This window comes from Crocodylus siamensis, chromosome 8, assembly GCF_052110815.1.
Source record: "Crocodylus siamensis isolate JL-2025a chromosome 8, ASM5211081v1, whole genome shotgun sequence".
Classification (NCBI taxonomy): Eukaryota; Metazoa; Chordata; order Crocodylia; family Crocodylidae; genus Crocodylus; species Crocodylus siamensis.
Window position 1 is genome coordinate 46,485,097 of NC_143402.1, and position 144,179 is coordinate 46,629,275.

The 144,179-nt window shown below is 46.7% G+C and overlaps 1 protein-coding gene across 2 annotated transcripts; it reads right to left on the reverse strand.

Annotated features, from left to right (window-relative positions):
• Positions 1-30,030: 30,030 nt before the first annotated feature.
• LOC149858413 (Krueppel-like factor 5) lies at positions 30,031-75,614 on the reverse strand. 2 transcript variants are annotated; one of them, XM_090058950.1, is made up of 6 exons: positions 75,509-75,614; positions 75,108-75,324; positions 47,436-47,480; positions 42,422-43,325; positions 38,981-39,040; positions 30,031-35,781 (listed from the first exon to the last, which is right to left on the reverse strand). In XM_090058950.1, the coding sequence occupies exons 2-6, from the start codon at positions 75,273-75,275 to the stop codon at positions 35,603-35,605; spliced, it is 1,356 nt and encodes a 451-aa protein (XP_089915076.1). In that variant the 5' UTR covers positions 75,276-75,324; positions 75,509-75,614; the 3' UTR covers positions 30,031-35,602. The 2 variants fall into 2 exon arrangements, with proteins under 2 accessions (XP_089915076.1, XP_089915077.1); XM_090058951.1 differs by lacking the exons at positions 47,436-47,480; positions 75,509-75,614 and having other exon boundaries at positions 75,108-75,439.
• Between the last annotated feature and the right edge of the window lie 68,565 nt (positions 75,615-144,179).

Sequence of the window (144,179 nt, forward strand, 5' to 3'; positions counted from 1 at the left end):
CCTTGACCATTCAAGACCTTGGCATTCCTGCAAGTTTAACAGCCTTATAACTACTTGGAACAGTTCATACTATTGAACTAGGGGTTTTACAGCCAGTGTTGCTTCATCACTGAGGCACAACAAGCTTGAGAGAGGACCTCAGATTGTGCCAAGGATTTGCTGCAGGTGGCAAAAGTCATTCTGAACACTTGGGAGTGGTGGAGACTCCAGAGAAACAAGGCTGCAGCCTGAAGGAGAGAGAGAGCAGCTTGTGGCAAATTTGCTATCATGCTATTTGCATTTGAGCTCGCAAGCCTCTATCGACCAGGACACAACTCTCACGCACTGAAGAAATACAGCTGAGAAATTTTTCAGTTCTTGGTGGGACTGAAAAAAAAAAAGTGAATCACTGTAAATAAATCAAAGCCTTGTGTAAAGAGGACGCCAGGCAGTGGCACCCACTATGGTTGTGTCCTCCTCTGTGGGCATATCTATACGTGATTTAGGTGGTTTTTAGACCGGTGTCTACATGTGTAGGCATTACAGTGCAGTAGCGCTGTGACTTACCTGACTTCCAAGTCAGTCCATACAAACAAGGTTACTGCGCAGTAAGGAGTTGTAACGGAACCCTAGCCCTGTTACTAGGAAGCAGAGTGGCCCCTTTAAGACTCAGGTCTTCAGAGCACAGCCTGCCAGCAGAGCAAGGGTTAAAGGCTAAGCCTTGCAGGCCAGTCAGCTGACTAGGGCTGTCCAGTGATGGTGATGGACCTAGCCCAGGTTAGGACTATATAAGTTCTGGTCTCAGCTAGCCAGAGGAGGCCAGGCTGAGACAGAGGGTGGACTCTGGAAGACTCCAAGCAAAGCTGCAGCAGCTCTACAAATGAGAGCAACTAGCACTGGGGACTCACACTTACCTGGCAGGGGAAACACCACATATCTGAGTCCATGAAGGCAGTTTTCCTTAAGCCCTCCTGGGGATAACTATTCTTCTGGCATGGATTAGTACCCGCCAAGGTGTTGGGGCTTAAAGCCCATTTTATAGAAATGGGAGGTTCCTCCCTAGCTTGCTCCTGCGGCCATACGACTGAGGGCAGGAGAAACTTGGGGGCATCTGAACCTCAAGCCTCTGGGCTTGGGTCTGCATGTAGGATGTCCATCAAAAGACTTTGGAAATATCTGAAGCCCCTGATGGGGGTGGAGGATTTTTGCCAGCTGTAAAGCCACTTATGGTTCTGGATTGATTCATGGACTTGGACTTGATTTGGCTAATTTGGCTTTGAACATGAAACATTTATTTTTTAAAAAAACAAAAAAAATGTGGAGCCCATGGGTAAGAAGGCTAACTGCCTCCATTAAGTTTTCTTTGTTATAGCCCAAAGCCTTACTATTTATGTAGTAGTTTAATCCAGTGGTTTGTGGATGAGGCTGTAGGGGAGGTGGAGACCTCATTAGTGCCCACAGTGGTACAGCTACAGGGGGCCAGAGGGCCTGGGCCACAAGGGGCACAGCTATACAGGGCCAGGGGCCCAGAATAGATTGATTGAAGCTAGTGCCTCAAAGCCAGGCCCAGCATAGTAGGTCTGAGCTAGAAAGCTTAGCTACATAAAAGGCACAGAAACTGCATTAGCTGAGACCCCAACAAAGTGAGCAGAAGATGCAGACAACACCTGTAAGGCATGGGGCATGATAAGGAAAGGTCAGGGTTATGCAAATAGCCTGGGGCAACCTCCCTTTTAAGAACGCAAAGTAACAACAAGTTGTGGCAGGTAAGTAATGGGGAATCTGTTCCCAGAAGCAAATTAAAATATTAAGAAGGGACTCCGGGGTGCCTCCGGGTATTTTTAAATGCCCCTGGGAATGTCACCTTATTACAGGCCTGTACACATGCCTTACTGTGCAGTAACTACTCATAAGTAAATTTGGTACCTGCATCTTGTAGGTAGCAACTTTCCTCCCAAGTTGGCGTAAGTTGCCATAGTTACTGTACAGTATGGGCAGGCATGTGTAGATGCACACCCATATTGCACAGTAATTTTCAATTACTAAAAGCAACTTAGGTTACTGTGTAGTAACGGTGCATGTGTAGATGTGCCCTTTGAAAACAAGGGGAAGCCACAATTAGGTGCTATTGGCACCCAGGGGAAATCACCCTTGCTGGAAACCAGAGCAGTGGCACCAGTGTAAATCATAGCTAACAAATTCTTTTGCTGGTCTATCCTAGAGTACTGGTATAGTTGCATTAAGGCTAGACCACAGAAGCCAAGACCTTTGAGCCAACCAGAGCATTTGCCCTGGATTGGAGCTAATCATGAAGGGCAAAGTTCGGATTTTTTTTTCATCCAATATTTCTCTTCAGTGAGACTGAACCACAGGTACTGGATTCAGCGTCTGAGCCAAACTGTTGTGCTGCCCATAGGTTTCACTTCCAGCTCATCTCCTGTTTCTCTCTTACACCATCTCCTCTTCCAAATACCAGGAAGGAACAGAAGCAGCTAAATATCCACCCTCTATGCAGATCTGATGTTTTGATCACAGAGATCTCACAAGGAAATCTGTCTGCATGAGATGTTCAGATCAGTTTTCAAGACAAACAGGCTGAGGTAAGCCTTGAGAAAGGGCCTGTCGGTGGCTAACCACTGGGTGCAGGTTTCACAAAACAGATTTATTCTCAGTTCTGCTATGAACTTGATGTGTGTCCTTGCTTTATGTCCATGCGCCTCTGCATCCTCACCTGCAAAATGGGGTGCTACTACTCTTTCTCTGGAAAGTGCTGAAAGATCTATGGAGAATGAATCTTGCATTTTCCAGAAGAATCCAAACTTCTGAAGTGTTTTAAATTCATCAGTTCCATATCTTGGGCTGGCACCCTGCTGAAATAAATAAAAGGGGAAGTGAGCAGCAAGGAGAGAGAGTTAGTTAGTCCTGTTGGTCTGAAATCAGGTAGAAGACAAGGTAGAGTTTTACCTTGTGGTACTCCTACAGGGTAAGAGGTTGGGAAATATAAGATCTCAAAAGGGATTGCGTTATTCAGTAATTCTTAACTGGGTCGTGTGTGTTGTCTCTGTGTTCTATGGGTTTTTTATGCATTAATTCCACCTAGTTTTTCTTTGACAGCACCAGATGCAGAAAATGTAGCCTAATGGGACTTGCAGTGCACATAGGCAGTGTTGCTGAGTGTACACAATAGGCTCATTATTATGTTTCCCATTCAATGACAGAAGAGCAGCAACCAATAGCCAACACCAAGATAGGCCCTCACAGTTGGACTTCCAGGGAGTTTCCAGCCCTGTGCAGGCTTTTCCATGCAACCAAAGTCCAACTTGATAAGCCCAACATGAATACATGAGAATGTGCAAACCAGGATGAATTGGGTCTGTCAGCAGCTAAGATGATTGAAAACACACCTACTTCTGGACACGGATTCATCAGAGGATCTGGGGAGAGAAGAGTGTCCTGCCTATCACCACTTCAAGTTCCCTAGCCCCTGCGCTGCCTCCACAGAAATAATGACTGTTGACAATGTCCTCAGAGGGAGCAGGCTTTGAGCCATCCCAGAGGGACCAGCCAAATGCATCACAAGGGTGACTGAGGCCCTCTGTGTACCTTGGCACCTTCCAGAGGTTATTTCAAGCCACACTGGAAGCTGCCCTGTACCAGACACATTGCTTCCTAGACTGGACAGATTGAGATTTTCTTACTATCATACCTACTACGGCTAAAGACTCAAGGTGGTGAATTTGTTCCTTGGCCCTTCATATGACAGGAAACTGAGGGTCTCAATAGGAGGACTCAGGTGCCTGTACACTAATGCCAGGAGCATGGACAACAAACAGGAGGAGCTGGCCCCCCTGCTCTCCAGTGAGAGTTATGATCTAGTAGGGATTACGGAGACCTGGTGGGACCCCTCATGTGATTGGAGTGTAGCCATAGAGAGCTATGCCCTGCATAGAAAGGAACACATAAGGAAGAAAGTAGTAGGTGTAGCTTTCTATGTGAAGCAGCTGTACACCTCCTTGGAGGCCGACATCGGCTCCAAGGAAGAATGGCTTGATACCCTCTGGGTAAAGCCATGGGTGGGGAGTGTGGCGAGAGAGACTAACTGTAGGTATATACTACAGACCACCAAACCAGGGGGAGGAACTCGTTCTAGAGTTTGCCCAAGAACTGACAGAGGTTACTCGCGCACGGGACGTGGTTGTCATGGACAACTTCGATTACCCAGACATTTCTAGGGAGGAACACTAGGCCAGATCAGATCAGCTGTGTTTTTGCCTGACCGGAGGATTGTGGGCTTAACTGCAAGACAGTCAGGTGGGTACGAAGCTGGCTGTGGGGCAGAACCCGGAGAGTCCTAATGAGGGGATCTGTGTTGGCCTGGTGAGAAGTGGGCAGTGGTGTCCCACAGGGGTCGGTGCTTGGTCCAGTACTTTTCAACATTTTTATCAACAACTTGCATGTGAGGGTGAAGAGCTCACTGGCCAAGTTCATGGATGATACCAAGTTATGAGGAAATGTGGTCACACCTGATTATAAGCTACAGATACAGGCAGACAGGCTAGCAAGGTGGGAGGATCAGAACCAGATGAAGTTCAAAACTGAGAAATATAAAGTGCTCCATTTGGGGACAAACAACCCCCTGCACACCTACAGGCTTGGTGGCACCAAACTGAATAGCACAACGAATTAAGGGACCTGGGGGTAATAATAGAACACAGTATGAATATGAGCTGACAGTGTGACAGGCAAATAATACTCTGGCATGCATCAATCAACGCACCTCCAGCAAAACACTCTAGTCAGCATTGTTGAGACCCCAGCTGGAGTACTGCGTCCAGTTCTGAGCACCGCACTTTAACAAGGATGTGGTAAAGCTTGAGAGAGTCCAGAGAAGGGACACCCATATGATCAAAGACTTGCACACCAAGCCATATGAGGAAAGGCTGAGGGACCTGGGACTCTTTAGCCTGGAAAAGAAAAGGCAGCAACTTACCACAACATCAGGGGAGTACATCAAGGGCTCAGTGAACAACTGTTCACCAGGACACCCTTGGGGAAAACCAGGAGTAATGGCTACAAACTCCTGGAAGACCGTTTCAGGCTCAACATTAGGAAAAACTTCTTCACAATTAGGGTGTCCAGACTGTGGAATAAGCTCCCTCCAGAGATGGTGCAATCACCTACCCTGGAAATCTTCAAGAGGAGACTGGACGGTCACCATGCTGGGGTCACCTGACCCCAATTCTCTTCCCTGCCTGGTGCAGGGTGCTGGACCCAATGATCTTCAGAAGTCCCTTCCAGCCCCTTACAATCTATGAATCTATGCTGCCAGAATACCTGGTCTGTCAGTATAGCCATGGGCCCTGAAGGACTCATAGCTGCAGGCACCAAAGGAACAGAGGTGACATTGAACAGATTCTGGTCTTTGACTATTATGTTTCTCATCCACTACCCTGTCTCCATGTCCCATCCACCACCACACTACTTCCTGACAGATAACAACTCCTGCCCCCATTCCCATTCCCATTTCTCTTATCCTCTCCTCTACACACATCCAGATTTGCCTGCATCTGGGATACAGGTGTATTCAGTTAATAAAGGATGAAGCTGAAACATTTGCAGCAAGGCATCATGACAGTACAAAGTATATGGGAAGGCTCCTTTACAGCAAAGAGACAGGCTTTACAGACTACTGAGTGCACTCATGGAGTCAAGAAAAATTTCCCACCAAGTGCGATGATGAGAAACAGGAGTGATTAGTGTCTTTGCATACTACATACAGCAATTGGCCATAAGGATAGCATATTTTCAAGGAATACATGGAAGAAGCTTCCATAGGAAGGTGGGTAATGGAGTAGTCAATATTTGAGCTGATTGAAAATGGGAATTTTCATGGGAATATTTGACATTTTGTGTTGGGATTTGGGAATTTTGTGTAGACTTTCACAATTTAGTAAGATTTTATCTTGTGAGGTGTAAGTTGGGATATTTTTCCCACTGCTTCAACTGACATATCGTGAAGGAGTTGACAAATAATGAAATAATATAAAATGTGAAAGCCCATACAATAAAATCACAAACTAAACATACTGAAAATTTATGAAACAAACATCTTCTGAGGTTTCTTTTGAAATATTCTTTCTGTGTGCATTTCCAGTGAAATCAATACAATTCCACCAAAGAAAAAATTCAGTTTCATCACATGATGCAAAACTGTTCTGATGGAAATTTTCCAACCAGTTCTTGTCAGTATATATCAGAGCTAGTTCCTGTAACTATAGCATTGTTAATCACACCATTAAGCTTTTTGATTGTCCTCTGGCACAGAAACAATGAATGAAGTGGATAACGCTGAGAGCAATGCCCTCAGAGCTTCTAACCGTCCAGTGTAGGCTAAACAAACAGCACTTTCCCTTAACACGCATGGCTAGGTCACAAACACCTGTTCTCAGCTTTCTCAGGCAGTTGCTGTTCATGTTGGCTGGGTCTTTCCTGTGCACTTGTCTGCCAAGTTCCCTTTCCTAATATAAACTCACGAAGTGCTGTGTGAGAGCTGGTGGCCCAGAATAGGAGTAACTCCTACAACTGCAGAGTCAGCAACAAGTTCAGCAAATGATTTTGTACTAGAGCTTACAGGTGTTTGGGTGTGGGTGTTTCCTTTAGTGATTGCTTCTGGGTGGTGGAAGGTGCTGGAGTGTCAGCCCTAGAGACTGAGGGCACATCTACACATTTAATTAATTTGCTGCAATAAACTCTGGTGCCATTTGCACCAGGGCAACTGCTCCTGGGCACAGTGTCTGCACATGCACCCGGGACTGCACTAGTTTGAGCTGAGGCAGAGCATCCCTGGGCTGGCAGCAAGCTTGGGGGGTCAGCTTCTTCTGGCTCCAGATGGTGGCATCAGACAGCAGAGGGCCTGGCTGGGGCATTAGAGTGCTAAAGAGCAGAGCCATGCAGCATGCAGCCCCTGCACTTTAGTGCCTTCATGCCCTAGCCAGCTTATACTGCTTACACATGCATTTCAACACATATAATTACTCTGCATTAAGATAGTACTATCCCCAACAGTGTATCTTAGATCAGAGTTAATATATTGCACCCTAACATAGTGATGCTTTACTATGGAGCTAATTAGTCAACTCCACAGTAAAGAGCATGTGTAGATGCACCCTCAAATTCCTATTTAATCCCAGAACTGAGACTGCAGAGACACAAGCCTCCCTCACACACACTGCCTTGCCAGTGGGCATTAAGGCAGTGTGAGGCTTCGGATTGCGCTTTGGATCCAGGGCCACTTTGGACGCTTCAGCATCCAAAGCAGCACACCCAGAGCGAAGCACGGGTTCATTTAAGCTGTCTGAAGTGGTTCAGAGCTTCCAAAGCACTTCAGAAATGCTGAAAGTGAAAGTTAGAAGAGGAAGGGGGAATGGGGGAGGGAGGACCGTGGGGGCAGAGGGGGAGTGGTGGCGGAGAAGACTGACGTGTAAGTGGCCAGTGAGAAGGATTTCTCTCTAGCTGCCTTTCCAATGACAGCGTCTGGGGGAAGGGACCTAGAAATAGCATAAAAGCCTCTGTTTGGAGACATGCTGTGCCTTTTGCTAGCTTGTTCCCTCTCAGGAATTGACTGAGAAAGGTATCCTAGCAGATTCAAGCATCTCAGCTTGGTTACTTTACTCAGTAGTTGAACTTGCCTGCTCCTTTTGTTGTTAGAAAGGATTGGGTAGGATTTAGCTTAGCTTAGCTTAGCTATTCAATTACTATTACTATTACTATTCAATTCATTTCTTTCCATTTATATTTGCTCTTTTTTTTTTTTTTTGCAAATTTTGAAACAAGAAAGCTGTGTTTTCCCTGACAGCATGATCCATCACTGTGCAAGGAGGCACACAGATTGCACACACACACACACACACACACACACACACACACACACACAATATAAATAAGAAAAATCAGATATTCAGAGGAGAAGAAGACAGCACACAATTTTTACATAACTCTTAACACTGAAGCAAACAATCAAAGAAAAGTCTAGTGCACACATGCAACAGAGGGAATAAAACACACAATACAAAAGGACTGACACACACACAGACCTTTTGCAGCACAGGAAAGATTAATATGAAGCTTGCTGGAAAGGCAAGTGCCAGGTCTTCTGGCAGGTGAGGGAGAGCGGGTTGGGGGAGAGCTAGAGCTAGAGCTAGAGTAGCCATGACATCAGTGCTGCCAGGGGAAGCAAGGAAGAGGGAGCAGTGTCTGCACCTGACGTCCCCGAACTTGCACCACCTCCGCTCAGTCCAGAAGTGGGCACCAGCAGTGGAATCACTGTCTCTTCCACAACAATTTCATGTTTCAGCGTGAGCCTCCCACTACCAGAGGAGGAGCTGGAGCTGGAACCAGGGATGCTGAGTGCGCTGGCTCAAACAATTCTGGGGACTGCAGGGGAATCAGAGTTTGTGCTCCACACCCCTCAAATTACCCCTAGACCCAGGTCTCTGGAAAGCAGCACCTCAGAGGAGGCTGAGGTTGTGGAGGCAAGTGGCTCAGCTGAGGCAGCTCCTCCTGCTGTTGAGCCTCAGTCTGCTGAGGAGTAGGAAAAGGCAGATCCTCACCCTCAACCCAGAAATGGGGAAGTAGTATAGTGTGGGAGCATTTTGAGCTGGCGGATGATCCCAGGTTTGCCATCTGCCAGCACTGCTGAAGGTACATGAGCCATAGCAAGGACGTGAGACACTTGTCCACCATGACAATGCTGCTGCGTCTGAGGAGGCTGCACCCCTTTGCCGTTCTTCGTGCTCAGCCTGGCACCAGTGCGAGTGTGCCGAAAGGGAAGTCCCTCACTTGCTCCAAAGCCCCCTTCCCCCCAAAGCAGAGGCAGGCCATCCTGGGTCAGTGGAGGAAAGGTGGACAGAAACGGAGGTGCATTGCCAAGGCGAGCGAGATCATCCAGAGCATTGGGGAGATGATTGCTCTGGATAGCCAGCCCTTCTCCCTAGTTGAGCGGCCAAGGTTCAGGCAGTTCATAGCACTTCTGGCCCCATTTCCCAAAGTGCCCGTATGTACCACCTTTAGCAGGGTGGTGGTGCCCTCCCTGTATGAGGCATGCAGGGAGTACTTGAACAGAGCTGAGTGGGGTACCATCTCCCAGATCTTGGTGGTCCTCAAGCCCTTCCTTGAGGCCACCGAGACCCTTAGCGCTGGCGATGCCCTCCTCAGCCAGGTGATCCCCCTAGTGAGGGAACTGGAGAACCAAATGGAGAAGTTCCAGGGGATCAATGTTCCTGGCTGGGGCAGGCCACTGTCACCAGTTGTTTGCATTGTAATTTGTTCCCTCTCAGGATCAGGCCTGAGAGACTGGAGGCAAGGTGGGTTTTTTTTGTGAGGAATGTGCCCCCACAGGTATTTGGGTTTTGTTGTCTTTGATAGGTTCTGGTGTGCAGTTTGTAGAGGTACTGGAGATAGTTGGCAGGTTTTGTGTTTTGAGCTGTAGGAAGTTGGCTTCAGTTCTGGTGATGAGGTTAGGTGCTTGTTTGAATGTACAAACCACTTTTCAGAGCTGGGCCTATGAACTGCACTTCATCAGCCTCCTAGGTAGTAGGTACAGAAACTCATGGGCTCAATATACACAGTGGACCTCTGGCACACTGCGACTGGCCGGACATCTGACACCCCAGGTACATCTGCACTTTTACCTGCGCTGCTACATTCCCCTTTCCCTGCTACCCACCACCCCAGCCTGTCCCTCACCCCCCGACGCCTCCATTTCCATTTTGACTGACTGGCTTTCTTGCCTGCATTGTGGGCCAGACCAGCCTCTGGCTTCTTTACTATTCCCTCCATCCAGGACCAACTGCAGGTACCTCCTCAGCCTGAAAAAGGGGTTTTCAACCCGAAAGCTTCCAAAGATACATTATTTTAAGTACTCCTTTTTTTTCCCCATAATACACATATAGACATAAAAACACAAGATAAGCCATCACACACCATGAATAACATCATACGTCCAACACAACACAGCATCTTTACTTCTTGCTGTCAATTCTTTTATAAAAAGAAAGGCTCTGTAATAGTTCTGTTTGGGTACCTTTGATCCTGGTGCTACCGGTGTTGAGCCAGCTAAGTTATTTTACCTGTTGTCACATAAAGTGGTGGACCTGGTGTGAGGCTGTAGGGGAGGAGGAGGCCTCACTGGGGCACACTGCCGTGTTGTGCAGAGGCCCAAGTCCCAAGAAGAGCACACCTTAACACACACACAGTGTCACTCCATAATCCAGGAATGTAGGGAGAGTGATCCAGAAAAATTGCAATGAAATGAGGAGAAATCTTTGGAGAAGAATTCTAAGGGAAAGGCTGAGGGAAGAGGAACCTGCCTATTCTAATGGTTACCTTGCTCTGTTAACGTCCTTGGTAGTTATAGGAACTTTTTTTTTGCCTGATTCTTTTTCCCACTAAAAAATGCAGCTTTAGGTTGACTGAAACCTGTCATGATCTCATGGTAATTTCACCTAATTATTCCAACCATAAAAACATTTTAAGCAAATTCTCAAAAAGGAACACCTCACTTTGACATGATCTAAGCAATGCATTTTGATTTTTCCATTTGAAACATTCAATTTTGAAACTGTATTTTAAAATCTCAAAAATGTCATTAAACCTGCTGTTTTGAGTCAAATAAAAGGTTTCATTTCACCCAAAATATTTGTAATTATTTTTCAGAACTGCTAGTGAACCAGAAAGAAAACAAAAAACCCAGCTGTTCCAACAACTCTTGTCCTGAGACCCTGGATTCAAAGGGACAGCAATCCTGTCTCTGAATTCATACATCAGATTCTACTAAGAGAGGAGCATAACTTCTCTGAGTCATGAAGATCCAGTTTTTGAACTAACTATATTCCTCTGTCTTCCCCTTCTGTAGGACTAAGCTGAAACTAACAGATTTACCAGTATCAGGAATTTAAAAAGGATTCACTCTCTTAGCCCAGCATGTGGTCAAGGTACAGAGGGAAGCAGGAGAACTACAAACACCACTGAAACTATGGACTAAACACTGTTGCAACACAACACAACAGACCTCAATAGCTTCCCATTGAACTCTGCAAGCCAGCATTTGTCTTCTTTTTAGCAAACACAGGTTGCACTGCCCTACAAAGATCTGCCAGGATAGCCAGATTTGGGGAATGAAAAGTCATACCTCTCAACTGACACAACCAAGCTGGCTATGCTCTCCCCCTCTTTACACCAAAAAAGGTTGTTTGGCTAGCAGAGCTTATGTTGCTCAGGGAGGTGGTTCAGATATGCCAGCAAAAGAACACACATGTACAGGCATAGCAGCAGACCCTGTGCAGTGCAGTCCTCAGCAGAGAGCTCTGAGAACCACTCAGGCTTGTCTCTCTTCTTATCTCTGGACCTGACCCAGTCAAATCAGGCTGGGAAACCAAAATTCCACGCTCTCATGTTAGAGTAATGCCACCAGAGTTGATGGAGGAGCTACACCGATGAAGTGACCAGCGCGCTAATATGGGAGTAGGGAGAGGATAGAACCACCACTGTCCACGTCCTGTGGTTTCATAGTTTCATAGTAGCTAGGGTCAGGAGGGACCTGAACAGATCATCTAGCCTGACCCCCACCACAGGCAGGAATGAATGCTGGGTTCACAAGACCCCAGACAGGTGATCATCCAACCCCCTCTTGAATTTGCCCAAGGTAGGGGCTATGACCACTTCCCTGGGAAGTTGCTTTCAGATTTTGGCCACCCTAACTGTACAATATTGCCTCCTGTTCTCTAACCTAAACCTGTTCTCCATCAGCTTATTACCATTGCTCCTCGTCATCCCAGGTGGTGCTGGGGAGACTAGGGCTCTTCCTATTTGCTGATGATCTCTCCTGATGAGTTTGTAGGCAGGCACCAGGTCCTCCCTCAGCCTCCTCTTGCTGAGGCTGAACAGATTCAGGTCCCTCAGTCTCTCCTTGTAGGGCCTGTCCTGCTGCCCTCTCACCAAGCAGGTGGCCCTCCTCTGACCATCTCCAGGCTGGCCACATCCCTTTTGAAGTGCGGCGCCCAGTACTGGATGCAGTACTCCAGCTGCGGCCTGACCAAAGTCACATAGTGGGGGAGTATTACCTCTCTGAACCGGCTTGAGATGCATTTTTGGATTAGCTAGAGAACACAAATCTCCAGAAATATCTGTCTGGCTGAGTTCCAGCCTGCAGGTTGCTGGGAGGAAGCAGACGGGAGGCAGCAAGACGGGGGTCACCACATGCATGTATAGCAAATTCTCATGGCCCCAGGCAGCCTCAGGGCAGCTCTGGCAGGTAAGTGGCGGGGAGAGGGGGGTTAAGGTCCCTGTAGGGAGGAAGCTGAGCAGGGTTGGGGCTGGGGCTGCTGCCCAGCCAGGGGGTGCTTGGGGCTCAGGGCCTCAGTGTACAGCTGCACGGCCCCAGTAGGGAGCAGGACAGAGCCTCGGGTGGCTCGTTGGGGGAGGGCCGGCTCCCTGATGCCACGTACACTTCCAAGGGGCAGCGGGGACCCATGTGGCCCAGACCTGTATGCAGGGCAGGGGCAGGCTGTGAGCTCTGGCACCACTGTCCTCACTGCAGCTCAGCATGACGGAGATGCAGGGGCACAGAGATCCCCATGCCGCCCTGCTGCACCAGGTCATGCCTGCTAGGCTGCAGAGGCTCGGGGACAGGGAAGCAGGGCAGTAGGGAACAGCGGGGCTGTGCAAAAAATCTACTCACCGCTGCACGCCCCACGCCACCCTGGTGAAGCCCTCTATGCACAGGGCTGCAGTGAGGGCAGCGGCGCGGGGCTGAGCCACTCAGAGCAGCAAGGCAAACAGCCACGGTTCCCTGCCACTTGGCACCAAGGAGGTTTTCCACACAGCTCCTCTGCTCCCTGCAGCGCCAGGTCACTGGGGAGGGAAGCTGGGTGGCAGCTGTTCCCTGCATGCTGTTCTCTGAGGCACTGCAGGGAGCAGAGGAGCAGCACAGGGATCTTCTCACTGCCGCTCTCCCTGCGCTGCCCTGGTGAAGCACCTCCTGCAGCAAGGGCAGCGGCATGGGGTTGAGCCCTTCAAAGCAGCGGCAGGCACAGGGGGCACATCACCAAGGCAGCAGTGGGGGAAGCTTGCAGCAGCAGGATCCCCATGCAGCCCCACTGTCCCCAGCCACTCCGGGTCATGCCCATCAGGTGATGCAGGCCCCAGGGGAGGGAAGCAGGGCAGGAGCCTGAGCCCACAACCTGCGCCTGCCCCCCATACAGATCTGGGGGTATGGGTTTACCCTGCCCCCAGGAGTGCGCACAGTGGGCAAGGAGCTGCCCTGCTCGAGCCCCCCAGCAGGGGGGAAGGGGGAAGGGGGCTGCAGACCCAGGTCTGTCGCCCCGGCAGCTGGGGGCCCCCTTTGGCAGGGCTGGAGGTTGAGGGACACCAGCAAGGATGTTGGGTGCTGGGGGGAATGAGAGGCACGACCAGGGCCAGGGGGCCTGTGGGAGGCCTTTAACTGAGTATTTAATTTTTGCTTACTGTAGCCCCCCTGCCCCACTTCCCCCCTTCCTCTGAAGTCCTGGAACACATCCCTATACTTCCTATGTTATTTCTACCTCTGATAACAACGTTTCTGATAACAAAGTGATGTCATAGAATGTATCTACTTTGTTAAGCGCAGTATTACTGTATTCTTGGGGCATAAAGCAATGTGTGTACTGGTAGTGCTGATATGGCAGGATTGGGATTTTCAAAGGGGCTTAAGAGTTTTAGACCCCCAAATCCTGCTGACTTTAAATAAGAACTGAGTGCCCAATTCCTCAAAGCTCCTTTGGAAATGTTAGTCTGAACGCTTTGTATTTGCTTTTACATGGGTGTAGGGATATGACAGTTGACATTTCCATATCACTTCTGGTCACCATGGTTCTGGTTTCTATGACTTCGTCACATCATGTGACAAGGGCCTGTGATGGTGACTGATATTGAAGCCTCAGACATTTCTGAACTGAGCAGGGGGAAGGGTCAATATCCCCATTTCAAGACTGAACAGGGAAATGCACTCACAGGAAGGGAAACCAAATCTCACAGCAGCTCTCTTATCAATAACTCTTTTGTATGGGTGGGAAGTGAAAGCTGGAGGAAAAGTGAGAGTTCTCCTGTTGCAGCTGCTGTCTCACAATGGGTGTGTGGTGATGGCCTCAGAACTGAGGCACACGAAAACCATTTCTCTGCACTGCTGAAGTGAATCTTTAACTTTATGGGCCAGATATGGACAATGCACCCTACAGAAGGGGTGTAGGAGAGGGCATGGGTGACTGGTGCCACCTGAGTCGGGGGGGCATGTGCCTCCCCAATGGCCACTCAGCGACTGGGGAGGTCCCTCACCATGGCCAATCTTGCTGACTAGGGGGGCTCCCTCTGCAGCCAGTCATGCTGACCAGGGGGGTCCCCCCATGCCTGGGAGTGCCAGCAGTGCTTCACCTAGCACTCCCCCTCCCCAGCCAGCACTCACAGGGCAGGCACCAGTGCTCCTGCCTGCCCCACCTGCCCGTCACCTAAGCAGGGAGTGCTGCCTGCCAGGGGATGCACCAGCAGTCTCAGGGGGTGGGAGAAAACTTCGAAAGGAGACAAAAAGAAAGGGGAGGGGTGGGAGCAAGGGGTGATATAATGGTATAACATACATAAATGGAGCCATCAAGGCATACCAGAATGACACCCTTGCATACCATCCACAGAACATTGGTTCATTGAGCTTTTTGTGGCTTGAAAACTGATTGTGTTTAATTTATTCCTGCTGGGAAAATAGTTACCCACCCTTTTCCAGCATTCCTCACTCACAAAAAAGAGTAGTGAGCAAAGAGAAGTCTGCCAGTAAATGTGACTCCAGTGAAGTCAAAGGTGTTACACCTGTTTGAACCAGCTCTGAGAGGATTGCATGTAGCCTATACAGTTGGTTAAGGAAAAAAACAGTGTGTGTCTACGTGTGCACTTAAGCATGAATAAATTTAATGTGCATTAAGCTAATGCACATTGAGCGATTTTTGGCAGGTATCTATCTACATGTGCAAGGTCTTGACGCTAAAGTTAGTGCACTTGGCGCTAAAGGGCAGGTGTAGAAGAAATGATATTTTCCATTTACACCAATGCAACTGCATTTGTGTTTGCATGACCCAAGATTTCCCGCCACTCTAAAAGTCCATTTAGCACCTTAACTAACACTACTCGGAAATGTGTTATTTTGCAGTGCTCCCCAGTTACGGAGCTCCAGCTATGGATTTGTTTCATCCAAACAGCTAGCGACTCCTAAGACTTCTAATTAATCCCCTTCACCATGAGGTGGCACTGTGTTCCGGCCTCTAGCCAGTCGGTACTGCTGTGTGGGGTTTTTTTACCCTCATTCACTCCTCATTCCTCACCCCTCCCTCTTTCTTCACAGCATGCAGTGGAGTCCCAAAGGCTCAGGTCAGGTCTGAAAATTATTATTTTAATTTTAATTTTAACAAAAAGAAATGGGGGAGGAAGCCAATATTCCCTTAATTTAGTATTGTCGGGGATAAGGCCACCACGGCCTCCCCGCGTCAGGGCCGCTTACCGGTTGCCAAGGATCGTCTCACCTGGGGTTGGGCATTTTACACGCACTTGCCTCGCCTGCCACGACTTTGATGGTAATACCAATTGGTTCAGATGGTCCGGCGCGTGTCATCCAAAAATGAGACTCCTCGGCGTCCCGCGGGTCCTGTGTCAATGAGGGCTCTGCCACCCCTACACCCTCGCCCATTCCACCAGGAGGTGTCCGCCTATCCGGTCCGGCCACATATACGTAGGTCACTCGGATTGTCCACAACGGAAATATAATCAACACAAAATATGATGGCCAAGGGGTTCCCTTGATCAGGGCGACTGCTTCAGTCCTCAGCCGCCGTCCTCCAATGCCCCTTGTACTATGTGGGGTTGAATCCCCTTCTCTGGCTCTCGCAGAGCCCCTCTTGGGTCCGGGGTACTGCCCCCTTTTTACAGTCAAAGCTCACTGTGACTGCTACGCCCCTATCACAGGAGCTACAGTGTCCACAGTCAATCAGGGCCCTTATATTAGGGCCTATATGGTACTCAGCTACAGCCAGGTTCTAGCCGCTCCTGACAGGGAAACACAGCTGTCCGATGCCCCTCAAGGGCTGGCCGACAGGGCTTGAAAGCCCCACTGGGGTTACCCCTCTTCCAAAGGCTCCTGCCGCGACTCAGAAGTGCTCGCATCCTCTGCAATGCCATCTCACCGGCTCCATCACCTCCGCAGCCTGCTTCCGGTTCTGCCTCCCTGCTGGCTGGCTCCGGTGTCTCTTTTATGCCAGCCATTGCCGCACTGGCGCCTCCCTTCTTCGTGCACCTGGAAAAGGTGAGATCCCGCCCAGCGTCTTGGGCCTGTGGGCATGCGCTAGGCGTGTTTGCACCTAGGCGTGGAGCCTCAGAGCCCGCTGGCTCCTTCTCTCCCTCACAGGTATCCCCTGTTAATTCTTCTGCCCCCCCACCACCTATAATGTATGTCCTCCTGCCCATGTACCCTTCTGTCCTTCCGCCCCCCCATACCCTCCACCCATACTCCCTGTGCCCCCTGCAATGTGCTGCCACTGCAGTGGCATAGCTCCCAATGACAGCTGCAGCAGCATCACCATAATGGTGCAAATACAGGCACCCACCATGTAACGCTATTTCCCTTAGCACTATTTCACTATAATGCTCATTTGAAATTGATACCTGTTTCATTTAGCGCTCAGCAAGTTTCATTATAATGCTCATGGTCACCCTCTTGGGTCATTAAAAACAATTGCAGTCACTATCTTGGGTCATCAATACTTTCAGTTTCCCTTAACGCTTGTTAAAACCGAGGGGGGGGGGGGCAAAAGTACTGTTTTTTACTGTGCTCCAAGTCCCTCTCCTCTTCCTCTTCTTCCTCTTTCCCCGCCCTGCAGAAAACTTTCACAGGTGAAACTTGTTGGGGGTGGCAACCAGTAAAAAGAAAAAGTGAAGAGAGTGAAAGACCTATATTGTGTAGATTTGCAGTTGTTATTTTTTATATACATACGCATTTTGTATATATTTTATAGGGATGTGCGAAGCGGGCCCTATTCAATTCAGATTCGGCCTGAATCAGGAACAGTGATTCAATTCGTTGATTCGGATCACTGTCCCTGATTTGAGTCAGCTGAATTTGAAGATTCGATGCTGATTCTGAGAATCAGAAATTCAGACGTAGACACAGCTTTAAAAGTTTTTTCTACATACCTCGAGCTAGCAGGCACATCTCGTGGTCTCTGTGATACTGGAGCATATGGAGCATCCGACAGAGCAGGGCAGCCCTCCACATGCTCAGCAGTGAACCCAGAAGTGGACCAGAAGTACTTCTGGTCCACTTCCAGGTCTGGTGGGAACCATGCGCCCCACCCCAGTGCCTCCCTGGCTCAGCGATTGGCTGCAGGGGGTCCCTGGGTGCCCCCTCTCCTGCAGACCCAGGAGGCACTAGTCACCAATGCCTCCTTCTGGTCCACTTCCAGGTCTTCTGCTGAGCGCACTGGGGAGCCCCCCGTGCTTCTGTGGTATGTAGAAAAAATATTTAAATCTATCTTTATGTCCAAATCTCCAAATCTCTCTGAATCCATTACAGGGTACTCTAATTTGATTCAGATTCGAAGATTTGGCCACCGAATCGGGCCAAATCTCTGCCAAATTGAGTCAGGGACTGAAGCTTCACACAGCTGTAATATTCTATATTGTAAAGGTCCTGGGGAGGAGAATCCCTCTTTTGGTATAATACTGTTATCCTTATTTATTTAAAACCTTCATTAATTTAATTATCATCTATCATGTATTACTTAATTTTTTTTTTAATTATCCCTTTTCTTTTACAAGAAGAAGAAGAAAATTCACTGCACCCCCCCCTTTTTAATGAAGTGTTTTATTTGTGCTGTATATATGTGTCATGTTTTCTTTGGGGTAGGTGTGTGTTGTGGTTCTTGGAGATCATGCCCGCCTCAGCATAGGGATGCTGTGCTTGTGGGTTTTCATAGAGTCATGGTATTAATGGAAAGAATTGTAGAGTTCCAGTGTGCACTGTTATTGGAGGGAGGTCAAATGCTTGTTAAGTGCTAGGGTGCAGCCAGCATTTCTTGTAAGAAAAAAGACTAAACAAACCCACCCACCCCCAGCGGCAAGCAGGCAATCTGCAAAACTTCTCCCTGCATGGACCTCCCAGGGCCTTTCACCTTTAGCAAGTCTTTAATGCATTATAATGCATTTCATATGCATGGTCACTGAGGAGGGGTCGGGGGTTGGGGTTAGCGCCTGCTGCTGCAGCTCCAAAACAGCTTCTTCTTTTTTCTGACCCCCTGGCAGTTTTTCTTTGCAGGCTGTACTGCTTTTGCGAGGTACAATGCAAAAATGATTTTTGTTCAATGCTTTCTTTGCAATACAATGTTTTCTTTACAAAATCCTGCATGCAGCACCTTTTGGGGTCAGGTTTGCAGACTGTCCTCACCTCCCCCACATCCCTGGCTGGCTGCAACCCACTACCCCCCTGGAGAGAGTTCATCAGATTTTGGTCAGGATTGCTTTGTCCTCCCTTTCCATATCTCTCCGTTCAGGCTTCTCAAAAGACAAGGAGAAAGTTAGAGGAAAACGAGAAGCAGCACTCCCAAGGCAGCTCCTGGGTAATCTGTTCAGCTACCTCTAGGCCTCTACAGAATCAAGTGTATTCAAAGAAAGCATCATGGCGGGAGAACTTCTTTTCATCCAAATTCAAGAAATGTCTCTGCATTTCAAGTCAGAGCACTGGATAATTCCTCCCAGGGGCTCTATACTAGGTATCAGCATGTCCTCATCAGATGGGTCTCAGCTACCTCAGGGAGTCATCCTAGCAGGGAGCTGCTAACCAGCCAAGGCCAGGGGTTCAAAAAGCACTCTGTTCCCTATAGAGAGGTCAGAAGTGTTATGCAACATATGGCTATCCCCAGACATATTATTGAGGTTCCTGGAGGGGAGGCCAACCAATCTGAAATACGGGCCCTGACCACCTTTGTGTCCAGCCTGGGAAGCTACTGCACTTCCACCCCTAGCTGGCTGTAAACTGCTCCCCCACTCCCAGGTCTGATGCTTAAAGCAGTTCGTTTCTCTGGAGGCCACCAAAATCACAGACACATACTCATTAGATGGCACAAAAGGTGTATTTGCAAATAGGGTCAGAGCAGAGTCAAAAACTCAGATTACTCTGAACCCACCAAGGAATTTTGCAGGCTGTATTTATCTTTTTCCTCCTGGGCACGTGTGCAGAAACAGGAACTCTTACAGCTCACTTCCGTTTCATACAAGCATACATGTGGTTACATCACTACATACATCGCATGTATAGTATAATTAACTACTTAAGTATGCAGGGCGGAGAGGTAAATATGCATCAGCTAATTAAGCATGCTCAGAGACTACTATAGGTCACCAAGAGTTCAAACCCCTCCCCTTTCAAGGACACAATCAGTTGAATTCCAGCTTCTGTAATCTGTATGAGAAAGGCTAGGGAGAAGCTGGGGGAGAGTCTGCAATTTAGTATAAGAAAAGCTGTGGCAAGGCTGGCCAAGGAAAAAAGTCCTTGGCAGTGTTTCTTTCTTATCAGGTGCAAGATGCAAGCTGTGCATTTCTAACAATACTCCATTTCTAACAATATTCCCCCCTCAACATGCTTTCTGCTCCCCATTTTCATTTAGGCAGATCAAGATAATTATGAGGAATTTTTCTGAGTATGATGACTTTTGCTACAGTCTGCGCTTTGAGGGGGACTGCTGCAACTTGCATCCCTTCAACTGTGGTGGTTATCAATCTAGTGACAGTACTCTCCTAATGCCAGTTGGGAAAGATCCCAGCTGCGGTTCTCATCCGATTCTTGACCAGTACTCTTAACATCCGCCTTATCACTTACCAACCATTTTGGGGCCAAAGGAAAAGCCCTCCAAGGCCACTGTTCTCTGGCCTCTCAGAGTCCCCCACAGGCCCAGCAGTTGGTGAGATTGAAGGTACCTGCAATTCTTTCCATCATGTCAACATACAAATTTGTCCCTGGGGGAGCAATTGGGGGAAGCGGGGATATAGGCTGGCGGCTAGGGCTGCTCAATCCTGCTTCTCTTACTACATTGATAACAACAAAGGGCCACTCCACCTCTCAGTCAAAGGTTCCTTTTTCCACCGCTGCACCAAGACCCAGTCTCCCGGGCAGAAGTCATGTACCGGTACATCTAAAGGCAGACGCTGAAAGGAGGCTGCATACCTGTGAAGAGAAGACAAGACAGACTGCAAAGCAATAATGTACATATGAAGCTCGCTATTACCTAATTCAAAAGTTACATTTTCTCACATCCCAGGGGGTAAGACTCGAGGGGGCTTGCCAAACATAATTTCATATGGGGTTAATTTAATGCCCCGTCGGGGAGTGTTTCGAATGCAAGTAAGAGCTAGCGGCAATGCTTGAGGCCACTTAAGGCGTGCTTCAGTACAGATTTTGGTGAGTAGAGTCTTTAAGGTCCTATTCATGCATTCCACTTGTCCTGAACTCTGTGGTCTCCATGGTGTGTGTAGTTTCCAAGTGATCTTGAGAGCTTGTGCGACTTCTTGAACTACCTTTCCCACAAAGTGTTGTCTTTGATCTGACTCGATGGATTCAGGCAGAGAATACCGGGGAATGATCTCCTGCAACAAATACTTCACTACTGTAGCCGCAGTGGCAGTCCTGGTGGGCCATGCCTCGACCCAACCAGAGAGCTGGTCTACCATGACAAGTAAAAACCCATGATGTCCGGACTGTGGGAGCTCGGCAAAATCAATCTGCCATGCTTGTCCAGGGTACGCTGCCCAGGGTCTACCTTCCATTGGCACAGGGGGTTTCCTTCGAAGGTTTACTTTCTGGCATGTGATGCACCTGGTAGCAATACGCTGAGATTCTACATATAGCCCTGGGGCTACTGCTTGGCAGATCACTAGATCACCCATAGCTAAGCCTCCCATATGGGTTCTTGCATGAAGCTGATGCAGCACTTCCCGAAGCAATGGCCTGGGTATCATGACCTTTCTTCCCGGTACTATCCACCACCCCGGGAGTTGTTTTTTGCACAAGCCTTCTGTGCAAATTTATCTTCTTCAGGGGAATACTGCGGGACTAAATCCTGGACGTATGGCCATATGGCATGGGACAAGGCCTGCCTGGATACTTCCTCTGCTTCTCCACCAATAAATGTGGCTTCCTTTGCTGCCGCATCAGCCTTTGCATTTCCAAGCTTATGCTTTTCCTCAGCAGCCTTCCCATGGGCCCGCACATGAATGACTGCTACCTCTTTAGGCTGGTGGAGTGCCTGTAGTAGCTTGATAATCTGAGGGCTGTTAGCAATTTTATTCCCAGAAGCCATAATGAAACCCCTTTCCTTCCACAATAGTCCGTGCGCATGGACCGTAGAAAAAGCATAGCGAGAATCAGTGTATACATTAACCCGCTGGCCTGTCCCCAGCTGTAATGCTCAGGTGAGCGCAGTGAGTTCCGCGGCCTGTGCTGACCATGAGCTCGGCAATGACTCCCTCCATACTACCTTATCCAAGGTTACCACTGCACATCCTGTTCGTCTTTTTCCATCGATGACAGAGCTGGAGCCGTCTACGAAGTATTCAGCATCTGGGTCTTCAATTGGGTCCTCAGCAAGATCAGGCCGCACCTGTGTGGTTTGATTCAGGACCTCAAGGCAGTCATGCATCGGTTTCCCTGGTTCCGGCAGCAAGGTTGCAGGGTTCAAGGCTGTAGTATGTTTGAAAGTAAGTCCTGGATTAGAGAGCAAAAATATCTCATACCGTGATTGTCTGGAGGGGTTGAGAAACTTTCCTCCCTCAGTTCCTAGAATCTGGGGAACTCCATGAGGGGTGTGTATTTCCATATCCGCACCCATGACTATCTTCTGGGCTTCTTCAACAACCACTGCTGTGGCTGCCACAGCCCAAAGACAGGCTGGCCACCCGAGTGCAACTGGATCTAGAACCTTTGAGTAATATCCCACAGGTCTCCAGGTTGGGCCTGATGGCTGTGTCAGCACCCCGATGCGACTTAAGTATGCAGGGCGGAGAGGTAAATATGCATCAGCTAATTAAGCATGCTCAGAGACTACTATAGGTCACCAAGAGTTTAAACCCGCCCCCCTTTCAAGGACACAGTCAGTTGAATTCCAGCTTCTGTAATGAGAAAGGCTAGGGAGAAGCTGGGGGAGAGTCTGCAATTTAGTATAAGAAAAGCTGTGGCAAGGCTCGGCAAGGAAAAAAGTCCTTGGCAGTGTTTCTTTCTTACCAGGTGCAAGATGCAAGCTGTGCATTTCTAACAATACTCCATTTCTAACAATATTCCATTTCTAACATTACTACTAATCAAGCAACTGTTGTTATATAAAAAGTGTGAGTGTTCCCTTTCTCCAATCACATGCAGTATGTCACTTGGTGAGGGATGGATGGAGGGCTGCATGGTTGGAAGGTGAGAGACAGGCAGGCAGGCAGCCTGGTTAGTGACCCTTCTTGGTTACTGGCCATGTCCCAGCAGTGTTTTATTTTTGGTCTACATGACATGCATGGCCAATGGGGGGGTGGATGATGTGGTTTTCAGAGAGCTGATGACTGCACAACTTTTATGGAGTCATGGCATTACTGGAAAGTTGCAGCATGGACTGTTATCCAGGAGGGATGGAGGAGAGGGAGAGGAAGAGGAAGGGAGGCAGGCAGGCAGGTGCCGTTTTATATTTTAAAGGTGCTAGGGAGGAAAATGCCCACTTCTGTTATACTACTTTCTGTTATCCTTAGTTATTTAAAATCCTCCTTCCTTCCACAAGTCAGAGAAGAAACTCAAGGAGATAGAGGGCTCAAGGAGACAGAGTGGTGGGTGGGTAGAAGTCAGAAGACATGTACCCCAGCACAGTAAAAGAAATGTACACCAGTCCAAATTTGCTGGGACATGGCCAGTAACCAGGAGGAGGACAAGAAGACTATAAAATGGGCCTGCGAACTTGTGCAACTCATGCTGATGCAGGAGGCAGGGAGGGTTTTCCCCAGCAAGAAGCTTTTCCCCAGTCAGAAGACATGTACCCCAGTCTGAATTTGCTGGGACATGGCCAGTAGTTAGAAGGGTGAGAATAATATGAAATGGGCCTGAAGGCATGTTTTCTGTATTTACCCCAGTCAGAAGACAACAACTCTTACCATACTCAAGCTTTGCTTGGGCCAAAGACAGTGAAGAAAGCAGGAGGGCTTGGCCAGCAACCAAGAAGAAAGCCCCTACAATTAAGAGAAGAAACTCAAGCCTCAGCTTCCTTCCGGGCCAGCAACAATTTGAAAGTTACAAGGGTGCAACGGAGAGGTGTAAGGCAGAGGTGGGTGAGTGGGGCAAAAAGGTCGCAGGCATGGGCCTACTACCCAAACCCCAGGAGGGAATTTGCCAGAGTGCTTGGTCCGCAACCGAGAAGAAAGCCTCTGCTTTGTGGCCAGCAACAATCCCCTAATTACAATTCCATAATACACTCATTAGCAAACATGGCCAGCAACCAGGAGGGCGAGAATAATATGAAATGGATCTGCAGAACTTGTGCAACTCTTACCATACTTGAGCCGATGCTCGGGCCAAAGCCTGTGAAGAAAGCCTCCACGATTCAAACAGTACACAGAAGAGAAAGCTCAGCAGTACTTGTGGCCAGCAACCAGGAGGAGGGCGAGAATAATATGAAATGGACCTGCAGAACTTGTGCAACAATTCAAGTAGACAGAAGAGAAGCCCTAACAGTACTAGTGGCCATAAAAAAAGGCAAAACAGGGGTTCAGTCTCGCGCCGGCCCCACACTGGCTACGCATGTGGCGGCGGGGGAGGGGTATAGCCCCGACTCCCAACGCCTTCTGCCTTTCGCCCGGTGCAGCCCCAGGCCCTGCCTGCCCCAGGCAGCTCCTGGGGCATATGGCCCCACCCCATGCCCTCCCAGACTGGCAGTGGGAGCAGCAGTGAGAGCCGCTGGACAAGCTGCCACACAAACAGCTCCCAGACAGCGCTCCCGGTGGCACAAGCTGCCCCACCCCCTCCCTGGGCAGCGCTTGCCCCAGCCTGGGCCCTGGCCACAGCCCCAATCCCTCCCTTGCTGTGGGGGTGTTGATCTGCCCCCCCATGCCCCTTGCCTCCCTGCACAACAGACTTACCCACCACAACAGACTTACCAGCTGGAGGCAGCTGTGTCCAGCATCGAGCACTGGTGCCTGTTTAGTCTATGGCTGAATCTCCGAAGCAGCACCGAATCCTCAAATCCAGTTCAGCCAAATTGAACTGGGACAGTGATTTGAATCACCAAATCAAATCACTGTCCCTCTGAATCGTTTGAATCCAATTCCAAAGCGAATACTTGCCGCTTCACAGGCCTAACAGTAAAGAGCACTGTTACTCTGGTACCTAAATGCAAGCTGAGCTCAACTGGAAATCTGTTCCTTGACCTTTCATTTATCCTCTGGTTTACCTTAGGCCCTCCATCCCCTGAGTCTCTTTTCCCATCCCTCTTTCCCCTCCTCCCCACCCCTTTCTCAGAGGCCAAACAATCTCATTTTTGAAGCCACCTGGTGAGACTTTAATGCTTTACTTTGTCAGTATTACTTTCCTCTTGGGCCATGAAACCTGGAGATTTGCCATCATTCTGTCACACAACTGCCTTCTTTTGATCCTTCCTACTGCAAAACACTCATATCTTCCTTTGTTGATGAAACACAAATCCAAATTATGTGGGAGAGAAAAAACACCTTCCTCCTCAGTTCTGTACAATGATAAAAGTGTCACAGCCAGGATCCTCTCCTGTTACCATTGCTGAGAAGTGACCTTTGTTGGTACATCCAGCATAGTTTGAGCTATGAGAACATTCATGTGTGTGACTTGAAGATTTCATCCCCTCTGTCCTGGGAGATTATAGCCCTGGAAGGAAGAACACTAGCAAAAATATTCACAACCCAAGTACTGATAAGTTGGTATTGTGGTGAGCATACTGCTCCCCCCTCCCCCCCAGCACCAACCAATGTGCTTCCAATATCCCCATTGACTCTCCAGAAGCTGGGTGCAACCCAGACTTCTAGAACTGAGTTTTCAGAAATGCTATGCACCTGGTACCACCCATTACCACACCAGTGGCTTCCTCAGCAATTAGTAGGGCTGTGCAAGGCTTCGGACCATGCTTCAGATCCAGAGAAGCTTCAGATGCTTTAGCAGCAGAAGCAGCATGTCCGGATCGAAGCGCTGGCTTCGTTAGGCTCTCTGAAGCACTTTGGAGCTTCCAAAACGCTTTGGAGCTGCCTTGGAGCCACCTCGGAGATCCGGCCATAGGGTATAATGGGGAAACAATAAAATATCTATAACTTCGTTGTTTTTTGTCCGATTTGGATGAAATTTGCAAATGAACTGCACCTCAAGCTGCGGACAAGCAAAACTCATGACATGGGTGACCCTGTGTGTGTTAAGGCGCACCAGGGTGAAAGCTGCAGGGATGGTAGCCCCTGCTGCAGCCACGAAGCCTGCCAGCTGTCAAGGAGATTGGTGCAGGGGGGTTCTATGGCCCTGCACCTCTGGCTGCTTGACAGGCAAAACTCCTGACATGGGTGCTTGTGGGATGGACTGTGTCTGTCTTGGGGCATGGGAGACACTACTGCAGGCCTGGCTGCTAAGCTACTGTGTTATCAGTTACCAATCAATCATGATTCACTCAGGGACCAGCTCAATACACAGTTGCTAGCTAATGTCCCCAGTTAATTATCATCAATTAACACCTACAAAACCAGACTAAGGAGAAGAAATAATACAATCAACTGCCCCAAGATAGAGAGAGTCAGTTGCACGAGCACCCATGTCACAAGTTTTGTCTGTCAGCAGCTAGGGCAGACAAATTGGGCAGTTTTGACTAATTTTTCCTTAAAATTTTGGCATCTACTCAAAGCCCAGAACTCTAAATTCCAGACAAACCTGGATTCTGGGGAAGATCAACTGTAGATTGTTACTTCTGCTCACTAGTGGCTTGACATGCAAAAGTCCTAGGAACTCAGCAGCTCCCATTATTCCCAGCCTAAGGTGATGCTAAGGATTCTCCAGTGTTGACAGTAGAAAATGCTGAGTGCAAAGCACTTCTGAAACTCTTGCTTGATACCAGCAAATTCATTGGAAATTTTAAGCTGATTTCAGTGGACCTGATTCTTCTCACTGTAGTTGCACTGATCACATCTACATAAGATGCTATGACGTAGCATAGGCGAACACTAACTGACACCACCACTACTGCACAGTAGCAATGAGCTACTAATTCAAGCTACTACTACTTGTTGCTACTGTGCAGTAGGGTTGAAAATGATCGTGCACCGCCAGGACTGTGTAGTACCAGTGGGTCTGTGCAGACAGGGGACACATAGGTGCGCTCACTGAAAAGTCCCTTATCCCTGAGAACCTCAACTGAAATTAATGGGGTTACATGATGAGTGAAGAGTAAGAGTAAGGAGTAAGAGTATCCAAATCTAGCCAGTGTTGATCTCCTAGACCTAACCCATCAACCAAACCCTGAAACAAAGTGCACACACAGTCGCTTTAGTTCCCATCCACATGATGCCAGTTAGAACTGTTCCAAGTATCTAGCATTACTGAACCAATCAAGATTCATAAAAATACAGAAGACATCAGAGAACTCTTCAGTGCCCTTATAAATGCATTTCCAGGTTTTCCATGACGCTCTCTAGACGAAAAAAACAAGTTGATTTCACATGTAATAAATTTCATTTGCTGGACTTTCATCTGGCCATGACAGATCATTCAGTTATAAACTGGGCCTTGTGATCCTGCCAGGAACATTCAGCTTTATAGCCAGAATAAAGACCATGGAATTGTTTATAGTCAAAGGACATTTGCAATAAACATTGGCATAAAGGGGAGACTTGATGAAATGCTCATGTGGAGGGGCATGCGATCATCTCTTGCCACAAGAACCAGACATGTATTTACCACAAATTAATGCAATCTATGCTCAGTTCATAACACTTGGAACTGGGAGATCGTATCATAACTGGCCTCTGGAACTGTCCATAGAGTGGGACACCACTGTGCAGACAGTATCTCCGGGTCTTCCCTGCAAGCTGGGATGCACTCCACATTGCCCTGCTCTCCCACATCCAGCTCTGTTCACATCCAGCCTTAGGCATTCCCTACCCCCGTCTGGCCCTGTAGACCCTTCCTCATTCCATATCTAGACCTCTGCCATCCTTCCTGAATGAAAGCCATTTCATGATAGCTGTATTCCCTACAGATACTTGCTTACATTCTGCTGTGTCCTGGCATGCAATGCAATTTAAGTGAGGCAAGGACAGGTGCTGCTCTGGCTACCAGCTACAAAGTGCATTCACACACATCACTTAAGAGAAGTGCCTCACTGTTGACCTCCAGCATCCACTGTAACCCCAGTCCTGGGGCTCTCGCACAGCTCTGTTCATTGACCTCTTTCCTGACAAACAGCTCCCCTCAGTTTCTCCTCCTGAAGCTATTGGAGTTGTAGGGTGCCCACAGTTCTTTTGATGTGCCTCAGTCCTGCCATCCACGACACAGTAGCCCAGGCTATTCCAGTCCTGAGGACCTGGCTTCAAATCTGCCAGCACATCTCAATACACCGTGTTATACCAGTCCAAGTCTTCCCTTGAACACAGCTTGTCAGGTGTGTAGATTGCTCAGGTACTGCATAAAATGTGTAAATAAGCAGGTCACACGCCCTGTTCCCACTTTACAGTCCAATTTCTAGAGGTCAGGACTTAGCCAAACCCTGTACTACCAGCCTGCCCACTGGAATGATCCCTCCTCTTTTGTCCTTTCTCCAGGAAATCCCAACTACAAGCAGAGACAGAAGCTCTTCCTCATCCACTTTTACAGGCTTTCTATTGAATCACCGGGGTTAGAAGTTCAAAACCTCAGCATGACCCGCCAGTGGAGACCTCTGCCCCAACAGCCGCCTCCTCACAGGCAGTCCCTGCAATTGCAGGACATTGCAGGCCAAAATTAACTCGGGACAGCCTTCAGCTGCATGCTGGTGGTGATTTGGCTGTGGCTTAAGGAAAGCAGGCCAGGAAACAGTTACAGGTAAGCACAACCTTTAGAAAAAGAACTTTGATCACAGAGGATTTTAATTACTCAGTTTCAGACAGTGATAACACAGTGGCAATGAGGGGACTTTTCCTTCAGAGTGGACTCTGGCATTTCTTTTTTTATATGCTTTGCGAAGCAGCCCCAGTCTTCCCCTACTAGGAAAATGTCTCAGTTCCGGTCTCTGCTTTCTACCAAAGCTTTCTACCAAGAATATCCACTTCCAGAAAAATGCCCTTGACACTTAGCAAGTGCAGAGCTCCTGATCTGAACAGAATCCTTCATAGAACAACAGCCTCCCTCTGCTCTCCAACGCAGCTTCTTTGTACATTGTTTGAGCAAATGTTGCACTACTGCGGAGTGAAGAGGCATTGCTTTTACCATTGTCTCATCTGAGCCAATATTTCCTGGTCATAGTACACTTTGAATATAATCAAATCTATCAGCAATCATCATAGAATAAAGGCACTGACATTCTCTTTAATTGTAGTCTTCAAAAATGTTATTTGGTATTGGTCTTCCTACAGATGCAGGCTGCTTATGGAAGACGAGTTAAGGGTCTCATGCCAAAGTGCCAAAGAGTAGCATTACAATTCCGTCCTACTTCTATGGCCGTTATGAACACAGTATGATAACAAGCCAGATCCCTTGATCCTGGGTTACTTTTCAAGTTACTTTTATGCCTGGAAATGAGAGAGGAAAACAAAACAAACAAACAAAAACCTAATTACACTATTTAAGACATTCAAGCACTATGGACAAGACTCTAAAACAATTCTAAGGTTACTTTTTTCAGCATCCTGGAAAGTATTCCTCTTAAAAGCAGACTAAAGAGTTAAACCAAAACATTTCTTACTGAAAAGTTTTCCCAGTGAAATCAAATTTTTTTTCTTTTTTTTGGTTAGAAATCAAATGGCTGGCAGGAAAATGTTGGTTTATAATAAACTGTCTCAATTTTTACTGGAAAATTCTAAATGAATCATTTTTTTTAAAGATATGTTGGTGTGTCTAAGTATGGAAAACAAAAAATACTGACATTTCAAAATGTTAAAAAATAGTTAAAATGTTGCCATTTCTAAATGAAATATTTGGCTTTGATCAAAACAACTTCTTTTTCACCTTGACATTTCCAAGCTGATTTTTTCTGAGCTATTCACTCCATGAACATTTATGATATTCCAGCTTTTTGGGGAATGTACCCAAATGTTGGCATACCTGAATGTCTTGGCAGGTGGAAATCTCATTTTCTGAGTATTTCTAGTAAATAGACCACGTTAGCATAGCTTCTTTGAAGTCAGTGGAATTAAGTGGAGTAATGTAACAAGTGGTGGGTCTTGGAGCACCAGCCCCAGGCTTTCACTTAGAGTGGAGTGCATGAAGTCCAGCGGCAGATGCCACAGGTGGGTCAGTCCCTGCCACCAGTGCCCCAAACACAGACCCTAGCTAATAAGCCTCTGATGTGCTGAATTACATTAGAGTGTCTGGGCCAAATGTTTGCATTTTGGTTTAAGTTTGGATTCATATTCACCTGGTCTGGCAAAGGTAAAATGCAAAGCAAAGTATATCAGTTAATTGCACATCGCTAAAGACAGCGTTAAAGTTTTCAAGAGGCCAGAGAAATTTGCCCGACCCAGAAGATTTACCTGGTGACCCATCTGTCACAGCAGTGCCTCTCCAGTGTTGCAAGTAGCACCGATAGCCACAACATCCACATTATCTGTACATTTACTCTTTTGTAGACCATCACTTCCAGAGGCTCAATGCAATGTTGCTGCACTCCACTAGGATACTGCCTAGGCACAGTTCAGAGATGGATGCCATCTCTGGTATCCAGGAAAGCACAGAAATCATAAAGAAGCAGTCAGAGAAAGAAGCTGGCATTCATCAGGGAGTGGTTTAAAAAGATCTGTTTATTTCATTCCTTTTTATAAAAAAAAAATATACAAGTTGAGTTTAACATCCAAGACACCCATCGCATTGTACACCTGCCAACTCACAATCACACTCTCTCTTTTTTCTTTTTTTCTTTTTTTTAATTTTTGCGCAAGGGATGGATTTTCATTTTCTCAACCTGCTCCTCCCCAGAATTCCCAATTACAGGAAGTAACTTGAAGGCTGCTCTTATGAATTCACAGAAGGGACTCTAGAAGCCAGGGAGAGGTGAGTACCTTGGAGACAGATGTTAGCTAAGAAGAGTGATAATCCATGACAAAGCATTGGCCTCACAGATGATAGTCTAATTTCAGGGCACAGAAGTGTACATTTGAGGCGGGCATAGTAAACTGCTGATTAACCTTTTAGCTGCCTTTCTGTGCTGCATGTTGTATTACAAAGTGTTCGCCCCAATTGATGCACAAGCTAAGCTAAGAATGATCAGATATCATGCTCCACAGATATTAAGGTGACCAATTAGCTGTGAAAGTTAGAAAAGGATTCCTTTTCCTTTTCCCTTCTTAACACTATAAATTTAGCCAAGTCTATTGGCAGGTGGATGACATTCAGCCTTCTCCTGAACCACTGAATACAAATGAGACTGTCTGTGATATCCTGTATTACAAATGGTGACTTTTTCATTGAATCTGGGCACCCTGATTTTCTAATCCATCCTAATGAAAATTATCTTTTGATTGCATTTTTTATGAAAGGTAAAGTCTAACATATCCTTTTGATCTCTCATTCTGCTCATAGCTGGGCAGAATTGGTTTGTGCTGAAGAAACAGCAGCAGTTAGGACCTCTGCTGGTTTCAATTGGGTTTGTATAGATGAGCAGAATTCTTAACCTTTCCCTTGTAGTCAGCAATGAAGTTACTTCCAGCAACTTAACTACTGTGTTTTGATATGATGAATACACCTCTTCACACAGAGTGAGAGACACTAGCAACTGGACTATGGCATTTCTGGCAATGTAGCAAGAAATCAGGCAATGACTGCTAAAATGGCATTTGGGGTGGAGGGGAGAAGAATGACTATCCTTCCCTGCAGTGAAATTTTATTACAAAATATTACATGAATTAATATCTGTAAAAGTGACAAAAAAAACCTATGCAGAAAATAAACCTTCCACCACAGTTTTCCAGGTCCCAATTGTGTGTGTGTTTGTTTTATACAGTAAACAATTGCTTTAACTCCACATACAAAATTCTGTACAAAATTCCCTATTATTTACAGAAATTCCTCCACTGTGTTACAAACTCAGAAGCACAAATGAAAGCCCAAAATAGGGATATCAATTCTCTAAATTTTATTCTGAAGGAAGCATAGAAAATCTAGCTCATGGGTCCTTATGCCTGTAGGACAGGGAAACAGAATCTTGTGCTTAAGATAGGGAAATAGCCTCCGACACTTTTTTCAAACTCTTCTCATGGTCCACTCTTCTTGAAGGCCCATGACACAGGACAGGCAGCTATATGTTGGTCTGGGCTTGTTATATTTCTAGACATGCTGTTTTACTGTAACAGCTAACATTTGCTGCACTGGTGCTCCCCCAATGAGGCACTATCCAAGATTTTTTTTGTAATATGCTAATTCCTCAAATACTTTCAAGTTCCACTTAAGGTTCCAGTGGGTCTCACTTATGGGTCACACAAAGGGGAACAGCAAAACATTATTTTAAAGAAAAAAATGACTCTGGCTACATGCTTTCAAAAACTGATAGAGAATTTTAGTTACTAGTCACAAAAAAGCCCCAAAGATTTTGGGGTACAATGTTTCCAATTTTGGTGAAAGCAGTAGGTTTTCCAGCCAAAATTACTCTGGTTTGACTTCAAGATTTAGAAAATGTTTTTCAAGTTTTGTGTTTTAATTTTGATTTCTTTTACCAAGCAAGCATGGTACTGAAAAAGATTTTTTTTTAAAACAAACCAAAACTGTAGTTACTTTTTCCCAAAAAGGGAGATTTGTCAAGTAAAGATATTATGTTTTGAGTCACTTTAATGACTAAATAGTTCCCATTAGTCACTTAGTATCAATACAACACTGAGCATGTGTATGTGAGTTTAATGTGTAAAAGAGGAGGAAATTGTTTCTTGTTCAAACTTGTTTTGCGTTTTAATTGGCGTCTCAACTGCTTTTGCGGGAAATTTTCTTTAGATTTTTTTTTAAAGACAACATTTTCCTAAGCTATAAAAAGTACACCAGAAAGAAGATATAAAACTGAAATGAAAAAATCCATGTAATGTCTAATATTAAGCCAACTAGAGCAAGATCTCCGGTAGACTTATTGCTGCCTCATTGTGCCAACACACTGTATCTGATGCAGTACCAAATAAAGTTTGAACAGTAACATCCTTAACTATTTGAAGCTATATGCTGCCAAGAATCCACAGACGGTATATGGAACTTCTCCCTGTTTCACTCAAGACTGCGCACACAGCTGGAGGGCTGGAGTGAGACCATACATGTGGGTTACTGCACTAGGCACACTGCTAAGATTTGTGCCTGATTACTTAATGTTGCATTTTTAAGCTGCTGTTTTCGGTGAGACTGCTGCAACCAAGCTGTTAATTACTAGGACCATGTATTATCTGGGGAGAATGTGGGTGGGTAGGGGAGTTTAATAAGAAGGAGGGATGGTGTGAAAAGACTTGCATTTGCACTATATTGCAATGTTGTCAGCTGAACCCAAGCCAACTATGTTTGGGTTGGGCACAACAGGTTTCAACATGGCTGGTTTGGGTTTCCACCTAAGCCACTGACCCAGCCCTAATTTCCAGGATACACCAGATGTAGTTGCCTAAGAATATATTGCCTTACAATGAAATGCCTTTGAGCTTAGATAACTGTAAAGACAGTGTATATGTGCGTGTGTGCAGTTCTGAAAGCCTGAAGAACTTCCCCACCCCACATCATACAGTCATTGGATCTTTCTATAAACAGATACATGCTGGTTACCTGGAAGAATTCATATTCAGTGTGGCACCTATCAGTGTTGGAGAAATGGCACACCACACCCATAAAATAACTCTGGTCACTGTGTCTGACAGAGGGGGAACGGTGTTTGCTGCCACACCTGGCTGCCAGAATTGGCCTGATGTCAGCACAGAGTTCTGAAGGATAGAATATTTTGTACAACGCTGAGCTTTAAAGCATGTTCTGAACTCAGACGGAACACCCCATCCTCAGGAATACCTCCGAACACTGGGTAATTAGGACTGTCATGTCTTTGGCATGTGCCTGTGCACACCAGAGTCTGTGCCAATGAAAGGATTCTGTTCTAACTACATCCACACACAAAACACACCCCTATTTGACAAGGTATATGATAAAAGAATACATATTTTACAGAAAAAGCATATGGCACATTGCAGTTCCCAAGGGTTCCTTGTGTTATAATACAGGCCTTTTAATAAAGAGATGCAACCTTAGTGGAGATGCACAGGGAAACTTCCCTAGCCACACTAGAAAGCAGTGTGTGAAATGTACACAGTCACACACTTGGGTTCCAGGCCTTGCTTGTTTTGGCTTCTATTATGTTTGTCATCTTTGATTGATTTACATGCCTGGCCCTGGCTATCGGGTAACTACCATTTGTCAGGGTCACAATAGAGGTGTGGGAGGGGTTGGTGTTGACTTGCTGGAGAACCCAAATCACCAGAGCTTCCCAGCCCACTCACGAAAGAACTTGGGCAAGCTGAAATGTCTGGAGAGTGGAGTCAAGCCAGACCTGGTAAGCCCAGGCAGTGCAGCTCAATAAACCAAGACAGAAACCTGATCCCTGTTCATAGACTTGGCGCCAAGCTCTGCAGTGACTTTTCCACCCCCGGCTCAGCCTGCACATCTGGAGGTCACCAAAGTTTAATTCCAGTGAGTCACTGCAGCTGGGTTATTTACATGGCCTAAACAGGGCTCTCTGAACTGGTTGGGCAAGCTGCTTAGAAAGTACTTAATCAGGGGCAGCCCAAATGTTGAGCTCACAGAGCCTTGCAGGTGGCTTGCCAGTGTCCCCAGTGCCACACCTACATTAATGGATATGTAACCCTAAACCAGTAATGACTGTGCATCACCCCTAACATCTGCCTTCACTTGCATCTTCATTGACACATGCAGAACTAAACTTGCTGGCTCTGTTCACCAGAAGTCTGACTGATTTTATTTACATGGAGACGGGCACTAGTGGCCACATTGGACTATTAGGCCACACTTGGGGTTAACATTTCCAGAGCCTCTAAAGCCCTAGATCCTGTTAGCAGATAATCTATCACACAGGTCACCATCTGTACATTGCTTACATTGCTTCATCAGGAAAATCAGTGTTCTGTTGAACATGCAAGGCTGATTGATTACTTGTTCTTGATTTATTCATTATCTACATTGCTGCTGTTTAAATTGGTATCACCTGTTCTTGTTCTGCCTATGTTTAATTTTGCATAGGCTTTAGCAGTTTCTGGTATACACTACACATCACAGCATGTTAAGGAAGACAATGAAGATTCCTTAAAGAGCCCAAGGTCATGAACCTGTGAGGTAGGTAACAAGATTACAATGTGGACAGCAAGATTTATTAGAATTTCTTGAAAGCGGCATTTCTGAAATTGGTAAAATGCATGAAAAGCAACAGCAAAAATATCTGATTTGTAATAATCAGTCTCTTGCGTTCAAGGCATGAAGAGACCTGCCCAGTGCATTCTGGGAAATCAGTGGTACAGTGCAAAGCTTTGTGTTTTCCTGGTGACTGCCCACTTCCTGCCTCTGAAAGCCATGCTGGTTCTCACAGCAACCACATAAACCAAAACCATCCTGGAACCAGAAGCAATAAGGGCACAGTGATGGAAATACTTGGTCAAAATGCATAGGAATTCATGCCCCAAAGCCACCTCACTGCAGGAAACAGCACGCGGGCTCTGGGGAGCATGAATAGCAGATCATCTGCATTTGATCTGCTCCAGTCATGGGGCACGTCAGATATGGGAATTTTTCTATCCTTGTTTCTTGCACTGACATATAGAACAAGGTAAAAGACTTGACTTTCCAAACAAGCAGTGAACATCTGCTGCTGTTGCTGCATTACGTGCGTATCCTTTGGTCATGAGATGGTCAGGTCCAAAGGGATTCCACCAAAAACTTAAATAAACCCTTTCATCTGCTGGCCAGCCCATCTTCCCAATACATTCCTGCTCATTTCCAACAAGACAGAGACCTGAAAGGGAAAGAAAAGTCCCAAAGTTTGACACAAAAGAGAAAATTGCTCCTGAGTGAAAAATAAATAGTGAATTTGCTGGATGAGAGAATTCTGAAGTCCAAAGAACATCTCCTCGTTGGTGAGTGGGATCTTTGCCAGTGTACAGGTCTATCTTTAATAATCTTTCAACAAGAGAACTTTTGTGACAGGGCACGGACACATCCAGACCCCATGCTGCCATTGAGTCACAGCCTGGTTTTTTTCCTATGTACAAGAAGAGTCCATCAGAGAGGGAAGGAGTCCCAGCTGCTCCAGGAGATGGAGGTTATGGTGGGGGGGTCCTGCCACTAGTTTTGGTGTCTCTTCATGTGGAGGGCCAGGTGGTCAGAGCGGGAGAAACAGCGCCCGCAAGCAATGCACTTGAAAGGCTTGGCACCTGTGTGCTTGCGATAGTGCCGGGTTAGCTCATCAGAGCGGGCAAAGCGCCAGTCGCAGCCTTCCCATGTACACTTGTACGGTTTCTCTCCTGCAGAGGAAAAACAGGCCACAGATTACAGTTTCTGCATCAATGGCAGTGGGCCAATATACAGCACTTGCTTATTTGTCTGTCCTTCCAACCTCTCTGAGGCACCATGATCTTTATCCATCTACCTATGTGATCCTTGCTGTATCTAGGCACAATCCCATGTGATGTGTACAGTCGTTCTGATGGTGATACCCAACTCTGCTTGCTCTGCCCTTTCTGAACTGATCATGAGCTGCCTTACAGGACTGGAGGTATCACATTCAGACCTATGACAAACTCAACCATTTCAATTCGTAAAGTTTCAAACAAGTTTCTTTTGGGTTCCCTGTAGGCTTTTACTTTGAGCTTAAGGATAGAAAAGCTTGGGGCTTTGTTTTTTCCAATGAAAAGTCAAAAATTTCCATGGAAAATTTCAGCTGTAACAATTTTGTTCATTTGCTGTTCACTCAATTTTCCACCCTTTTCCCCACTCTCATTTTCCAGCCAGGACCGTGGTGGACCTAAACAACATGACATTCTGACATGCACAAAAAGGATTGTTGGGTTATTTTTAGTGGGTTCTGTGACTCTTCATCTCCACCCTCTCTTTTAGCAGAAAAAGACTGGATTGTGAGACTTCTCAGACAGCTGAGAACTCATATGAAGAAGTCCCACAACTCCTTTCTAGATACCCATGAGCTGTCTGCACCCCACAGAGGCAGCCCAGCTTTCTGAGCTGAACTCTGGACTAAGAACTGCAGCCTTCTTTGCAGCTGGGTGTGTCTCCCTCAAATATTAGTCCTCACTCTTAACAGCCTGAACAAGCAGGCAGAGTTCATGGAATGTGCTGACTTTCCTGACCTCAAATATTTACCATTTCATCAGCCAATTAGTGAGCACTGCACAGCAGATCAAGTGCACGTACACACACAACATGTGTGAACGGCCTTGTGCAGGAGCCATCTGATATTCACACACACGCACACACACGCAATTCAGCATAAAACATAGATGCATGGACATGCATATACGAGTTCACAACCACACACAGGTATCCCATGATGCATGCACCCATGCATGCATGCCTCCAACCTTCCTGACATGTATCTGTGCATAGACACATGGGCACATAAGCCACCTGCCCATAAACCTGCCTCTAGACATGCATGCATCTAGACATGCACACAAACACATGTGTATTTGCATATACCACATGCACCCAAATAAGTGGTGTGCTCCCCTCCCCCAACACAGATTCAGATATATGTGTGAACTCAGAAGCAAACATGACACAGACAGCAGAAAAATGAACTTTAGCCTTGCAGTGGGTGTGAGAGAGCTTTTTATGTCTCTTGTAAATAGGAACTTAAGCTCAATTTACAAGAAGTATATTGGGAATTTTATGGCGTGCTCTAAATCGCACATGTTTGCAGGAGTCTTTGTTAGTCTTCTACACTGAAAGACAAAGACATGGTTTGCCTTGCTCAGCTACAGTCATTGTCCCAGCCAGGTCACCTGGCTGGGTCAGCCCCACCAAGGCCCTTTAATTTCAAACAATAACCGGTTGATCTCCAGAATGGAAACAAAACACTTTCCATTGTCCCGTGAGTTGGCTCCTTCTCCCAGGGCAGCACGGCAGGGCAGGCTCAAACAATGGCCCCAGCAGGCATTCCAATCCCCCGGGAGGTGGGGGGGCAGCCATGGGGTTAGATATTTAATCTCACAATGGCACCCAGTCAATGAATGGCTTCTCCCAGAGATTAATACAGGCAAGACCATAGAAACAGCAAACCCCAGGTAAAAGTCTTAAAGAGATACTTCTTAAGCTAGAACCCACTAGGAGAGTTATCCCAAATGATTTGATTAACTTTTCAAGTGAATGAGCCAAGTGACTTCCTTGAGGGATACTGGTGGGGAGGGGCAGGGAGTTACTACTCTGGCCTTTCCACTCTAGATACACAAGATTAATGTTGGAAGTGAAATGAATATGGTGGCTTTGAGCTTGCCCATGAGGAAGAGTGGTCCATGGTTCTCAGTATCAGCTCATCAGTGTCTTCCCTTCAGTCATTCTAGATTTTCCTACCAGCCCGCACCAGTACTCATACCAGCTCTAGAGACATCCTCCTTTCCTTCTCTGTTTCATGCCATAGGCATGTGAAGGAAGGAGGCCATACACAGACCTCAAACCTAGTCACCAGGAAGGAGAATAAAATGGCTCCAAAAGAAGGCATCAGGTTTGCTAGACTGGGTCTTTGCACAATGGCTTAAAAGGAGTTCGCATCTACAGAGACTTGTAGAAGTCAAATATCTGTACTAAAAAGTGCAAATACCAGTGTCCTGATAGGAATCAGGGAAAAAATTCTTCAGCTTTGAAGAAGGAGACCTCACGGTAGGTTGTTAGGATCTCCCATTCTGGCAATGCCCTGGGAAACCCCTCTGACAGAACCCCAACACTATCTGCCCAGGGCACGCTGGGCACTGTCCCTCCTTTTCTTTCCTTTTACCTCCTCCCAAGGAGTTCTACAGCATGCATACAGACAAGAAAATGCTGTGCTTTGTTCATAAGGAAAATGTCTTTGATGCCTTCTTCGTGGGACTGATAAGATGAAATAGGAGCAGAGCCAAGTATGAGAAATGATTCCCAGGCTCAGCACATGTTTTGTGTTTTGTTCGTTGTTAATAAAAAAGAAAAGTGAACCCAGGGACAGCTTAATTGCACCCAGTAAAGATCAACACTTCTATAAAAGAGATTTATGAGGGCAGCTCCAGTTCCAGGACTTGCCAAGAATCTGATAAAGTTTCAGATTGTAAAAATTGTCCTCGGAGAAGACCTAACCATAAGTACATGAGGTACACTTGGATGGCTTTGTGCAGGGGAAGCCGGGGTACCTTGGGGTGCATATTCATCTGAACCAAAGCCCCAGCCAAGTGCTAGAATGACAGGAAGTAACACCAAGTGAAGGTACCACAGCTAGAACCTGTGCAGTAATATGCACTAGAAGGTATAGCTGTTGATTTACTGAGGTGGGCGGGGCTGTTGTCCACAAACAATGATGCATTTCTTTATCTAATTGTATTCACTATGGTAGTGATCATGATCAGACTACACCAAAGCCCTCTCGTGAGCAATACTATTAAAAGCAACAATGCTACCACTACAATGAGGGGCATAGCATAAAATACTGCTAGTAGATAGACAGGTCATAAGTTGGACTCTTACCTGTGTGAGTTCTCTGATGTGCTTTCAGGTGGGAGCTCTTGGTGTAAACTTTTGTGCAGCCTGTAGAAAAGAAAACCCACAGTGTAAAACTAGTTTTGTTCTAAAAAAGACTTAAAATAGGTGTATCAAGTTTATGGTCTGCCATAGCACAATGGAGTGGCCAAAAGGAAATAGCGTGAAAAATTGGGGTTACTTGGATGCAAAGGCATGGGTAATGCTTGTTTCTGCAGAAGCAAATCAAAACAGGAACATTTATGATCAGAACTGAGCACAGTGGGTGTTAGCTAGGGAGGAGATGAAGATGGTTTTCTCTCCCCCAAATCCCAGAGGATTGGGAGCAAGGCTGTACTATTAGCAAGTAATGGGAAATTGAGTATATTAAGCACACCCAAGATATCTAAGAGGATTTCCTTCAAGACAGAAAATCTGCTTTACAGCTTTATTCAAGAAGGTATCATTGTTCTGCTAAACATCTTTTTCATCCATGAATTTTGTCTGAATTGACCCTAGACTCCAGACTTTATGAGGTTTCCCCAGCTCACTACTTTATTATCACACGCTATCTCTGGAGTGTGTACTCCTCTGAATTTTAATGGCTATTTTTGCCTAACTGAGAAGTCTTCTTTTCTATTTACAGGATCACACTGGTTTTTCTGTGTTTGAAGTTGGCTATATTTAAACCAATGTTGCCAAGAGACTGCTGTGTTATGTCTGTTAGAACAGTACTGGGATGCCTCTGGGAAATGCCCTGTAGTCAGTCAGCAGAGTCCCCAACCCTACTGCTGGAATTTGCAATGATGTCTAAGTGAGCCACCATCACAGCCAAGATTCAAGCCAGGATTCAGATGGTCTGTACCAGATAGAGATAGGGCTGGACATAACCACACCTGAACTTTGAGGGAAACTTGGCCCACAAGTGAATTTTACTAATGCCCCCTCAATTTACTAATTGAAATGTTAATGACAGGTTCAACCAAGACCCTGGATTTGAACACCCTCTATCTTCAAAGAGTCCTAAATCAGTAATAAGTCTGGAATTTTGTGATTAGGGTCCCTTTTTCCTCAAAGGGACTATCCTCTCCCTCCCCCAGTCACTGGCCAAGACACTAGGAGCCAAAAGGAGTTTGTCTCAGCTGGCAGCAGATCCTGAAGAAACCACACCACTGCTGGGAATGCTATGCCTCCAGTGCGGGTGGAGACTGGGATTGCAGCATGGTTAGATACTCCTGACCCTAACAACATCCCAATGGGATTGAGTGTCTGTCAAAGAGCCCCTATATCAGTATGGACCCCTTGGGGGCAACCACTGTATCTTCCTAGCCTCCTACCAACCAGGATATCCAAGTGACTGATCTATGCTGTTTGATTGTTGGAAAGGTTCTTTGCAGGCCTAAGGCATCCCAGGGTAGGATGTTGCTATGTCTCACAGCTTCACAGGGAACCAAGAAAGCAGAATATCCATGTCTCACAGATGGACTCTTTCTTGGAGATGAATCTGTTCTGCCTCTGTTTACAGGTCCTCTACAGCTTTAAAATGTCACCTATGATCTAGGGATTCTTATTAGAATTACTTTTATCGTCCTCATTGTGGTGATCTGTCCTTGGATGCCATATTCACATTTATATTTATTTATGCTTTCAAATCTCTCTGGATTTAGAGAAGGGGCTGACAAATTGCAGCATCAAGGAGGCCTGTGGGAGAGTTGATTCCAACACATGCAGTTCCTATGCACATGAAGGCTGCTCCGACCCACTGTAATTCCAGCACACTGAAGCAGACTTAATTAATCGAGTCTGCTGGAGTGTGGCAATTACCGTGCTCCAGCAGACTCCAGTGTCACGTGTATCCCTGTTCCCATAGTGAAAAATGGTGGTGGGGCACTTTAACTATAGCTCATTTGATGAGCTTTAGATAAAGTGCCCTTCAGCACCATTTGTCAGAAGGGGGCCGTTGATACACATGACACTTTGGGCATTTTAATTAGAGCGGCTCTTGGAGCTGCTCTAATTAAAGTGCCTCCCCCCCACAACCCACCTCCAGAAGCATGTGTACAAATGCTGCTAAAATAGGCAGGGCATCAATGGGCCTTTCAGAGCAGTTCTTCTGTTGCAAATGGCTCAGAAAGACCTCAACAGGGCAAGACATTTTTAATATGCTAGATTCCTATTTGAAATCTCTGGGCACATCCAGACAAGCATGGACATTTGTTTCCCCAGGCTATGTGCACAACTGTGCTGGCCCCAGCAGCCTCACCTGGGGTTCTGGGGCCTCCCAGGCCTGCAGCGGTAGCGGGAACCCTGGCCAACAGCCGGAGAGTGACTCCAGCGGGCTGGGCTCTGGTTTTGGGTGACACGCGTTGCCACATGTGCAGCCCCTTTCTTTCAGGATGAGCTTTTTTGATCCCAGGCTCTCCCAGGGTCAACCACCCTTCCCCCACAACGCTGCAAGGTAGAAGCACGGGGAATGCCTGCATGTGTGTTGTGTGGCACTGCAGATGGGCCTGTGGCACCACATACTGCATGTCTGTGCTCGTCTGGATATGGCCTCTGGGTTTATCTTGTGAATCATGCACACCTAACAGCACTAACCTTGTGTGGGACCCTGCGACACCCTTGAAAGGACCTCAAGTCACCCTCCTTGAGAATCACTCTTTTATAGAAAGCAACATGAGATTTCCCTAAGGATAAGGATTGTGTAAAGCAATCAAAGCCGTTTGCCAGTCCAATCAATCATGTCCAGGCTCATTCTGATCAGGAAGATTTAGGTCCCTTCCAAGACTCTTAGTCATTTTTGAACACTTGCTATTGTAAATCTGGATGCTTTTGGAACCTGCATTATTTTCTAATCTTGTTAGGCCCACAGCTTTCCTGGCTCAAGTAGTTTGTTTGTGGCAATGAGTTCCAGAGGCTATTTGTGTGTTGCAGTAACAAAAACATTTCTTTGTATCAGTCATCAAGGAAGACTGACTGTTTTCTTTGAATGCCCCCATGTTCTTGTAGCAAGTGACAGGATGAACCCAATATGGCTTCTGTGCTCCCTCTTATTCAACACACAGCCTGCTGCATGGCACGTAATTGCTCACATACAACCTTAATAGTTAGGTGTGTCAAAAGCAGAATTTTGGCTTTAAAGAATGTCTCAAGATCGCTGATATGTCAGGTGGATTGGAGCCAATATAATCTTACTGCTGTATGTGTATTATAGAGCAACTTCCACATTATGCACAGCACCTGACACATGTTGCCCATAGCTTGCATATATAAATTACTGCATGGCCTTTAGCTCAGGATGCCAAATGCCAAATGCCAAACAGATGCACAGCATAACATTAGCAGGTGGGGACATTTTGGACAAGGTCACAGTAATTTATAAACAAGGTAGATCTAAGTGAGACAAGAATGGATTTTAACACTAGAGCAGCATGACAGCTGTGGCCATACCTGGATAATCGCAATGATGGATCCTTCTTTTCTCCAGTTCAGGATTGTTGCGTCTGTTGTATTTGGGGGGTTGCATTATAATGTGCCCTTGGGAGAGTGCCCCAAGCCCATCTGGGAGTGTGGGCATCTGGGATGACTGCACCAGTTTCAGTCCAAAAGTGGCTTCATAGGATGGGGGAGGGGAAATGGTGTTGATGAGCTCAGGCTGATTCTCAGGGCTACCTGGCTGTGAATTTGGGGGTGAAGGGGGCAGGTTCACTCCTGGGACAGGATAGAATTGCCCTGTGATGTTGAAATTCCCCTGTCCTTGGGAGACATGGTGGAACTGTTTCACTTGTCCACTTGGCTGGACAGGTCTGTGGACTATGCTGGACATGGCATTGCCCGTGGACATGGTGACACCGCTGAGGGTGTTGATGGCTGTGGTGCTGCCAGTAGAGGGTGCCATTGTGGCAACATCTGCACCACCATTGCCAAGGGGCATCTGGTACAGCTGTGGCTGGTGTGGGCTGGTGGACAAAGGGATTTCTGTGGGCATCTCCTGCTTGATGAAAATATTGTTCACCGCCACTGACTGAGGCATGCTGAAGACACTGGTGAAATCTGGCAGGGTCTGTGTTGACCCAGATGTGGAGGAGCAGGGCTGGGCAAAGCTGGTGCCAGGTTCTGTTTTGATCTGTGGGAAGGGCATAAGAGGTTTGGATGGCCGGTAGAGCCCGGTCCGTAGGTGTGTGGTGTCAGGCAGTATCACGTTGATGTTCACACTATATGGTGCAGAGTTTGGCTTCTCTGTTGAGAAGAACTCATCGACCACTGAGGCACTCTCACGACGATACTTCTTGTCTGGCAGCATTGGTACTGGTGGTGCCTGACTTGAAAGATACTTGTCCATTTCAGAACGTGCCTGCAGGGAAGATTAAAAAAGAAACAGTTCTTGAGCCGACTGCCTAGACAAGATGGTGACGGGTGTTCTAAAATACTTGATAAAAGGGTGGACAGAGAGCAGGAAGGATGGTTTAGTGCAGAGGTTCCCAAACTTGTTTCTTCTTCCAGATTTACCAGTTGCCTATGTATTGCTACCAGCATAGATTTTATATTTTAACACCTTCGATGCCTATTATAATTAGAATGAAAATTAAATCCACCATTACAGAATTTCTCCTGTGTAACCCCCAGAGATTTTTTGTGTAGCCCAGGAGTACGTGTACCACAGTTAGGTAACCCCTGGTTTAGTGGATAGGGCAGTGGCAGGGGATAGCAAAGACTTGGATTTAGTCTTTGACTCAGCCTCAGACTTCCTGTGTAACATTGTTTAATGCACTGAATCCACTCTTTGCTTCAGTTGCTCCATCTGTAAAATGAGTACTAGTTCTCAATCTGCTGCAAAAATAAAATCCATTGAATATTGTGCAGTGCTCAGACACTGTGGTGATGAGGGACTTAAAACCAAAAAGAGAAATGACACAGTTATGAAAAGTACACAATGACATCAAGAAGGGCCAAGATTTAGATTCACTCCTTTACACATAAAAGAGCGAGAATTTAAAACTAGAGATGTGACTAGACCAGACCGCTCAGATGCCTATCCCATTCAGCTCTACGGCAGTTTGGATCTGGATCTGAATCTGAATGTGAGCTTAGTCAGTTTTGTGCTTATTCATGAGAATCTAAACATGAAACTTAATAGGAACAAAAAAACAGGTATGGCTAGTCTATTGTCACTGCCCCAGTGAAACATTCATATCTGTAATATGAAATATTCACAGCATGGTTTACATTTTAGTCCTACAACTTTCTGTGTATTTTTTCCAAATTCAAATATTCCAGAATAATGTGATCTCTGATTTAGGACATCACCCAGCTGCAGGTTCCCCTGGGGTTCATCTCTGACAGAGCTTCCTTTACCCATTCCTATTAACTCAACAGCCTAATGGCAGTAGTGCGCTAGGAAATTCAATCAGTGGCATCTAATGACTCTCTCAGTGGTTAATGATGCTACTACTAATACTCCTCAATGAAGCTACAGCCTTTAATTATGTAGTTAGCCATATGTCATTTTCCTTACATAGACCTCATATGCTCACTCGCGTGTAGTTAAGCTGGCAAAACAGTCAAATATCTTTGGCCCTGAAGACATGGGTTGCCAGCATGGGCTGTAGAATGCTGCAGTAAACCAATTCACCTCACCACCCAAGATAAAAACAGAGACTACATTTTTCCCTGGGAGAAAGCCTTTTGTTCTGGTGTACTACAGACCTTCAAACCAGTTGTTTCACTTTGAGCACCTGTGAAGTACGCAAGATAAATTGTGCTAACAGTTTTTCTTGGGCATAGTCATGGCTCATTCAAGTTTTTTGCCAGAGGGGAAATCTGTGTAAATTGCTGTTCCTCTTTGGTCCCAGGTTTTGATCAATCAGAACCACTTCAAATGAGATGTCTGTTTATATGTTTTGCCAAAAGATTTACAGCTCTGAACTAAGCTCTATGTAATGGGCCAAAGTCACCTCTGGTATAAAGTGACTGCCACCAATAGGAATGCATGCGGCCCCAAATGCTTTACCCTCCCTACCTTATGTTGCATGCCATGAAATAGAATATATTTGTGCCTCTTTCAAAGATTCACAACTTTGTCCAAATGAAAGCCATGCTGGCAACTGGCCAGAAACCTGGGACCACACTTGATTTCTATAAAATGGAACAATCACAGCTGCATCCTCTTGAAAACGGAGACAGTGAGTGAAATTGCAATGTTCCAGCTGGATTAGGACAGGTAAGAGGCCACCACAGCAGAGCTGCATGGGCTTTCTTTGGACCTGAAGCCCCTGTTGGCCCTGAGGCCTAGCAAGAAGTACCTGTGGAGTGCTATCATCCTTGTCAAGCTAGCTATGCTGCAAAGCTCCCAGCTGCCATTGAAGTCAGTGTTATTAAAAGAAAAGTACAAGGAGTAGCTTGTTATCACAAGTTCAACTCAAGATAAATGCCCAACCTACTGCCATAGGCCAGTGGTCACCAACCAATCAATCATGATCAACTGGTCAATCCCGGAGAGTCAGAAAGTCGATCTGAGGCTAGGAGGGCTGAGCCCTGCTCCACCCGCAGCCCAGCAGGTGGGGAGATCAAGGCCCCCTCAGTGAGGGATGGAGAGGGGCAGAGGCAGGAGCATGGGGTCAGGTAAGTGAGGCCCCAGAGGGTGGGAGGACCAGCCTGGGGTGTGCACCCTGGGAGGGCACAAAGGGCATGTGCCCCCACATCTGTACATGGGGCAGGGCAGGCTGCTGCTGTGGGCTGGGGCCAGGGCTGTACCAGGCTCTTCCTGGCAGGGGCTGGACCACACTGTGCTCAGGGCAGGTGGAGGTGCCATACGCACTATCTCTGAACCACTTGCCTTTGATCTAGGACCACCCTGTACAGTAGTAACAGAAGGTATGGATCTATGACATTAAACACAATATCTGGAATTAGACCAAAATCTGCACATTCCCCAAATGACAAGTGTGATATATTTTGGGACCCCTAAACATTGGCCATTATATTCTGGAATCATATCTGATCCTGAACTTTTCTGACATGTCAGGGGTTGGACTCCTTCTAAAGACAGACTTGAGCTTAAATACTTGGAGCTGAATCCTGATTTGTACAGAGGTTTGTACTACTGTCAGAGTGAGAATCATCACAGCTTGCTTACTCCTGATTTTACATGTACTCAGGCTACTCCAGCAGGTTATTTTTATCCTTGGCAGACAGATTACTGCTAGGCAGTACCAGGGGCTCTACCTCAGGCTCCAAATGCCACACATACCTGAGCAATGAAATGACCTGCTCCCCAGGGAGATGGAAGAGGGAGGTGAGAGAGTCAAAGTATTTTACTACTAAGCTTCCCTTATCTCTGGTACTTTGATTTCTCACCTTCAGTGTCAAGGAAAAGAGTTTTTCTAAGAGGGTTTCCAGGAGGCAGAGTAGCCCCAATCCCAAAAGATAAACAGATGCCAAACTTCTATGTGTACCTGGAATCACAGCTGTTGGGCTTCCTGCTCTGTCTTCTCAAAGAGAGACTCCCAAAACCTCTATTATCCTACCTGAAGCCTTCACTTAACCACAAATAATAACTAACTCCAATGTCTTGCCTCTTCTGTCTCCTAAGGCACCTAAAAACTGAGCCTAATGAAATTCTTGCAACAGAAATGCATCCCGCTCAGAGCTGGTTTGTGGCAGCTCTTCAGTGGTGAACAGCAAGCTCATTATGGACAGGCAATGGAGAACACCATATCTTACCTCAGCTACAGTGCATCACTGGACTGTGATGATCTGAGCTGGATTATGGCCAGGACACCTAAGCTAACAGTCTTTTGCCCTTGTGAAAAATGCAATGAAATGCAATGTCAAGATAGTGACATCTGAAAGGCAAGACTCCTGGTATGGAAGTGTTCTCCCAGCACCATGCTCGAATACTAGCCCTACACTTGCTTATTCCCTGTAGACCCTAGAGTCTTTAGTCAAATTTGGGGTACATTAGGTGAGGCACTGTATAAACACATAATAAAAAAGTCTTCTCCCCAGAGTTCTTGAAATCTAAACAGGCAACACAGAGGGCAGAACAGTATCTATGACTGCTGCTTGTTAAAGCTAGTCTAGAATGAATGCCCACAGGAATCAAGGGACATGGTAAAAATCATACAGGGAGCATTCAGTAGAGTCAAGAACTGAAACCAACACTCATATGGCCAACACAGAGCTTTATCAACAAAGCAGACCCTAACTCTCATAACAGCACCCACACTGGATCAGCAGCACAACTGCTAGGACAATGTAGTGCCTGCTTTCCTGAGCGAGTGAGTGTGCAGGGGAAAGCAAGTAGAGTTCATCAAGCCCTTTCTGTTGTGCCTTAGTCCTTAGTTTGAGGACACATCTGGTAAGGAGAAACCAGCTGAGTTGCATGAAGGCTCCTATGACCCTGAGTTAGTTTTCCAAGTGGCAAAAAACATGTGTATATAAAAATAATAATAAAAACCTTCACCTCTAGAGGGAGTGGCATTCGTGGCTCCATCTTCACAGGATAAAGCTGTGGAATAAACACAGCTCATTACTGGGCAGTCATGATATAGTCCATATTAAACTCAGGACTCAGCAGCCAACCACCCCTTTCCAGATCCTGGACATACATGGCAACATGCATCTCTCCACTAACATGGTCTTATACCTCAACATACCAAAGCCAGCACACCCGGTGCTTGGCAGTATTGGCCAAGTTGCCCTACTTCCATGTGAACTCCGGGACACATAACTCTGCAACCCCACCACCCCAGTTTCTACAGTCAAGTCCTCACCCAGCTGTTGATTTCAATTCCAGCCAGGGATGGTGGTCCACTGGCCACTGTTGCTTAGTGACAGTTGCTAGGCAACACAGGGCCAACAATTCTTACCTGAATCCTGAGAGTAAAGCAGTATCAAGAGCAGTCCTGGCAGAATGGGAGAAGCAACTTCCCAGGCATCAAGGCAAAGTCCCACATGGGTAGGGGAGGACAAACCAGCAGGAAATCATAACTCCTCTCAAACACGAGACCTCACAGGGGACACCTGTCTCATTGTGGCGTCTGTCCCCGTGTGTGGGCAGAGTTTAAGTGAATATCCCTATTTTTATATTCCCAATCTGAGCCCTTTGCAGAGGTGAGTCTTAGTATCTTTATTGTGCAGTAGGACAAATCAAGGCACAGGGAAGCTATGTAGTCTGCATAAGTGAAGCAGTGACAGAGCTGAGAGGGGAGCCCAATGCGTCCTATGTTGCTTCCCAGAAGACTGTTCACAGCATACAGGTCAGCATAGTTCCTTTATACAGCCCTGTGGACTAAACTGCCCTATGGTCAAACCAAGACAAACAGCCCTCAAATTCCTACAACCAACATCACAGCCTGTCTCTCGTCTAAAGACTTTCCACTTCTTCCAGAACAGGACCGATGCCTTCTGAGTATACTTGTAGGGGTAGCAAACTATTCAAGCTCCCTACACCAAAGGAAGGCTTAAAACTGCCTCTAAGCCAAGACTGGAAATGGAAGCACTTAGAATTAGTGTTTGTAAGGCACATGCAAACACACAGAAACACTTGACAAGATGCTGCTATATAATGAACAGTGTAAACGAGTGAGACATTATATTTACACACAGTTATTTCCCTACTCAGACTCACACTTGTTACTTCATTTTCCTCCTCTCTCATACACACATGCTTGCTTTCAGGGGCCTACAGTGAGACCATTTGTTCTGTTTAAAATCATCTGCACAACTATAAAACAAAAAAATCAAAATCAGGGATGTATCCTCTCTTTAACAGGGACTTGTTTTGTTCCTTCATTGTCAGCACTGCAATATCGCCTCAGGAAAACCTCATTTCAAGCACCAAAAAGCCCCTAAAAATAGCTTATCAAGGGGGAAAAGTCCCCTTTGTAATTGTTTGGTTTGTTTTTCAGTGCCTATTGCTCTGAAATATATTTGTAATCAACAACATTTGAATGCATTTGGAGTCAATTTACATTTGTTTTCCCTAATGGCAGGGGCAGAGTTGTGCAACCCTAACCTTGCAAATGCCTACATGTCAAAATGGGGAATATGTATTAGAGGGTTGTTACATTCTGGAAGAAACTGAATCTAGGAAGGGCAGCAGGAATTTCAATAGCAAGATCCTTGTGACAGAATCACAAATGCCCCTACGTTCATCTCTGTAGCCAAATTATCCAAGAAAAAACTTTTGCCTTTTGCAAGAAACAGGGGACAACTCAATACAACACTGTAACATTGTGGGGCTTCTTCTCTGATCAGAAATATTTGAAAATCTCCTAAATCGGTATTTCTTGATCTTTTCCGTACCATTATCCCTTGACCCCTTGGAAACACCCTGGATTCCCCTTTCTCATACAGTCAGGATCTAACAGGAACTCCCCACTCACCCACTGAGAGCATGATCCCTCAGCAAATGGTCCCTGCCCTAGAGATTTGGTGTTTTTTATTGTGATCTGTGCTCGGTGCTCTGAGCAGTGAAATTCTAAGCCCAGTTTAGGGCCAAGAATGGCTTGATATCAGATCACAGATGGAACAGAAGAGAATGGCAGCTCCTTTGAGCCAGACATTTATATGTCTATAGACAAGTCACTCAATAACTCTCCTACCACAATTTCTTCATCTGTTAAATGTGAGAAGATATTTACCAGGGATCAGCTGATATGTGGAAATTGCTGTTTATTATTGTTTTCTTCCCTTCTTTATAATCTGGGCTACTAACACCCCAAGCTTCTAAACTCAGCAGCTGATCCTATTGCTTCCCTACAGAAAGTAGGGAATCCATTCTCTAAGGGTTTAAAAACAGAGGGACAGGGTGTGGATTACATTGTCTTTCACTGATCTGCTGCCTTTGGTACTTTTTTCTTTCCTCTTTAACACTGCACGTCCAGGGGATAAAGTAACCGGTCAGACAAGTTGGAAGCTGGTTCCCGGTTTGCATAGCAAGCCTCTGCTTTCATTTCTCTTAAAAGACTGAAACTTCCCCAGAGGGGCAAAGACGGATGTCATAGGGTGGCGGGGGAGAACTTTCTCCAGGTTGATAGGGAAAGCTACTTTGCCAAACCAAATGAAGCTTGCTTGACCCCTGATATCACAGACAGATCCCTTTCTACTTGAGATGAAATGGTCTGAGAAAATATAAGGGTTATATTCTGGGGCTATACAGGGTGTAGGAAGCAAAGATACAAACAGGACTACTCCACCCCTCTGACCAATTACCTAGCCCTCATCATAGTCCTTCTGCAAGGTCAGTAAGTAACACTACTCCCATCCCACAGCCAGAGGTCACATGATTTGCCCAAGGCCCCCAACAAGAAAAATTATAAATTTATATCTGCTTGCCATCAGCCACACCTGGCAATCTGCCTGTGAAAAAACACAAGAGCCCATCACGCTTCTGTTCCAGTAAATCAACACTGTCCTTTCAAGGAAGCATGGCTGCAGCACATTCAAGCCCTCCTTGGAAGAAGCAAACTGTGGCTCAGTCACCTTGGCCATCTAGGTTCATGGAGGAAACGCTACTACTTGAATATAGTTTCAAGCTTCATGTCCTGTCCGTAAGATTCAGATCTGAGACCAATATAAAGGAATCGCATCCACATATCCAACCCCCACGTGTAAACACGTGTCTCAGCTTCCAAAGCTATCAGGAGGAAGAGTTGCCTTATGATGGTTTCTGGGGATGTAGATAGTTCTGTGGTCTCTTTGTGGCAAATGCATTACATTTCTGTGGCCCTGGTAACTATCCCTGGATAAGGATCAATGAGTCAGGTGAAACAGCTATATTGGCTAACCACCTGAAGCAACAAAGCATTGACTGCCAACATAGTAAAATAATCTAAAAACGTGGAACATGCCGATTGGGAAAAGGGAAAATGTGTACAACACACATTCAACTCCAGGTGTTCCTCATGGTTCCATGACACTGTGTTACTGCCCTGCCATGGCCATGCGACAAGGAACCAAGAATGAGCATAACACGCATGTGCAGCATGGAGTGCCTGCAGCACCAACCCTGCCATGGGCTTGCAAAATGAACCCAACCCACCACCCCACCACCAGCACGCAACCCAACTCCATCAATAAGCCTACATCACCAGCCCTGTGATGGGTGTGAAAGGCAAATCACTTAAAAAACATGCCTCACCAACCCCACACATACAGCTTAAATCCTATGATTCTGCACACCATGGGTTTGCCTCTGCTTCCTCCTCCTAAGTCTATTCAGCCAAGGGCTTTGAAGACAAACAAGAAACCCCCTCTTGTGCACAGAGAGTAACAGTGATGGTGTCTTTTATTAAAAAAGAAAGAAACTTCATGAACCTGTCATATTATTATGGCCAGTCCCATCCCACCACCCTCTAGCCCACAGGAATAGACCCTCTTCTGTTCATTGCTTGTTGTTGTGTACTCTGTTTCTCAGACATACATACATTTCAGTAGGTCACAGACAGAGCTAGACGGCCAGATCCTCTGTGATCTTGGCACCCCCTAGGATAAAACCTTCTTGACTACCTAGTAGTGGTGACCCACCAAAAATAGTTGCATGGGGTAGAAGGGACCTCAAGAGGTCCTCCAGTCCATCCCATCTTCTGAGGCAGGATCAGGTATACCCAGACCACCCTTTAACACCTATTCTTAAAAATGCTCAATGACAAAAATTCTACAACCTGCCCAGATTGCCTGGTCCAGTGCTTAACTTTCCTCCTAGTTAGCAAGTTTTTTTTTCTAGTATCTACCTTAAGCCTTTATTGCTGTGAAGTAAGCTGTTCACTTCCTGGCCTATTTTCAGGAGTTATGGAAAACAATTGAACACTGTGCTTTTAATAACAATCTTCTACATATTGAAAGGCTATTGTCATGTCACCCCTCAGTCTTCTCTTTTTAGACTAATTAAATTCATTCCTGTCAACCTTTCCCCATAGATCATGTTTTCTAAGTCTCTTGACTTTCTCCTCTGGACTCTCTCCAGCTTGTCTACATCTTAGACTGCAGTACCCAAACCTGGACGCTGCTCCAGTAGAGGTTTCACCAGTGCCAACTAGACCAGAATAACAATTTCTCATGTCTTTACATACAATAATATGTTCCAGAATGACATTTGCCTCTTTTTTGCACGTGTCATACTGATGATTCATATTCATCCCATTGTAATACCAAATATTTTTCTGCAATACCACAATTAGTTATTCACCATCCCCTGTTTGCACATTAGATTTCTCCTTCCTACATGCAGTGCTTCACACTTGTCTCTAATTAATTTTGTCTTACTGATTCCAGATAATTCTTCTCATTTACCAAGATGGTTTTGTATTCTGATCCTGTCTTCCAAAGTGCCTGAAACCTCCTATCTTGATGTCATTGAAAAGTTTATAAATTTGCTTTCTGTACTATCATGCAAGTCATTAACAAAAATATGGACTACAACCAGGCTGAAGGCAGACCTTTGTGGAAACCCACATGCTGCATCCTTCTATTCTGAGAGTAAGCTACTGATCATTACTCTGTGAATGTGGCTTGTCAATCATTCTACCTGGCTTGTGGTGATCTCATGCAGACTACATTTCCCTAGTTTGCTTATGAAATGATTTGCCTTGGACTTTTTTTGGTCAGAACTAGAAAATCTTTTAAATAACCCTCCACCGCTCCATCACCCAAATCAGAATGAGCAGGCTCAAAAAGCTGTATAAGCACCTGCTTACATCATCCCTGCACTTTCACAGACAACAAAACACTCTAAATCTGCTGCCTAATAAGGTCTGTACTGGTGAGATTGGCAAGGGGGATGGAAAGGCAGTGGAGAGTGTAAAAGAAAGTACCATCTCAAACTACTCCCTGGCTGTGTCTACACAAGACACTAACTGTGCAGCAGCCAAACAATACTGTGCAGTAGCGAGTTAAAGTACTGATAGTACTAATATGCTACTGTGCAGTATTATTAGGCTACTGCGCAGTATAGTCATTTAAAAGGTGTTCGCTGGCACAACTGCGCAGTGACTCTGGTTACTGCACATTTATTTAGTACTTGATTATACTAGTATTAAATAAGCACACATAAACCACTGCGCAGTAGCGTCTTGTGTAGACATGCCCCCTGTTTGTGTAATAATGAACAACGGATCCAAGTGAGATTTCTGATACCTTCTGGTAACAGCTCCCTTCTTCAATGCCTGCTCTGACTTCCACCAGCTGGCATCCTCTGTCACTGGCACTGGAGGAGAGACTTCTTGTTCTGAAACAGTCTCCAAGAAGGGGGCACTTCCTTCTTTCTTGTTTATACTCTTCTCAACAGGAATGCCAACCCCTTCCCCAAAATTCACAATCCAATTCCTGCCCCTCTCTACTCCAATCCACAAACCACATTTTACTTTCACTGGCTTATTTCTGGAGTGACAGTACTGAGGCGAGTACACTAAGCAAGAGGAAAATTAAATCTCTGTTCCCGTGGCACTGGGGTTATGATATCATAGTCCTGTCCACAGCAGCACACTGTGATGAATGGAATCTTTCTGCCCAAAATGTAAGGTCTCCTGCTGTCACGTAGACATTGTAAGGTAAGTGTAACAAAGACCACTTGGCAGCAGAAAACTTATAGAAGAGCACCATTATGGTCACTGGGGCTCAAAAAGTAGAGATCAGAAGCTGTCTTTTGGAAGTGAGCATGCCACAGCCTCCCATATCTCCTAAAACCTGCCAGCAGTGTGCAGTGTAAATCCTTTCCTCAGAGAAGAATGCAAACACGTGGGTACCAGGTTCACTGCTAACTGATATTCCAAGAACGCCACTGGAACAAGCCAGGCTTCCCAAGTGCTTTGTGTGCTTACCAGATGGGCTGTTATGTCCCTTGTTCGGTGAGTCTTGGCTGGCTGCGAAAGGATAGGTGAGGACTGGGTGATGAGCTGCTCCAGTCACCTATAATGTTCTGTTGCTGGACATGAAAAATAAATGATCTGGCAATTTAATGCCAGTCATTTCCTTTTCACAAAGAGGAATAGGATTTAAACCTTTCCCTGCCTCACTGGTAAGTGCTGAACATGTCAGTGGGATGACAGCAAGAATGCTTAACGGATCTAGATGCTGCAGGAGCAACCTTTCAGAAAGGCCTATGCCAGTCAAGCCCTGTGCCCCCAAGTGCCACTCCAATCCCTTTCCCCTGCTTAGTCTGCCTTTCTGCTCTCTGTTCCCTATCCTCCGCTTTCTGCCTGATCTGCTGCTCTGCTTTCTGCTCCCCTGACCTGTCTGCTGCTGTGCAGTCTGCTCCCCCCACCTCCACCTGGATGCCATGTGCCACACACAGAGGCTGCTCATGCCACAGGTTGGCCACTCCTGCCTTGTACAAAGAATGCCTTTTATACTTTCCATGAGAGGATAGCCAGTTCCCTATAAAACAGGTACGTGCCCCACTGTGCTTAGGGAACTCATTCAATGGAAGCTCTGTGCAGAAGTACACAGTGCGGACAAGTTGACAGTTCCAATAGCATTTAGCAGCTTGTTTGCAGTCAGGGATAAAATCCAGTGGTAGCCATAAGATCACAGCCTCCTCCCCTCTGGCTCTTTGACATTAAGAGGGCTCTTTAGCAGCAGAACAAACATAATCTGAAAGTCCTTCTGTCCTCCTCCCCTCTGGCTCTTTGACATTAAGACCCCACTTTTTTACATTAGTTGTGTGTTGTGTGATGCACACAAAGAGGCAGAAATGCTGTAGGGATCAGCAAAATAGATCCCCTAAGGAAGTTTCCGTTTTTTCTAGGAAGTGATTGTCGTGTTACCAATCTTGTAGTAGTAGTAGTAGTAGTAGTAGTAGTAGTAGTAGTAGTAGTATATTTTTCCTTCCACCCTCTGGGATCTTATGGGGTAGGAGGGAATGTATAATCATAAAGACAGGTCTAACTTGGACCAAGGCATCAAGGGTTTATAATGTTATCACCTTCCTCGGTATTTTAGAGCTGCCTAGCATTGCTGTATTTTAACTGACTTATGGTCTTACAATAGAACTGATCTCTAATGTACATCGTGTTGCAATAATACCTGTCTTGAGAGATCCCAGCTCACAGACGCATGACCTAAGGGTAGCATGTTTTGTAAACCTAAGACCAGTATCTTCCTGCACAGCCATCTAGGCTCCCTTCCATGGGCCTTTTCCAAAACAACATGTAAAGTACCCAATTATCACAAAATCATGAAAAAACAAATATGCCTACTGACTTGGAGGGACCTACAGAAATAACAGTTTGTGCTGCCCCTGCAGTTTCAGCAGCAGCAATTAACCAGGATTTTTCCTAGAACTCTGCTGGTCAGTTCAGTTTGGTGATGCAGTAGCAAAGATGCATTAGCCTGATTGCTATGTAGTTTATAAGCTGAACTAGATAAACAGCAAACAGCTAGAGCAACCTTGGATGCTTTCAACACATGGAATGCCGGGGGCAGTGTGGAACTAGCAGTGGAAAACAGCAGTATTTATTCAGTCCTTCTATTATCTGTTCTTGGCCACCCCAGTCCACCATAATGGATGAGAGATCTATTAATAGCTATTAAACAGAATAGTCAGCAATGTTTCCTCTGGCATCTCTAAACCAATGGTGATAGATTCCAGGGAGGGTAATGAACAGGAGATATATCACTCTAGCTATACTATGGTTAGTGCTCTCCCTCTAAAGCATCCCCTCCTGCCACTATTGGAGATGAGACACTAGTCTAGCTGGACCAATGGTCTGGCAAGTGTGGCAAGTCTTATGTCCTTATGTTCTTAAAGTAGCTCTCTTGTGCTCAGTTCTTCCCCCTGTGACACTGTTGTGAAGTGGGCTTTGAACCTGATCCTGAAGATCACTAGGATCTAAACAAATTCCCCTTGAATGGAAAGATCTCCTCTGACATCAGTGGTTTTTCATTTGGGCCCTTTCATGTGACAGTGATTGATTATGCCAGTGCCCAGGGGCTAACCAACAAGAGGACATTATTGTACTAGTCAGTATACAAACATAGTCATCCACCTTGCCTCACAGAGCTTTCAATTTGAACATACAAGCTCTACAAAAGGCATGGGAAAGGGATATAATGTGGAAGTACACAAAGCCTTTCAGTATGCATGTAACTATTGGGTGCATCTACACATGCAATTAATACAAACAAACTCCAGAGCAGTGTAAGCCAAAGTAAACTACTCCCAGGCACAGTGTCTATACTTGCGCCGGGGACAACAGAAATTTAAACTGAGGTGGGGCAGGCCCAGGCTGGCAGGGGGCCACAGGATGTCAGCCCCAAGCTCCAGGTGGTGGTGTTAGGCAGCGATGGGGCTGGCTGGGGCATGAGGGTGCTGAAGTGCAGAGCGCTATGGCTAGAAGGCAGGCAGGAGTCTTCCCCCTACTGCCTGAGTTGACTGAGTGCATTTTACACCTACAGTCAGTATCTACACATGCATTTAATCTCAGTTAATTACCCTGCCGTAAGATAGTATTATCCCTGATAGTACTGTTGGGGACAGTACTATCTTACTGCAGAATTAATTAGTTTACTGTGGCCTAATACCACTACACATGTAGTGATGCTTTACTGGGTGCATCTACATGAGACGCTACTGCCCAGTAGCCAGAGTTACTGCATGGTAGCACCAGAAAATGCCTTTTTAGTGATGCTACTGCACAGTAGCATATAAGCACTATTATTCTGTGATACACCACTGCACCATATTATTTGGCTACTCTGCAGTTAGTGTCCCATGTAGACATGCCCACAGTCTACTCTACAGTAAAGCACATGTGTAGATGCACCCACTGTAGTCTCTTGAGTAGTCCCATGGAAGCCAATGGGGTGATTTATATAAATAAATTTATGAATGCTCGAGGCTTTCATACAATAAGTGAGTATCTAGTGTTGCTCCCTAGTGGCTAGGCTGCAAAGAACATACAGGGCTTATCACTAGTGTTAAAAGGAGTCATTTAGTTCAAGGAAGAAAGACTAATCTCTTCAAAACTGAAGGTCATATATTCTAGTCCCAGCTGCCCAAGTGTGTGTCTGAGTCAGACAGTAACTGAGTCTGTTGTCAGATGACATAAATTTGGCTCAGTACAACTTCTTTTTCATGCACGCACCTGCTAGAAATACAATTTCTAAGCCCCTAAGGGGAAATTATAAACAATAAGAAGGAAAAACATAAATCAAATGCCATGGTGAGGACTTGGCAGTATCCCTTTAAAAATATACGTTATAAATAGAATTATTTATATACAGATTTGGTTCAATATCAGCATTTATTGTCCTTCTAGTTAAATATTGACCCAGGTAAATATTTGTCTCTCTGATCATTTAGTCTTGGTATTGACCTCAACTGAAGTCATTTCTGTTTGTTGCCTCATTTCTTCTGGAACTCTCTGAGGATAAGAATTAATGATAGTACTGGCAGCCCTACCTACAACGAGAACAACCTGAGATTTTTTTCCTTTTAAGCACCAGCACAGGCAGACACACATACAAGAGGCCAAGTTCTCAGCTAGGGTAAATCACTACTGCATTGTAGTCAACAGAGCCAACTCCCCAGCTGGTGCCCATTGGCAGTATCTCCACTGAAGTCAAGAGGTCAAATCCTCAACTGGTATAAATCATTGTCATTCTATTGTAGTCAAAGGTAAGTGCAAGGTCAGCCAGCTAGCACAGTTTTAAAGATGTTAAACTACATCCACATTATGACCTAAGGGATATTGCCATTGGGGTTAACTGGAAGTACCTAGTATATTTTAAAGCCTATGCTAGACACCTAAGAAAAGTTTGTTCCAGAACACTAAGAAACCACAAGGTCTACGCTTTTCATCAAACTTCGAGGGAATCTGAAATCAGGTTAGCTATCCTGATTAAAAGGGCAGTCAAACAAGGGTACCCAGATGGTCAGACATTTGGTTTGGAGAAGCACCCAGAATTTGGAAGTTTAGTTTCATAGATTTCACAGACATTAGGGCTGGAAGGGACCTTGGAAGATCGTCGAGTCCAGCCTCCCACCCAAAGGGCAAGAAGTCAGCTGGGGTCATAGGATCCCAGCAAGATAAGTATCCAATTTACTCTTGAAGGTGTTCAGTGTAGGTGCTTGAACCACCTCTGATGGCAGACTGTTCCAGACCTTGGGGGCTTGGACAGTGAAGAAATTCTTCCTCATGTCCAGCCTGAAATGGTCTCGCAGTAGTTTATGACTGTTCGACCTCATGATCCCTTGTGGCGCTTTGGTGAACAAACATTCCCCCAGATCCTGGTGGTCACCCCTGATAAACTTATAGGTGGCCATCAGATCAGCCCTGAGCCTGCGCTTTTCCAGGCTAAAGAGCCCCATGGCACTCAGCTTGTCATCATAAAGTCTGTTTTCCTGACCTCTGATCATGCACGTGGCTCTTCTCTGGACTCTCTCAAGCTTCTCCACATCCTTTTTGAATTGTGGAGCCCAAAAATGGATGCAGTACTCCAGCTGCAGCCTCACCAAGGCCAAGTACAAGGGAGTTGTCTCCCTTTAGCTGAGACAGCAGGCTACAAAATTGCCATCAGGCTTTATTGGTCCAGCCAAGTTCCTAAAGAGCCTTAGCAAGCGTTAGCCTTAGTACACTGTATGCCCTTGTACTGCTTTGCAGTTGGACAGGAAAAACTGCCCATCAGATGCTGTCTTTCAGAAATGTGCTGTGAACTTCAGGGATGCCAATACACAAAGAATGCAAAGAGAAGTCCCAATCCCAACCCAAGCACAAATGTGTGCCAAGTGAAAAGGCCGCAAGCATTTTCATGTGGGGTTGTGAGAAAGGGACAGAAATCATCAAAAATAAATCTATTAATTAACCTAAAAAAGCCTAACTCTTCATTGTAGGAGTTCCCTCAGCCGAATTCATCTCACCTTGGATCAAATACTAGCTAAGTCTTCTCATCACTTGTCCATCCAGAGTCTGGGCTCTTTCCCACAGCCTGGCCAAAAAATCTCAGGTACCCTGCCAGAGAGTGACCAGCTACTGTGATAGGGCAGGAAGTGTCACTGGATGAATTATTCCAGGAAAATAAGGGGCACTTCCTGCCTGTTGGACATGAGGGTAACTAGAGGCACTGCTACCCCAAAGCGGAAGTTGACTTCCTTCTTCTTACACAGTAGTGCAGACCTTAAGTAGCATTTTTCCATTGCATGATCCTTTGGAAGCTCCTGAGATGGCTACTTAGACCTTTTTTAACTACATGCCTCTGCCCTAGATCTGGTTTTTGCCTGCTTTAAGGCATCTAACCTAGCCCCACTGTTGAAGCAGTCACCCTAAAGAGCAAAGCAGCACTCAATATATCCCTGCATGGTTTTATCCCATATGCAGAGCACAATCTCTGCAAGAAAACAAGGAAACTTATCTGGCAGAGGAGATACCATGATCATTTTGGCACCGGTGGTTTTACTGACTTAACAGGGGAGATCCCCTTCTTCTCAGCCTTGAATGTCTTGGTGGAGACCTGCCCATTGCACTGCAGACAGTACCCCTAAGACAGTCTACTAAAGCCACCCAATGAGAGAAAATTGGCTACATAATTTACAGTGATGGGGGAATGCTGTTGGGCTCTCCCTCTAGCTTGCTCCTTTGGCCTTTTGGCTAGGGCCAAGCGAGATTAGGGGGCATATGAACTCCAAGACCTCTGGGCTTCAGGCTTGCATGCAGGATGCCTGCCATGGATCTGGGAGTATCTGACGCTCCAGGCTGAAGAGTCTGGGAGGTAGGATACTTGCTGGTGGCAGCACCACACAGACTAGAACAATTGTGCTCTACTCAGTTGATAGGATTCGGAACTGATTTAACTGATTTGACCCAAGACTTAAAATTTCAACAACAACAAAAAAAGGAGGAAAGAAAGCAAGGAAGGAGGCAGCGGAGCTATGAATGAGCCCTTCCAGAATTCATGGCACACCCTGATAAGTCCCAAACAAGGGACCAATGCTCACATGATCCCATTCTAGGATGCTTGCTAGTGATAAGAAATGAAGTCAACTCAGCACTGGGATTTCTAAAGGCTCTTTTCCAGTCTCTAGTCAGGCTCTTTCAATTTCTTACCTAGTTGACTATAGGCCTGACCCAAAGCCCATCAAAATCAATTAGAATCTGTTCATTGACTTTAATGGGCAGCAGGTCAGGCTCTACTGCACTAAACCGCAGCAGAGTGTAATAGCAGATTATCCGTACAGACACATGGCACTGCATGTGACCATTCAGAGGCCTTCCACAACACCCACAGAAAGCACTAGTAGTTGACTAAAGCATAGTGCCCAGAGCTGGCTTATCGGTATTCCATTATTATTGTTTCTATTGTAGGGGCTTTTAAAAGCCCCAACGTGCAGCTCTGGGTTAGGATAACCTGAGATAAGAGCACCAGTGTTATTTTAGCATCTGGGTGATGAAATCATAGGTCCTGCATGATTTCAATCCCAGCCAAGGCTCCATGAGGTGAAAAAAACTCATCACCCATCACCCATGTCCAAAGGCTAAGGTACAAGGTTCTCTTTAATGCAAAGACTGAATGCACAGCTTAGGTGAGGAATGAACTTGTCTCCTGCCTCTCCTGGGTCCCTTTGCTTCCACAGGGTCTGCTCCACTCACTCCCCATTGGAAGCTGAGTGCTCTCGAGCCACATGTCCATACTAGCTCTGTTTCCTTGCTCTTCCATGCTGGCAACATCCAGGCCTCTGTCACTTTGTCCCCAGCATCCTCATGCCTTCTACCTCCTGCCATAGATGGCTGGCTGAAGGGATATAAGAGAGGTCCTGGCAGGGGAAAGTGGGTTAAGTTGGAAATTGCTCTGCCTTGAGTCCTGCATAGTCCCTCCTCTGGCCACAATGCTTCCTCCAACAGCAGGACTGCACAAAGGGTGTCAGCAAAGGGTTAACTCATCATTTCATTTGCAGTGGATAGAATTCAAAGGAAGGGCTACATGCCCAGTGCTGGCAAAAACAAACAGAAGCAATGCATTTCCTGGTGCTGGCGCACACTAGAGCTCACACAGCACTAGGCTTTGCTTGCGCAGTACATTTGAAGCCATCCATCCACTGTTGTGCCTGGTTTTCAGCAGTGGCACTTGTTTTGGCTTGCAAAACTATTATGGCATGTTTAAAGGAATAAAAACGGACAATAAAACCTCTCCTTACACTGGGTAATGCAAATGTAAGCCCCTGCAAATACAGGCAATTCAACCATTCCCTCCCCTGGTCTTTCCAGAGCTGCCTGACCATTGCATCCTGTGTACAGAAACAGCACTGCCACATTTAGGGGTTAGGCCCCACTTCTCTGACTTAAATCAGATGTGGCTGTTCCTAGGAAGAGTAGTAAAAAGAGCTGCAAGTCTTATGCTCTTGGCTTAGAAAGCCAGAGTCTTCTTCAGATGCCACAGATGCATTTCATTTTTCCTTATGTTGAAATGATCAGTTTGAGTTTGCATTCCTAGCTTGCCCAGAATCTGTATTGGATCTTACTGGTGTTTGGGTTGCACTAGGAATTTCCATATATCAGATTTACCCAAAGAACCTTGTCTGGGTTGCACTAGGAATTTATCAAAACAGAAAGCAATTTCCACAAAGGGCAAAGCTACACCAACCACTCATGGGGTCAGTACCACTGCTGGGAACAGCAAGGAGCCAGGTGCTTTCCAGTGGCAAACAAGAAAAAGCACAAAAAGTGAAAAATGTCATACTTTGATTGTAAGCTCTTTAGAACAGGTACCCCCTCTTTGTTCTGTGTACAGAGCCTGGCAGTGTGGGGTCCTGGACAAAGACTAGGGCTGGTGGGTGTTACTACAAGCATCATTATCATGAATCAGAGTGAGTGAGAGTGTGTGTTCATGTGTGGACATATATCCACCACTGCCCTTTATTTAATAGAATCCAGAACTGTTCATCTGTGTTGCCTTGTCCCTGTATTGCTAACAGAGTTGCCCAGGTCTTTAACTCAAACCCTGTAGAATCTCAGTTCTTTTGCCATAAAAGCAGCCATGAAGTCTTAGGTACACCCATGAACTTGTTACAATAACTGTGAGAAAGAAACACCTCAATCCCTCCCTACTCTATACATGTAAAGACATGTGTATCTGGCTGAGTTCGCAGTAAGTGATTTGTTATTGTTAATTGTTAATTAAGGAGCAGGGGGGTGTATATGGGGCAATAAAGTTTTATGTGAGCAAAGCACCCAAACGAAGGAAATGTTCCGTCTGGGGGAAATGTGGATATTTCGCATCTATTTTTATCCTAAATTGTGCTGAAAAGTCAAAATCTTGTCATTAAAAAAAAAAAATCCAGAAAAATCTTGATCCAGAAATAGCAAAACAAAATTGTTCATAGTGTTGATCAAAAAGAAATACTTTGGTTTGAAATGACAATATTTTGGAATGTTGATTCAAAATATCCTATTGTGAATTTACCCTTGGGAAAAAATGGGAAATGTAGTCAGAATTGATGTTTATCCAATGAAAAGCCTCTAACATGGTAAACCCTCTATTTTGGCAGGAAGGTTTTTCATTTGAAAGCTTTCTACAAGTTCTAGGTCCAAATCTATAAAGGTCACTCTTGAAAAAAGAATGTGGCAAACACAATATTAAAAATACCCACAGGGCCAAAATAATATGCATAGGCATATGAGCACATATCACTGTCCTCTTTTGAACTGATTCAGAAGCCCCCAGTCACAGCGGCTGCAGAGTTTTTACATGACCTGATAAGCAAAAAAGATTCTCTGGCTTGAGTAGCAAATTCTATGCACTGAAGCAGGAGGATCTAAACAGATTTCATTGCCGTTGATTTTTCCGGGACCTCCTCTTCTGGTCAGACTGGAAATACCACAAAAACAGGCTTCCTGGAAATATTTTGGCCTTTGTGTTTTCTGTCCCACATAGAAGCAGGAAGGTCCAAATCCCATTGTAAAGAAAACATTTTTTAACTATTACCCAGCCATATCCGATCTCAGTGAACATTACTGAGTTTGTATAAGGTTCAGTTTAAATGTGGGGGGGCAGCTTGCAGTTTGAGGCTGTTGGTTTGAAGATCTCCTCACACTATTTTGAGAGCTTGCAAAACAAGCTCAGATTTTGAAAGAAAATGATATGTAACCACAAATCACAGAGCAGAAACAATGTCATGTAACTCCTGTTACTAGCCAATAGTTTGCTACTGGTAAATATTGTAATCAGATTAGTTTTGCACATAATACAGTAGTAGCTGTAATTACTTGCCGTTTGGAATATTTGATTTCTTGGTTAGATAAATAACTCATCTATTCAAGGCAGGAAACAAAAGGACATGGGATTTATATAACTAAGCAACATGGCATGAATTGCAAAAAAACTCACAGTAAGATGTTTGTGATGTGTTGGCCATGAATTATTTGCCATGAATTATTTGCCCAAGATATTCATGAATAATTTTGCACACTAAGTAAATCTTATAATCATATTATCTTCCCACAGACAATTTGTGAATGGAAATAAAGGGAAATTCATCAGGTAATTTACTCCATGGCAGTTAATCACTCAGCTCCTCATTTTAACTAAAATCTTTGTAAGGTTCAAAAATAAATTATGCTTTTATACCTAACCGGCTAAGAATGCTCCATGTCAGAGACAGAAAGCAGATTCCAGGGGGAGTGGTGGATGTGGAACACAGACTTCTTCTTCCGTGTCTGCCTCAGTCCCTTTCCCCCATTCCATTTTTTCTACATCAAAACTGCTCCAAAGCAGCACATTTCCCAGCAACTTTCATGCAAAATACATAAAGTCATCGAGCTTCAATGAGCTTAAAGTTAAGCCAAACTGTTTCACTTATCCCTTGCTCTTGTTTAACAGCAGTGGTTTATCTCTGCCTCACAGATGGGATTCAGAAGTTACAGAAATAAAAAAGGGAGATGACTGTGATTCTTCAAATCTTCCCGCTTTTAGCAGCTCCTGCTGTAGGTTCTGATCCAAAGTCAGCTGAAGGCAGGAGGAGACTTTCCACTGACCTCACAAGGACTTCAGACCGGGCTCTGAAGGCCAATGAAAACTATCAGGAAGTATATTGCCCAGGGTCCTACAGAAAGTCTGTAACTGAACAGGGACTTAACCCTGAGCCTTCCAAGTCCCAGACAGGCACTCGCATGCTTGGACCATCATCTTCCCTTAGCGGGAAGGAGCAAAAATTCCACCGAGCAACCACACAGCAGAAAACCAGAAGAATGTGTGGCACTTCCCAGAACAACAGGTGGGTACACCCATATCCCAGCTCCTGAAATGCTGGTAAACACCACCCAGCACCACCCACCCACCAGAAATTCAAGGCTCGGCTTGCCACACACTTGGACCCAAGTCCTCCATGAAGAGCTCCTCAGGGGCATTTTACTGTTACAACTGCGACCTAATAACCTGAGAAGGTTCCACCTCCTTAGCAACTTCCTCTGTCAGGCTGAAGGAAGGACCAGAGAGGATCATCTACCGGCCCCATCCGAGGAAATCCCTTCCTCTCCATTAATGCTCAGAAAGTCTCACACAGAGCAGAGCTCCATGTCTCACAGAGATCTGTACCCCTGTATGGCTTCTCTCTTCCCTACACTGAATATGACATCTATGCCAATCCTGTGTGCAAGGAACCAACTATGGAGACCAGGGAAGGATATACTTTCTAAGATGAAGACAGATGGATTTAGCCTCTGGTTTGGCTTGGTAACTTCTGACTATGGCTTTGTGCTCTATGAACACTCAACACTGCATTGGGCTGAATGGGCAGAAGCTTGATTCATTCTCTGGGGAAACAAATGGATCACTCTTCCAATAGTGACCTGGTTCAGAGCTAACCTCCTGGGTGTGATTCTCCTTCAGCATATCTCAGCTTTACAGCTCTGTTAACTCAGAGCTCCAAAGATTTCATCCTGACCCACGAGGTTGGAAAGTGAATCAGACTCACAAAAACTTGCCCAGTTTGAGACCAGTAAAAATATTGTATTTGCATAGACAGGCAAACGAGTGAGCTCATTCTGTCATGCCATCCCAGTTCCTTCCCCCATTGCTATGACTGGCTCTAGTAGGAGCTAACTGAAAGCCCTGGGGAGTACATGTTGAATGACCCTGACTGATGTGTGGCACCCCTAGGAACACAAAGCCTGTTTCAGATGCGTGCATGTGTCTTGACCACAACAGCAAGGATTGTGACATCTACATAACTTCACAAGAGCCTGTGATGTCAGCCAGTGAACATGTGTACACATGTTAGTCACACACATTTACACCGATAAGGATAAATGGATTGGCAGATTTAATAGCACCTACAAATAAATGGCTGAGTCATGGGTCCCAATGAAAATATTCCCATGTCACTAAAGTCTTTTCCGATTTACACCAGTGTAAATCTAAGATTCAGGCAGGAGTCCTGGCTCAAGCAATTGCTCCCCTCCCCCGCAAATAGAAAAAAACAATGGGCTGTGGTGCAACAAAGGGCAGGATTTAGCCCTTGCAAGTCATTCTGAATCACTAACGTGCCTATTCAATATAAGTAAATCTACAATTCTGTTGACCCAGCAAATGGCAAAATGCTGTCATGTTGTGGGAATGCAAGGGTCTGAGGAATGGCAACATTGCAAATTCAAGATACCTGAAATAAGCAAGGGACTGTTCAATCATCCTCCATGCCAAATAGAAACTCTGAACTGGGGACTTCCCCCTGAATTTCATGCATGTGGCCACCATAGGGCCCTGCACATAGTTTCTGACAGCACAGTAAATGACATGGACAGCATTCGGTAATTATTACGATTAACAATACTGTTGTGTGTACCATGTATCACTGAGGGGTCCATCCTGGCCCAGGATCTCATTATGCTAGGTACCATACAGACCTGAATAGTCTTAGGTGTTGTACAGACCTAAATAAAAAGGCCACCCATATCTGAAACCATCTGCAGTCTATTCCTTATTAAACTGTTGTCCAATAGCCTAGACACAGAGTTGAGATTGCTCTGAATCCCCTGAAAAGCAAACTATGTACATAATATAGCTGCCCAAAAAGAAATGCCTCTTAACATTTAGCAAAATGAAGGTGAGATCAAGTAAGTGATTCAGGCCAAGCTTCTCTCTCTATTGCAGCAGTCACAGACTTGCCAGCCCTCTCAGTGATGGAGCTATTGCCTGATCAGTGACACCTTGCAAGATACTGCTTTGAAAGACCCCGGAAAATCCTGCTATTGGGACCCTTGATCTGGAATGCCGTAACAGCTCCTCCCAGCCTCAGACTGGATCTGGGAACATCTAGTCCCGGTGTCATTTCATTTCCCTGAACTCCTTCCTGCTCCCTTCTGTCCCACATTTCACAACCACGCATTGGCAGGAGGGTGCCCTGGGCAGGGGAGAACCAAGACTAGCTCAGGGGATGTTTATGTGGCCCTAAGGCAGGATCAGGCAAGGGATGAAGCTCCCCATGGTGTCACTGCAGTGGAGGCCTCCTGCTTTCAGCCCCCAGGCTGCACATTGTTGTACCCTTCCCTCACACAGCCCTAGCCAGATGTTCAGAGCAATTCAGAGGGAAGAAGAACAAATATCCATGTTCCTGTGGAGTAGGTTTGGCAAGAGAGGGGTTAAACTCCACCCCACCTTTCATGACTACGTGTTCACTTCCTCGTGGAAGCCTTAGGATTGTGGAAACCTGAGCTCTTCTCACATTATCTCATTCCTGTTGGCTGCAGCCCAGACACAACTGATTCCTGCATCAGGATCCACCCCTGCAAAAAGCTGACACTGATGCCCGGGGTAAGGATTGACATCATACCCTCAGAAATCAAACAAAGGGGCCTTGAACAATATAGGCCCTGGGCTGCTCCCTAAATAAAAGAAGATTGAGCCCAACAGTCACATGCAAAGAAGAAGAGACAGGCAAGTGCACCCACATGCCTACTACCAGCTAATCAGAGCTGGCAAAACAGAGCTGCTCACCCACCCACAATGAATACAAATCCAGCTCTGGACATCTGCATCCACTGTTACCATCTAATGGTTTCAGTGACCTCTCTGGCTCCCTGTCTCAGGCGAGTTCCTGTGGGACTGCTTTCTCAAAGTAATCACACCACCCTTGCACTCTTGGTAGGGCACCCAAGGGCTGAATGGAGCATGGAGACTGACCTCCCCCCTTTCCCTTCACAATGGCTCTTCCAGGCGAGGCACTAAATTGTGAGGGCAGAAACCTGCCTTGTTGCTGGCTATTTTATCCCTGCCCTGGGTACAAGGACATGCCAGTCTCCAGAGTTATCAATCCAGTTTTGAATCTAAACTAGTAGATCACATATAATAAGATAAAGCCAATGAAGGAGGAAATGGAAGATCAGAAACAGCCAAAGCACATGGCTAGGCCAGGGTGAGGGGCCTGACCCCTCTCAAGTCATTGTGTGGGATAGGAAGAGATGCTGTTCTTAGAAGGCCCAAATCTTTTGGGGGAAGGTTGGATGATGGGAGAAATCAGGGGTGTTATTCTGAGTAATTCTGCCAGTGCAGGGATGAGTAGGGAGGAAATGTAGTGGAGTGTCCTTTGCTGATACTTTCCTTCCCAGATGGCATTGCCTAGACACCAAAGTGATTTCGGTCAGGCACAAGGAAGGTCACATTGTATGACAAAGGAGCTGGCTCGCCTCCCAAATTTGAAAACATTTTGTGCTGATGCCAAGATGCAGTGGGGGTAGAGGTGGAGGAAGACTCCTTGCTAGAAGTTCGACAAAAACCTGTAGCGACGAATTGGGGGGGGGGAGGGTGTTCCTTAGTTCAACCTCAAATTTCAACATATACTTAACATATACAAGATATTATGCTATATATTACTGTATATACAATATACATTTTTTCACAATGTTCAGCAAATCCAAAAACAGAACAACAATAAATCCAGTTTTGGTCAAGTGATGTGTTTGTCCTGTCCCTAAAGAAAGACTTATTTTCAGTGTTAGGAATTTTTCCAGTATTGGGTGGGGTTTTTAAAACATTTTTAAAGTGAAATAAAAATGAAATAGTGAAATAAAGTCATTACAAATTAAAAGATCAAGTAAAGTTTGAATTCTTTCAGGGAGTTTGCCTTCTCGCTGAAAGGAGTGATTTGACAAACATCATAATGAATTCAGAAAACAGTCTGATGTTGCTTAATCTGCATTTTGGGTTTTATCATTAAATATGTTTCAGTTAAAACATGTGCATGTGCAGAGGTGGCTTGAACACCCTCAGATCCAATCCTCAGTCAGAAACTGTTACTCATTGCCATCTTTGTGACAGCCAAAACTGGTCAGAAAATGGCAATAATCTTCCATGAGCAATTTCAAAGGCAAAAAAACCTCATTCTTCATTTTCTTCAAGTTTTTTCAGTGACATTTTGAATTTCTGGTCAAAATCAAATTGTGCAGTTTCTAAAGGAAAGGTTTTGTTTTGATTTCAGCTGGTTCAAACTGAAATGAAAAAAAAGATCTCCTTGCACCTGTCAGGCCCTTTTCTCTCCCATTTCTCTAATTGGAAAAGAGTGAAAATGGAAAAAAAAAAGGCAGGGACAACAATGCAGAAAGTAGAGTAGGGGGAAAAAACCCCTAATGTTTCATTTTGATTCAAATCATATTAAAATAAAATTGATGAAAATCAGAAAAATGAAGCCAATATTACATTTTCAGTGAAAATATTCATAGAGCTGAGAGAGGTGTGGAAACCTTTCCAGTAAAAACATTGATTGGCTGTAGTGAGATTATTACATGGGGAAATTATCTTCTGTACATAGTGTCAGTAGGACAGGAGTCACAGGGAAGCTTAGCTTTACATGCTCTGGGATGCACTATTATTTCTCTGGTGAATCATTTACTGAGAGCAGCCTTTATAATAAACTCCATGAAATAGAGAAAAACTCATTATCCTGAAGCAACATTCTCTTGCACTCACGTTTATTCAGCCCTTCAGCTACCAGGCTTTTAAGTTTCTGCCTAGCTTAATGAGCACAGCCTTTAGAACTAATCAAAATCCATGATTTTTAACACAGCTGGAACATCCTGCAGGAGACCACAGATAAAATCAAAAGGATTTTACCACCAGTAGCTATATACACTGTAAGAGCCATGGGCAGAGCGTTAAGGAGATAAAGCAGATAATTCACCAGCTTCTCAAATCATGTAAAGGGCAGGACAGGGTAGTACCTTAAAGACCGTTTCAGAGAGGCAAATGTAAAGTTATGTTTCTTCAAGACTCCTGTCCTACTGACACTGCAGGCGTGTAGGGGCCAGGAAGGAATGCTTGCCACAATGCACAATTGATAAGGAATTTCTAGATCTGGGCATTTATCTGGCACAAAAAGATTAAGGTCAAAAGTATTCACCACTAATTTTGAGTGCCCCGTCTGAAATGCCCAGGGCTTGATTTTTCCATTAGATTCAAACCAGAGCTCCTGTTGACTTCAATTTCAGCTTTGACTGCTCAGCACTGCTGTTCTAGAGGCTAGATTATGTGCTAGTCCAAAGTCAAACAGGAAATGAGTCCACTTCTACACACTAGCCTAGGAGTCCATGATAACTGGCTGCCCTAAAAAAAAATGTGTATCAGACTATACACAGACAGGAGACAATATTAGTTTAGACATAACCCACAGCAAGAGAAACAGCCGGGGACGGGGTATGCAGGGCATTGCAGCAGCCTGCTGCTCTGCTCAGTAATCCCCATACCCAGTGCTGCTGGTGAGAAAGGAAGAAGAGAGGCCAGGTAAAGCAAGACAGAGTCACTAGCTTTGTTTGCCTTGGTTTGTTGGTAGCTCACTGGATTCATTAGTAACCTTGAGCCCTGCTGGCTAATCATCCTAATGCTCGGCTAACGACCACTTAACAAGCAGCAGGAGGGGAAAGCAAACTTCTCTCTCTCAGATCAAAGACCAAGGTAATCAAGGGAGTGATGCCTTTGTTTTCCAGCCTTGCTCTAAAAGAAGCTCCAGGTCATACAATCCAGCAAAGACCTGGAATAATGGAACAAGCCAGTTTAGGAGCTGCAACCCCCATGGGAGGGAGCTGATTCTATCAGGTGCTAGCCACTTCCCCAGAGGACCTCACCCTTTCCCTGCAGAGCCCTATAACTGGCTCTGGAAAGCCCCAGGAGTCGTCCCTGGCCAGGGACCTTTAGATCAGGGATGATTTGTAGCTTCTCCTCACTACTAAGTGCAATGACTGTTCAGATCCAAGCTGCTTTCCTGTGAAAATACAAGGCCTCTAAGACTGAATCATTCAGCAGCTGCACTTAATAAGTCCTTTTCTGGCTTATGGCAGAAAGCAGCTCATGGCTGAATTTAGCCCTGGTTAGCTGGCTCTCCTTTGGTTTGCAGACTTCAAATAGCACCATCCCTTCCAATTAGAGAATTGAGGACATGGGGCAAGCACACAGAACCTAATATCCCCCGGTCTGTTCTCAATGACCCAAGTGCCTGATTCCCATAACGACAGCCACTTTTGGAAGTGGGCTTTTTTGAGCTCTCAGCCTTTGAAGAGCCCAACTATCCCGAGCTGTCTTCATTCTATGTGCTTGGGAGGAGTGTTTTTTTCAGGGGATTCCTAAAAACTAGGGAAGTATGCAGGAAGATATGCTATTCACAACCAAGTGAGAGCAATACAGCATTGTAATATAGGACCCAATTCAAAATCGTTTGAAATCAATGGAAGTCTTTTCATTTGCTACAATGGGTGGTGAATCAGACCCAAACTCAGAAGAACATAATGCAAACCACAGAGTCAATACTCTCTCAGTGCTTACTCAGTCTCAGCCCAAGGCATATTCCTGGTACAAAGATCCAGCTCACTAGAGCAAGACATTCTGTGGCTGGGCCAGGATTGAATGCTTAGTGCCAGCAAAAGATGAGAGAGAATTTGCTTGTTTAATTAATGAAATCCTTTGGGATGAGCTTGGATATACAAATTCCCCACGGGTGCCACCAAACCAAGAGGGGAAAGGCTGGTTCCCATTTTTTTGCTCCCATGCTTGGATGCCCTGAGCTTACAGATACCTTCCAATGAACCCCCACCTGGCAAACTAAATCAAGTCAGTGCAATCCACAGTCCCAATGTACATCAGTGCATTAGAATAAGCTGTCTACAAATGCAGGTAAAGTCAGTCCTCTCTGCTTATGAAGAAGCTGGTTTTCAGTCTAAGGATATCCCCCACCCCATACCTGTTGCTCTTGTATATTTGACGTTCTCTAGCTCACCACAGGCCACTGGGCTTAAAGCAAAAATCACTGAGTGAAATTCCCTGGCCTCTGTTATGCAAGTGCGATAGAATGAGTATAATGGCACCTGGCCTCAAGGAATCTGTTGATCCGCATTCACCTCTAGCTCAGAGAGCTAGCTGCAACCACACCTTAGCCAAACTTTTCATTGAATCATTTAAATATAATAACAAAGATCAGAGTGAAGCTTAAACCCGCACCTGTCCCCAGATATAAAGGAAACAAACAATATCATGCCCTAAGCTTCTTTGTTAGGACCCCTTGACATAAAGGGCCCCTAACTGGATCCATGAATCATGACCACCTTGAACTTTGTGTGCTTTTGGAAATTTTACTACTGATGATGATGGTGATGCCAGTAACAACAGCAATGATGAAGGCTTGGCCTGTCCCAGTAAGCATTCCAGAAATGGATTAGCTGAAGAAGAGATGAAGATGGTATCCACCCCCACTATTAGAGAGGAAGTCTGGGGCAACCTGGCCTCCCCCAGCAGTCGCAGGGCCAGAGGTTAAAAATGAGTCCATAGAATCATAAGAAAATAGGGCTGGAAGGGACCTCTGGCTGTCCCTCCTCAGGGCAGGATCATCCCTTTCTAAATCATCCCGGCCAGGTGTTCATTTAACTTACACTTAACTTCCCAGGATGGAGATTCCACAGCCCCTCTGGGTAATCTGCCCCAGTACTTAACCACTTCATAGTTAAAAAATGCTTCCTAATATCCAACTTAAATCTCCCTTCTTGCAATTCAAAATGATTATTTCTTGCCCTCTGCAACCATCCTCTTTATAAAAACCCTTTCTATATTTGAAAACTGTTATCAAATTGCCCCCTTCCCTGCTCAGTCCTCCCTTCTCCAAACTAACTCATCCCAGGTCCGGATCCTGACTGGGTCTCAGGTGCTGTGATTGCTACAATGAGAACAAAGGTTAGGCATGTCCAGAATAGTCCAGGCTGGTCCCAAGGCCAGACAGGAGACTGGGCTGCCCTGCATACCCGCTCTGGCCATGTTTCTGAAGGCTGGAACTGTTTCCCTCATGGTCCTATCGTGGGAATGGAAAACTTAATGAGCCCATGTTTTTTTCCACTGGTGGAAGAGAAGTCAGAGTAGCTAACAGCATCCCCTGCCCCAGTCCTGCTGCTGGAGAGCCAGCTTCCAGGGGGCCCAGATCGCTACCACACCCAGCCAACTAAGGGACTACCCTCAGAGTGGAAAGAACAAACCCCAGTGGCTGCCTGTGTCCCACCTGTACCGCAGGCTGTCAGACTCCAGCAGACACATGCTTTACTTTCTGGTGTCCAAGCCACCTTGCAGTACCCTGCCTCATGTTCTACTGTTGTCATATCCACCCCCGAGATTTCTTTTTGGCCTCACTGCATTGTCTCGGATTTCCCAGCCCCACCCTTCCCATGTAGTCTACTACAGGGCTCCTCCATCACACCACTCATGAACATCTGCATGATACTGCTGAAATCAAAAGAAGGCGGTGGAATAAGTTAGTGAGCCAAGATGGGACTCACTGGGTGGGCTGTATGCCACTCCCTCCCAGACAGCCCAGGAATCACAGGCACAAGGGAATGGCTGGCAGCAGAACACTAGGCTGCATGTGGGACATGCCAGCTGGAGAAACAGATGCAGAGAAGAGTCATCCCTGTACTTCAAAAATAAGCGTGGCTTGTGGTTACCTGAGCACCAGCTTGGGTGTTACGCAGTGACTACAAAATGGAGCTCAACACCAGCTAATTCACTCTGCTTTTTGGCTATCCTCAGAATCCTTGTTAACCCCGGTAGATCTGAGCTGCGGTGACCAGCCAGAATTCTGCAAAGGTCCCAAGATGTAAATCAGAATCGACTGAGTCTGTAAAGAGCCAGGGCTTTTTTATTTAGCTCTTCTCCCTTCTCTGCCTATATAAAGTCAATGGAAGATGACATGCTGCATCATGCCCAAGAACCACGGTTCATGGATATGCTCATGCCATTCACACACAGACGGCACAAGGAAGACTGGCACAATGGGAGATCCAGCAGCTGAATACCAAAGTGGGTTGTGGACAAAATATGCCGAGTAGGGTAAGGACAGTAACAAAAATGCATATCTACTTGAATTAGGAACTGATACCAGGCTCCTGTATCCCCCAACCACCCCCCTTTCCATGGCCTAACACATAGGCCTGTGGCATTTTCTGGTGCTTACCACAAAATGGCGTGTGATAAAGGTGCACTTGGGGTTAATCATTAGCCAATTTAGTGCAGCAACTTAGCAAGACAAATTAGAGCAATGCAACTACAGAATATGTGGGAACCTGGGAAAACCCATGCAGGCTTCTCTAGGGAATAAGAGCTGATAGCTCTATGAGGAAACAGCACTAAGAACAAGACCTTCCAAACTCCCAAGTCCTGAGCCAAAGTTGTTGACATTACAGATATCTCTTTGTGCTCCAAGAAGAGTAATTCTTTGAAGCTGACTTGGTCCTAGCTATAAATCCACTGAAATCAGCAGTGTTACACCAAGGCTGATTGGTCCCAGTGGATTTTACTTCTTTCCCAGAACTCCTTTGAAGGACTATTTCCAAAGCTCTTGTTCATTCCAACACGGGTGAACGGAAAAAAAGGGAAAGACCAAGACCACCTGTCTTTAAGACAGCAGAAGGAAACACTGGTGAGAAACAGCCCCTGTGAATCCTGCATTTTACCTTAAACAAGCAAGAAGGCCATAGTACTTCTTGAAAACATTACGGCACCTAACGTTTTAAAATGGTTCCCCCATAAGACACACCACCCAAGTTTCACAACCATCCCCACAATCAGTGCGAGTGGAGTCATTATGCTCGGAGCTTTCACCAGGCATGAGATGTTGCAATCTTCTCTGCATCTGGGATCTTTGCTGTAGAGAAAGGATCTGGAACATTTATTTCCCCCATCATGGTTTTTAATAGCTGAAATGCAACTGCAAACTGCCATTCTTCTCCCCGACAAAAGGGGTGTGTGTATGCGTGCGTGTGTGTGTTTTCAGCACCGTACTAGTCACTTTCTAGGCTGCTTATCCAGCTCTTTATCTCTGGCTTTGCTGTTCACAGAGGGAAGCAGCAGAGCTGGGGAATTTCAAGGAGAATTCCATTCTTGTTTCCATGAGTGTGATTTGAAAAATTAAAAAACTACCTCTGTAGGGCAATTATAAATTCCCTGAGCCTTTCCTAGAGAAGTTTTCAGCTTTATAAAACAAGTTCTTTTAACCACCCACTTGGACATCTTCACTATGAAAATCAGCCCTGTAACCAAAACCACTAAAACCAGAGTGCCCCTCCACCTTTTCATCCTACCACGAAACAAACAAATGACACAAACTAAATGGAACGTGGTTCCAGAGACAAATCAAAACCTATTTCTTTCGCACCTGGCAGAAAACACTTCCCCAAAGCACTTCTAATAATAATAGAATAATACTTTTTTTCTTCTATTTAAGTAAGAAACAACAAAAATTGGAACAACTCCCAGGCAAATGGTTTTTCTTCAGAAAATCAAATCTATGCTTTTGTCACTGGCTGACTGATTAACTTTTTGCTGAAGAGAGGGAATGCTCTGAAAAACTTTCCAGTCTGACAACCCAAGAGGTGCAGCTTTCATAACTAGATACAAATAGGCCAGGATCTCAGCTGACATCGATTTTAAGGGAACTATGCTCCTTTACACCATCTGAGAATCTGGCATTGTTTGCGCATTCATGTCTTCTCTTTAATTCTGGGAAAGAGGGCTCTAAGCTGAAATGTTTAGTTTAGCTCTCAAAAATTATAATAAAATATAAAGTTTTATTTTAAAACAATGTCACATCCTGAAAACAAAACTCCAGAATACACCAGCTGGCACATTATTTTTTTCTCGGACAATGAGGGTACTGACAAGCGCAAAAAGCTGTTGGGTTTTTGCTTACCTGTGCCAAGTCATGATGGTTTTCCAAGATCCTTATAGCAGGCTTGATGTCTTCGAAGACTGAGGTGTCTTCAGCAGAGTCCCCAGACATTGTGACTGGTTTTAATGGAGTAAATACTGAGTTTTCTTCAGGAAGCGGGGTGCTCAGAACCAACCCACTGCTGCTCATCCCTCCCGTCACCCCCTATCTTTTTCCTTAGCGTGCTGCAGACCAAAATCTAAAAAAGAAGGGTAGAAGGAAAAAAAAGGAAAAAGAGGTTTTTTGGACAAAATTGGAAGGGAGTCAAGAACTCGGAAGCAAGCCCGTTGCTAATCCTTAGGAATCCAGGTGCACTGTAGCCTTAAGAAGTCTGATCTGTTACAGAAAAGCTTTACCTGTCCTGAAGTAGGAGGCACACTAACCTGGAAAACTTCAATGACAGGTTGGATGAGCCAATCAGGACTGGAGCAAATGCTGCTCTGGCCAATAAACCAGCTGACATCTCCTTCAAGGTAATACAAGATAAAATGAGTGCTGGGCTGCTGTGGATCTTTCCATCAGCCATGTTACCTGTATCAGGTCTACCTAGAAAGAAAGAGAAAAAAGGATCAGTACAAAGTTGCACAAGAATCCACAGCCAGGTCTGCACTAGAAACTTTTGCCAGTGTATGAGCAACCAGTAAGAATGTGACCGCAGCATCTTTATGCCAGCAAAATGTCCTAGTATAGATGCAGTTAGACTGGCACAAAAATCCTTTGATCAGCATAGCTTATTTCATTTGGGGGACTGGTACAAACCACCATGGCAAAACAACTCTGTATCTCCATTAGAGATGTTTGCCAGGATAGCTGTACAGTTGGCAAGGCATAACACCCAGATCCACAAAGATAGTTAAGCAACCAATTCCTGCTTAGTCTCCTAACTTCCACTGGTTTCAACAGAAACCAGAGTTAGGTACATAAATCTCTTTGTGAATCTGGGCCTAACTGACATGGTTGTAGGATTCTTTTGGGGAGTTTGCTTTCTTGTTGAAAGGACTGATTCTTGTTGCTGAATTTACCTCATTCCCACCACAAACACATCCCCATTGGCAACACGTAGGGAATGCAAGCGGGTGCATGTGCACCCCGTGAGATTGGCTGGGCACCCCTGGAAGCGCCAGCTGTAAAACCGAAAGTGCACTTCCACTGGGGGGGCCTCCCCCCCGGTCAGCAATTAGATGCTGAGGGATTCTCTCCCCCCACTTTTCAGTGGTCTGGTGCCCCCCTCCCCATCCCAGAATCAGGAAGCACCAGTCACCCATGCACATCCTTGGCCCATTATCACAGCCCTCCTTTGTGCCTACACACGTACATTGATTCTGCTCTGACGTGCTGTAATTACAATGCTCCGGAGCAGGCTCCAGCATGGAGCATGGTAATTATCGTGCTCCAGCAGACTCCAAAGTCACGTGTATCAACTCATTTGCCACCTTGTCAAGTTTTAGTTAAAGCACCCCTGCCACCATTTTTCAGCACATGGACATCGATACACATGATGCTCTGGAGCTTTAATTAGAGTGGCTCTTGGAGCCGCTCTAATTAAATCATCCCCCTCCCCACAACTGCTCCTGGAGCATGGCTATAAATACTCTTTGTGACCAAGACAGATTCCCCTTTAGAGCCTCTAAGTGTCCCTCCTTGCCTACCTAGAAATAACACTCACGGCAGCTGCTCCCACCTCAGGCTCTGAATATGCTGATCAAAAAGTATGCTAATGCCCCAACAGCCTGGAGACCAGACAGCAAGGGCTGAAATCTTGGCTTCCTGCAGGGCAATGCTATATAGACTGAAAGGATATCATGTCCTTAAAGAAGAAATGGCAGAGTGTATCTATATCCAAGATGTGCTAGCTACAGCAGAATAAATCATGATAATTCAAAGTTTCTTCACTGAAAAATTAAGCCTCATTGAGAAGGATTTTGGGGGGGAAATATTTCCAAATAAGTATTTAATTTTAAAAATAAATCTCTTTGACAATCTTGTCATATTAAAGAATGTTATGAAAATATTTTTCAGTTCTTTATTTTTTTTAATTGGAAAATTCCCATTTTCTCACAAGGGTGTTTTTTTCTTTCCATTTCTTCCACTAAAAAAAATCTTTCTCTCTCATTTATTTTTCCATTGCAAAAAGCTGAAAATAAAAGTGGGAGCACTTTGGACTTTTAAACTTATTTCCCCTGGGGAATTGTGAAATTATTTTTTCTCACTTTTCCAGAGGAACAAGGGAGACGAAAATAAGGTATTGAAAGAAAAGGAGAGGAAGACAAATCCAAAATACTTGTAACTAAAAAAAAAAAAATCCAAAACAAGACAGAGGGGCTGGTGTGTCAAAACATTTCAAACATTTCTTTCACCAGTCCCAAGGGACACCCCCACCCACTATGGGATGGGAAGGCCCGACTGAGGGAGATTCCTTACCCTCCATCAATGCCGACCTTGTGAAGGAACACCTTGAGAGGCTGGATACCTTCAAGTCAGCTGGCCCTGACAACCTGCACCCCAGGGTACACAAGGAGCTGGCGAGCATCATAGCCCAGCCCCTGGCATGGATCTTTGAAAACTCCTGGTGCTCTGGTGAAGTGCCAAGACTGGAAGAAGGCCAATGTGGTGCCTGTCTTCAAAAAAGGGAGGAAAGTGGATCCGGCTAACTATAGGCCCATTAGCCTGACCTCTATCCTGGGGAAGGTCTTAGAAAAGGTTATCAAAGAGGCCATCCTTAACAGACTAGCTGGTGGCAATATCCTGAGGGATAGCCAGTACAGATTTGTCATGGGTACGTCTTGCTTGACCAATCTTAGTTCCTGTTATAACCAGGTGACCTATCACCTGGACAAGGGAGAGGAGATTGAGGTCGTATATCCTGACTTTAAAAAAGCCTTCAATCTGGTATCCCATCATCTTCTCTTGGCAAACCTGGCCAACTGGAGCCTCGGGTCAACCATGATCTGCTGGCTGGGGAACTGGCTATGTGGTTGGACCCAGAGGGTGGTGGTTGACAGAAGTCAATCATCATAGTGCACTGTGACCAGTGGGGTCCCCCAAGGCTCTGTCCTTGGGCCTATACTATTTAACATCTTCATTAATGATGTGGACATTGGGGTCAGAAGCAGACTGGCCAGGTTTGCTGATGACAGCAAACTTTGGAGTAAAAGCATCCACACCTGAGGACAGGAGGGTGATCCAGGCTGACCTTGACAGGCTCAGGAAATGAGCGGAGAAAAACCTGATGGTGTTTAACACTGAAAAATGCAAGGTTCTCCACCTGGGGAGGAAAAACCTGCACCATGCTTATAGACTTGGTAGTGCTACGCTGGCTAGCACTACAGATGAAAGGGACTTGGGGGTTATCATTGACCACAAAACGAACATGAGCCTTCGATGTGATGCCGCGGCTTGTAAAGTGAGCAAAACACTGGCTTGCATCCATAGATGCTTCTCAAGAAAATCCCGGGACGTCATTCTCCCCTTGTACTCAGCCTTGGTGAGGCTGCAGCTGGAGTACTGCGTCAGTTTTGGGCTCCACAATTCAAAAAGGATATGGAGAAGCTTGAGAGAGTCCAGGGAAGAGTGCATGATCAGAAGTCAGAAAAACAGACCTTATGATGAGAGGCTGAGAGCTATGGGACTCTTCAGTCTGGAAAAGCTCAGGCTCAGGGGTGATCTGGTGGCTGCCTATAAGTTTTTAAGGGGCGTTCACCAAGATCTGGAAGAATGATTGTTCACCAGAGCACCTCAAGGGATGACAAGCTCAAACAGTCATAAACTCCACCAACACAATTTCAGGCCGGACATAAGGGAGAATTTCTTTAGTGTCCGAGACCCCAAGATTTGGAACAGACTGCTGTCAGAGGTGGTTCAAGCACCTACTTTGAACACCTTCAAGATACATTTGGATATTTATCTTGCTGGGATCCTGTGACCCCAGCTGACTTCCTGCCCCTGAGGCAGGGGGCTGGACTTGATGATCTTCCGAGGTGCCCTCCAGCCCTAATGTCTATGAAATCTATGAAAAAGTTAAAAAATAGAGTGGAAAAGGCTAAACTGTTCTACATTAAAATTCCTAATTTTCTCTCAAAAATATTCTCATAGAAAACCCAGAATTCATATTAATACTATTCCTGATATCCCCAATCAACTCAAAGAGTCACTGCCAGACTTAAGAACTGAATAGCTCAGGTGGAGTAAGAACCTTCCTCCATGCCTGTTTTCTTGCATTCCCCCATCTGTCTGTCTGTATTCACCTGTTGTTTTTTGTATCTCAGTGTAAGTTCTCTAGAGGGACGGGGGTTTCTGTGTTCTGCATTTGTATAGTACCAGCCCAATGGCATCTTGGTCCATGACTGAGGGTCCTAGGAGATTTCACATTAATTCATTACTGTTAATCATATTAATTCATTACTGTTAATCATAATTGTTGTTGTTATGGCCAAAGAAGAGTCTCTTATTTGAATAACATTTCTTATTGTGCTGTGTCTAGCTAAAAAAGCAGAAATAGCCAAAAAACCAAAAGAAAAAGTTTGTTATCATCTATTTTTTTTCGCACATGAATGCAAGGAGTACCAGAAATCCATCAAGAAAAGAAGGTGCTTCTTGTGCTCTTGAAGTTTCAAGCGTTGTAGACCCATGAGCTAAATTTCTGAAGGCTTCTCAGAACCACATCTCCCAGCTTTTGTGACTCTTTCAGTACCAGATAGTAGAATGTTCAGTGACCATCACAATTTTCATATTTCTGTGCTGTGTGGAGGAAACTGAGTTTTCTGGACATTTAGAGATCTATTAGGCAGTGAGACTTCAGTGTTGTGTTCCAACGCTTCATCACACAACACATCCGAGTGATATAACATCAGACTAAGACTGCAGTAACTCAATATCACATTGAGACATGATGGAACAACGGTCACAAGTAAGACCTTATGGCAGTGTTGCAGTGCTGCACATGTTTATGGTGTCCCACATGCCAGCTACAAACTAGTCAGCAGCCATACCATAGGTCAGATTCTCCAGTCCATGCAGGATCTGTAAATTGCTATAGTCCAGTTGAAATCAGTGGAGCTACATCAGTCTACACCATCCTGAGCACCTAGCCAGGTTGTTCTTGTTGAGCAGTTTATGCTGTGAAGCACTATGTTAAATTGTCAGGTTTAGGAGGGAAGACCTTGGCTATTTTATATCTACAGCACCTACAACAGGGCACTGGTCCACAGCCAGAACTCTGAGGCACTATGGTAATACATATAGATAAAAGTAGAAATATGGGTTCATTATGGAGATGTAGCTCTGACCTCAGATTGGCCCCACTTCCTTGCTGCAGGCAAAAGCCTCAATGGAGCCTGTGTAGTACTTCATAGAACCAGTCCCTTAATGCAAACACTGATAATAAAGCTTTCCCAAAAATGCCAGCAATCAGCTAGTCTTTATTAGTGCCCCGGGCTTCCAGCAGTACAACACATAACAAATATGCAAAACAAATAGCTTATATCAGGTGCAAGACTTTGGACTTCAGTACGTCAAGCAATTAATTCATATCATGCTAAAGGACTATGCTGAATCCAGTTGGCTGAGCAAATAATTCTAATACGAAAGAGAAAACATTGGGAGACTGCAAACGTTGGTGCTGTTTAACGCAGTTATGCAAGATCTACTGTTAACAGAAATGCCAACATGGTAGAAAGACAGTTATATTCTCATTACTGTTGTTTGTTGGCTTGTGTGTATTGTTTTAGTGACTAATGGCACGGACCAAAACTTTAGGCACCACATGTCTTCTTGTTGTTAATCTGGCAATTAGAGGACTTGGCTGGTGCCAAAGGGCTATGGCTGAAATAGCATCATTTCCCACAGCACATTGCAGTGTTCCTTGTGAAAAAATGCATCTGAGTTTTGAATTTCTGATAAATTCTGATGCCAGAGGCAGGGGGAAAAAAGTGCCCACAGCCTCTGTTCACTGCCAATGACAACAAGAAATAATGTCATGAGTTTCAAGTTAGTTGTGGGTTTAACTTGTCGTAAAGAACAGCTAAGGACAATGTTGTATACTTATAGGTGGTTTTTATCTTTACCATGTTCCTTCTGAAAGATGTTTAACAGTCTATGAATCTGAATCTATGAGGTTATAGTTGCTGGAAGCAAGCACAGGTCTGTGAGATACAGGCTTTGAATCAATTCCCTCATCGTTCAGATTTTAAGGTGTGACTGGTTGGGTCTAAACACTACAGCTTGTATAAGGGCTGCAACCAAGAAACAAGTTCCACCCACTCGCTTGCACTGTGCATGAGTGGAGTGGCTCTGAGAGTGCCCCAACGCTGCTCTCAGGCTTTCTATCTTGGGAGACCCTGAATGCAGTGCTGGGGGTGCTTCCTTAGGATGGCACTAAGTCATCTATGCTACCGGGCCTAATTGCTAGATTGGTGTGCATGAAGCAGAAGTGGGGTTTGTTTCTTGGCTGCAAAGTGATATAAACATGGCCAAACCGACAGTCTCCCATTCAGCAAAATGGCTCTTTCTTTTATTCCCTGCCCTTCTAGCAACTGAACTGGGTCTTCCAGACATTTTCTGTTCAGCAGGCTCTGGGTCAAAATCTAGCCTTTTAGAGGCCTAAGCTGAGTCCTGTAAATGATTTACCAGTTAAGAGGATCCTTTGCTTTCAGCCATAAAACAAAGCAATCAGCAAATCTCTTATCTGCCTCAAGTCCATCCAGTTGTAAGGAAATGGCCTTGGGTCTATCCATGATCTGTGTCGGTTGGTTTGTTCAACACCTTTCCAGTCTTTTCAAAGGCATGTTTGACTTCTAAAGAGACTCTAAGACCTCTAAGAAAAAAGGAGGTTCTTGGGCTGGTGTGAATCCTCTAAGAAAGGGCTGCTTTTATCTTTGTGCCACATGCAACTGTGAGGACAATGTCTCTTGCTCAACAAAGGATAAATTATAATAGCTGTCACTGATGACTGGGCTATACAATGCACTTTCACCCAGTATTTCACCCAGCACAATACCATGCTTATAAATGAGTGCAAACCTGACTCAGAAATGCTGGAGGGCTTTGGGATAAGTCATGTGGGTGGAAGGGGTAAGGGTTGGTTTGCAGTTACGAGGCAGGAGCGTGGCCTGGTACCTAGAGGAGGAGTCTGCAAGCCTGGGTTATATTCAGAGACGGGAGTGAGCTGAGACCCTGTCTCTGAAGTTCCACTTACAAGTCTCAGAGCGTTGCCTAGTGTTTAATATGGAAAGAACCAGGAAGCAGGACTCCACAGTTCTGGCCCTGGCTTTTGGAGAGTGTGGGAGTCTAGCAGTCAGAGCCCAGGAGGTGGTGAGTCGGGACTTCTGGGGTCTACCCTCAGTGCAAGTTGTTGGGCTAGATATGGTAAACATAGGGCACAGACTGATCAGATGGTTGCTTTGGCCTTAAGATCTCTGAAGTCACTGCACTTTGAGGGCGTTTCAGTCTGCATGTGAGCTCGAACTACGTGGCTCAGGCTCACTTTTAGTTCAAGTTCTATCTTTGCCAATACCTGGCAAGTGATGGATCCTGACTCCTGGCTGGCTTATTCACCTAATTACATCAGAATTATATAGCATAAGCTTTTGTAAGCAGAAGGGTTACTTCATCATAGAATCATAGAAAATCAGGGTTGGAAAGGACCTCAGGAAGTCATTTACTCAAACCCCCAGTGATGAAGCATCTGATGAAGTAAGCCCACTGCTTACAAAAGCATATGCTATACATCTCTAATTTACTCTATATAAGGTGCAAATGTGCCGTGCCTTCTGCCTGACTTCAGTCTAATATAGCTAACATCCTCTCCCTGCCTTATTCACCACTATCTCCCAGGGCTTTCTGGACAGAGTGAGGGGCACTTTATTCAGGGAAAAGAGCAGGACAAACACCCTTCAGACAGTGACCTGCTCACTGGTCTGGGGTACTTTCTCCTTCAGCTACCCAGCAGGGGCTCTCTAGGGCAGCGGTTCTCAACCTTTTTTTTACCAGGACCCAATTATAAACATCAATGGCCAGTCCCGACCCAGTGCCCCTGCCCCTGGCCTCAGTGTGTGGGGCAGGGGGTGGCTTTGTGGGGTGGGTGGAGGGGCATGGGGGGCCCCAAGCAGCCCCTTGCAGACTGGAACTCTGCCACAGTTTCTCACTTTTTCTCCTTTAAAGGAAAATCAATTTTTAAAGTGTGTTGATCCATTTCATATATTCTTGCAACCCACAGGTTGAGAAATGCTTCTTTAGGGCACTGTTCACTTTGGGACGGTTTTCCTCACCCTGCTTCAATCCAAAACCCATACCAACTAAACTCCTTCAGTCTCTACACCTCTTTTCCTCTAGATGAGAATGGAAATATCTTACAGTTCCTTTCCTTCTGTTTACAGAGAAGTGTAAATGCCTACCTAAGGCTCAAGCTAATACAGTGTATAACAGCACTCTTTTTAAAAATGTGTGAGCTTTTTGTTTTCTTTTCTATAAGGCGCCACAAACTAGGGGCAGTAGGTATGTAGCTGAAGAAACAAAACTCCAGCTCCTCTCCAATAAATCTGCCATTACTCCCTCGCACTCAGATGAATGACACAGGATTTGCACCAGGGGAAGCTAAGCCCTGGGTCCTGCTGATACTGATTTTGGACTCCTGTGCGGTGGCTGCGAGTAGTGTGAGGCATGCTGCACAGGGGGGGAATGTCACTCCCAGAGCATTTATTTCATCACGGTTAGATTCACAGATTTGCAAGGCTTACAAAACAATGCTGTTTGGCCCCCAAGCCCCTCTGCTCCTGCCACAGAAATCTAAGACCACCTGCTTTTCCCCTGTGCAATTTGCATCTGACAAATCCTTTCCAGCCTCCTTCAAAGAAACACTTCTGCCCCCTCTGATCCCCACCCCCCTCTTCCCCCAACAAGCACCACACATGCAGTGGCCAAACCAGTTGGATCACTCTGGGAACTTGCTCTCAAAAGTGGCAGGGAGGGGACATAAGCCTGCTGCCTTATACAATCAGGAGCAGCAGTAAGGGGGGGGGGGGGGGGGCCAGGAAAGAACCGGAAACCAGCCAGAAACCTGCCAATAAACAGTTCAGCCTGCCGGCAGTGGAAGGAAGGTATCTCTCACAATGGTTGATATCCTCAGCTGGTGAAAACTGGCTGTAAAATAGCCAGCTGTGACAGTGGCTTGTTGGTTGACAATCACAATCCAGGAAAACAAAGGCTCTTTCAGTCCCATCCTCCAGGTCACTGGGGAATCATCTTCCAGCTGAGAACTTAGCTGTGTCAGGAAGCAGGCCTGGCTCTCTAGAGACTGTGGTTACCATGAACACATGAGAACAGTGACTTGTCATTAATTGAGGCAGTGGGAGGATTAACATTAGTAATTTCATAGCATGAGCAATATGACATGAGTGTTGGTATTCACCCCTGGGCTCCAGTGCATTGGGTGCCCTACCATTGCACAAGATGATGCAGCCTCTACTCTGCAGAGTCTACGATCTCATTCAAAGCAGGATGCAAGTGAGAATGGCAGCCAGTGGAAAGGAAAGAAGGATCATGGTAAAAATAAGATTGGCCTGCCTACGTGGGCTGGAATCAGGAGTGTTGTTAAGTAAAAACACTTGTAATAATTAACTGACTGGATTCAGGTGTCCCTGTTTGACTTTTCTTGGAAGAATCTCCACAGAAGTAAGTCTAGAACAGGACTTAAAAGGAAATGAGATTAGTCATTTGTCTTAAAACAAAATTTCCATATCCTAAAATATTTTGAGATTTCAAATATCATTTTTGTTCCATGTCAAAACAACAGTGAGACCTTGCAGCATGTTTCACAGTGTAAGGCTGTCCTCCCAATAGGGCATTCACTTTCAATGCAGAAGACTCAGGGGCTGCGTCTACATGAGACACATTAATGCTCATTAGCCTAATTTAATGTGCATAATGCACACACATCTACACATGCGTGCTCTTAATGTGCATTTAAAATGGCGAAATTAGGCTGCATTAATGCATGTGTAGACACGACCTGGCACTAACCTTAATGCTGGGTTTGCTCAGACACTAGGGGTACATAGCAGGGCTGCAGGAACTTGGCACTACCAACTTTAGTGACAAGTCTCTGTGGGTGTAGACACCTGCCAAAAATTGCTTAATGCTCACTAGAATTAAATTTAGTTGAGCTTAAATGCATGTGTAGACACTCCCAGGGTCAAGTCCTTACTTCTGCAGAGCAGTAACTTTTACCTGGGTCTTCCAGATAAGTGTCATAACCACTGAGTTATTGGCAGTTCTGATGTGAGTTAGTTTCTCTCACCAGACTATGCCAGACATGAGACTCCATACCAAAGAAAATGTATTGAGAACTGATACATTTCCATGAAAAGTTGATTTCAAGGCATCTGAGCTTTCAAAAAATACCCCACAATGCTTAATATGAAAAAAAAAGCCCTCACCCAACTCTAATAGTGACTGTAAAAATCAGATCGTGGAGGGGGACTCTGTTCACAGGGGCTGGAACAGCAGAGGCACAGGTACATCTATGAGGGAAACAGACAGGCATTGAGGTAGCTTTGCTGCAATGGTGGACAAGAAAAGAAGGTGAGAATCAAATCTTGATTCCAAATCAATGGAAGGTGGAAAGCCAGCGGAGAGACTGAAAGAAGAGAGTATCTGTGATCAGAATGAGCACCCTGCCTTGGAAGGTTAGAACGAGCAGTGTTCACCTCATACTAACTAGCACAAGTAGCAGTGTTGCCCTCTGTTATAACAAAAGACATTGGCAAGCACTTTACCAAGTGGCAGAGATCTAGTAGACCTATTACAGTTCTGAGCTCAGTTCCTCATGACATGGGTGCTCCTGGGTTAAACTAGGAATAAACTATAGTTCATTGGGCATGTCTACATGTCTCTGTATGGCGACATTGCTATGGTGCTGTGCTTTAGTACTTACTTTTTAAAGTACTAAAGCACAGAGCAGTATGGGTGGTTACTGTGCCATGCGTATGGCGCATGGTTAGATTTCACCGCTATGTTGCCATAGCAGCGCACTATACCAAGGAAGCGCACTGCTATAGTGACATAGCTGCAGATCATGTGTAGACCATCACTATGTCACTACAGGGTGATGTGTAGATGTGCCCATTGTATATTAACTCATTCCATGTCATGTTTCCTCTAACATGAATACCCATCCAGGCCCAAAGGTTTGATCAAGATTTGAGATGAAATTTTCAAAAGTCTTCAGTGGGTTGAGAACCTAAGTTCCAATTATAAAATGGTTTGGATGCTTAAAAGTCTAAGTCTCACTGAAAGTAAAATCAACAGTGACAGCAAATGCATAGCAAAAGCCCAGGTGACTCGAACAGGATTAGGTTCTTCCTCTCCTTGGTTACTGGCCATAGCCTTAGCACAATCAAAAAGGAGACTCAGGAACTTATCCCAAGATGCTGGCACAAGACTCTGAGAGTCTGGCTCATGTTACCTGGACATTCATGCAAGACCTGATCTACTGACCCATAAAACTCAGTCCCATGCCTCACTGTCAAGAATGAGCAGATAACCTGAGACATAACAGCAGACCTGAGGATTGCAGTGCACCAGCCACAGAACACAGAAAGAATCAGGTCATTTGGGACACAGTCCTGTATTTTATGGCTGTGGGGTCCACACACCAAATCAAAACACATGCTAGCTCTGCTGCCAGGCTGAACTGGTGGTCCCGGGTGCAGCACTCCTTGTTGATCCCCAAGAGGAGGTACCAAATGGAAATGGCTGGAAGTGATGTAAGGAACTGGTGATAGCTACATCCACCAGCTCTGCTACAGCACATTTCAGCCAGGATCTGAAAGCATTTTACTAGAATTTGTTTTTTCAAGGCTGAAATTTTCAATGACATCTAGCAAAAGCTCCCATTAAAACTATGGTCTCAGCCTCAGCTGCTCTGTACAATAGAAAAATATTCTCCCTACCATTTTACAGGAACGGAAAGGTAAGACTGGGAGAGGGGAAGTGACTCAATGATGGGTATAGAACCCAGGTTTCCTGACTCCCAAGTTTCTGCATTCACCACCAGGCTCTGCTTCCAAAAGATGTGCTTATGAAAGTCTTGCTGTGAGTCAATTGCAGAGCTAAAAGTAGAAGCTGGGAGTCCTGGCCACCGGTCCCAGGGTCTAATCTCTAGACCATTATCCTTTCCAGCTCAGATGGGTTCCCTTTGCTACCAGCCCCTGAGGTTATATTCTCATGGGTTCTGATTGATACCAAATGAGTTTTGGTTCCCATTTCAACATTGAATAAAGAATGACTGGGTATATGACATCAAAAAGCAGTAAATTTCCAGGCACTGGAGGAAAAATACAAGGACATGCCTCAGCAAGTACCCATGGGGGAAACATCTGCAAAGCATGAGAAGCAAGTAAGCCAGCTGCCTCCAGAAATCCCACATTACACAACGACAGTCCAACAGCACATGAACGGTTAACTCCAAGTGTGTGTCATGCCATTGGAATGTGCCTGTTCCTTCTTTCACCTATTGCCTCCTGCGGGAGGTGTGTTCCTGGGGCCGGTTTCTCATGGAAACAATTCTTTAAAAGCAGTGAAGCCGCAAAACATCCCCCTGACATTTAACTCTGCTGGTCATCTCATTAATAAAAGTAGTCATCAGTGCCCCAGAGAGGTCTGAACCCGTATCATTCCCTGATGCTAACTGGGAAGAAAACACCTTGCTTGAACAGTCACTGCCTTCTAACTAACTCTGTTTTGCCCCATTTCTCTGTGCCTGTTTTTTCCATATGTATAGGAAAAACCTTCTCAAGACCTACAAGACTCCTATACCTGCTTCTCCTTTCTTCCTGACCTATGCATAATGTATGTAACCATATATTCCATTTCTATTCTGATTCTCTTCTTTTTCCTTATTTCATCTGATTGTTTGTTGCTACTTCTTGCTTTTTTGTCTACAAAATTCATAGCACTGTAACTAGACCGATACAGCTGAATCCCAGTGTAGATTCAGATATGGTACCAGTGTGCTTTACGCCAGTATGCTAGTCCCATTCAAGAAGGGAAATAAAGTATAGTGGGATAAGGCACCTTTAGAACTGCATCCATGCTGAGGATTGTGCCAGTTTAATTATTTCAGGAGAAATCCCACTCTTAACTGAAATAATTATACTGATACAATCACTGCAAGCTAACAGGCGTGGCCTTTGGGAAAAGTGGCCTGGGAAAGGTGACCTGGCCTGGGAAAGGTGTTTTGGCATAAACCTAAGGTGTGAGATTAAACCAATATTGTTCTATGCAAATTGTTTTCCATGTGGACACCCTTATACCAGACTAAATGCATTACATAGGTATCAATATCTATATAGCTGTAGCTGTATAACTGCTAAACGTATTCCCAGGTACATCAGGCTTGGTTGATTCAAAGACTGTAAGACCAAGGGGGTGGGGGGCAGAGCTGTATATGAAAATCCAGGGACTGGCATCATAGTTTCATAGTTTCTAGGGTCAGAAGGGACCTGAGCAGATCATCTAGTCTGACCCCCTGCCATAGCAGGAAAGAGTACTGGGGTCAAATGACCCCAGCAAGGTGTTCATCTAACTTCCTCTTAAACACCCCCAGGGTAGGAGCCAGCACCACTCTCTTGGAAGTTGGTTCCAGATCCTACCCGCCCTGACCGTGAAGTAGTGCCTCCTGATATCTAACCTAAACCTACCATCTGCCAGCTTGTGACTGTTATTCCTGGTCACTCCTGGGAATGCTCGGGGGAACAGGGACTTCCCCAATGCCTGCTGATCCCCCCTGACTAGTTTGTAACAGGCCACTAGGTCCCCCCTCAGCCTTCTCTCGTGGAGGCTGAACAGGTTCAGGTCCCGTAGCCTCTCCTCGTAGGGCCTGCCCTGCTGTCCCCTGATCATGTGAGTGGCCCTCCTCTGGACCCTCTCCATGTTGTCCACATCCCTCCTGAAGTGCGGCGCCCAGAACTGGACACAGTACTCCAGCTGCGGCCTGACCAGTGTCACATAGAGGGGGAGGATCACCTCCCTGGACTTGCCTGAGATGCATCTGTGGATGCATGCCAAGGTGCGGTTGGCCTTCCTGACTGCCTCTCCACACTGCCGGCCCATGCTCATCTTGGCATCAGTGATGACTCCAAGATTCTTTTCTGCCTCTGCGCTGACGACAAGGGAGTTCCCCAGCCTGTAGGTATGGTGCCAGTTGTTCCTCCCCAGGTGCATCACTTTGCACTTGTCCGTGTTGAATCCTATCCTATTCTCATCCGCCCACCCCTGTAACCTGTCTAGGTCCAATTGCAGCCTATTCCTCCCTTCTAGCATGCCCACTTCCCCCCACATCTTAGTGTCATCAGCAAATTTGAACCAGGTGCTTTTTACCCTCTTGTCCAAGTCACTGATGAAGATGTTGAACAATGCAGGCCTGAGGACTGAGCCTTGGGTGGCCCCACTGCCCACATCCCTCCAGGCTGAAAATTACCCATCCACCACCACTCTCTGGGTGCGGCCCTCCAGCCAGTTGGTGACCCATTTGACTGCGTAAGTGTTGACACCACAGTCCCCCAGTTTCTTAATGAGAACGGGGTGAGAGACAGTGTTGAAGGCCTTCCGAAAGTCCAGGAAGACTATGTCCACTGCTACCCCTGCATCTAAGGATTTGGTGACCTGGTCATAGAAGGCCACCAGGTTGGTCTGACAGGACCTGCCACTGATGAACCCATGTTAGTTGCCCCAAGCATGATCTCCCTGATGGCCCCTCGTGGATATGCGCCAGAATAATTTTCTCAAAAAGCTTGCCCAGGATCAAGATAAGACTAACTGCCCTATAGTTTCCCAGGTCCTCCTTCTTCGCCTTTTTGAAGATGGGAACCACATTGGCCCTCTTCCAATCCTCTGGCACTACACCAGAGCACCACGAGTGCTCGTAAAGCCGTGCCAGGGGTCCTGCAATGACCTCAGCTAATTCCCTCAGTACTCTGGGGTGGAAATCGTCAGGACCAGCTGACTTGAATACGTCCAGTCCCTCCAGAAGTTCCCTGACTGGATCCTCCCTGACCCTTGGCCTAGGTGCACCTCCCCTGGGGCCTGAGGTGGGCCCAGCAGGGGGGTGACTGTTCCAGTCCCTGCTCAGGAAAATGGAGGCAAAGAAATCGTTAAATATGTTGGCTCTGTCATCTGGTGTGACGACCAAATTTCCTAACGTGTCCTGCAGGGGCCCCACATTACCCGGAACCTTCTTTTTACCCCCTATGTATTTAAAAAAGGACTTCTTGTTGTCCTTAATCTGGGAAGCTAGTCCCAGTTCCATCTCCGCCTTGGCCTTCCTGACTGCCCCCCTGCATCCCCGAGCAACTGCAGTATAGTCATCCCTGGTGATGTCCCCTCCTTTCCATTGGGTGTACGCCTCCCTTTTAGCTGGGAGACATTCCCGGATGCTTTTGGTAAGCCATGGAGGCTTTTGTGCCCTCTTGCCCCCTTTGATCCGTGTTGGGATTACCTCCCTTTGGGTTTGGAGGATCATCTCCTTAAGAAGTGACCACTCTCCTTGGACACCTGGCTCCCCTCCACTCTGGGGCCTCAGGGCTTCCCCAACTATTCTCCTTAGCTCATTGAAGTCCGCCCTCCTGAAATCTAGGGCTGCTGCCTTGCCGCAGGCCTTTGCCACCTTGCGCTGGATGGTGAATTCCAGCAGGCGATGATCGCTGTCACCCAGGTGGTCGAGCACCTGCAGCCCCCTCACCAGGTCATCACCCATGGCCAGCACCAGGTCCAACAAGGCATCTCCCCTGGTGGGGCTCTGCACCTCCTGGGTTAGATGGAGGTCCTGCACTCTGGCTAGGAACCTACGTGAGCGGTCAGACCTGGCTGACTGTTTTTCCCAGCAGATGTCCGGGAAGTTCAGGTCCCCCATGACTACCACATCCTTTGACTTCGCTACTTCCGTGAGCTGACTTAAGAATTCCTGGTCAAGCTCTTCCCCTTGGTTGGGAGGTCTGTAGTAAACCCCCACCATTAAGTCTCTTTCCCCTCGACTGCCTTGTAATCTAACCCAAAGCCCTTCAGAGTGCCCCTCCTCTGATTCTTCGTTAATTGATGAGGATGGATATTCCTCCTCAATATAGTGCCACGCCCCCACCTTTCCTTCCTATCCTGTCCCTCCTGTACAGCCTATAGCCCTTGACATTCACTGCCCAATCATGCGTTGAGTCCCACCACGTTTCAGTGATCCCCACTATGTCTGGGTTGGTGTCAGCTAGCAGGAGGGTGTGTTCCTCCTGCTTGTTTCCCATACTATGCGCGTTTTTGTAGAGGCATTTGAGGCCTCCTGTGGATGTGTGTACTGGCCCCCTACTTTCAGCATTAACTCTGGCCCCTGCCGCTTACCTGTGTATATGTTTCGCTATGTAAGTATATGTTTCAGAGTGAGTGTTGGGTTGCAAGTTGCCACTGATATACATTAATGAAGATCCCAGAACTAGCCTAGAAGTGAGCATTGGTTGCAAGTCAGCAGTAAGGTGCATTAGCAGAGCTAAGTGTGGAGAACCCAGGATTGGCATAACAAGTGTTGCGCTGCAGGTCAGCAGTGAGGTGTGTTGGCAAAGCTCTGAGGAAGCTAAGCAGAGGATATTGCGGCATGGATTAAGTTCCATTGGCTGAACTGCATGGGGAAGCTTCCAGAGCTACTGTAGATAGGACAAGATGAAACAACCTTAATTTAAAGCAAAATTTCAGGAAAAAAATTCTACCTGTGAAGATAGTGCAAACAGACCATCTGGAGAAGTGGTACAACCTTCTTCAGGAGAGGTTTTTAAGAACAGGTTTGACCATGAGTTGGCAGCCTACTGCTCACAGGCCAGATCCACCCTGCCAAGGTATTTCATTCAGTTCACAAAGTCCAGATACTGGTGCCAATTCACTAGTGTGGGAATTGGGGGTCACAATTCAGAAGCTGGGTTGCAGTTGCATCAGTGGCAATTTGGTAGCAGAGGAAGCAACAGCAACAGCAGTAGTGGTTGGGTTGCAAGTGGCAGCCAACCTGAGACTGAGCTGAATTATTTCAGCCCAACACTCCTGAAAGGTTGCTGACCCCTGGGTTAGACAAACATCTGTCAGGAATGCTCTAGCTATGTTTGATTTTGCCTCATTGTAGGGGGAGCCACTAGATGATTTCTGGAGGTCCCTCTTCTAGTCCTATATGACTATGACTCAATGATACTAGAATCTATATCCAACTTCACTTTTGTTGTTAGTCACTCACCTTTGTACATGTTGTGCTCACTTTTACTCCACCTACAGTTGGCCTTTTCTGTACTCTTTAGATATGCCCCAGAACAGAGCACTTGCAATATGTGCCAGGTGCCTGGACAATGCCATGTGAATTAGTGTCCCCTACACAGGCTGTGGGGTTCATGGAGGTGATTTATATGTCCTTTAGCTACAGTTCTTCAAAGGGAAATGGTTATAGCTCATGTCAGCTACAAGAGAGATGAGATTTTCCAAGGGCTTTGCTTTGGTTTTCAGTGCTCTTTACCACCTCCCAGCTGCCAGTCACTCACCTAGCACTCCAGGCAAAAAGGTGGTTCGCATTTTTCCACTGAACTCCAAAGAGAAGCTCTCAGTGAATTAGTAGGTAAGAGTGTAGGCAGTGAGGGTCATAAGTGCATAAATATTATAGGGATTAAAAATATGACAAGCATTCTCTAAAGGTGCATTAAAAATGTGTCAGCCTGAGTAATACAAATATCCTGGAGGTGTCAGGAATGACTCCATAATTAAGGCTGTGCTGAGGTTTAGAACTGATTTCCAAGGGACGTGGTGCATTCCTCGTCTCTTCCAGACTGGATGTCTTCTGGGTGAATGGACTTAAGCCAAACACATGTCACTGGGCTCAGTTACTGGAACATTCTCTAGCCCAGAGGCTGTCAACCGGGGGTACACATACCCCTAGGGGTACTTAAAAGGGTCATAGGAGGTACGCAGCACAGCCAGGCCATGTGGAGAGCAGCGGGATCCAGCTGATAAGTCTGTTGCGGGGGAAGAGGTATGGGGGAGATAGTGGGGCTGGGACAGGGGCTGCCCAGCCAGGGTTGGGCACAGGACTAAGCTGCACAGAGGGGGGTGGCTCCTGCTGCTATGCGCACCCCAGGAGGGCATGGGAGGCATGTGCCCCCAGATCTGCACAGGGGGTGGGCCGGGCTGGGCCCAGGGGCTGCGTCAGGCTCTTCCCGGTAAGGGTGTTAGGCTGGGGTGGCACCGGGCTCTTCCTGGCAGGGGTTGGGCTGGGCTGTGCTCAGGATGGGCAGTGGCGGCAAAGGAAGGAGAGTTGAGGGGGCTACGGTAAATTCTGGAGTGGCTGCAGCCCTTCCTGTAGCCCCTTCCAGCACCACCGCTGCCTGCCCCAAGCCCAGACCAGACCAGCCCCTGCCAGGAAGAACCCAGCGCAGCCCTGGCTCCAGCCCACCCTGCATGCAAATCTGGAGGCATGTGCCCCCTGTGCTTCCCAGGGTGTGTGCAGCGGTGAGAGCTGCCACCCCCTGTACCTCCCGGATGAGCTGTGGCTCCATCCTGCGCTCTGCCCCAGCTGTGCAGCACCTCCCCCTGCTCCAGGCCCAGCCCCAGTCTCACTCCCTCCCTCCCTCACCGCAGGAGGCTACATGAGCAGGGCTAAAGGTACGGGGTGGGAGATGGCTGCAGCCCCTCCAGAATTTGCCATAGCCCCACTAGCCCCTCCTTCCCAGCACACCACTACCCACCTCAAGCACAGCCCAGCCCCGCACCAAGAACAGTCCAGCACCAGGCGCAGCCTACCCGTGGCCCACGCACAGATCTGGGTGCACACGCCCCCCATGTCTTCCTGGGGTGCATGTGGTGGCAGGAGCCACCCCCACCATGTGGCTCAGTTCCGCGCCCCGCTCCGGCTGGGCAGCCTCTGCCCCAGCCTCACTCTCCCCCACCCCTGGGGCCTCAGTCTGCACCTACTGCAGGGGCAGCCCACCCTTATACCCTGTGCACAGATCCAGGACCACACGCCCCGCATGCACCCCTGGGGTGCACGCAGGAGCGGGAGCCATCCCTGCTCCCCGCACCCTGCAATTGAGCCACTTGCAGCTCTGTCCCATGCTCTGTTTCAGCTGTGCAGCACATGTACCAGCTCCACTCCCTCCCTCACTGCAGGGGCCTTGATCTGCACCCCCACCCTTAAGAACAGGAAAAAAATATAAACAGATACATGAGCTGAAACTTTGAGACAGAAGGGGTACACTTGTTAAAAAAGGCTGAAAACCCCTTCCCTAGCCCATATTGTCAGGAGGTCCAACCAGAAGGTTTCTTCTGGCCCTAAAGTCTATGAATTTGTACTTACTCTGGAATTTTTAAAGGGGCCCAAAGGTTGAGCATATAAATCCCATTGACATTTTTGTCATTCATTATGAATACCTAATTCCCTCGGGTCCACCAACATTTCCAGTCCTTAAAGGAAGACCAAGAACCCTTCATTTCACATTTCACATTTCACTCTTATAATGAACATTTTTGGCACTCAACTCAGTCATGCTGCAGGCTGCCACTGGCTTTTCTGCACTATTCATTTGTTAAAGGAGTTACTCAGATCTATGAAATCCAAATGGTTCCTTTGTAACACAGTAGCCCAAGAGTCAGAGTGTTTTTGCCTCTTTTTAGCTAACAACTGCAGTCTCCATAGTCTGCATTTCACAAAAACATACACACACTGTGTACTCCCTGCACTGTTCCACATTGCTCCCTTATGAAAAACACCCTACAAATTACCACCCACTTTGGTATACAAGCGACCCTTGCTATTTGCAGGGGAATGGAGATGATGGCGACAGTGGGAGCGCGGCAGCAGCAGCAGGATCACAGCAGCAGGAGCCTGGCAGCAGCAAGCACAGAGTTCCTGAGGAGTTCCTGTAAGTGTATAAAGTGTATTTAAAATGCAGGTTTGGCATTCGCAAATATTTGAAACTGCGAATGCTGAACCTACAAATAGCAAGGGTTTCCTGTACTACATATATAGTACACACACGAGGACAACTTCACACTACACCATCTCGCTCATCCACTGCCATATAACATTTTCATGCAGTCTCATAAGATATAAGCCAGGGTCCAATTTTCCTGTATTTTACCTAAACATAAACTTTCTGACTAACAAAGAAAATGATAAAGCAGTGATCACTAGGAATGGGCCAGGACTGCTGAAGTGTGCTGTCTGCATCTGCCTGGAGACAAACCCACTCATGTATTTTGAGATTCCTGCTGGATCCAGAGGAGCTCTGGTTTTCTAGATCTTGGCTCTGATGCAGCCCAAAACTGTGGGAATCCCCCAGGAATTGGCAATGAGTGGTCAGCTTTACGGGACCCAAACCTTGAACATTAAACCAAACTCAAATGAAGTCTAGCCCAGGTTCAGCTCCCATCACCCTCTTATCCAGCTGTCTTTTTCATTCAAGGATCTCCAGGCACTTTCAAAGATGCCAGCGAGCTGAGCTTCACAATTCCCATTGGAATAATAGGCTAAAAACACAGTCCACAACTGGGGAACCTAGGACACAAAGAGGTTGCCCAAGGCCACACTGACTCAGCAGCAAAACTGAGAGTCCAGGAATACCACGTCCAAGACCCATTTTCTAACTCAGAGACAAACTCATGGACTCTAGGGCTGGAATCTGCTTCACTGTAAGCCCCAGTGCAGGTCCCGTCAAAGATCAAGGCCCTAGCAGCAGACGTATTTCCATTCCAGGGGTGACTTGGGAAGAAGACAACAACTTGTTCTACTGTTTTCTTGCCACAGGCAAAACATATTTGTTGCCTCAAGGCATTTTGCTTGCTAATGAGACATTCAAATTGAGAGAGGTTAGAAAATGGAAAAGCAAGAATGATCCCTCCATCCCTCCCTCCCTCCATTTCTCCCTCCCTGCCTCCCTCCATCCCTCCATCCACTGTGCATAATCTGTGGACCTTCTTCATCAGTGCCTTTCCGCACTTTGCACAGAAATCTACATTTGGGCAGATGAGTGTAAAGTGGGAGTGTAGTGCTCTTACATGAGAATCCTCCAGTCACTTATATTGATGGAAAATTTGGAAGCCAGTAAAGACTTAAACCCTATTGAACTGAATCTAATGAACCTCTGTCCCTAGTATTTAAACACACAAATAACAATACATCTTTCTCTGGTGGGATCTGCTTGGAGATCCTATCTGGGAAGGCACTGTACATGTGCACAGTCAAAGTGGGGCATTCCCATGTCCTTGCCACACACCCTGACATGACCTGGAAGAGGCACCTAGTGGCAGCAACACAGAAGCAAGCCCACCCAGCCTGGCACCCCTTGTACAAGCTGTTCCTCACCAACAGAACTGGTGATCTCCAGCGGAGGCTGTTGCAGAGGGCCCTGCCTACGTGTCTACCACTCAGAACTGGCAGCATCAGCAGCCTGCCCTTTCTGTGAGGAGGTGATAGAAGATAGTCTCTTCCATATCTTCCTAGGCTGCGTCCCAGCAGCAGCTGCTCTCTGCTGCCCTCAAAGCCCTCTTTGGTGTGCTGGACTTGCACTTCTCCAAGACTGTGTCCATCTTCTCTATCCTGTACCAAGTAGCTGAGGGGAACATGATCTTCCTGACCAAGTTCCTGCTGGGACAGGCCAAGATGCTGCTTCTGAAAGGCTGCAGAAAAAAGCTCATAGGGGTCAAATCTGAGGACACCCTCCAAGTCTTCTACTTCTTGGACCCAGCATGCATCACATTTGAGTTTGGACATGTCACCTTGCAACAAAATGTGGAGCAGTTTATCTTATGCCGGGCCATTGAGTGGAGACTCTACCAGATGGAAGATGGACAACTGGTCCTAAACGTGTAATCTCATGATGGGTGTGGGGGAGGGGGTTTCAATCTCTAGTGACATGTTGTTTTTGCTGCTGACAAGTGTTTCATGCTGAGCCTCTGTGAGGGTCACATATTTTTGCACTTTCATCTTTTTAATATTTTTTTAATAAAAGATTTTTAACAAAGTCTCTTCCCCACCCCTCTTTCCATTCTGTAGGAGAAAGCCTTTGACTGATTATTAGAGGTTTGAAGATTATTTATTTACAGTGTCTTTGTAAGAGTACAGTTTGTTAAGGGTCAGCTTAGTCAAGCCAATGCCTCTTCCATCTAGCCTTGAGTCTGGGAAGTATCTTGGGCTAGTAGGTGAAGTGTGGGTCAAAGAGCCAGGCTTGCTTGCTGTCCCCCCCTGCTACTGACTTCCTGCGTGCTATATCACTAGTGCTAGCCAGTCTAGCCAGGCTATGATGGCCAGGTGATCTCATGCAAAATAGACCAAGGTGCAGAGCTGTGTAAGTAGCATGATACACTACATCAATAAAGCAACAGAGGACCTGTTCATAAAAGGTGTGTAGCAGGTGTTCATAGCTGTAAAGAAACAGATTGAGCAGTTAACCAGTTTGGTCCTGGTAAATGCCACCGCTACAATCCTGCTTTCCCTTTGGATGTCACTGGGCCACACATGACTTGCCTACCACAATAATGTGGAACAAAGGACAAGCAGGGAATGGCTCACCACCTGAAAACCCAGAAAAAATCTGATGCATGATTCCCAGTTTCTATCCCCACTATCACTTTTCATAGATTTCATAGGCATTAGGGCTGGAAGGACCCTCGCAAGATCATCGGGTCCACCCCCCTGCCCAAAGGGCAAGCAGGCAGCTAGGGTCAAATGATCCCAGCAAGATAAGCACCCAAGTGTTTCTTAAAGGAATCCAGAGTAGGTGCCTGCACCACCTCTGGGGGAAGTCTATTCCAGGCCCTGGGGACTCGGACAGTAAAGAAGTTTTTCCTTATGTCAAACCTAAAATGGTCTTCCAAGAGTTTGTGATCGTTAGACCTAGTCTTCCCCTGCATACTTACAGGCTGCTACCAAGTCACCCCTGAGCCTACCCTTTTCCAGGTTGAAGAGTCCCATGTCTCTCAGCCTCTCCTCATGAGGCTTGCTCTCATGTCCTCTAATCATTCACGTGGCTCTCCTCTGAAGTCTCTCGAGCTTCTCCACATCCTTTCTGAATTGTGGAGCCCAGAACTGGACAGAGTACCCCAGCTGTGGTCTCACCAAGGCCGAGTAAAGTGGGAGGATGATGTTCCAGATCTTATCTGAGATGCATCAGAAGATGCAGGCTAGAGTTTCATTTGCTTTGCCAGTTGTGGCATCACATTTGTGGCTCATATACATCTTGTGGTCAGTCATGACCCCGAAGTCTCCTTCAGACGTGGTGCTAGCTAGCATAGCACTGCTAGCCTGTAAGTGTGATGTGGGTTCTTTCTCCCAAGGTAGAGCACCTTGCATTTCTCAGCATCGAATGCCATCAGGTTTTAATCCGCCCATCTCACAAGCCTGTCAAAGGTCAGGCCTGGATTGCCAGCCTATCCTCTAGAGTGGCTGCACTTCCCCATAGGTTGGTGTCATTAGCTAACTTAGCCGGTCCAATTATAACACCTGAGGCCGGATCATTTATAAACACACTGAAGAGTACAGGCCCAAGAACGGAGCCCTGGGAGACACCACTGGTTGCAGTGCACCAAGCTCATTTGTTTCCATCAACTATCATTCTCTGCATCTATCCACAGAGCCAGTTCCCCAGCCATCAGACCATGACATTGTCTAGGCCACAACTCCCCAATTTTTCCATGAGGACGTCATGGGACAGCAGATCAAAGGCTTTCTTGAAGTCCAAGAATATGATATCCACCTCTTCTCCTTTGTCCACGTGATGTGTCACCTGGTCATAAAAGGAAATCAGGTTGGTCAAACAAGATCTACCTGCCATGAAACCGTGTTGGTAATCTCTCAGAATATTACATTCTGTTAGGATGTTTTTAATGGTTTCCTTGATGATTTTTTCCAGGGATTGAGGTCATGCTACTTCACCTATAGTTCCCTGGATTTTTCCTTTTCCCTTTCTTGAAGGTAGGCACCACACTGGCCCTCTTCCAATTGTCAGGCACCTCGCCCAAGCACCATGAGTTCTTGAAGATCCTCGCCATAGGCTGTGCTATAATGTCAACTAATTCCTTTAGCACTCTTGGGTGCGTTCCATCCCGGCCGATGGATTTTTGAATGTCCAGTCTCTTAAGGTGTTCCCTCACAAGATCAGTGGTAATGATGGGTGCAGGTTCACCCTTCCCCTGGTGATCTGGCCTCTTGTCACGCACGGTGATCCCACTGGGCTGATGGAGACCAATGTGAAATAGTAATTAAGGAGATTGGCTTTTTTCTGAGTGTCAGTTATTAGCTGGCCCACTTGGTTTAGTAAGGGTCTGGTGTTACCCGTGTTCATTTTCTGACTTCCCACATATTTGAAGAAGGACTTTTTATTGTCCTTAATTTGAGTGGCCAGTTTGAGCTCGGTTTCAGACTTGGCTTTCGTAGTTTGCTTCTTACAGTTGCGGGCTAGTGCTGAGTACTCCTCCTTAATGATGTTTCCTGTCTTCCATCCTTTATAAGCTTCCTTTTCTAGGTGCAGGAACAGTGATGTACCGTGGGTCTCCAGTGCCCAGGGGCCAATGCTTGCATTTGCGTGCCCCCTTCCCCCCATCCGTCTCGTAGCAATACTTAACATCTCCCACCCTAGCCCTGTTTGGTTACCTGTTTCAGCCAGCAAGGAAATGAAAGTCCCAGTGCACTGGACACGATGGGAAGGGTGGTGGCCAGAATTTCTGGCTGGAACAGGTAAGTAAACATCCATCCCATGGGATGGATGGTATCTGCAAAACCTACGGCTGCAGGTTTCGCAGATAGGACGGGCCAGTCCTGGTCATGTTGCATGATAAGAACTCTGAAGGACCTGGCTGGCGCTCTCCCCAGGCCAGCATCCAGGGGCCATGGCCCCTTCCTGTCGGTCCACCACTGTGCAGAGGTCCTTGAGTTGCCCACTGAGCCAAGGGAGTCATCCGGCCCTTTTGCTACCTTTTCTGTGGGTTGGAATGGACTTCCCTTGTGCCTCAAGGATTGCATCCTTGAGGAGCAACCATTCATCCTGGACATTCCTCCCTGCCAGATTGTGGTTTCTCAGGGCCTGAACAACTAGCCTCCTAAGTTTGTGGAAGGAGACCTTCCTAAAGTCAAGGACTTCTGTATTGCTGACTGACTTGCCAGCTTTGCAGTGAATAGAGAAAGTGATCAACTCGTGGTCACTGTCTCCTAGCTTCCCTTCAATTCTCAGGTCACTTTGATGTCCACCCTTTCAGCTGTCCCAGGCCAGACTCTGCTCTGCCTTGTCCCCAGATAGTAGCTTCATCGTGGTGGAAGGGGTGAGGAAGAAGGTCTATGCTCTGCACTGATGGTTGGAGGTGGAGATCTGCAGGTGACAGCACCCAGGGACAACAAGAGGGTAGAAGTGTCTAAAGATCCCATTCCCCCAACACCTAGAAAGTGATTCTATTTCTCTCTTTCTCTGCTCCCGTTTGCTGTCTGGAAATTCTGGTGCTGGGGAAGGATTTGTGCACCAAGCTAGAGACTAATGTGAGGTTAACCATTAAGGTCAGCTCACATTGCTGCCCCATTGTTCTTTTATTTGTAACAACACGGTCTGAGGGGGCAAAACCCCATGACTTGCCCTGGAAACCCTGCTGTGCATTTTCCCTTTGTCCTCTGCTTCTCCCCCTTCTTATGTGACACCTCATCGCAAAAAGAATCAAAAGTATATAAGCACAACACACCTCAGCCATGCAGCATTATAGTGTGTGTTGAAAGTGCTCAGATTAGAAGAGGTAGAGGTTTCACTCATGAAATGTCAGCCATGCCATAGCCCCTGAGAGCCAAGTATTTCACATGTAAAATGTATCAGACCCACTGGCTGCAAAAGCCCTGAATTCTACACGTGAAATCTGGGTCACAGCCGTGCTGGAATCTAATTCCGCATGTAACGTCACCCAGGCTGTGACCAAGTAATCATGGCGTCCACACAAGCTACATGCACCTCGGGGCTGGGGCTGGGGCTGGGGCTGGGGCTGGAGGAAAAAAAGGTTTTGCTGTTCAAATCTATTCATTATGATCAATGTGTTTCCTAATCTGAAACCACCTGCTTAATCTGAGACAGTCCTGTCTGAGCCAGTGGTTTAGAGAGAACTGACTGGCTGATTGTCCAGCCATGGGTTGCCAAGTTTTTTGTGAAATTGCAGCCTGACGTCTGCTTCCAAAGGCTTGTCTACACAGGAAATCAACAAAGATAGCTGTTGTGGAACAATCTGTTCTGCTGCAGCTATTTCCATATCATTTACCTTCTCTAGAAACAAAACCCTGCCCCCATGTTGTTACTTTATTCTAAAATAGCATGGACTCTGGAAGTAGAGTAATTATGAGGAATAAAATCACTTGTATTCCAGCCTATGGTATCCTGACAGGGGAGTTTTCCAGCATAGCTCAACTATCTTAGAATGGCTCTGAAGACTAGTTTCTCTGGAAGAACTATCCAGATCCTTTTCTCCTGTATTAGACAATGCCTAAAAATTAGAAATTAGCAGATCCCTAGCTCTGTATATCTTGCAAAAGTCCCTTTGCAGAGACTGGCGTCAGGATCTAGGATGGAATTAGTGTACATTATACTGTGGTTTCTCCACCCTCTGTGGGTGAGTGCAAAAAGGCCCAAGTCCTTTCCCGGGAGCCAACAAACTAAGGAATGAATCACAAAAAAAGAGCTATAAATAAATAGCCGTTTGCAGGGCAATCTAGGAAGGGCAAAGGTGCTGTTGGACATGAGTCAGCAAACACCTGTGTGACAGGATGGCTCCCTCAGGAGGAAAACCCTCTCTCAGTACTGGGTTTGGCTTCCTCCTGTGAGCACTGTGGCATCTCGGGGTCAAGAAGTTATCTGAAACCACTGGAATCACAGCGCTGAGCTGGCTTGATGAAATTCCTTCCACTTTCTAAGCCTCAGTTTACCAAGCTGCACAGTGGGGAGAGTGGGGCATGTTTTTGAAAGAGCATAAATAGCTGAAGTTCTTAAGTGCCTCAGTCAAAGGAAAGTGGGTTTGGGTATGTCTGTACTGCTTCCACAGTGATCTTGAAACTGCTATTGAGAAACAAGCCCTGCTCACTGAGTCTGCAGACATTATGCTGCTTACAGATAACAAAAAAAACAAGCAGAGCCTTAATTAAGCTTAGCATGCCTGCAAGCTGAGCACAGCTCATACCTAGAAGAAGCATTGCATTAATTTGACCCAGCTTGCCCGACATCAGTGGGGCTTTTTTGGTGCTTTAATCTAATAGTTGATTGAATCAGCTTTAGATAAAAGTGCCAAAAACCCCTGCTGAAGCACCTGATCTATACAGACTCTGGGGAGCCAGGTCAAACTAGCACACTTTCTCTTCTGGTAAAGTGCCATTTTTTTCTTTTTTCACGTCTGCCAGATAACCTCTTGTAATTACCACTGAGTGGAGCTGGCTGCTGCTGAGTGAATGCTCCAAGGGAAGCTGTGGACATATTGCTATGTGATTACAGAGCTGGTCTGCCACTGGGGAAATCCAGGTTCAAGCTGCTCATCGGTAGGGTTCTAGTCCAGCAGCTCCCACTGAGGAAACTAGGAAATCCCTTCCATAACAGAGCTTTCTTTTTCAATCTATCCATTTTTCCAAGAAGATAAACTGGAACTGAGTGAACTTTAATGAGACCCCTCCTGTCATGGGTCTGTTGTGTCTCTTGAGATTGCAAGCTCTTTAGGGCAGAGACTGTCTCTTCTTCGTGTCTGTACAACATCTAGCAAAATGAGGTCCTGGTCTCATAGTCCTTCCTGTATGGTCTAGTGGTTAGGCTTCCTGGGTGTGACTCCTATTATGGGAAGTTCCACTTTTATCTTCAACAGGAGACTAGACTCACACTTTGCTGGGGTTATTTGACAGTCTTTCCTGCCCACAGCAGGGGGGCTGGACCCAATGATCTTACAAAGTCCCTTGCAGCCCTAAACTTCTGTGAATCATCTGGGGCCTTATAACACCAACATATAGGAGTTTTAATGACTTCCTGGGCAACAGGACTGTTACTTCTTGGAGCAGCACAAAGGTGAGATGTTGCTGACCCCAAACTTTAGCAGGCTGAAGACCATGTCCTGTCCTCCATCACCATCTCACTACCCACCAGCCAGCCTCCAGTGGATAAGAGACCAGGTGATAGAGTACTTAGGGCACTTAACCAGAAAAGCCATGAACTTAATCATTCCTGTCTAGACAGGATTCTCTCCTTGCAGTGTAAACAGCACCAGAGATGCAGGCCAAACTCTGACACCAGGCTCCAACACAGCTTAACTAATGGTTTTTGCATAACAGTCTGAGAAAGATTAACCAGCAGTGCTGGGGGAGTAGGTGGCACCCTGACCTGGTTTCCTGCCCTGACTCCTGCAGGTACAGTCATCCCAGGCAAAAGCCCTTACCCAAACAGGAGTGCCCTTATCTCGCGCATCTGTCAGCCGTTGGGCAGGTTTCCCTCTTTCATTGCAGAGCAGGAACAACTACAATTATGTGGGACATGAACAGTAGTGAGCTTAGAGTGTGATGGGATGTTTGTGCTTGGGCTACAGACTTGTCGGGGTAAAAAGCAACAAGGCATCTCCCACAGAAAGAACAGGCACCTGATCCAAAGCCCACTAAAGCCAATGAAAAAATTCTTCTATTGAGCCCAGTGAGATCAGGCTCCTCAGTGCTCGATCTAAAGGAGCCACAGTTAATGCTATAATCGGACTCCCACCTGGGGTAGCTCAGGGGTTCACACATGCATCGCTGGCTGTAGAGACAGCATGAGAGGAATCCCAGGAGTGCAGTGGGATGCTGGCTCCCACGGGGCACAGAGCACAAGGTGCACGACACTGGTGCTGCTTCTAACAGCCTGAGCTGCAAATGCTTTTTCCAGATGTTCTGGAAAGTAGCTGTGAGCAGGTGACCATCCCTAGCAGTAGGGGTGGTAGCTTGCTTGTTGTGATACCAGGTAGCTCCAGTTAGATTCTAGAAAGGAAAATCCACAAAACACCCTTGAACTGAAGGCATTTAAAATCAGACCTGGGACTGATGTCCTGACTGTGCAACAGGCCTTTATCTAAAAGACAGCAGCAATCTTTAAGGTTAGAAAGGAAGCCTTCAAGGGTGACGAAATGGAAGGGTTAAGATTGTCCCTGTGTAGATGCATTATTATACAATCACTAATTCCATAATCATGTCCTATTTTCAAACCAGGACCCTCACCTCATTCAGTGAATGGTCCCTTAATCAAGGCTTCTCCTTACTCTCCTCATTCAATATGTGTCTTTAGGCTTTACGTAATGCATTCAAAGCCTGAACTGAATATGAGTACATTCATTTCCAACTGTATGTTTCCAGGTTCTCTCACCATGAGTCTCAAGTGCTTCACAAATGATAAGAAATGCAAAAATCTAGAACTTACGGTTCAGAAATAATACCTTTTATTAGACCAACTAAGAAATCACAAGAAAATGATCTTTTTCTGCAAGCTTTTGGGCACATGCACCCTTCCTCAGGCTCAGGGAAAATTAAAGAAGGTAAAAAGCCCCCATAGGTAGAAAATAAACTTCATTTTTGCACAAAGGAAGCTGAAAGTAGAAGCCTACTCCTCTGGGTCCATGACAGTGTCTTTGTGAGTTTCTCTTTGATGTGCAGATAAGGCAGGATTCCTTCCCCCATGATGTCAGATGGCAGAAAGGCAGGGAGGTACAGAAATCTTTCTTGCTGTTCAGCAACAAAGTTTAAATCCAGTATCAGCTAAAATGCGGCATCTTCCATGTTTCAGGGATGTCTTTGGTAGCCGTGTTGGTCTGAGACAAAAAGAAATGCGAAACTGTAGAACTCTTGGTTCAGAGATGATACCTTTTATTAAACCAACTAAGAAATTGCAAAAAAAAAAATCTTTTTCAGCAAGCTTTCAAGCATATATGTCCTTCCTCAGGCTCACAAATGATTAATAGATTCATAGATTGTAAGGCTGGAAGGGACCTCAAAAGATCATCAGGTCCAGCCCCCCTGCCCCAGGCAGGAAAGAGAACTGGGGGTCAGGTGACTGTCCAGTCTCCTCTTGAAGATTTCAGGGTAGGCGATTGCACCATCTCTGGAGGGAGTTTATTCCACAGTCTGGACACCCTAGCTATGAATAGGTTTTTCCTAATGTTGATCCTGAAACGGTCTTCCAGGAGTTTGTGGCCATTACTCCTGGTTTTCCCCAAGGGTGCCCTGGTGAACAGTTGTTCACCGAGCCTTTGATGTACTCCCCTGATGTAGCAGTAAGCTGCTACAAAGTCCTCTTTTTCAGGCTGAAGAGTGCCAGCAAGTCTCTGATCATAAGAGTGGGCCTTCTCTGGACTCTCTCAAGCTTTACCATGTCCTCGTTAAAGTGCGGTGCCCAGAACTGAATACAGTACTCCAATTGGGGTCTCACCAGTGCTGAGTGGAGCGGAAGAATCACTTTCTTGATTTTGCTTGAGATGTATCGATTGATGCATGCCAGAGTATTATTTGCCCTGCTGGCTACAGCATCACACTGCCAGCTCATATTCATACTGAGGTCTATTATTACCCCCAGGTCCCTTTCATTCATGGTGCTGGTCAGTTTGGCACTGCCAAGCCTGTGGGTGTGTTGGGGGTTGTTCGTCCCCTGATGGAGCACTTTACATTTCTCAGTGCTGACCTTCATCTGGTTCCAATCTGCCCATCTTGCCAGCCTGCCCAGGTCTGCCTGTATCTGGAGCCTATCTTCAAGCATGACCATGCTTCCCCATAACTTGGTGTCATACGCGAACTGGGCCAATGAGCTGTTCACCCCAACATCCAAATCATTGATAAAGATGTTGAAAAGCAGTGGGCTAAGCACCAAGCCCCGAGGGACACCACTGGCCACTTCTCGCCAAGACAAAACAGATCCATTCATTAGGACTCTCTGGGTCCTACCCTGCCACCAGCTCCCTACCCACCTAACTCTAAATCCAACTCTTTGTGGTGTCAGTCAATATCCTTACCCATGAGACCCTCCCCCACTTCCTGAACCAATCCCATGCCTCATTCACTGCACCCTCTGAAATTTTTGTGACAAATGAGGCGGAAATCTTGAAGACACCCCCTTCACTACACACCTGTGACTTCCACCCTGAGCAGGGCCATGCCAAACACTGAATGAGGAAGGGATCTGATCACACAGCTAGACTATGCACCACCATATGTGATGAGCTCTCAAGGAACTAAACTGGTGCCTTGACCAAGTTTCATCACAAAATAATGATTCACAAAATATTTTGCTTGAAACCCCTTTGGATCCACAAGCTTTTTCTAAATCCAAGACAAAAGCTGACTGCAAGCCTGGCAGGCTGCCCCAGGCCAGGGACCCACATTGGTAGAGTCTGTGGCCTACTGGTCATCCCTGGAGCTAAGGATGCTGGCAACTCTGGTCTTCAGGCTCAGAACAGAACATGGTGAGTGTCGTAGAATTGGCGACAGTAGAAGCTCTGGGTGCTTTCTTCCTCAGGGCAGTCCTCTAGCACAGCTCCCGGATCCATGGCTCTGCGGTAGACCCAGTAGCACCAAAGGTGGGAAGTTGCTGGCCCCAAGAACTCCACAGCTGGAAGACTGTGGGCTGGAAACCACAGCTGGAAGACCTGGTTCTAAGTCTGGGGTGCCAGCTCTGAAGCTCAGAGCTTGGAAGCACTGAAGTGTCTGGCTGGACCAAGGCTCTCAGACCTCCCAAATTCCCTGCCATAGAGCCAGGACTTGGAGCCTGAAAGTTCTTGGATGATTCCTAGGATAGTGTATGGTGGGGCTAAACACCCCATGACTCCTGGATAGCGTATGGTGGGGCTGCCTTAAAGCCACAGAGCCTGGGAGCTCCCAGGATCTGCACACTAAAATTAACTTTCTTGTCCGTTTCATAGCTACTGATAGCACGGACACTGACAAGAAACTCATTTTCACTGGACTGCTGCAGGCAGAGCTGCCTCTAGGGGTGTGCAGGGACTGTGGCATATCAGCCTGTGCAGAGCCTATGGGGCCTGTGCGAGGGGGAAGGTGGCGAGTGGTCAGAGCACGGGGTGGGATGGGGAGGAAGGTGGCAAGCAGCTAGTGTGTGAAACTGGTGGCAGCCACATGAGTGGTGGCGCCCTCAGCACATGCCAATGGCCTATACAGCACTGTCTGCTGGGGTGGTCTTCCTGATTTGCTCCCCTCCCAAAGAACGGCTCTGGTTGCAAGGCCCAGGAAAAGTCCAGCTCAAAAGCTGTTCTGAGTTAAAACTAATTAAGCCAACACTGGCGAAAAGTCCAAATTTCCCATGAACAAGAAACCTGCTTTTTTGCCCCAGTCTACCAGTAATCTCTAGAGCTAAGAGCACAGGCTGCTGTGGTTTAAGCTAAAGATCCAAGAGTCTGGGCCTAGGGCAATGATACATTCATACACTACATGGATTGGCAGTGACAGACTTGTACCACACACTCATCCCGGCATTACAGACACAAGCCCTCCTGGAAGAATTTTTTTAAGAGGTGCAAAAAACAGTATTTTTTTCTTTAGTCCATTCCTGAAAACAGCTGAGCCGTTTTAGCTGAAACTTTGGGAGGAAAAAAATCTTCAGCCTTGAGCCAGAACTCTGGTGTAGAAAATGTCAGTACAATAGTTCATATCTGGCTCGGTTATAAGTAATTGAAAATGGCCTCTGAGGATGGAAAGCATCTGGCAACTAGTGCTGCCTATAATTATAAATCAAACTGTATGTCCGGACCAGAAGCAGTGCAGCCCTGAAAATGTCTGTCACCTGGTCCCATCTCGAAACATCACAGTTTGATCCATCCTCTCACCTTCTGGGGTGTTATCAAACTTGTGCTTTGGATGACAGGTCTCTTGATCTGTGAGCTACTGGGTTTCACTGTCAACCAGATGACACTACAGGAGGTCTGTGACCACTTTTGGCTGGGGGCACATTGGCCCAAACTTTTCTTTGCTTCCCTCATAGGGTCTGGGACACAGATCTGGGAAGTCTCCCACATTATCAGTGTGCCTCTGCTTGCATATTGTTTAAGGTACAGGATTCCCAGACAGCAGAGCAATGTACCTGCACTAGTATTTTACCTCGTCTCTCCATTTGCCAACAGGCAATATTCCTTCATACTGGAGTGTTTTGCTATGCTGATGTAATGACTGGTTTGCATTTGCTCTTTATTTGTGCAAGATTATTGTTGGCTGTGGGGTGTTTAGCACTGGGTACAATTCTGATTGATGCCAGGGTGCCTATAGTTTTATCTATAGATGTTTTTCGTTCTTTTTTTTTTAATCTTAAAGGGAAAAAAGCCCACTGTCCTAGGAAACTGACCAGAGCTTTGTGCCAACTCCTAATGGGAAACAAAGGCTGAGGCTACATAAAGGTGCTAGGATGATGGTAATTTCAGTGATATGCAGAAGCCACTACAGGATGAGGGCCCCAATGTGCAAGGTGCTGTACGTACATGTGAATAAAGACAGTCCCAACCATCAAACAATATGTCTATGGGCTACCATGCTCAGCACCTAATGCACTGGCTTCTTCTAGTATTCTGGCTACTTATTCACATCTACAACATGTATTTTGTCTAGCAGCAACAACCCCAGCACACCCAAGGGCAGATCAGCCTATCTGCACTGGAGCAACAAAGCCTCATTACATTCTTATAGGGTGACCAGCTCCATTCAGATTGACTTGGAAGAGACTGGTTGGGAGCACAAGCCAGACAGAGGACAGAGTATTCCTAGAATATGCTCTGTGTGCAACAACCAATTAGCTTTTCCTCAGCTGGAGTTTTAATCCAGGAATGTCCTAGTCCGTATGGAGCGGTCCAATTGGATGCTGCTTGTTCCATTTGATATAACACCAGGCACAACAAAATACACCAGCCAAGCTAAACGCATCTCAGATGGACTCACCTGCTGGCCCCTGGTTTTGAGTATGAAGAGAGAGCCTCCCCTTTCCATCCTAATTTGTCTCGGTGTAGTACCTTGCCTGGCTAGTACATGTAAGTCTTGTTACCTTACATGTACAACAGTCTGCCCTTATGAGCCAACAGTGTACTCTTGTTGCAAAGAAGGCTAACAGCATATACCAGGTTGCATCAGTAGGTGTGTTGCCAGCAGGTCCAGGGAAGTGATTATTCCCCTCTGTTCAGCACTGGTGAGGTCACATCTGCAGCACTGTGTTCAGTTTTGGGGCCCCTGCTACAGGAAGGATGTGGACATATTGGAAAAAGTTCAGTGGAGGGCAACAAAAATGGCTTGGAGGCTGGGGGACATGAATTATGAGGAAAGACTGAGGGAACTGGGCTTATTAAGTCTAGAGAAAAGGAGACTAAGAGGATTTCAGAGAAGGCTTCAACTACCTGAAGGGGGGTTCAAAAGAAGATGGAGCTGGACTGTTGTCAGTGGTGGCAGGTGACAAAACAAGGAGCAATGGTCTCAAGTTGCAGCAAGGGAAGTTTAGGTTACATATTAGGAAAAAACTTGCTCACCAGGAGGGTAGTAAAGCATTGGAACAGATTACTTAGAAAGGCTTGGAGGTTTTGAAGACCCAGCTAGACATAGTGCTGGCTGGCATGGTCTAGTTGGGAAGGTCCCTTCCAACCCTAATTTTCTATTATTCTATGATACCTTCATTTTACAGATGGGGAAACTGAGGCACAGAGCAAGGCTGACACCTACTCAAGGTAATCCAGCCAATCAGCAGTACAACCTGAACTGGAAAACAGTCTTTTCCAAGTGTAAACCTGTGCCCAACCCATTTGGACCAAGATGGCCCTAGTCTACTGTTTAATCCATGGGCTGTCCAACTTCTAATTGCTGGGTGCTGTATGCCATGTGGGCTGCATCAGTGCAAGCCATGAGCCCCACTGGCCACATGAGAGTGCCATCCTCCTCTGCCCACATAAGAGTGATTTCCCATGCACTGTGGACATGGACAGCTTGGGCTACAGGCTCTCTCTTGTGGAGAGTAAATTAAGTCCTCACAGGAAGCCAGTTGAACAGCCCTGACTTATTATATTCTAATGAGGACCCAATAAAGCTTGGAAGAATGCAAGGACATAAACAGCTTAAATTCGTCACCTTAGTCAGCATTATCCTAAAGATATGCACTCCCTTCCCTTCCCATGGCCCCATCACAATGTGCTTGGAGGAGGAATGGCTCTTGGCAACTCGAATCAATGAGATGGCTTAAGAGAACTGAAAGCCCCATCAACTATGCAGCATTTCCTCTTCAAAGCTGAGTATCCTGGCACTGATGCAAAACAGGCCTGATTCTAGAAAGCTTCAATAATGCAAGAAACTGTGAAATCCCTGAAGGAACTTAGTATTCTTGGCAAAAATGTGTTGGTCAGGATGGGGTTCAGATACCACTGGAATGAGCGTATTGGAAATACTTGCAGTAGATGAGATGGGTCATAAATAAAAAGATAACTCATTCTTTTCCCTTTACTCATTTTTCCTTTGTAGGAAAAGGCTGCAGGTCATTTGTAAGGAACAGCAACTTACATTGATATGGCACTTTTCCCTAGGAAGCTGCCTCAGGGGCTTTACATCACCACTGAAATGCATCCACCTCTGGCAAGGAAAGCAGTAGTCACTGGGCACCTGCCAATGCCTACCAACTGTGGGATGTGCAGAAAAATACTGTCACCCTTTGAAATCCTTTGGAGTAAGTCAGTAGAGAGGAACTACCTAAAATAAAACATGCCAAGCATGGGTGACGGGTGCATCCTGAATCTGGCGGGGCACCCACAGAAGCTGCTAATGGTGGCAGCCCTGTCGGGGGGGCACCAGCCCTACCAACAGTATCAGTGTCGGCTGTCGGGGGGGCACCGGCCCTGTTGGGGGGGCATATACACTCCTATGCACTCCCTACCAGTCGCCTATGATGCCAAGGCCCCTGGTGTTGCAAACAGGGTCTTTGGATATTTAGGCATATTTTCCAAGAGGCCCAAGAGATTTGGGAGCACATGTTACATGACATTTTGTGTTCTGGAAAATCTCCCTTTTACAATGAGAGTGTAACAGTACATTTTTCGAAAGTATCTATGGGACTAAGGACCCTACATCTTAATTGCAGAAATTATTTAGACACTTGTGTGCCACTATGGAAAAATATTTAGGTGCCTAAAGATTCAGGTAGGTGCTTAGGTTTTGCAAAGAATCTGGGTACCTAAAGCCAGATCTGGTGTCACCTACTAGATTCTAAAGTGTTACTACAGCATGGACTATAGCTAAGCTAGCTTTCAGCCAGCAAGCTCAGGTACCAAGCTGACCAGGTAAGTACTCAGCAGCCACAGCCCCTGCTAATCAGCCATGCTGCAACCAGTACCCAAGTGAGCAGGGTAGAAAGTAAACTCACATACATCTCCCCAAGCTGCAAACACATGTCTGAACTGCTACATCAGTGTCCTCTGAGATCCACCGCCATTGCATCCACCAGCCTGACACATTCTCAGAAGCCTCCAATCCCCCTTAAGCTTTCCCCCACATAGCATGGTTGGGGATGATCCAGGCATAGCTATGCCTATATTCTGCTATGGGTATTTCCCATGCTTCTGTGCTTTGCTGGTTGCTGAATGGGGCTAGGAGGAAATTCAACCCCTCCCCCCCATGCTGCTACATGTGTCAAGGGACAGTTTTTAAAGCCTTCCTCAGGGTCTAGGGACAGACATTACAGATAAACCGGTTTAAGTGATCAGAAACTGGTTTAAACCTATAACAGAACAGATGTTCACTGCACATAAACCAGTTTAAAAATGACTGAAACCAGTTTGAGATAAACCTGGTTGAATGTAGTATTTGATTTGGCTCAAACTGGTTTATGCAATGTCTGTCCCAGACCCCTTGCTGGTTTAAGATAAACCAGACTCCCCCAACATCCTCTCTGCACTGGGCGGGCTAGCAGTGAGGGTGGGAGTAGGGCAGGAAGCCAGGGAAGCCAGGCAGCCCCTGCTTTACCTGTAGTCTCTGCTGGAGCTTCAGCTAGGAAGCAGAGGAGAGGGGCCAGCTCTGCTGTGGAGCACAGAGCCTGCTGAAGCAAGGATCCCCACCTCCCTCCCTCCCAACTTCCACAGCACAGACCCCAGCCCTATGGACCGTAGGCATCCAGTATGCTAGCTAATGCCAAGAGGTGTCTGTGTGTGTGTCTCCAATTTCACTGGGACAGGCAGACAGAACAATGACCGCCTAGGGCTTTTTGGAGCTAATCAACAGGCCAGTTGGTAAGCTGTTTAAGAAGAGTTTGAATTAATGGAGAGAATCTATTGTTTTGCTGATGAGGTGATAAACACTGTTAATTAGCTCTGTGTTGGCTTGCTCGCCTCTCAGTTTTCTGAAGACAGTATAAAGAAGCAGGGAAGGAGATTGAAAAGCTCTGTATCATCAACAGATGCCTGCGCTGCACACCCCTCCTTGCCTCAGAGTGCTAGCAGAGGGCTGGGGGCTGGCAACACTCCCGCCCCTTGAGCAGCCAGCAGGGAAAGCCTGGGATAGTGCAGGCAGACCTCCCTAATCAGGGGTCCTGCTGGGGCCCAGCCATGCCCCCACTCTATTCAGCAGTGTTTAAGGAAAGTGAGGGCAGCTCTAGTGCCCCCCAGCTTCTAGCCTGAGCCACTGCAGGTATGTGCCTGAATTTCCTCAGTCCAGAGCGAATGTCTATCCAGTTAAAAACCGGTTCAGCCTAACCAGGTTAGATTAAACTGCAAAGATTGAATCAATTCAGGCTTAGGCTTTTTGTGTTTCTGTCCCTAGCCAGAGACACTGGGTTTTGGCTGCAGCCAGGGCTGGGGATGTTGACTGGGGTGTACCAGTGCTCCTGATGGGATTTAAAGCCAGAGATTCCAGGCTAGAGGAATCCAAACAGAGTCAGACCAATCACCATATCTGGAGCCAAGAAGGAATTTTATCCCACGGTCAGATTGGTATGGACTGTGGGGGGGGGGGGGCGTTGCTTTCTTCTGTAGTGGGGGGCATGGCCCTCTTCCTGGTATCTCTTGAGCATATATTAACAACCTTGCACAGCAGCAGAACAGTTGCTGCCATGGTCCCCCTGCTTTACCTGTGGCAGGTTAGGGTGTTAGGTCTGTGTTGTGTCAGGATTGACAGTAATTTTACTAGGAGTTTAGATTCTGAGTCGTAGCGGGTAGTTTGGATAGGGATGACCCTTCCTCAGGCAGAGAATTAGATTAGAGCTATGAAGGTCATCCAGTTGTACTTCTTTACGAAATCATCGGAGCAGTGAGGAGGGACACTGGTACAGCTCATCATTGCAATCTTTCTGAAAAGGAGACAAAGAATGTGCTCCCTGCTGACGGGTTCACTACCAAGGTTTCATCATGCTCTTGTTTTGCATAAACATGATTTCTTACAGTGTCAAATGTGTTTCAAATCCATGAGAGCAGCATCAGATTTTTACAAGCCAATATTTGGCCACATCTTATAGCTAAATCCTGCATCACACTCGCACACAGTTCCCACTGATGCTGGAAAAGCACCTTACATTGGCTCTTGCCATATTCTCATGGTCAGAAACCATAGCGTGGGCAGCAAGAAAGTATGTGTGCACCAGACCCTCATGATACAGTCCTTCCCCATGTCCAGCTGAAGTAGCAGGTTTAGGGCAGCCATGGACCACAGACAGCTGTGATGAGGAATATACAGCCTCTGTTTGATGGGTTAAGGGAATGTAAAGCTTGCTGGGTGATTGCTGCCTGTTTCTGGCAAAAGCCTAACAAGGGGGCAGAGCCTGTCTAGGCCCAAGAGACTATAAAAGGAGACTCCCCAAGCAAACTGGGACAGATAACAGGGCAGTTTGCAAGCAGTTTATTAGTCTGTCACAGATCCCCCTCTTTGAAGGGGACCATTAAGGTAAATTCTTTCTTTAATTAAGAGTAGCATAAGTAGCTAATACTCAACAGTTAGACCTATACTTAAGCCCTTTCTTTAACTAGAGTCCAAAGAGGGAGTTTGCTAGGGAGTTTGCCCACAAACCATCTCCCAACTTGCTTCACTGTAAGTTTGGTGAGAGGAAGCAGTTTAGCAGGGAAAAAGGGAACCTTTGGGACCAAGAAGCAATGAACAGGCCAGCTTACAGGGAAGTTTGCTAGGGAAGGTCTGTATGGAGAGAGAGACAGGAAGAAAGAGGCAGCAGATTAAGAAGCCCAGATAAATGGCTGGAGGCTGTTGCAATGCCAGAGCCACTGCCAGCTCTTCCTCTGCTTCCACCTGTGAGGTGTCCAGGCAGGACCATTTACCGTCAAGGCTTCCACCTAGGTCCTGATTTGGTGCTGCTGTGGACACTAAAGTTTACAGGTTCCTTCCAGTGACAGCCAAGTGAGGGAGTGCCTGAGTTGTGAGTGGTGTCTCCTGGCGGTGTCCCTCCAGGAGCAAACAAGAGAGCTACAGGAGCAGGTGGCAAGGCTCCAAAGCATCCTCCACCAGGATGTTATCAATTCAATGCTGGAGGAGCCCTCTAGGACTGCAGAAGGATTGCCAAAGGTAGTGCTAGAGTAGGAAATAGACATGGAGTCCCAGGAAGGTGGAAGCTCTGGCAGAAAGCAGAATTTCCACCTGGAGCAGTTTGCCTGCAGAACAGATACGGAGCCCTAGCAATAGAGGAGAAGGACGTTCCATTGGTTTAAGAAGCCAAGCCAGGCATCCCCAAGGTTGGGAGACTGATATCACTTCCACCAAGAAGAAGCAATGGGTGGTAGTGGTTGGAGCCTCCCTTCTGCAGGGGACTGAGGCATCCATTTGCTGACATGACCTGTTGTCTCAGGAGGTCTGCTGCTTGCCTGGAGCCTGGATCTGAAATGTCACAGAAAGATTACCAAGACTCATATGGCTCTCTGACTACTGCCCCATGATGGTCGTCCATGTGGGCAACAATGATACTGTAAGGGGGACCCTGAGCAAATCACAAGTGACTACAGGGCTTTGGGTACAAGTGTGCAGGGAGCAGGGTCTCAGGTAGTATTCTCTTTGATCCTTCCAGTCAAAGAGAAGGGTCTGGACAGGAGTGGATGTATTTTGCAAATCAGTGCATGCTTGTGCAGATGGTGTTGCCGGCAAGGCTTTGACTTCTTTGACCATTCAATTCAAGAAGAAGGACTGCTAGGAAGAGACAGGATCCACCTGACAGAGAGGGAAGGTCATCCTTGCAGACAGGCTTGCCATCCTGGTGAGGAGGGCTTTAAACTAGGTTTCCCGGGGATGGAGACCAAAGCCCCAAGCTAAGTGGGAAGGTAGGTGACCTGGAGAAAGCAAAAGGAGGAGAAGACAACAGGGTAAGCCTTCTCATTCTTCCTAAGATATTAGGGCAATCAGCCAGTCACCTCAGCTGTCTGTACACGAAAGCCTGGGAAACAAGCAGGAAGAACTGGAAGTCCTTGCACACTCACAGAACTATGATGCGATTGAAATAATGGGGACTTGGTGGGAACTCGCATGATGAGCACTGTCATGGATGGGTACAAAATGTTCGGGAAGGACAGGCAGGGGAGAAGAGGAGTAGGAGTTGTACTTTATGTAAAAGACCTATATGATTGCTCAGAGATCCAGTATGAAACTGGAGACAGGCCTGATGAAAGTCTCTGGGTTAGGGTCAGAGGGGACAGCAACAAGGGTGATGTTGTGGTGGGTGTGTGCTATAGACCACCAGACCAGGAGGATGAAGTAGATGAAGACAGTCAGAGGAATCTTCCAGATCACAGGCCCTGGTTTTCAGTGGGGACTTCAGTAACCCCCAAATCTACACGTGCAATCCAGGAAGTTTTTGCAGAGTGTTAGGGACAACTTCCTGGTTCAAGTAATGCAGAGGCCATGCTCTTCTTGACCTGCTGCTCACAGACAAGGAAGAATTGGTGGGGAATGTAGAAGTAGATGGCAACTTCAGCAGCAGTGGCCACAAGATGATTGAGTTCAGGATCCTGAGGAAAGGAAGGAAGGAGAGCAGCAGAATAAAGACCCTGAACTTCAGAAAAGCAGACTTTGACTCCTCAGGGAAGTCATGGGCACAATCCTCTAGGTTATTAGGAACAGTCAGCATGGATTCACCAAGGGCAAGTCATGCCTGACCAACCTGATTGCCTTCTATGATGACTGTCTCTGTGGATGCAGGGAGAGCAGTGGATGTGATGTACCTTGACTTTTGCAAAGCTTTTGATTCGGTCTGCCACAACAGTCTTGCAGGCAAGCTAAGGAAGTAGGTGTTGGATGAACGGACTGTAGGATGGACAGAACACTGGCTGGATCATCAGATTCATAGGGTAGTAATCAATGGCTTGATGTCTGGTTGGCAGCCAGTATCAAATGGAGTGCCCCAGAGGTCAGTCCTGGTGCAGTTTTTGTTTAATATCTTCATCATGATCGGGAAGATGCAATGGAGTGCACCCTCAGCCTGTTTGAAGATGACACCATGCTGGGTGGAGTAGTAGATACACTGGAGGGTAGGGCCACAATTCAGAGAGATCTCGACAAATGCGAGGCTTGGGCCAAAGGAATTCTTGAGGGGTTCCACAAGGACAAGTGCAAAGGCCTGCACGTAGGGCGGAGCAATCCCAGTCCCAGACGGGTGACCAACTGGCTAAGCAGCAGCTCTGCAGAAAAGAACCAGGGGTTACAATGGACAGTAAGCTGAATATGAGCCAGCAGTGTGCCCTTGCTGCCAAGAAGGCTTACAGCGTACTGGGCTGCATTAGTAGGAGCATTACCAGAAGATTGAAGGAAGTGATTTTTCCCCTCTATTCAGTACTGGTGAGACCATATCAGGGCTAAGGACAGACATAACATATAAACTAGTTTAAATGATCAGAAACTGGTTTAAACCTGTAACAGAACATAAGTTCAGTGCACATAAACCAGTTGCAAAATGGCTGAAACTGGTTTGAGATAAACCTGGTTGAATACAGTATCAGACTTAACTGATTAAGTTCAGACCAGTTTATGCAACTTCTGTCCCAGACTCCTTCCTGGTTTAAGTTAAACCAGAATCCCCCAGCATCGCGGCATGCTCTCTGGGCTGGGCTGTGCTCTCTGCTCCCTCTGAGCAGGGCTGGCCCCACCACTCTGCTCCCTAGCCGGAGCAGAGACAGGTAGGGACGGGGACCTGGCCAGTCACTGGCCCCAGAACAGGGCAGGGAAGAAGTTCATTGCCCCCTCCTCCCTCTGTCCCACCAGCATGGCCTGCATTTCTACACTGGCTGCTCCAGCAGTGGAGGCATGGCCAGCACTGGGCAGAGGCATGCACTGGACAGTCTAGGGAGGGGGTTTAATTCCCCCTCCTTGTCAGACGAACCCAAGCTGGGGTCTGCCAGGCATTCCCCCCTCACTGCTGCATCAGCGGGGGTGCAACCAGATGCCAGCTGGCATGGAAGAGGGCAGGGAGTAGGGTTATTCTCTCCTCCACCCCCTCTGCCTCTGGGGGACCGCAGCAGGGTCTGGTAGCCCCAGCCATCACCGCTGCTTGCTCCCTGCATGGGCAAACGGTAGGATAAGCCCCCTCCTGCCCCTCCGCCAGATGCCAGAGGAAGGAGGGATTAACCCTTCTCCCTGCCCCACCACCTACGGGGGTCGTGCCAGCTGGCCTCTGGCCCCACCCCCACTCGTGGAGCAGTAAGCCTGCAGCCCATGTCGCAGTGTCCTGGAGTGCAAGCTTTTTCTGGCGGAGGGCTGCACTCTGGGGCGGTCAGAGTTACTGCAGATAAGTGGCAGCAGTGGCGCTAGTGGGGGGGGAGCTGTAGCCCCCTCCAAGGCTCAGTGCTGCTGCTCACCTCAGTCTGTTGCATCTATGACCCCCACTCGTGCCTCTCCCCCCCGCTGCCCCGCCCCCGCCAGGAAGAAGCTGGTGCTCTCTGGGCACCAGGACAGAGGCTACTGCCCCATCAGGGCCCTGCCCCCTCACCACCCCAGTGGCAGGTTCAAAGGCCTGGCCAGAGCCCAGGTGGCGCGGCCCCTTAGGCAGGGGGCAGGGATGGGGGTTATTGGTTATTCCCCCTTCCTTCCAGTGTCTGGCAAAGGGGGCAGGATAGGGCTTATCCCACCACTAGACCCGCACAGGGTGTGAGCAGTGGCAGCACCAGTCGGGGCAGGCAGACCCTGCTGTGGTCCCCCAGAGGCAGTGGAAATAGAAGAGGGGAAATAATCCCCCTTCCTGCCCCCCACCTCAGAAGCCGTGCCCCAGCCCTGCCGCTGCAGCAGCGAGGGGGGAGCGCCAGACAGACCCCGGCCCAGGTCCGTGCCAGTGGGACAGGGCCCTCCCTGGCCATTTCACTCCCAGCTAATGCTGGGGCCTGGCAATGCCCCCCCATCACAGCTTCCCTGCAGTCAAGAGCTGCTCTAACCTCCCCCCGACCCCAACTCCTGGCCTGAGCCACTGCAGGCATATGCCTACATTTCACAATTATCTGTTCAGTTGCAAATTGGTTCTATCTAGGCAAGTTATACTAACCTGCAAAGATTGAATCAATTCAGGCTCCAGCTTTTTTAATGTCAGTCCCTAGCCCAGGAGTACTACATCCAGTTTCAGGGTCCCCACTGTAAAAAGGATGTAGACAAATTGGAGACAGTCCAGCGGACGGCAACAAAAATGGTTATTGAGCTGGGGCACATGACTTATGAGGAGAGTCTGAGGGAACTGGGTTTATTTAGTCTGCAGAGAAGAAGACTGAAGGGGGATTTAATAGCAGCCTTCAACTATCTGAAGGGTGATTCCAAAGAGGATGGAGCTAAGCTGTTCTCAGTGGTAGCAGATGACAGAACAAGGAGCAATGGTTTCAAGTTAAAGCAAGAGAAGTTTAGGTTTGATATTAGGAAAAACTTGCTCACCAGGAGAGTAGTAAAGCATTGGAACAGATTACCCAGAGAGGCTTGGAGGTTTTTAAAACCCAGCTAGACATAGCGCTGGCTGGGATGATCTAGTTGGGGATGGTCATGCTTTGAGTAGGAGCTTGGGCTAGATGACTTCCTGAGCCCCTTCCACCCCTCATTTTCTATGATTCTAGAATTCTCAAAATGGCTTTTTAGAAAAGGAAGAAAGCTCCCACAGCCTTCCCTAAGGGTGGGGAGACGATTCCAGTATAGGCTCTTTGAGGGAGGAACTGTGTGCTGTGTTTGTACAGCATCTTGCACCACAGATTCCCACTCTGACTACAGCATTTAAGACCCATTACACTGCTCTTACTACTGCTAACGAGAACCATTAATGTGCTCCCTTAGTTCCTCTATCTGCTTTCTATGACCTCTCCTTTCCAAGTGTCCAGTTCATCCTGTGGTGCAGGGTCCCCCCACCTGTTCTGCATTCTGTGCTACTGTTACTTCAGCTGTAAGCTCAGCGGGGCAGGAACCTCATCTCTGTGTATGTCTCTAAACTGCCAGAGCATTGTTGACACGCAACAAAGAGTAGTAATAACTAACCTTCTGTGAGGCTCCTTTATCTCTGCATCGAATGGCACCCAGATCTTAACCCCATTGTCATATGATACAGCATGGTCTCTTTATATGACACCACCGCTTATTACCCATCATTATGCGACTCCTGAGTACCTCAAATACTCTCCAGCCATCCACCCTCTCCCTTGTGTGACCATATATAATTTTGTCCATGTCTCTGACCACTTGGCTACTAGTCAAGTTTTCACTCTCCTGCAGTTCAGTGGAGAGGTGGTCAAGGACCTCGCAGTCCCTAAATACAAATTCCCCTAGCAAGGACTCATTGATCTCAAATTTCCTTGCCAAATAGAGTAGGTGGTAGCTGAAAAGGCTTCTTTTCCTTGGGACAAGTTGTTCCCATTGCCTGCTACTGACAGGTAGCATTGCTGGAAGCCATCAGCTTAATAGCTACCTGGATGTCTCCTCCTTGTCCTCCATGTAATCCCATTCCTGCCAGTGGAATGCTGACGTCAGTGGAAAAATATGAACAACACAGCTCGGAGCCATGTAGCAAGCCTGACTTAATCACAGCCCAGGAGATGGCTTTGATGTGATTGTGCCGCGGTGCCAGCTAGACTGCAATAGAGGAGGCAGCCTTCCTAATGCAACCGCCGTTGGCTCCTGGAGCACAAGTCCCTTCCCCCACTGCAGCCATCGCCACAGTCACAGAAGCTTTCTAAGCTTCAGGATACCGTGTTGTACCCTAGCGATACAAACCTGACAGGGAATAGGGCAAAGGCAGATCAATTCAGGCCCAGATGAAAGGCCCTGGGAGATCAACACTGCAAGAATGTTTCTCCTCATCCAATAAAGACAGGCTTTAGTGGGACCCCCGCAGGTAGTTTGCCACCCACACACTGAAGCACTTGGTGAAGACTTGGAATGGGAAAAATGAGACTGACTAGAAACAGAAACTAACCTAATCAGCCCAGTGAGAACCATTAATCCCTATGCAAATAACTAAGGGAAGGGTGAGAAGCAGATTAGATTTTTAACACTTGGAGCACCTATACACATGCAGAGAGGCTGCCCTGACGCGCTATAATTACAGCGCATCAGAGCCAACTCGACTACTTGAGTCTGCTGGAGCATGGTAATTACTGCTTTAGTAAAAGAACCCCCACCACCATTTTTCAGCACGGGGACACTGATACACATGACATTCCAGGTGCTTTAATTAAAGCTGCTCCCAGAGCCACTCTAATTAAAGCAACACCCCCCCACACACACTTGTGAAGCATGTGTATAAACAGTAGGGCTGTGCAAAGCTTTGGGTGCTGATTCAATTTCAGGGAGATCCAGCCTGATTTGGTGGCCAAATCTCCGAATCGAAACAGGAGACCAGTTCCATAGTTTCATAGTAGGTAGGGTCAGGAGGGACCTGAACAGATCATCTAGCCTGACCCCCTGGCACAGGCAGGAATGATGCTGGGTTCACAGGACCCCAGACAGGTGTTCATCCAACCTCCTCTTGAATTTGCCCAAGGTAGGGGTGAGGACTACTTTCCTGGGAAGTTGGTTCCAGATTTTGGCCACCCTAACTGTAAAATATTGCCTCCTGATCTCTAACCTAAACCTGTTCTTCATCATCTTATTACCATTGATCCTTGTGCTAGGGAGAAAAGGTCTCTACCTATTTGCTGTTGATCTCCCCTGATGAGTTTGTAGGCAGCCATCAGGTCCCCCCTCAGCCTCCTCTTGCTGAAGCTGAACAGGTTCAGGTCCCGCAGTCTCTCCTTGTAGGGCCTGTCCTGCTGCCCTCTCACCAAGCGGGTGGCCCTCCTGTGAACCCTCTCCAGGCTGGCTACATCCCTCTTGAATTACAGCACCCAGTACTGGGCGCAGTACTCCAACTGCGGCCTGACCAAAGATGCATAGAGGGAAAGTATCACCTCTCTGGACCAGCTTGAGATGCATCTTTGGATGTATGACAAGGTATAGCTGGCCTTGCTGGCTGCGGTCTGGCATTGGCGGCTCATGTTCATCTTGGAGTCTATAATGATGTTAAACAGCGTGGGCCCGAGGACAGACCCCTGGGGTACCCCACTACTCGCCAAGTTGAGTACGACCCGTCCACCGCTACTCTCTGGGTGTGCCCCATCAGCCAGTTTTTTACTGATCCAACTGTGTAGGCATCAATGCCACAGTTGCTTAATTTATTAATGAGAATGAGGTGAGAGATAGTGTCAAAGGCCTTCTTAAAGTTTAGAAAGACTATGTCCACGGTGACACCATCATCCAAGGATTTAGTTACCTGGTCATAAAAGCCAATCAGGTTGGTCAGGCAGGACCTGCCTTGGATGAACCCATGCTGGTTGCCCCTGAGTATGATCTCCCCTGCTGGCCCCCCACAGATGTGCTCCTTGATGATTCTTTCCAAGATCTCCCCGAGCACTGAGGTGAGGCTTACAGGCCTGTAGTTACTTGGGTCCTCCTTCCTCCCTTTCTTAAAAAGTTAAAAGGTCCAAAGATTCAGAAAAGATTTGGAGAGCTTCAGTGATTCGAGCAGTCCCCACTCACTGCTCCCTATTGTCCCACACTGCATGGAGGGCTCTGCCACGAGCCCCCCAACCCCTGCCTGCTCTCCCAGCCCCATCAATGGCTGCCTCACCCGCCCCAGCTCCTGGCTTTTTAAAAAAAAAAAAAACTAAAAAGCCCTGCACTCACTGCTGCAGCAGCCTCAGGGCTTCTGGGGCGTGTGGCAGAGCCCCCCCACAGCATGGAGCAGTGCAGGGCAGCAAGGATCATCCCCCACCTGGCAGGAGACAGTGAGTTTGGGGATTTTTTTTTCTTTTTTTTTAGGAGTTGGGAGCTGGGGTGGGTGGGGCAGCCATGGGAGGGACTGGGAGAGCGGGTGGGGGTTGGGGGACTTGTGGCAGAGCCTCCCACATGGCGTGGGGCAGTGGGGTCAGTAGGGATCGCCCCCCCTCCCCATGCACCAGCCTGGCAGCATCTGGTGAGTGCAGGCTTTATTTTTTTTTAAGTTTTTAAAGACCCGGGAGCTGGGAGAGTGGGCAGGGCAGCCATTGAGAGCGGGCAGGGGATGGGGCTGATTCAGAGATTTGATGACAGATGAATCAATTCAGGACAGTGATTCAAATCACCGAACCGAATCACTGTTCCCCAAATTGGCCAAATCCAAATCCAAAGTGAATACTAGACGCTTCACACAGGCCTAATAAATACCCCTGGTTTCTCCATTGACTTTAGCATGCTTTGCCTCAGGCCCCAGTGAAGTGCAGGCAATGACATCTGATTTGGAGAACTAAATATTCATTTCAATTTCTCACCTACTGCAGGCCCCTGAGAAAGGGTGCTGGGCTGGGAAGGCAAGGGTGACTGCAGAGTACAGGTTATGTTCTACAAGAAAGGAACAAGCTTCACCCATCTCAGTGCTTGTTGTTTCAGCTCCACCACTAGCAAATTCCTCCAGATACTCAGAACCCTCCCTGGAATCTCTCAAAGGGACTTGGAGCCTCTTGATGAGTGTTGTACAAGCCAATATATCACACATGTGTTTTTTCTTAAGGGCTTTGCTGGAAGCAGTGTGAGTTCCGATCAGGGCTGAAGAGGTGAGATGTTTATACTGGGGTTGTAGTGTTTGCCTTCCTTCAGTAATGACACTCAGCCAGTCATGCCTGAACCAACCATTCAGCCCCAAGTCAAATTCAAAAACAGCCAGGAAGTGAAAGGTAGGCTGGACTCCAGCGATGGGGAGATTAGGGACACCTGCACTTTAATTCACTGGTATTATGTTGGAACTAGAGTTCCAGCTTGATCCAGAACCTCATTGCTAGGCACTGTACAAACAAAGAACAGAGACAGCCACTTCCACAAAGAGGTGAAGCCCCGACTTCTCTGCCCTTGCTAAAATCACAGTGTTCAGGAAGTCCTACATTCAAAACCTGGCTTTGCTACTGGTTAACTTTGTGACCTTGGGCAAGTCATTTCCCCTTTTAATCTTTGTTTGTCAAGTCTGTAGCTGTTCTCGGTAAGGACTGCCTCTTGCTATGTGTCTAATGCAAGGGTCCTTAATAACAGGTGAAGCATCCAGGCACTACCATAATGCAAACAGAATCAGAGAAACCTAGGCTGGAGCAGACCTCAGGAGGTCATCCAATCTTCTCCGTTTGCTCTGAGGTACATAACCATCATCATCTCATTCCCCCTCTCAGGCCCTTTGTTCTGACTATTCTCTCCATCTAACTATCCTTTTAGTTTCCTTCTTCCGCTCTTGTCTTCATGTTCTTTTCATGTTATGCAATGTCCCAGGGCCAAACCAAAGACCCAGCTTCTCCAGATTGATCCCTCATCTGAGAGTCCCCTTCAGGAGGACCAATGCATTCCAGTCCCTTTTAACATATTCCAATTTCTCTGTACTGAAAAAAACATCTATGCCTGGTAAGATGCATTGGTGGCAGCCAAGAAGTCTAGCAGGCAGATAGCTTTGACTTTTGGCTTCCCCATAAGACAGTGCACCCACTACAAGATCTATATTTTCCCCTCCCTACTGCTTCATTATGGCTTCAGTCTGTCTTCAGGAGAGTCCTTCAGAGTGTGAATCTCACCTCTTTATACTCCCCAGAGGACCCCATATATATCTAGATAGGTAGGAAACTCAACCACTGAATACAATGGAGGACTGAGACCTAGGACACCTGAGTTCTGTTTTAAGCCCTACCACTGGTCTTGTGTATGACCCTCAAGCAATTATTTCACCTCTCTAAATCTGTATTTCCCCTCATCCCTTTAACTCTTGTCTATTTTAACTGCAAAGACTTGGGAGCACTTCAGAGCCCAACACAATGGGAGCTATTGCCATGATGACAATAATGGTTAATAATGGGTCATTAAGGCAGATTTCACCTCCCCAGACTATGGGTTCCATGCTTTATGCTGCTATACACTGAAGGAAGAGATCCTTGCAGGCAGCATCAGGGGAGCCAGATCAAACTGACAAAGAAAATGGGGTGAAATCTTGTTCCAAGTATTTTTTTACTGGTGCATTTCATGGGACCCCACTGGGGGACTCAGCAACATTTATACATTACGGCAGGTGGTAAAATGAAAATGCATTTGGCCTCAGCACATCACAACTGGATTTTTGTTGAGAAAGAGACCAAGTTGGGGATCAGAATTCACTCCCTGGCTATGCACCGAGCCTGGGGCAAGCCACCAAACATCCCTCAGCCTCTGTGCCCTCTGCAAAATGGGGGGAAGGGCATTTTGTTTCTACCCATGCTTTGTCTCATTTTCTGAGGCAAGGACCATTCCTTATGCTGGGCATAAACACCACCCAGCGAAACAGTGACCTGACCTTTGTTGGGAATTCTAGGCACTACCATCAACAAGAACAATTAGCTAATACAGTTGAAGCACAGATGATATATTCAGCATCATGCAGTATAAAGACTGGATACACTCCCAGTTGTAGCCTTTAAGGCATGGCTCTTGCAGACTCCTGAGCCACTTTACACACATGAGTAGTCTGACTGACTTCAATGGAAGTCGTTATATGTAGGCATATGTGGTTACTCATGTGTCTGCAAGCTTCAGGTAGAGAAGACAAACATTCCAGGACAGAAAATGGCTGGCGCACTCCCCAGGAAGGATGCCTAGGACTGGCTGGCTGGTTGGTTAGTTTTTAAGTGGGTTTACGCAAGCTGTTTGCAATACCAGAGGAGCAGGTCTTTTAGAGCGCTGTCCAGACAGCTCACAGGAGCTCTTTCACCTGGGTTTGCTCTGGGATCACTGACCACATCACAGCTTCCCTACTACTCAGCACACACTGTCATGCTGCTACATGCACAAGCTAAGGTCTGAGATGGCTCCAAAGTTGTCAACATGTTGAGATTATTCTACCTATTTGGTTTATGCTCACACTCAGATAATCAGAGCTACCCATCAAGGGTGATGGAGCAAGCCTGCAGGAGGAGGAGATTACAACACTACTTGAAGCCTTTCAGCACTGAGGGCATTTTTACATACGTAAGCACCACAGCGCCGAGAGCCTTGAAAAGCGCCAGATGCTGTGACCTTTGCACTTGTAAAAGTGACGAAATGCATGTCAGCGTTGAGAAAATAGTAGCAGCATGCTTTTCAACTAAAACACATTAGAGGTGCTTTAGTTCAAGAGCGCACTGCTGCCCTTTTCTGCACACTGCCGTGCATTTTGCCGCTTATACAACTGCATGTGGCACAGCACAGTTTGCCTCAGTTCACATGCAGAGCAGACTCGATTAATTGAGTCTACTCTGAAGTGGCAGATCTCTGGCGTGTCACAGGACAGAAAAGTATGTGTATAAATGCAGGCTCTATGGAGCCTGATTTTCAAGAGAGATCAGTTGAGTGGTAAGATCTTTCCAAAATCCAGCCCCCGGGCATCTATTTACCTTTGAGGATCTGGGCTGAAGTCCTTAGGCCATCCATGTACTGACATCTGCTGGGGTCACAGCTAACAGCAGAGTGGCTGCACTATGCCTGTGAGAAGGGCCTGGCTTTTTCAGAGGACCTTAGAAATGAGTCTGGACCAAAAGGCTTAGGTCAAAATGCAGGACTTGAGTCTAAATCTAATCTGTGAGAGAACAGGAAGAGTCTGTCTACTGCCCTTACTGAACAGAGCCTTGAAAGGACCCACAGAGGTAATTGCTATGCCATGACAGCAAGGGGAAGCAGGGTCTGGCTTGTGTCATTATACATCTTTGGTGGGCAAAATACAAAAAGCAGCAAAATAATCTTGATCCAAGCAATGGCCTCCAAAATGCCCTTTTTCAGGTTGAGAAGACCTCTAGAGAGCACAACTTGAAAACAAGCAGCTGTCCTGCACGTGCACCATGTCCTCCCCAGCACCGAAGATGCATGGTGGGCTGTCCAGAATGCCCCAAGCACAGATGGCCACACCACACCTGAGCCTGTTGTGCTGACTCCAGAGGCAGGGGAAGACCAACGCCAGGTAACTAACTATATATCTGGGCTGGGGTGATGTGGGAGTTCCTACAATCGGTAGCTGAGTAGATCCCTTATATCCTTGAACAGTGACAAGTGTAGCATTTGCTGCACATTGAGCACATCACTGGCTGAATTTTGATCTTAAACAGTAGGTGGAAACCCTCCGTGGCCTATGTGCAACTATTTGGCTGTCCCTGACCTGCTTTGAGCCTTGTCCCTGACCTGCTCTGAGCCTGACAGGCCTCCATCCCACAGGGACTGGCATTAATATTCACACCCCTGCCCAGTCCCAGCAGAAAGGTCATGGACCCGGAGGACTAAACTCTCCTCTCTCCTCTCAGAAGAAACCCTCCAGCTCAGGGCTGAGTCCCACTACCAGAAGGCAACTTGTCCTGCCACTGCTATGTTTTAGACACTCTGTAGATAACCAGAGGCCATCAGTATGCAGACCTGTCACTCCAGAGCCTGTCACCAGCTCTGAAGCCAGGGAAGAAAGCAAGCTCTCATCAGGGAAGTGTTTTCCTACAGAGTGTCTTGCTGGGTGTTTCACCTGGGGCAGCAACATCTTGCTGGGTGTTGCTCTGTTAGACTGCTGGGCTCACATCCCAGGCCTGAAGAGACTGAGCCAACAAGGCTGGGGGCAGGTGGAAGGCTTCTACATGCTAGCAAAGCTGAACTCCTACCTAGCTCTGCTTCAAGGCAAGGGGGGGGAGGAGGCAAAGAGGGGGTAAGTCACCCATGCACATATCAAATAAAAATGGAGAAAGGCTCAGAACACAATGGAAGAAGCCAAGTTAAATACAGCTTAATCCTTGTGAATGCAGCAACTGGTGACTAACACTCACTCACTGCAGAACATTTACACAGGGCAAGTGACTGGAAAGATTAGCTTAACTCCTTCAGTGCTGGCACGTTTCCCTTGTCACTCCCCACAGAGATACCCCTTCCTCACAACCTGAGCATGTCTGTAATACCCAGGGACTCTGTGAATAAACATTAATACTGTAGGGGAGATGTGGTTGGGTAGGACTTCATGGCTACTGTCAAGCTACCACCTATAGCATGAAAGCTCCAGGAAGAGGGAGGATATACACCAAGGCGTCTGGTTCTAAGTACAGGGCCCTGCCACTCGAGCTTAAATCGAATTATGACGTTAGAATCTCTCTCTCTTTCTTTCTTTCTGTCTCTCTCTCTCTCACACACACACACACACACACACACACACACACCACAATAAGTTACAGTATTTACCTAGGGTTTTATGAGGCTGTTAAACTGGCTAATCCAATCCTACAGCTCCAAGCAATGACAAGTTACTCATGCAGTGGAATTACCCCCGTGAGAGTGCTCCATTTCATGAGCAGACCATTTGTTCTTAAAGCAGATGAAAGCAGCAGTGTTTTAATAAATTAAGCTTCATTTTCCTCCCTGATTTTCAGCTACTTCACTTTCTAGTGATTTATAACAGCCATCCTCAATGGCTGGTCTCCTGGTTTAACTCAAAACGGGGATTTGCTTGGCCAGGCTGTCTTTCAAGCTGCCCCAGGACTAATCTTCAAATCCCCTAGAGCAGGGGTGGCCAACCCGCGGCTCCGGAGCCACATGTGGCTCTTCAGAAGTTAATATGCGTCTCCTTGAATCTCTGCACAAGCACACGGTGACCAGCTTCCATAGCTGTTATGTCATGTCACGTGATGCGACAGCTCGCAGCAAGCACATTACTCAGTTTGAACTGGGAAATTTGGACTCAGGAGCTGCGGGTTGGCCACCCCTGCCCTAGAGTATGAAAAGAAGCACTCCCCACTCCTTAAGCCCTAGACTATACTAATCATACCTTTGCATTTCTTGCAAGCATCCTAACCCTGGTCAGAGTAGAGGGTTGATACTAAGTATGAAGTGAGGTCCATACCGTGTGATTTGGGAACACACTTTTTCCTGGGCTTATATTATCAGAGCTCTGCATCACAGAAGGTGAAGCCCCCAAATTGTAACAGCTGAGGGTGTCACAGGCAGGCCCCAGACAGTCATTGCCCCTGTCTTCTATAGGGTCACCTTAGGGATTTTCTTGTTCATGTATAAGCAGCCCACCATGCCAACCACACTACTACAAAGTCTAGGCTCTCAGGTGCCATTTTTTTCTTTCAGATCCCCATCCCAGACTTCGGAGATAATTCTTGGCTGCCTCTTTCTACCCCAATCACCTTTTAGAGGCACCCATATAACAACAAGGTGAAGCATCATAGCGTCCAGGGACCCTCACAGACAGACACTGGGGTTGCTGTCACAGCTTGAAGTCATCATAGGTGGTCAAGCAGCAGCCCTACTAGAAGTTGTCATGGAGAAATGAACAATGAGAAGCAAGTGCTAGATGCAACCTTCACAGCTTACATCAGTGGATAGCCAACTTTTATGGCAGGCATGCCACAAATAACCCCTACACCTCCCCCAAGTCCCACTCTGATCCCCTTTCCAATTAGCTGCTCTGCTCCCTGCTCTATCTGCTGCTGTGCTGCTTGTCCCCTCCTTAGTTTGCTGTGTGCCACACAGAGGTTGTTTGTGACACTTTTATGCATGCCCCAGTTTGGCCACCCTGGCTTACTTCATTTACAGGCACCCAGCATCCACTGCTGACTTTTAAAATGTGTATTAAAAGTGCCCTGTCCCTGGGCTCTCTGCGTTCCTTCCTACCATCTAAGAACATGTCTGAGTTGTCAGTCTAGTGGCCTCAGGATCTGGGGTTTTATGGCTTTGATTCCTTGGCTATACATTTTTTATGGCTGTCAATGTCCTGGACTGTAACAAGCAAATTCCTTGGCATTAAGAAGCAATAAATCATCCTAGGTAAAGGTGCACTGCAGAGTTGCCCTGTCATTGTGTGAGTTTTATTTTTTAATGACACCTATTGTGTGAGTGAAATGACGCAGGAGGAAATGATGGTGAGGCCTGAATTGCCCATAATAAAATGGTGCAAAATAAACGGTCCTGGGAACTTGCTGGCCAGGAACACAGACACTATTTGTGTTTTGGGAGCCGCAGTGTTGGCTGGTGGACAAAGAAGATGGCAGAAAAGGAGGTCTTCATTTTCTATGCCTAGCTCTGCAAGATACCTGCTGAATGATGACTTCAGTGATGCGCCTCAGTTTCCTCCCATAATGTGGTATTACCAGTGGCTCTCCCCATAGGAAATGGAGAAGGAGGGCTGGCAGGTCCTTTGCTTTTTTATTTGCCAGCACTTTGGAGATCACTGGAAAGAAATCACTGATAAAATACGTCTTATAATTAGTATTTTACAAGCACCTAGAGTGGCTAGGGAAAGGGCAGAGCTGTGACCAATGCCCAGGAGGTGACCAAAGTTCAGGTGCATCTCAATGGAGCACAGGCTACTGACTCAAGCTCTTGGCACTCCATCTATAATATGTCTCTCTTCTTCCCTTTCTTAATCCAGATTCCCTCCATCACACAGTCACAAATGATGAGAAGGCCCTTAAAGGTTATTTAAATAGCTGAGGAATGAGGTAGGGCACGGAGCCACTGAGCTGTGGGGTCCAGAGTAGTACGTGGTGCATTGCATCAATATGTGATCAAGGCTCCCAGACCAAGGCTGGACTAGGAATGGGGTTCCAGAGACTAACTTTGCCAGAAGACACAAACAGCCCTTCCTTTTTGGGGGGGAGATAGAGAGCATTGTGAAGGATAGAGCTCACTAGAATAATATAATAATAATAGTAATGTAATAATATAAGGCATAGTGCTCTGCTGACGTGTGTTACAGCTACTGCCCAAGACAAAAGAGGCAGCCCATGGCAGAGCCTGATCCCTTGATCACAAGGCCAAAAGGGCCTTCAGGACTCTAGCCAAGCTCACCCTGCTTTGGATCCTTTCCCTCGAATATGAAGCCACACTGCAGAGAGGGCAAACTTGAAGGAGTCACCAGGCTGGAGGTGATGTCAGTGCTGGGAAAGCAAGTGAGAAAGCTCTTCCTGTAGGAACATGCCAGGCTGATTTGCTTATCCATTACCATGGTAAATATTTGTGCCTGTTGCCAGACCTTGACTGTCTGTTCCTCTCCTGTCCTCCATGCAGGGGTGTTGCAAAACCCAGATCATGTTAGTAAGTGTGACACCAGGACTTTCTTCTCTTGGCAGAGATAAAGCCAAGAAATCAACTGGAGCAAATTTTGTCTTGAGGAGGGGCTGAGAGCAGCAAATTCTTCAGAGATGGGCTGTAAGAAGGAGGGAGGGGGACAGAGGGAAACTACATCAATGTAAGGAGTGAAAAAGAACTCAGTAAATGAAACAGAAAAGTAAAACAAAAGAGGCAAAACCCAGGTAGTGCACAGTCTATTAACTCCAATGGTTTGGGCTCCATTTCTACAATGGAATGAGTAGCCTCAGCCTAATGTTTCCCCAGATCTAAAGGTCAGCACAGCACAGCGCTCAGAAGGCAAGGATTGCAGAAGTATTAGTTGGGCTGAAGAAATGGCATGAGCCCACTGGCTCATGAATGCTGAGGTATATGAACAGAAATGGAGGAAAAGATGGATTCCCAGGGCTGGAAGACCAGAGGCTGCTAATTAGGGCAACAGAAAAACCCACGGGCTGAACAAAAAGAGGGTGACAAAGCAGAACTGAGGTGCTTGGGAGAGCTAAGGAAGGGGTGAGAAGCTTTTATAAATCTAAATGAATGCTGAAGGTAATCCTCCAGAGCTTTCAAGTATTTCTAATATGTCATCCAGGTTTCACACCTTCACAAAAGAATAAGAATGACAGTGTAACCCAGACCAGTATAAACATAAACACACGCACATGCACACCATCACAACCAGTGTAGTGTCACACAAATATACCAGTGCAGCATAAACCATGCACATAACTCTACCATCCTCTAATTGTAATATAACACAAGCACACCAGTGTGGGATAAAGTAGCACACAGAGGATAAAACATATGTATATCCTGGGGCAGAACCACACATAAAACATGCACAGCCTCATCATCACTGGGAGTCTCTCCCAGTTGAGGCTGATTGTCTTCCATAGTCATCCTATCTATGGGTCCAAAAATGGCTGACAAGGCCAATCTGTCATTGACAGGTTCTACTGCAACTCATGCATGTGTTTCCTTGTGTGGTGAACGGCGCTGGATTCCTGAATCTAAATAGTTGGAAAAAAATGTCTTAGCAAGCTTTCAGGTTTAAAAAAGAATGCATTCATTCTAGTGTACAGTTGTTGTTTGGTCTCTCCTACATATTTTCCATCAGGGCATTTGATGCATTGGACGAGATATATTAGATTTCTGGAGGTGCAGCTGTAAGATCCAGGAATGCTGATGGCTCTGTTGTGGGATGTAGTGATTGTGTGGGTGGTAGAAATGTGTTGGCAGGTTTTGCATTTCTTGTCATGGCATGGTCTGGATCCATTTGGTGTGTTCTGGGCTGTAGGAAGTTTGCTTCTGGTTAACAAGATTCGGTACTTGTTTGAAGGCTAGGATGGGTAGTTCTGGGAAGATCTCTTTAAGAATAGGGTCTTCTTCTAGTATAGGTTGCAACCGGTTGAGGATTTTCCATAGGGGTTCAAGGGAGGGGTGATATGCCATAACCAGCAGTGTGCAATTTGTCGGGGGTTTTCTTCCATACTGCAGCAATTCTTCACATGGTATCCGGGCAGCTCTTTCACACTGGAGATAAAAAATACATAGGAGAGACCAAACAACAACTCTGCACCAGAATGAACGCACACCAGAAATCTATTAAAGACAAAACTACCCAGTTACCTGTGGGGGCACATTTCTCACAAGAAAGCCACGCCCTCTCCAATCTCTCAGTTCTAATCCTCAAAGGGAACTTAAAAAATGTTTTTCATAGACAAGCCTATAAAGTTCACTTCATCAACCTCCCGGATACAAAAAAAACATGGACTAAATATAGAAATGGGATTTATGACAGATTATAACCTGCCTGACATCTGACTCCCCAGGTACCTCTCCACTATTTACCTGCTACATTCATGCTCCTTCTCCCCTCCCTGCCCCTCCCCCTGGTCTCTCACCCACTGACTCTTCAGTTTACATCTTTGCTAACTGCCTTTCTTGCATACATACCTGCCTCTGGCTTCTTTAGTATTCATTCCAACCAGGAACAGCACACACAAGCTGCAGATGATTCCTCAGCCTGATGAAGGGTTTTTAAACCCAAAAGCTTGCTAAGAAAAACATTTCCAACTGTTTAAGCTGGTCTAATAAAGATATCAGATTCACCCAAAGAAACATGTCTGCAAAAATCCTTGCAGCAAACTCGTTCTCCCTTTGAGAAGGAGCTGGGCAATAACCTCCCATGAGTTGATGACTATGTTGCATTTTTTTAAGTTGACTTTTAGGACGTTCTGGAAGCACTTTCTCTTCCCTCCTCTTGAGCATACAACTTAACTGAGCTGGGAGAATAAGACTTGCTTTGGAAGTATGGAGTCAGACATCTGGATGATGTGGCTGGCCCAATGAAGTTGATATCAAATGATCATCACCTCAATGCTCACAGTGTTTGTGAAAGAATGCTAATGTTGATGCATCTATCTTTGTACTGGACTTAAAGGATGTTCCAAAGGCAACAGTGATGGTATTTATCCAGCAATTTAGGGTGTCTCCTGTATACTGCCCATGTCTAAGTTCTGTACATTAAGGTAGGGATCACAACTGCTTGATAAACCATTAACTTAGTTTCAAACCTGATGTCGTGATTTTCAAACACCCATTTCCTCACACATCTGAAGGCTGCACTTACACACTTGAGGTGATCATAGAATCATATAAACATAGAAATTAAGAGCTGGAAGGGACCTTGAAAGATCATTGAGTCCAAACCCTCTGCACTGAGCAGGAATACTGCTGAAATCAAATGATCCCAGCAAGGTGTCTGTCCCATCTCCTCTTAAAGACTTCCAAGGTTGAGGACTGCACCACCTCCTTGGGAAGTCTATTCCAGATTCTGGCAACCCTTACTGTAAAGAAGTTTTTCTTTACATCCAACCTGAAACCAACCAGTTTATGGCCATTGTCCCTTGTCCTCTGGATCGCCCTAGTGAACAGTTTTTCTCCCAGCTTCCAATATGCACCTCTTACATACTTATAGATGGCCACCATACTTATAGATGATGTTGGATTTCTTCATCAATGTCAGTCTTCTGTGAGAGATGGCTTCTGAGGTAAGGGAAAGGACTACAAAAGATGGAGGATGGTATTCACCTCCAAAGAGGAATATTCTGCACTGGTCCGGTCTTGTAGGGAGCAAACCAGGAAAGCCAAGGCTGCAACTGAACTCCAACTAGCTTTGAGCCTCAAGGACAATAAAAAGTCCTTTTTCAGATATGTGAGGAGCCAGAGGAAAAGCAAGGGCAACACTGGACCCCTGCTAAACCAGATGGGACAACTGACAACTGACGCCCAGGAAAAAGCCAGCCTATTAAATGGCTACTTGGCGTCAGTCTTTCATCAGTCCATGGGATGCCCATGCCCACTAAAGAACAGGAAGGTCCGGGTGAGGGAGATCCCTTCCCCTCCACCAATGCTGACCTCGTGAAGGAACACCTTGAGAGGCTGGATACCTTCAAGTTAGCCGGCCCTGACAATCTACACCCCAGGGTACTCAAAGAGCTGGCGAGCATCATAGCCCAGCCTCTGGCACAGAACTTTGAGAACTCCTGGCACTCTGGTGTAGCGCCCGAAGACTGGAAGAATGCCAATGTGGTACCTATCTTCAAGAAAGGGAGGAAAGTGGATCTGGCAAACTATAGGCCCATCACCCTAACTTCTACCCCGGGGAAGATCTTAGAAAAGTTTATTAAAGAGGCCATCATAAATGGACTGGCTGATGCCAACATCCTGAGGGATAGCCAGCACAGGTTTGTTGCGGGTAGGTCTTGCTTCACCAGTCTCATTTCCTTTTATGACCAGGTAACCTATCACCTGGACAAGGGAGAAGAGATTGATGTCATATATCTTGACTTCAAAAAAGCCTTCGATCTGGTATCTCAAGATCACTTCTTGGCAAAAATGGCCAATTGTGGCCTTGGGTCCACCATGATCTGCTGGCTGGGAAATTGGCTCCGTGGTCGGACCCAGGGAGTGGTAATTAACAGAATTCAACTGTCATGGCACCCTGTGACCAGTGGGGCCCCCAAGGCTCTGTCCTTGGACCCATATTGTTCAACATCTTCATTAATGATGTGGACATTGGAGTCAGAAGCGGACTGGCCAAGTTTGCCAATGACACCAAACTTTGGGGCAAAGCATCCAAACCTGAAGACAGGAGGGCGATCCAGGCTGACCTGGACAGGCTCAGCAAATGGGAGGACAAGAACCTGATGGTGTTTAACATCAAAAAACGCAAGGTTCTCCACCTGGGGAGGAAAAACCCGCAGCATCCTTATAGGCTCGGCAGTACACTGGCTAGTACTACAGCAGAAAGAGACTTGGGGGTCATCATTGACCACAAGATGAACATGAGCCTGCAATGCGATGCTGCAGCTAGTAAAGTGACCAAAATGCTGGCTTGCATCCATACATGCTTCTCAAACAAATCCAGGGACGTCATTCTCCACTTGTACTTGGCCTTGGTGAGGCCACAGCTGGAGTACTGCGTCCAGTTTTGGGCTCCACAATTCAAAAAGGATGTGAAGAAGCTTGAGAGAGTCCAGAGAAGAGCCACACTCATGATCAGAGGTCAGGAAAACAGACCTTACGATGACAGGCTGACATCTATGAGGCTCTTTAACCTGGAAAAGTGCAGGCTCAGGGGTGATCTGATGGCTACCTATAAGTTTATCAGGGGTGACCATCAGTATCTGGGGGAACATCTGTTCACTAGAGCGCCCCAAGGGATGACGAGGTCGAACAGTTATAAAGTACTGCGAGACCGTTTCAGGCTGGTCATAAGGAAGAATTTCTTTACTGTCCGAGCCCCCAAGGTCTGGAACAGTCTGCCATTGGAGGTGGTTCAAGCACCTACATTGAATACCTTCAAGAGCAAATTGGATGCTTATCTTGCTGGGATCCTATGACCCCGGCTGACTTCCTGCCCCTGGGGTAGAGGGCTGGACTCGACGATCTTCCAAGGTCCCTTCCAGCCCTAATGTCTATGAAATCTATGAAATCTATGGAAAGACTCAACATTCTCCAGAGTCTCACCATAAATCTGAATTACCAGAGCTTGGGACTGGCTCATTAAGAGCTTGTTGATAACCATAGTCTTCTGAAGGGTAAGTGTAAGTCCCATTTTCTTGTGTGCCTCAGTAAAGGTGTTGACACTTGCCTGAAGGTCTGCTTCTGAGACACACTACAGCATCATCAGTGTACTGGAGCTAGATGACTGAGATCAGGGTAGTCTTGGTTTTGGCTTGGAGCTGGCTGAAATTAAACAACTTGCCTTCCATTCAGTAGTTTGGTTCCACTCCAAGTAGAAGCTTGGTGGTTGTCAGTGTAACATAGATTCATAAATGTTTGGGTCAGAAGGGACCTTAGCAGATCGAATCCGACCCCCTTCCCTGGGCAGGAAAGAGCTCTGGGGTCAGATGACCCCAGCCAGGTGCATGTCCAGCCTCGTCTTAAAGACCCCCAAGGCAGGGGAAAGCACTACCTCCCTTGGAAGCCCATTTCAAATTCTGGCAACCCTTACTGTAAAGAAATTCCTTCAGATGTCCAACCAAAATCTGTTCTTCATCAGTTTGTGGCTGCAGTTCCTAGCTACTCCAAGGAGTGCCCTGGTAGACAGGCATCTCTGATTCCTTGCTGTTTCTGCTGCCCCACCCCCAACCTCCTGATGAATCTCTAAGCAGCCACAAGGTCACCTCTCAGCCTTCTCTTGTGGTGGCTGAAGAGATCTGGGGCTTCAATCCCTCCTCATAGGGCTTTACCTGCAGCCCCTAACCATACAAGTAGCCCTCCTCTGAACCCTCAAGGTTGTTTGTATCCCTCCTGAAGTACGGCACCCAAAATTGGATGCAGTAATCCAACTGTGGCCTGACCAAGGCCACATAGAGGGGAAGTATCATCTCCCTAGACCTGTTTGTCATGCACCTGCAACTTGTGCTCTATTACTCAAAGGGGCTAAGCTATCAGCAGAGCAGCCCACAGGTAGCTGCAATCCCCATCAGGAATCATACGGCCACCCAGAGGCCACCTGATCGGGTAAGTGGGCCCAGCTGCTAAACATAAGAACAGCTGGCCAGCAATTTGCTGCAGGTATCACCCAGCTGGAGTTGTTGCTCAGAATAGCTTGGAGGTATAGGGCAGTAACTGTGGGGATGGCTAGAGGTTCCTGGTCCTAGTACATGATTTAAAACTACACCCTGCTGGGGTTAGATGGTGTTGTGGGACTGCCGGTGGTGGGGCAGTCTCCAGGAATTGCCACACCTGTGCCTCTCCTGTGAAAGATGAGTATGGGGTGCAAGAAAGCCTCAGTCCCCACTGCCTTGTGGGTTCTCTGTGGAGGGAAAAGTCTAGGTGAGCACACCCTGAAGACAAAGCAAGGGCCCAGGCTCACAGTGAGGTCTGAGGCAGGGCCCAGGCAGTAGAAGGGACCTGAGGCAGAACCCAGGCTCACAGTGAGACCTGAGGTATATGGAAAAACTGGGTATGAGACTCCAGGGAGGTGGGGCCCTGAGACCACAAGGGAGCTGTGTGTGAAGCTCCTGGGGCAATAGGATTGAGGCCCAGTGTCAGGCAAGAGGATTGAGGCCCAGTGTTGGGCAGGGGATGAGGCCCCAGTGTGGGGGTGTGAGGGGACCAAGAGGGTCCCAAGCCAGGCAGGGACCCAGTGGAAAGGGGCTGGGAGCCATGAGTAAATGAGATTGAGAGCTGAGTTTGACAGCACAGGGATTGTGAGCCCAGTGTGAGGGCATGTGAGTGAGAATCCCAACGTGAGGGACTACAGTAGTGGTCCTTGTGTGAGGATTGTAGGCTGGGTGTTAGGTCATGTATGCTAAGGCCATGTGTTAGGCCATGGATGCCATATGTGAAGCATGGGACACGGTATAAGGGGAGGTTTGGAGCCATGTATAGGCCCTTGGCATCAGGGCAAGTAAATGGGTAGCTTCCCACCTTAATGACATCTTCCAATTGGTATCAACAAAAGTATGGCAGGTAAGGTAGGTGGGCGGTTGCCCATGAGACAAATGGGCAGGCCAACGATTGAACCAGCCCTGGGATGCGCACTTATTACAATCAGATAAAGCATTGCAGTAAGGGAAGTCAAGACGAGCGTTGGAGCAATGATGCAGCCTGCTTAACTCCCATCTTAACTTCAAAGGAATCTGTGATCAATCCATTACTGAGAACCGTTGCTAACATATTGTCATGGATTGGGCGAAAAATGGGGAAAAATGTCAGTGGGCATCCATACCTCATAAAGATCCTCCACAGCACCTCCTTGTTGACAGTTGAAGGCTTTTGTGAGGTCATGTAGAGGGGTTTATGTTATTCCCGGAATTTTTCCTGCCGCTCGTTAGCAGTGAAGATCATGTTGATCATGTCTCCTGAACCCCTAAACTCATGCTGCGATTCCAGGAGAAGCTCTTCAGCAAGCCCCACCTGCTTGATGATTTTAGCACAGCCTACTTGACATACCCCATTGTTGTGATGCGGGTATGGTGCCCTTGTCTGCACTTGCTGCTATTTTATGAGCCGTCGATATGCCCCGACTTTCCCGCCTGCAACACCTTTGATGTTATTATTATTAATATGAATTTTATTATTAGATATTATTAGTCGGGAGGGTTATTTTTCTTTAGTTTGCTCTTACTATCACCCTTTGATGGAGATCGCACACAAGATGCCCACATTCTCTGATTTGTTTACTCGTATTTACGACCGCACTGAAAGTGAGATATTCACCCACAGTTTGGTTTAGATCATCGGCTTTATCTTTTTCTTTTACAAATTTCTTCACGTCACACGCACAGTCAGACAGCAGTTGTTCCTTGCATATGTTTCAAACATCTCTCAAAGTATTAACTTTGTATATCTTCCCACTCAAAATAATGTTGCTTTTAAACAGTTAAAACGCAAATGAACTGAACTTAGTATCAGCGCACTGGCTGTCTCCTGGAATCTTCTTCCTTTCCTTGTATTTTGTTCAATGTCTCCCAATTTTTAAGATCTTATCTCTTCAGACCTCTCTGTATGTAATCCATCTATCTTCTCTAATACTGAGGTCACCAATCAGCCTTTTCTTTTACTGAGAAGCTTGAATCTCCTTGGTGACAAAAAAATCTAGTTTTTAACATAAACAGAGAGCTTTCAACACAAATCCTCTTTTTTTTTTTTTAACTGGTGTGGACTGATGCCTCGTGTCCCTTGGAGCCTCTCCAGGGATCCACCCGTCGCTCCGTTCTCTCCAGGACCAAACCTGAGTATCCTTAGTTTCTCCAGAGATCCTCCCGTGGATCTCTCTTCGTTCCTCCCTCTTGTCTCTTTTTTTTTTTGCTCTCTCCGCTTGGACCTGGTGTCCTGCCGCTCCCCTCCTCCCTTGGAGCTTCTGTCTTAATTAGGCAACAGCTCTGGAGGCTGTGGCTTTCTCCATTCTCTCTCGTCGCGCTCGCTCTCACTCCTCCGCACCCATAATACTCTCAGATCTCCTGTCATGCTCAGGGTGTCCCTTTTTAACTGAAACAGGTCTGTATTCAGGAGAGGGCTCCTTTCAAGCTCTGACTGTGGACGTTCTTGCAGAGAATGGCTTTCCTAAACATAATTACAATCCAACTCTGACAGTAACTGTAATGAGAGAGAAATTCCTTCATCTCTGCCTCCTACCCGGTGTTTAAACCAACGGAAGTCTGCTTCCATATTGCCACAACTATTCCAGCTGGATTCGCCTCTCACCCTCGCTCCATTTATCAGGCTTATTGTGACAGAATGAGCCACTACAGCTGTTGGGGTGAAACGCAGCCTTAATTGCAATGGGGTTTGCCCATTACATGAAGGTAATTATTTTATACCTTACAATGCCAACTTAATCTGCAGTTTTGCACTGAAACAGGCTTCTTAGCTCCAGCTCCAGGAACAGCGCCTGTGGAGACTTAGTTTGGTAACTCAGGGCTCCTACAATGGGCACATGTTGTTTTTGTAGGCTGCATGAAAAACAGTAGTCATGTCTTCTGTTGCTTGTTTCACAATGGAGCAGTTGCCAGACTACAGAAGTAATCATATATTTCAGTCCAGATCCTAGGAGGGGATAAATTGACATAGCCCTACCAAAGTCATTTTCTCTCATTTATCCCAGCCAAGGATTTGGTCCCTAGCCTTCAATACGAGTTTCTCTAGCAGGCTCTAAGCTGTACGGAAGCACAGCCTTTGACCTAAATGACAGTGTCCCTTTAATTCAGGTGGCCTATGCAGGCCTTTTAGATGTTCACTGGCTGCAGCTCTGCCATCAAGCCTCAGCTTTGTTGTGTCTGGCTGCCAGGTGAGACATGCCAGCTGAGATCAGATCTCTGCCAGAGGGCACTGCAAAGCTTGTAGTAGATTCAAGGCTGCAGTCCAAGGCTTGGAGGGAGAGGGCAGGAAGCACCTGCCATCTGATATGTTAAAGAAAAACAAGCATTAGAAGAGACATTTGGGAAACCAATTTAAAAAGTACTGGGTGGACCGAGCAAAGAGGGCCTATAACTACCTATGGAGCTGACAGTGCAAGGAGACTTACCAAAACATACCAGAAATCAGAATCTTCCACCAGCTTCGCCCAGAGGATGTTTCTGATTCCTCCTGCTACTAATGCACTAATGCGGAGAGAAGGAAGTAGGCCGGACAGAAAAGCGTGTGCCGTAGCAGGTGGTCATTAAGGCACCAGCCAGACCGGCAATCCTTCATAGGTGCTAGATCAGCATCACTACAGCCTTCGGGCACAGAGCCCAGCTCCTGGCTGTGTCCGACACAACAAGACTCCAGAGTGAGATGTGTATCTAGGAAGCTTCACTGATGTTGTCTGCAGATCCACACAGTTCAAACAAACCCCCTGCATCCTCTCCCAGCCACAGCTGCCAATTAGAGATTGTTGTTGTCTATATTGCTACTAGGAGAGTTTTCCAGATAAGATGTTTCCCTCATTGATCCCACCATGTCTCCCCATCCCCCAGGGACCAACCTCCCTACCTCATGGAAACATATCTCCCTTCCCAGCTTTCTGTCTCTCTCTCTGCATAACAGCTGGCTCCAGCTGTCCCCCTGATGTGAACAGCTGGAAGGCAACTACAGTAGGAAGAAGCTAGTGGTGGATTCTGGGACACAAATAGACTGAGGGGAAGGACCAAGGGAAGGCTGGAATTAAGGAAAAGCTGCTTAAATGCCAGGACACCAGAGAAAACCAGAGTCCCCCTCCTCCCCCAATCCTTCTCTTCAATCACTCACACCTACACACCCACCTGACTCTATGCACCCATCAGCCCGGGCTCTGTCAGCAGTTTAGTCCATGTTCCTCACTGTGGTTTCTGGGTCCCTTCTAGCCCAGAAGTTAAGGAATACCACTCACGCTCGTGCTCCCAGAAAGTGAAATTTCCTTCTCATAAATATATTGTAACCCGGGTGGTACTCCAAGAGGTACCCCCTCTCCAGTTTAAGGGATCAAAGCAGGTGCACAAGCACTGTGGGAGGTCTAGGGACTCTCCTCCCCTATAGAGCAGAGCCAGACCACCAATGGGGACTTAACCATATACCTTTTAATACTGGGAACATAACAGGTATAGTGGACACTACAATGCCCCAAGGGGACAGGATTCAACAAAGGTTAGACACTTACAATCACTGACAAAACAGGGTCAACAAAATATAAAACTCAAACAGCAGAACAAACAATACGGGTTGGTGAAATATACAAAGTGCACAAAATGCAAAATGTCAAGGAAACATAGATCCTTGGTACCTGGAGGGGGAGAAAACACAATGGCCCCTTTCCACTGCAAGATTTGCTTCTTGTTATCTCACTCAGCTGAGACTTGAACCCAAATCTCCCACGTGGCAGGCAAGAACACTGCCATACAGCCACCACTAGTAGCACTACTCTGGCATGCCAGGGGTCTTGACCTTCCTGAAGCCCCGGCCTCACGTTGAGCTCCCTGGCCTCTGATTGGAGGAGCTGGAAGCAGGGCTGGGAACCTCTCAGGTCGCTGCTCAGATCCTTCCTGGAGCGGGGGAGCCTCTCCTGCTGGCTGCAGCCTCTCCCAGGGGATCCTGGAGCCCAGTGGGGGGCCTCTCCTGCCGGCCACATGCCACACTGCTGAGGGTCCCACTGCTGCCTGCAGGTCTTGCTCTTTCAGGCTCCTGCCCCACTGGCTCAGCTCTGTGAAGCTCCTTCCCTGTTGTCCCTCTCTGGTCTCTCCCCTGAGTCAGCCCACGCTGCCCCTTTTATCCCCCTCCAGGTGACCCAAGGGGCCAATCGGGATGCGGGGGGGGGGGAGGTGAGTCTCTGGGGACTGATTGGTGCGGAAAGGGAATCCCAATTCCTCCAATCATCTTTTACCCCTTGAAAACCCCTGGGCAAGGTCACTCCCAGCCAGCCTGTCACAATATCTTTTGGGAACAAACATGAGAAGCTGAGACCCCGCCTCCCCACCCCACTACTCCTAGATGAGCAGCACCCACCCCCATCTGTCCATTCCAGGGACATTTAGGCCAGAGCCAAGCCCTAGCCCCAACAGTCATATCCCAAACTCCTCACTGCTCAGGAGTCTTTGGTACTGTGGTGTTCACCTCATCGTAGACACAAGTGCAAAGGTGGCTAGGGGCCTGTCTACACCACCTCCATGGCACGCCCAGGGACAACTCTGTGAAGCACACTCAGCCCATTCATTCCTGCTCCTAATTTGGCTAGATGGCCACCATAGAGCAATGGTGAGTGCACACCTAGCTCTACTCTTAGGCCCTCTGTCTCAGATGTGCTATTGGCACATGCTCAGGCCATCTAAGGCCAGGAGCAGAAGGTAAGAGCATGTTTCACAGCTGCACTCCCTGGAGCAGCACAGTGGCAAGGTAGACAGGCCTGGGGGGCTTGAGTCTCTTTAACCCATTTTAGCTAATGAGGGATGAACTCTGACTTAGGCTCTGAATAACTCTGAACATGCTAACAAACACGTAGACAATCTGGTCTAGATAGGGCAATGTGTAGCTCTCAGCTGGGGTTTGCAGTAACAAAATATCACATATGAAAATTCCAACTTTCCTTGATTGCACTAGGATTTAACATGCTAACATGTTAAACCTCTCCTTTGTCCTAAAATAGCCTGGCCAGAACAGATTAGGGGTCCATTTTCCTAAAGGAACAGAACTGGTATGGTCATTCACTCCAGTACCAGTAATGCAGACCTGGGAGCTCCCATTCACATTGGATCAGATTTCGTATATTCTTCTAACCAATGCCTGAAAATGATCAGACATTGTGCAAGGCAACGATACTTGCATCTACAGAAGGTGTAAACTGGCCCTGGTCCATTAAAGTTCTTTGGCTGAGGTGAGAAGGAGGAAATAACCAGCCAAAATTCATATTTGGAAAGCAAAGCAATGAATCAGTCTTGGGGTTTTATATTTCACTGTATCCATCAACAGAAGGGTTAGGGCATCAGCTCACCCCTCCCCATGAATCTCCTTGGTATCCCAAATACCAAGGCATACAAAGGCAACAGTGGATGGATGCCAGGCACTGCCTAAGAGCCATCTTTACAGGAGGAGGGACTTAAACCCATGAGTAAGGCTTGAACACTCAAGGGCAATGAGGCGAGCTGGTCTCCAGGAGAACAAAGGGGGAAAGGTTTCATAGATTTCATAGACACTAGGGCTGGAAGGGACCTTGGAAGATCATTGAGTCCAGCCCCCTGCCCAAAGGGCAGGAAGTCAGCTGGGGTCATAGGATCCCAGCAAGATAAGCATCCAATTTGCTCTTGAAGGTGTTCAGTGTAGGTGCTTGAACCACCTCCAATGGCAGACTGTTCCAGACCTTGGGGGCTCAGACAGTTAAGAAATTCTTCCTTATGTCCAGCCTGAAATGGTCTCGCAGTAGTTTATAACCGTTCGACCTTGTCATCCCTTGGGGCGCTCTGGTGAACAAATGTTCCCCCAGGTACTGGTGGTCACCCCTGATAAACTTATAGGTGGCCATGAGATCAGCCCTGAGCCTGCACTTTTCCAGGCTAAAGAGCCTCATGGCTCTCAGCCTGTCGTCATAAGGTCTGTTTTCCTGACCTTTGATCATGCGCGTGGCTCTCCTCTGGACTCTCTCAAGCTTCTCCACATCCTTTTTGAATTGTGGAGCCCAAAACTGGACGCAGTACTCCAGCTATGGCCTCACCAAGGCCGAGTACAAGGGAAGAATGACATCCCCGGATTTGTTTGAGAAGCATCTATGGATGCCAGCCAGCGTTTTGGTCACTTTAGTAGCCACAACATTGCATTGAAGGCTCATGTTCATCTTGTGATCAATGATGACCCCCAAGTCTCTTTCTTCCATAGTGCTAACCAGCGTAGCACTGCTGAGCCTATAAGGATGCTGCAGGTTTTTCTTCCCAAGGTGGAGAACCTTGCATTTTTCAATGTTAAACACCATCAGGTTCTCGTCCGCCCATTTGCTGAGACTGCCCAGGTCAGCCTGGATCACCCACCCACCTTCTGGCATGGTTGCTTTG

Bases quoted from the DNA above. Each gene is read 5' to 3' on its own strand.
- LOC149858413 (XM_090058950.1), bottom strand. From the start codon at position 75,275: ATGAGCAGCAGTGGGTTGGTTCTGAGCACCCCGCTTCCTGAAGAAAAC. The intron at 47,481-75,107 runs GTAAGCAAAAAC...TTTATTCCACAG, and splicing joins ACCATCATGACTTGGCACAG to CTTTATCCTGTGAAGATGGA. The intron at 43,326-47,435 runs GTGAAGGTTTTT...TCTTCCCTGCAG, and splicing joins GAATGCCACTCCCTCTAGAG to GCACGTTCTGAAATGGACAA.